Raw genomic sequence first — 137,557 nt, 5'->3', positions numbered from 1 at the left:
TAAATTAAGTTTGATTTTAACAAAAATTAAATTCTTGGGCTTATTTGATATGCTTTATCTAAATATGTACTTTGATTTTTGATTATTGGCCCAGTTTTCAAGTTGGTCCAAATCAGGATTCCATATCAAGTATTGTGCAATAGCAAGACATTTTCAATTGCACAGTATTGCACAATAGCAAGAAATATCTAATTGCACAATATTGTGCAATAGCAATTAATTTTCAATTGGAGTTATCTTTCTTTGTATAGAATAGTAGTTGATAATATATGTTGGAAATTTGCCAGACATGACTATGATGTCATTTTCTATTTTTATTTGCCAATAACTTTATGTAAATAACTTCATTGGAAATTTGCCAATATAAAATGTTGCTGATGAAGCTTTTTTTCCTTATCTTATCTAAAATGTTTTAGATAATGTATGTTGGAAATTTGCCAGACATGACTATGATGTCATTTTCTATTTTTATTTGCCAATAACTTTATGTAAATAACTTCATTGGAAATTTGCCAATATAAAATGTTACTGATGAAGTTTTTTTTATTGTTTTATACAATAAACAATGTATATTCACTTTTACTACCAACCAATCTTTACCATTCAGTGATAACAAGCACTTTATTTTACATTTTTATATTTTATGATGTATTTAAAAGAGTAGTTATTGTTGCAAACTCCATTAGAAATTTGAATTGATATCAGTTTTGGAAAAAGGGAAACGGGGATGTGAAAAAAGGGGGGGGTTTAAATTTTTCTCATTTCAGATTTCATAAATAAAAAGAAAATTTCTTCAAACATTTTTTTGAGAGGATTAATATTCAACAGCATAGTGAATTGCTCAAAGGCAAAAAAAAAACTTTTAAGTTCATTAGACCACATTCATTCTGTGTCAGAAACCTATGCTGTGTCAACTATTTAATTTTAGATTTAAATAAGAAGAAATCTTTAATTGATTTGTAAAATCTTGACATTTGTTTTGTGTAAAAAAAACCATGTAATGTCAAAAATTTGATCACAATCCAAATTCAGAGCTGTATCACGCTTGAATGTTTTGTCCATACTTGCCCCAACTGTTCAGGGTTCGACCTCTGCGGTCGTATAAAGCTGCGCCCTGCGGAGCACCTGGTCTTATCTAAAATGTTTTTAGATAATGTATGTTGGACATTTGCCAGACATGACTATGATGTCATTTTCTATTTTTATTTGCCAATAACTTTATGTAAATAACTTCATTGGAAATTTGCCAATATAAAATGTTGCTGATGAAGTTTTTTTTATTGTTTTATACAATAAACAATGTATATTCACTTTTACTACCAACCAATCTTTACCATTCAGTGATAACAAGCACTTTATTTTACATTTTAATATTTTATGATGTATTTAAAAGAGTAGTTATTGTTGCAAACTCCATTAGAAATTTGAATTGATATCAGTTTTGGAAAAAGGGAAACGGGGATGTGAAAAAAAGGGTGGGGGGTTTAAATTTTTCTCATTTCAGATTTCATAAATAAAAAGAAAATTTCTTCAAACATTTTTTTGAGAGGATTAATATTCAACAGCATAGTGAATTGCTCAAAGGCAAAAAAAAACTTTTAAGTTCATTAGACCACATTCATTCCGTGTCAGAAACCTATGCTGTGTCAACTATTTAATTTTAGATTTAAAAAGTTTGAAGAAGAAATCTTTAATTGATTTGTAAAATCTTGACATTTGTTTTATGTAAAAAAAACCCATGTTATGTCAAAAATTTGATCACAATCCAAATTCAGAGCTGTATCACACTTGAATGTTTTGTCCATACTTGCCCCAACTGTTCAGGGTTCGACCTCTGCGGTCGTATAAAGCTGCGCCCTGCGGAGCATCTGGTTGGGTTTTGGTCTGTTTTTGTCGAGCCTTCGAGACTAAGCGATCCTACATTCCGTCTGCGGCGTCGTCGTCGTGGTCGTCGGCGGTGTCCACAAATATTCACTCTGTGGTTAAAGTTTTTGAAATTTTAATAACTTTCTTAAACTATACTGAATTTCTACCAAACTTGGACAGAAGCTTGTTTATGATCATAACAAAGTATCCAGAAGTAAATTTTGTAAAAATAAAATTCCATTTTTTCCGTATTTTTACTTATAAATGGACTTTGTTTTTCTGCGAGGAAACATTACAATATTCACTCTGTGGTTAAAGTTTTAAAATTTTTAATAAATTTCATAAACTATCCTTGATTTGTACCAAACTTTGACAGAAGCTTGTTTATGATCATAAGATAGTATCAAGAAGAATATTTTGTAAAAATAAATTTCCACTTTTCCGTATTTTACTTATAAATGGACTTAGTTTTTCTGCGAGGAAACATTACATTCACTCTGTGGTTAAAGTTTTTAAAATTTTAATAACTTTCATAAACTATCCTTGATTTGTACCAAACTTGGACAGAAGCTTGTTTATAATCATAAGATAGTATCAAGAAGAAAATTTTGTAAAAATAAATTTCCACTTTTCCGTATTTTACTTATAAATGGACTTAGTTTTTTTGCCAGAAACAAAACATTCACTCTGTGGTTTAAGTTTTTAAAATTTTTATAATGTTCTTAAACTATCCTGGATTTCTACCAAACTTAGACAGAAGCTTGTTTCTGATCATAAGATATTATTCAGAAGTAAATTTTGTAAAAAAAAAAATCACTTTTTCTGTATTTTACTTATCAATGGACTTAGTTTTTCTTCCAGTTAACATTACATACAGTCTGCAGTTAAAGTTTATACAACATTTATAAGATTCATAAACTATCCTGGATTTTTTACCAAACTTGGAAGCTTCTTTCAATCAAAAGACAGTATCGAGAGGGAAATTTTTATTGATGTTTTTCCTCATTTTGTTGAGTCTGCGATTAACAGCAAAAGTAGGCGAGACACTGGGTTCCGCGGAACCCTTACGAATTTTTCTTATACTATATGCAATAGGTCTACTATATTTGGTGTATGGAATGATTGTAAGGTGTACATGTCCAACTGGCAGGTGTCATCTGACCTTGACCTCATTTTCATGGTTCAGTGGTTATAGTTAAGTTTTGGGGTTTTTGTCTGTTTTTCTTATACTATATGCAATAGGTCTACTATATTTGGTGTATGGAATGATTGTAAGGTGTACATGTCTAGCTGACAGGTGTCATCTGACCTTGACCTCATTTTCATGGTTACAGTGGTCAAAGTTAAGTTTTTGAGTTTTGGTCTATTTTTCTAATACTTTATTCATTAGGTCAACTATATTTGGTGTATGAAAATATTTTATGATCTATATGTCTGTTACGCAGGTTTTATTTGACCTTGACCTCATTTTCATGGTCCATTGCTAAGTGTTAAGTGTTTGTGTTTTGGTCTGTTTTTCTTAATTTATAAGCAATAAGTCAACTATATTTGTTGTATTGAAGAATTGTTAGCTGTACATGTCTGCCTGGCATGGTTCATCTGACCTTGACCTTATTTTCATGGTTCATTGATCAATATTTCGTTTTCTTGGTTAATGTTGAGTTTATGTGACAGTTGTAATAAAGCTTTATATGTAGGTCTATCAACATAATATCAATAATTAGTAAAGAAGGCGAGACATTTCAGCGTGTGCACTCTTGTTTTTTTATTCTGTTGTTGATGATTAAGACATAAAAAGGGTGTAAATAAGAAGATGTGACATGAGAGCCAATGAGACAATTCTCCTTCCAAGTCACAATGTGTAAAAATTAAACCAGCCTTCAACAAAATGACTAGTGTAAAAACAATTGAAACAGTAAAAATAAAAAAGGAGATGTGGTATGATTGCCAATAAGACAACTCTCCAGACAAGACCAATTGACGCACAACATTAAGCAACCAACAATCAATCAATCAACCAAATGACACAGAAATAACAACTATAGGTCAACCTATGGCCTTCAACATTGAGCAACACCCATACCGAATCATCAATTATAAAAGGCCCCAAAATGACAAATGTAAAACAATTCAAACAAGAAAACTAACTGCCTAATTTATGTACAAAAAATAAGAAAAAAAAATATGTAACACATCAACAACAACAACCACTGAGGTTCATTTCAGATTAATTATAAGCTGCAATTCTATAAATAAAAATCATGCCCTTCCACACATCAAAAAAGACTTGTTTATCTGTCTGTGAAATTTAGTTTATTGTCTCCTTGTCCATTGAATTGTTGAGAGAAAAAAAAACAATGTTTCCTAGTGTGGCTGAAAAAGTGCAATCAAAGAAAAGATAAAGTTGTAATGTACAAATACTGTGTTTATTCTTTTGTCTTTTGTAATTTATTTAACAATGAAAAATGTTCCCCTGATGGATTATATTTGGAAACCTTTGTTAAACAAAAGTTAACATATAGCCATGATGGCCCATAAATACACCTATTGGTTCATTTTTATACGACCACAAAAATTGAAAATTTTTTGGTCGTATATTGGTATCACGTTGGCGTCAGCGTTATCGTCGTCTTCGTCCGAATACTTTTGGTTTTCGCACTGTAACTTTAGTTTAAGTAAATAGAAATCTATGAAATTTAAACACAAGGTTTATGACCACAAAAGGAGGTTGGGATTGATTTTAGAGTTTTGTACTAACAGTTTAGGAATTAGGGGCCAAAAAGGGCCCAAATAAGCATTTCTTGGTTTTCATACTATAACTTTAGTTTAAGTAAAAAGAAATCTATGAAATTTAAACACAAGGTTTATGACCACAAAAGGAAGGTTGGGATTGATTTTGGGAGTTGAGGTCTGAAAGGTTTAGGAATTAGGGGCCAAAAAGGGGCCCAAGTATGCATTATTCTTGGTTTTTGCACCATAACTTTAGTATAAGTAAATAGAAATCTATGAAATTTAAACACAAGGTTTATGACCACAAAAGGAAGGTTTGGATTGATTTTGGGAGTTCTGGTTCCAACAGTTTAGGAATAAAGGGCCAAAAAAAGGCCCAAATAAGCATTATTCTTGGTTTTTGCACAATAACTTTAGTATAAGTAAATAGAAATCAATGAAATTTAAACACAAGGTATATGACCACAAAAGGAAGGTTGGGATTGATTTTGGGAATTGAGATCCCAACAGTTTAGGAAATAGGGACCAAAAAGGGGCCCAAATAAGCATTTTTCTTGGTTTTCGCACCATAACTTTAGTATAAGTAAATAGAAATCTATGAAATTTAAACACAAGGTTTATGACCTTAAAAGGAAGGTTGGGTTTTCTAATTGGTCTACATTAAGGTCCAAAAGGTCCAAAAAATAAACTTAGTTTGATTTTAACAAAAAATGAATTCTTGGGCTTCTTTGATATGTACTTAGATTTTGCTTATGGGCCCAGTTTTCAAGTTGGTCCAAATCAGGATACAAAATTATTATATTAAGTATTGTGCAATAGCAAGAAATTTTCATTTGCACAGTATTCAGCAATAGCAAGAAATCTTCAATTGCACAGTATTGTGCAATAGCAAGAAATTTTCAATTGCTTAGTATTGTGCAATAGCAAGAAATCTTCAATTGCACAGTATTGTGTAATAGCAAGTATTTTCAATTGCACAGTATTGTGCAATAGCAAGAAATATCTAATTGCACAATTTTCAATTTGAGTTATCTTTCTTTGTCCAGAATAGTAGTTGAATCAACTTAAATCATTTTTTTATACAATATACAATGTATATTCAATTTTACTACCAACTGATAAATTAAAACAATCTTTACCATTCAGTGATAACAAGCACTTTTTTTTACATTTTAATATTTTATGATGTATTTAAATGAGTAGTTATTGTTTGTTGCAAACTCCATTAGAAATTTGAATTGAGATCAGTTTTGGAATAAGGGAAAGGGGCATGTGAAAAAAAAATTGGGTGGGGGTGTTCAATTTTTCTCATTTCAGATTTCATAAATAAAAAGAAAATTTCTTCAAACATTTTTTTGAGAGGATTAATATTCAACAGCATAGTGAATTGCTCAAAGGCAAAAAAAAAAAAAAAATTAAGTTCATTAGACCACATTCATTCTGTGTCAGAAACCTATGCTGTGTCAACTATTTAATCACAATCCAAATTTAGAGCTGAACTCAGCTTGAATGGTGTGTCCATACTTGCCCCAACTGTTCAGGGTTCAACCTCTGCGGTCGTATAAAGCTGCGCCCTGCGGAGCATCTGGTTCATTTGTGTCTATGGTTTCCCTTATTGTTTATGTTGTTTTGTTATGAATCATATGTGTTTGGTGTTTAGTTTAGGCAAAAGAAGGGCTTTTATTGCTGTTCTTCATCTTAAAATAGTATTGGTCGTAATATTAATTCTTAAAATCTACAGTGGGGTTGATGTTTGTACTGGTAGCAACTAACACCTTCATATATACATATTTTCTTAAAATAGATTTTTTATTTTCACAACTGGATCACATATAACAAGATGACAATGAAATCACATGATTTCATATTAGGGATGTACCATTTGATTTTAAAGGGGCAAAGGCAAAAAAGGCAGGATGAGTAACTTTGCAAAAAAAATCCAGGATGACAACTTTTGTAAAAATAGTCAAGATGAACCAATAAAAAAGAGCCAGGATCGAATAGAATGAAAAAAATAATGCAGGACAAAAAAAAAAAAAAAAAATCAAATGGTAACTTCCTAAGCCAGCCTTTGTTCCAATATTCTATATCTTTTAATACATATCAAAACAGAAGTTTGATACAAAGAACATTTTGATTTCTCAAAGAAACACTCAATACATAAACAACCATAAACAAATATTGTGTGACAATTAAAATTAAAAAAAAAAAATCATAATACAATTTTTACCTATTGATAAAGGGCTTGTAGGTGGTCTTACAAGACAAAATGTCTTGCCTTTAGCAAGCTTAAGAAGATGTACAATAAGCATCTGAACAACTAAACTGCCTTCCACTAGCAGGCCCGTAGCCAGGAATTTCCAAAAGGGGGTTCGTTGGCCTCAAAAACTCGACTTTAACAGTCACAATTCGAACAGGACGTTGACTTTAACAGTCATTATTTGTTTTCAAGGGGGGTTCGGACGAACCCCCCCCCTGGCTACGGGTATGACTAGTCCTGCTTCATTGTCTTTTCAAAGATTGGGAGATTAAGCATGGCTAGAATTTCCAGGTCTATGTTTACAGATTGTGTCTGCTGTATACCTTTTGTACTGCTTGGAACTAAATGATGATACATAGAACAATTGTTAACTAATGCTAGAAAGTGTTGCAAAATAGGTCGGAATATCTAGTTTGTATATCAAGGTCACCAACTTAAATTTGATGATGCAAGCCCTCAGTAAAGGTCCAGTTCACAATTCAGCTATCATAGATCATATCTGCTTCATATTTTGAAATTACTTCAAAGGTGATAAATTATAGAAATGTTCACCAATAGAATGTGTTTTTGGAAAATCAACTTTCCTGATCCTCAGGCCACAAACTTCAATTGAAGTTTCAGACCAAGTTATAATATGCTTAAAAAATTGTGTGTTTTTACTCCATATCTTGGTAAACAATTTCAATGTTATTTTGTATGAATGATAGCCACTACTTCAATGCTTTCAAGTTTGTTTGCACAAGGATGAAGTCTATAAATATACATATAGTTAAGAAATGACTGTAATATTTTTTCTGTCTATGAAGAAATAAATAAATTTTGTGTTTTTACTGTTTTCTGATTGGTTAAAATTATTAGTTTTATTTTCAATGTTGTCAATTTTGATGGCGACACGCCCACTTTGACATTGTGTATTCATACGCCAACATGTGTGTACGTTGTTATTGTTAATATAAATAATATAAAAAGTTCTTTGAGCCTTAGTTTTGATAGAAATTTATTTATAATGAATGGCAATAATTTATTTTGATTTTATTGAACCATAAAACTAATTTTTGACTCTTCACATTTTACATAATCCGCGAATTCAATGTGAAGAGTCAAAAATTAGTTTTATTATTCAATGTGAAGAGTCAAAAATTAGTTTTATGGTTCAATAAATTCAAAATAGATAATAGCCATTCATTAAATAACATAAAAAATTTGGTGCACACTGAATAACGCGCGTAACAGTGTGCCCCACATTTTTTATGTAATTTCGAATAGACAGAAAAAAATATTACAGTCATTTCTTATAATTTAATTCTAAATTCCATTTTAAACCCTAGAAAACCATGAAAAAACGTTGATGACGTCACGGTCACATGACTAAATTCTGTCTATAGGCTGATAACAAAATAACGTCAGCCAATCAAACGATGCGTTACATCCTAAATTAAATTATTAGAATATAGTAGGAAACTACCAGACAGTCAAGGGCAAAAATTCTTATTCTACATTTTAGTCATCCCATTTACATGGTATCATTTGTATGTGTTTCATTATGACATATAAATGATAATACTGACTTTATGATCCACAATTGATTGTAGTCTCTAAAATGTGTGTGGCCAATATTTTGGAATTTTTTAATCATAAATCATATTAAGTGCAGTATTGCAAAGCATGTATGGAACGGATATGCGCCGGAGATTGATAGTTAGAAGGATTGGAATCTCGCGGTTTATCGTAATCTCTTCCGCGGCGAGACAAATCCTTGGTACAATCTTTTAGTTTAGAAAATCTGACAATTTTTATAACTTGTAGCAGGGACGTTCTATTCTAACACAGTATAGAAAGTCCATGCGTGTAGCCATATAATACATTGTATTATATGTCTCTGGTGTAGCTTGATAAAAACAGAGACATATAATACAATTATTGTATTATATGTCTCTGATAAAACTCAACATTTTTTTATATTTGGAAAAAAAAAGCATGATACAAAACATTTCTATTTTTATTCAGACCTACCGCTGTCTCTTCAGTCAGATTATCAAGAAATTACGAATAAGAGATTTATATCGTAAAATAAATGCACGCAATAATTTTAATATTTCAGTATCGAGATGACACAAACATATTCCGGAATGTCGCATGTCCGATTTGGTTTTTCCTTTTACATACAAATCACCACTTCCGAATATTTGAAGAAAAAAATCGTAGGAAAATAACTCATTTTATTGTAATTAGAAGTAACAACAGAAAAATACATTTGTTTAAACTCTAAAGTTTAACAATAGATGTGAACAATTTCTTTAAAGAGAGGCGAAATATACCAGAGGAACATTCAAACTCATAGATCGAAAATAAACTAATAACGCAATGGCTAAAAATGAAAAAAAAGACAAACAGTTAAACAATAGTACACACCAAAACCTGGGGGTGATCTCACTCGGGTGCTTCTGACGGAAAATCAGATCCTGCTTCACATGTGGCACCCGTCCTATTGCTCATGAGTCATGTCAAATTGTTATAACAATACACATTATCACTATTTGTCCGCCATAACTGGACATTAACGTACAGGTTCCCGAAAAAAATTTGATGTGATAATACAAAATAATTGAAGCCACAATGGAAAAGTGATTGTTGTTAGACCTTAATTGATCAAGCTTGACAGGTTCTAGGGTCAGCCAGGAATAGCGATAAGGTGGATAGCTGGTAGTCCAAATAATAATGACAACTTGCAAGGCTATTTTTTCAGGGACCCTTTTTATGTCTGGACTTTGAGAGAGAATTTGGGGAACTTTGAGACCCAATTTTGGCATGTAATCATCATTGTAGTTGGTGATCGCAATACTGGTATACCAGTATTGTATTGTATACAATACTGGTATAAAAATTTTGTACTAAGTATTGTAACTTTAAAAAAAAACCAGCAATACTGGTACATTACTGGTATACCAGTATTGTAGTTGTATTGTTGACTATACTTTAAGGTGTATAATGAAAACTGAATTTTAAGCAAGATTAAAGGGAGATTAAATGAACTCAAAAAGATTATAGAGGATAGTTGTGAAATCAATTAGCAACCATGGCCAGTTAAAATAATAACTAAATAAACAAAATATTACTGTAATTAACTCATATTATTCAAACAACTGTTAATTATATAAATAATTGCTAATAATTTTATCACATTTCTATATTTTTTTGTAATTCAATTTAGATAAAATAAAATAAAAGCTTATTATTACATGTATCTGAGTTAATTTTTGATAAATTTAAACAAACTATTACACTATGACCATGATAACACTGTAAATTCAGATTTACATGTATGCCATTGTATATTTCGGTCCTACTAAAAAGCGCCCGGGAGGGCCCGGGAAAAGAAAAAGCGCCCGGGGAAAAGAAAAAGCGCCCGGAGAAGGAAAATTAGCGCCCGGAGAAGAAAATTAGCGCCCGGGAGAAGAAAATAATAATATTTTATAACAATTTTTTTTCCCTTAAAAAATAACTAATCATTGCTTGTTTTGTCCTTAATATAAATGGGGATATGTACGATGCTACATCTAAAGTGTTGTTGCACTTTTACATTTTAGATTTCAAAATTGTATATAAGTAAGTAAATAAATATAAATAAGAGTATATAGAAGAATCATGAAAGAGATTGTCCTCGATCAAAATGTATAGTGTTGTTGCACTTTTACATTTTAGATTTCAAAATTGTATATAAGTAAGTAAATAAATATAAATAAGAGTATATAGAAGAATCATGAAAGAGATTGTCCTCGATCAAAATGTATATTTTGTTATTTAAAAATAATCGGTGCCTGAGGTCTAATATTTACGCAACTGCATGGTGAACACTTTTTTATACAGATGCTGAGATAGATTTATTATATCATTTTATAAAACTAAAACTGCTTCAACATGTTCAATGGCTATGCTTATCAGGGTTTTAATGCTTAGACTTAAATTTAAACCAAACACCTGTTTTTACCCCCTTGTTTTAACTACGGTACATGTATAGTACTGCTTTTTTTTATGTGCTGATTTATTATGTGTACCTCTTTTAATTTTTGATTAAATTAATATTTATCTGTGAAATTTGGGTTGTCTTATACAATTTTCATTTTGATATCGTTTTTGAAAAACATGTCCTTTGATGTCCTACATTTTATAAATCTTCCGCATAAACTGTGATCCATTGTTATCAATCTTTCGAAAAGTATTCATATATTATTGTTAAAATTGAAATATTCATACTTGTTTTTGTGCTTTATTACAAATGTCTATTATCTGAATTTGCAAATTAATTGTCTAAAATAAAAAAAAATCAATTTTCATATCTTAACAAATTTGTTTCATGCCAATAAAATATCTATATATTTTCCCCGGGCGCTTTTTCTGTTCCCCGGGCGCTATATTTTCTTCTCCGGGCGCTTTTTCTTTTCCCCGGGCGCTTTTTCTTCTCCCGGGCGCTCCCGGGCGCATTTTAGTAGGACCCGTATATTTTTTACAGATATTTTTAATACATGACATTTTATATGATCATATGCATTTGTTGAGGCTTAAATTAAAATATTGTTTGTTTGCAGTTTACCGACCGACCCTTGAAAATCCTCCCGACTGTGAAAATTTTATTGCTTTAAATTTGAAGAAATTTTTTTTAATACGTCTATTGACGCGATCCGGAACTTTGGGTCCTTTCCGGAAATGATTTAAAGTCTGGGTCAATTACGCATTTCAAGTTCGGTTTTTCTTAGCTTCCTGTCAAGCGTTCATGTGACCATTTAATGATAAAGCACATGGAAATTGTTTACAGGTCACGGAGGAGTACTTTACGCTGTCGTCTCGTGTCAATTTTAAGACAAATAACAAACAAAAAAGTTTATTAGTAAACTGTTTATACAGATTCAGGCACATGTAATGATGTGTGATGATATCATTGACGATGATGCAGCGGATATTGATAACTGACACGATAACCATTCTGTCTCAAACAAATCGGGTACAGAATCTGTGGATCCTGACTTTATGGAACCAATTTCAGTGGTTAAATAATTCGACAGCAGCTTGAAGTATGGCATATTTTCTACAAATCTTTGTGAAGACGACAAAGATGAAACCACTCCTCCGTGACTTAAATCTTCATGGATATCTGTAAACACGCCTGTACGGAGGAAGGGCTCATTTGAAATGTTAATGGACATAGATCATGTCAAATCAATAAGAAGCAACCCTAACTACACAAAGATGTAGAGAAAATGAATGGTTAGCTTGAAAAATAAATATACTCTCTCTATATTAAATCTATCTTCGATTGCAATGAGTATGCTCCTTTAGGATAAGGGGGGCTGCCCCACTCATTGCAATTATTCTCTTTCTTACAATATTAAATATACCCAAACTGTGTGGCCTGTGTGAATTCAATTAAAACATGTCCTTAGGAGCTATGCTGCCAATTTTTTTTATGCATTGAAAACATTTCAGTACAGACCATTTACTTTTAATGGGGTGCTATGGATTTCACCCCAAACTTGAGATTTCTTTGGTTTTCATTAAAGCCTGGCAAAAATATAACCTTATCACATATAATTAAATATTGTTAGAAATATGAAAACAGTCGAATGTCTTAATACTTTTTTTCAAGTTGCCTTTTTTTCAATTGAGGAAGATTCAATGGTTATTTTTTTTTATTAAAAATACACTCTTTAATACATTGTCTTATAAATCTTTAATATCTACATTTTTCTGATGAAAATACTCTACTCATGAAAACATTCTAGTTAAGAAGCATACATGTCTGAATATATTTCTTTAAAACAGTTCTAGTCATAATGACATTCCTTGTTTATAAGTGTTCCAGTATTTAATAATTATACCATATTTTATGTCATAAATTGGATAATGACACTATGTTAAAGTTTCAGTTTTGGTTAAAAAGTTTTTTATCTGAAAATGCCTGTTCATTTGATGTTGGTTTTCAGCATGTCCAGTGTTTGTTGTTTTAAAATGTTTTTTTTTTTCTTCACAAGAAACTTGGTTTAGTGTAACTGCTGGTTTAAACTGTATTTTGGCTGATAAAATAAAATATTTTTCCTAACTACCGACCCTTCAGTCTGAAGGTACAGTCGGAAAACTGCAAACAAACATATTTTTAAGGTTGGCCTGATCTTTATTTTCACAATAAATTTGCTTAATAGGGGAACCTGATTATAATCAAATTAACTAGTTTGTCTACATGAATGTTAAGGGTAGTTTAAAAAGCAGTTAATTCAGAACCATTTGGGCAATACAACATTTTGTACAATTTGTAGCAGATATATCTACTGGTACAAATACTCAAAAACTAGTGCTACAATAAGAGAACAATACATGTGCTATCAAAACAAGCTTGAAATCTAATAAGTGTAAGAGAAAGTCCACAGACTGAATACCTCAACATCAATATAGGAAGTGGGGGTTGCAGAAATGCCATCTGAAGAAGAAATAAACAATACCAATGCTGATGATACAGAAGCTATAACAACATTAATGTTAATATAAAAGTCACTAAAATATACTATTAAGTCTTGGGAAGCTAGAGCTGGAAGAAAAGTAAAGAGTTTGTTAAAATGCTGAGACAGTACAGTTCCCTAGAGAAAAAAACATCAGAAGATTTTAAACTTTCTTTGATTACAATCACAGTGTACCATCTATGGCATCATCAGTTAAACATACATGTACAATCATTCCATTTAAAATTGTCATGTCATATGTTAAACGGATAGTAGCTACGATTTTCGTTAAAATTACTTTTTTAATCTATATGCCGGATTTTGTACAAAAAGTAAAATAATTATGATTAAAACAATTACTGGTTACGTTCCATTAAGCATTTAGAAGTTTTTTAACGTTTAACACCTACATTTATTTATTATCTATAGATAATAATTCGATGTTAAGCCCAACCCTTATTCATGTGACCTTTACTCGTCAGTTCCCAATGCGCAATCGCACATCGTGCCTCGAAGGGAAAATGGTCGAACAGGGGAATGTTATCGCGGAAATGGTACGCGAATTAACAGTTTCAGCGAGAAAAGAAACAAAAAAGAGGTGCAGACAAGTTAATGTAAATTAAAAATAAAAAAACGTCGATGAGATCGGTCATTAAAATCACTCGAAACACCTGCGACGCAGGCAAAGTCAAACAAAAGTAGCCGACGGTTTGCGTAATGTTTACATTTCTTAAATTTTCCAAATCACATGAAAAAAAATCTCAACGTGTTCATAATTGATCATAATTGTCAAAAATATGTTTATAAATTTACGGGCAGTAATCTCCCACCTTAGAAGAAATTTGAAATCAACTTCCTAAACTTAAGTATTATTCTTCAAGTGTATCCTTCATGGAGGCCCCGATTTAACACACAAACACGTGTATACATTATCGGCATGGTTTGGTCATACAAATGTAATAACAAGTGTATAATATCGCCATTGTTGGAGAATCTTGGGTTGGAATAATATGACGGTATTTGTTATATTTTTATTTACATAATTTGATAAATGGCGTCAAATATGTACGTTTAATAAAGAGTAATTATCAAATATGTAGGAAAACAAAAAGCACGTGTTCGTATCTATATATATCTTGGTTAGCTCACTCGCTATATCGGCAAAGTTCGGGAAGTAAACCCGATGCATAATTAATGAGATGAATAGGCACACTACACGATATGAATTATCAATTATTAACACTTCTGTAGTTTATGAAAACATTTTAGCGATCTTATTGCTTATATTTAGTACATATCTTTGATTTTAGCAGCTTTAAAACTTGTTCATAATTTTGTCAAAATCGTAGCTACTATCCCTTTAATATCGTGATGCATATATATGTGACACTTTGAATAAAAGATTAATTACCTATATGTATTGTTTATTTAAAAAAAAAACACAATACTGGTACAATACTGGAATACAATACTGGTACAAAATTTTTATACCAGTATTGTGCACAATACTAGTATACCAGTATTGCGATCACCAACTACAGGAGATCCCATTGCAGACTAATAGATTTTACAAACTTACTTCGTAGGAAGGTGTCCCAAGAAAAAAATTAAAACAGCCTTTCAAGAGGTCCTAATTATTTTAAATTTTGGACTAAATACCCTGTAACTGTACATACAGATCTCATTTTAACTGTACATACTTGAAGATATTAAGCTGCTCACTCAGGCTGGAATTACATATATATACACCTCAAAAATGAGTCAACTCTGTGATAAATAAATAGTCCAATTGGAAGGGGAAAAGGATTGTAGTTACAACTTAAAATGTTCCCGCTTCATCTATTGAGTATAGTGAAATCTTTGCATGCTTGTCCGGTTTGTGTATAACGTGTTCTAGTCATTTTCTAATTAAATGAAATAAAGATAAAACTGTAACTTTATACATTTTAAAGAATATAGAAATTATTTAAACAAAAATTGCAAGCAGTCTAGGTAAAGTTGGTCTCGTATGTTTTCAATTGATGAAAATGTTTTCTAAAATTTGCTAAACATGCTTAACTTGGCTTCGATTTCCTGTTACTTTTGTAGAGTATAGAACTTGAAGAGTATAGAACATGTAGAAATGAATAAAGAACTCTGTCTCTGTTTAATTTAATCGTGTTAAAGGACTTAAATTACCAAATATTTTCAATGTAACAAGGAATATGTTACTACCTTATAACCATGATAATGTTCAGCAAGCGAAAAATCCTTACGTTCCAACTCTGAAGAGGGAAACTCTTAACATACATATTAACTAGTGTAGCCTAATAAATGTCATTTTCTTTTTGTAGGCAGAAACTTTAATCTGTATGATGAGTTCATCAATCATTCTTGGTGAAATTGAAGAGAACACTAAATTAGGTAGAGAGAATGCCTTGCTAGGAAACTATGACACTTCTTTAGTGTACTATCAAGGAGTGTTACAACAAATACAGAAACTTCTTACATCAATAGGAGAGCCAGATAGAAAAAGAAAATGGATGCAGGTACAGTTTCAGAAGATATATTATTTGTACTGATATACATTGTACAATTAAATGTATCATGTCAGTTAACTGCTAGTAGTCTAATGTTATTTATGTATTATTGTCATTTTGTTTATTTTCTTTGGTTACATCTTCTGACATCAGACTCGGACTTCTCTTGAACTGAATTTTAATGTGCGTATTGTTATGCGTTTACTTTTCTACATTGGCTAGAGGTATAGGGGGAGGGTTGAGATCTCACAAACATGTTTAACCCCGCCGCATTTTTGCGCCTGTCCCAAGTCAGGAGCCTCTGGCATTTGTTAGTCTTGTATTATTTTAATTTTAGTTTCTTGTGTACAATTTGGAAATTAGTATGGCGTTCATTATCACTGAACTAGTATATAATTGTTTAGGGGCCAGTTGAAGGACGCCTCCGGGTGCGGGAATTTCTCGCTACATTGAAGACCTGTTGGTGACCTTCTGCTGTTGTTTTTTTCTATGGTCGGGTTGTTGTCTCTTTGGCACATTCCCCATTTCCATTCTCAATTTTATTTTATATACATGTAGTTTATGGCTAAGTTATAAAATTACAAACATTAGAAACAAATGATACCTGACACACATCACAAGGCAAGTACCTTCGTAACCAAATGTCCATGATCTCTTTCTGGTTATTTAATCCATCATATGGTCAAGTAGGAACAGGGAAATTTTTTCTGGAGGTTGTCCCATAAGTATGATTTTGAAGAATATGTACATTGAACTTATGATAAAAAAAAAACGATTGTTGAATTATTATTTTGCTTAACTTTTTGGTCATCCTCGTATCCACCTCAACTTGTTTAGGTCTACACCAAAATCTTTTCCAACTTCTAGTCTGAAAACTAATATTCCAACATTTTTCTTATGTGGCTGAACAAAATTTTGCCACAACTTACTTAATAGTACATTTGTACCAAAAAGCTAGTTTCAAAGGGTTCCATACTCCTTCCTGAATTAGCCTTTTTAAGAAATATTCCATTATGATATACATTCATGATTGTACATGTACCTACAAACAATCTCAAGTTCATAAGAGGGGACCATATTATACATGTGTTTTATATGTGTTATTACTCATGTTAAACAAGTCATATTTTTTATGTTTCAGGCAAGAGATTTGATTAGTCAAGAACATGACAGAGTCAAAGATATTAATGAAACATTAGCAAGTTTCAAGTCTAACAATCCTAGACATCATCAGGGGGATAATGATTATGGAAGTCCATTTCAAGATTATGCCAGACACGAAGAACCAACAAGAGACCCTGATGTATGGCCCCCTCCTACTCCAGTTGAATACAGGTTAGTGATAATCCAGTTAGCCTGGTTCTTTATTCTTATTCATCATGGTAGACTCACAAACAGTTCATAAAAGATAAATCCAAGTGCCACATCTAACTAGAATAGATACATGTATCTTCAAGACCTTCTTAGCCTTAGATTTGACCTATTTTGCTGACGTCGGAAGCAGGTCTAGTAACCGCTGCTCTTTATCTGTTCGTTCCTCACAAAGTTTTCTTGGCTTCTATGAAAGAGAATAATTTCCATATTCAGTCAGCAGCTTTATAATGCTGAGTTGTAACGAGTAATCAATTTTTACATTTGCTTTATAGCCACTTCCTGTTCGCCAATAGTTGGACATTTTGCAACTTTCATTATACAATAAAAAAAATAAATGTAAAAGTTTTCTTTGTATCAGTGAAAACGAATGAGCAGTTATGCATTAGAATACATTTGACCACAATCAATTGCATGCTGCAGCGCATGTGCAGACCTTGAATTGATCTTGATATAGTTCCCATGAATTTGTACATTTGTACTTATAAACATCTGTTGTAAATCTATTTGACTAAAAACTTTGAATATTGGATGATTAATTGTTTTATCTCGGTTATTTAGAATGAAGTTTGTGCTCCAATGATATAAGATAATCAAAGTTACTTGACTACCTATGGAAAGATTTATGCTTGTAATTTGTAGACCTTCCCCAAATATTCGAGGTGGGAGGCCTGCACCTAGAAAACAAGAACCAGTCAGAAGACCAGGCCCTGGAAAACCAGCTCCTTCAAGACAACAGGACAGAAATAGGGCAGGAGGACCATCATATGGAAATGTGGACAAAGGACGTGACAACCGAGGCAGGCCAGAAAATAAGGAAAAGAAAAAGGTTTATTTTTTTGTATACCATGAATTCATTCATTTTCCTTGGTAACAATTTTTGTGTTGTGATGGAAGATTGTATTTTCCTGGGTATTTGATTTCGTTGTTTTGTCAAAGTCTGCATAGGTTAAAACAAATTGTAATTTGTGAACATTTAAATATGTGGTTCACCTGCAGCCACGAAATCAAAGAAAATTGTTATCAAAGGAAAAATCATGAAACTGCAGTATAAGATATATTTATAAATCATAGTTTTTTCCACACAACCCTATAATATTCATAACAACATCTCTTCATCATGAGGTAGTTAAATTTTCAAATATGGGGTTTACAGGACATTTTGAATTAGACTATTAAGAGAGGATAAATATTGATTAACAGGGTTAAATGGAGGAATTTCTTTCTCTAATGATTTGATTGAAAATGTTGAGTGCAATGGTCCGAATGAATGATGCTGGAAATAATACAAGACAGATTTTATTGACATGTTTCTATCAGATTTATCAAAGTGGTCGTAACAAGTATAGATGCAGAGCTATATTTCTCAGACATTAGTTTTATGAATCTATGATATATTGTTATTACTATTTTCTTTTACTATAGAATCAAGATTAGAATTAGATTTATTGGGGGGGGGGGGGGGGGATTATTTTAAGTCAGCCAGTTTCTACTCAAAAATTGAAATCTTGTATGTATGTGCTTTTATCAGTTTTATCAAGTTTTTAAGTTGTATCATACAAATTTTATGGTCTTTTGAAAGTACACTTTTGTTATTAGTTACATGTCATTTATTGTTTTTTTATTTGTTATTTGTCCTTATGCAACACATATTTTGTGTCCGAGTGTAAATAAGAAATAAAAAAAATGAATTAAATCAACATATCTTATTTTGCCCTGTACAGCAAGGTGAGGATGGAGAGAAGAAATTTGATCCTACTGGCTATGATAAAGGATTAGTAGAAGGACTAGAAAGAGATATAATACAGAAAAATCCTAGTGTTCCATGGTAAGATCAAGATCTTATAAGTATTTTCAGTTCATAAGTGTAACCTGCCTAATCTGACAGCTGAGTATTCCAAAATCATGCTTTAATCGACACGTTGTAATGGTCCCAAAATATGCCTATTCTTGCGGAAAAAACCTAAGTATTTCGACATCCTGCTTAATCCAACATGTTTTCTGGTCCGCAGTGTGTTGGATAACACAGGTAACACTACACATGTATATATACATAAGTATATATATCAAAGTCAAATATACCAAATTTTCAGTTTTTGTTGAGGTAGTTCTTTGATTCTCATTCATGAAGAATACACTCATTCTTAAATTTGAGAGTTTTAATCCAATGGCTTGTACTTATGAAAAGATTAGATAAAAATTATACATATATGACAAGTTTTGTACTATAAACTAATCTTATGACTGTTTATGCTGCACTTATATACAGAGACATCTTTCACTTGGAAATGAGTTGATTGAACATGATCAAATCGGACCTGCAAACTTGGGAAAAGTGTTACCTTTAATTTTTATACGACTGCAAAAATAGTTTTGGGGTTTGTATGATGCTATGAAGATGTTGTTGTCATCGGCGTTGTTGTCCCAAGACACATTTGGTTTCCAAACAGTAACTTTAGTTTAAGTTAACTGATCTCATCTGAAATTTTACAAGAAGTTTCAATACCACAAAAAGAAGATGGGGATTGATTTGGGGGATAATTGCCCCAAACATGCAAGAATTAGGGGCAAAAAAGGGACCAAAACAAGCATTTGCTAGTTTCCGACAATAACTTGTGTTTTAGTTTATGGATCTCTCTGAAATTGTACCACAAGGTTTCATATCATGAAGGGAAGGCTGGGATTGAGTTTGGGGGGAAATGCCCCAGACATGCAAGAGTTAGGGGCAAAAAAGGGACAAAAAACAAGCATTTGTCTAGTTTCCAGACAATAACTTGTATTTAAGCATATAGATCTCTCTAAAAGTGTACCGCAAGGTTCCATACTACAAAGGGAATGCTGGGCTTGAGTTTGGGGGTAATTGCTCAAAGGTGGGGGCCCGGGGGAGAGTGTCATCAATTTATTTTTGTTGGGGTATCAAAATTTTTGAAAAGTTTAAGAAGAAATCTTCAATTGCACAGTATTGCACAATATATTTTTAAGATCTTGGACCACATTTCTTTTTTGTCTGAAAGCTATATTATGTCAAAAATTTGATCACAATCGAAATTCAAACAGTATCAAGCTTGAATATTGAGTCCAAACTGTTCAGGGTTCAACCTCTGGGGTCGTATCAGGCTGCACTCAGCAAAAGCATTTTATCCAAAAAAATCTGTCAAACTTTCTAAAAAGTGACCTGGCTATCTGAGCAACTTTTAACAACTCCCTGTGTCATAAAGGGGCATTACCTCATGGGATCTCTAGCAGGTATGTCATTAAAAAAAAATGGAAGCAGCTTTAAATTTGATCAAAGTTATTTATAGTACTAGCACTATTTATTTGTAGGTCATCCATTGCAGATTTAGTAGAGGCTAAGAAACTTCTACAGGAGGCTGTAGTGCTACCTCTTGTCATTCCAGACTTTTTCAAAGGCATTCGTAGACCTTGGCGGGTAAATACATAGATTATAATAATTATTTAACCAGTAGATTAACATTGATTGTAGGGTATTGCACATTCATCATTCAAATGATTTATTTATTAATTGAATGAATACATCACACTGTCTAGATATACATGTGAATTAGTAAAATAGTAAAAGTAGAGTTTGTAAATTGTCGTCTATTTTCCATTTTTTTTTTCATGAAATATCTTATTCAGCTGTTTTATAGAAGCTTTTAGAAATGATTTATATAATTTGTTTCTCCAAACTTTGCACAATTGTTGTAAATATTGTTATACATATGACATTTTTCTGAAAAGCTTGCCCCAAATTGCATAAACTGTCTACCATTGGAACTTATCAAACACCAATGAATTAATCAATTAACCTATGACCAGATTGCGTTGATCTCTACACAAAATTTTAACTGATTATTGATTGGTCATTTGAAAACCACATCTGTGTTTGTATAGTAATGAGAAAGATGTTCTCCCTGAAAGAAACTTAATGAAAACCAATATTTCATAAAAAGACAGAAATTTATATTCAACAAAATATAGATCTAAATACTGTAAATTCAGAAATAATTGCATGCATTTACATGTATTATTGGGATTTTGTTATTTTAGACTTAAATGTGAATTTAATTTTTACGATTTTGAGAAAAATCCTGTTTAATTCATAAAAACTATTTCAAAATGCGAGTTTAAATTATTGCGTTTACACCTCTGTTGCATTTTTCGCAATAATTTCTGAATTTACAGTATTATTCATTATGACAAAAGCTATCATAGTTCAATAAAATGTAAGATATATTGACCACCATTGATAGATTGAGGCATGAAATGGACTTTTGATAGAGAGATGAATTTCTATTAAGAAAGACACACCCACTTTAGAAAACTATTGTTAAATGTCAAAGAGGACCTGCTTATGTAATAATGCTGGCCACAGCAATATGTAAGTAGCAAGAGATTTACACAAGGATTTTGAATTAAAGTTGGAGTTTCTGTCTGCAGGGTGTGTTAATGGTCGGGCCTCCTGGTACAGGAAAGACGATGTTGGCAAAAGCAGTGGCAACAGAGTGTGGCACTACATTCTTTAATGTCTCATCCTCAACTCTCACATCGAAATACCGGGGGGAATCTGAGATGTTAGTAAGACTCTTATTTGAAATGGTAAGATATATAAATATGTTGTTACACATTTTTGTTTTTTCTTTTTTTGCCTTGGTTTAGGGTGTGCTGATGGTAGGTCCACCGGGAACGGGAAAAACCTTGTTGGCAAAAGCTGTAGCCACAGAATGTGGAACAACTTTTTTCAATGTTTCCTCTTCCACATTGACATCAAAGTACCATGGGGAATCTGAAAAACTTGTCCGTATACTGTTTGAAATGGTATGTTGCTCTTTGACCTTTCAGTTTGTGCTAACTGTCGTAGTTCTTCATAGATTCATATATCACTTTTATCGTCAAACATTGGCTTTCACGCTTCATATACATGTATTCATCATGCTTTTTATCTTTGATCAATTATTTTCACATGATATTTTGATAATAAATTCATAACATTTTTATTTTATCATTTTCAGTTTTCTCTTAAAAAAAGAAATTTGTTCATTAATTTATTAGTGCGTTGCCTTATAACTTTACAATGTTCAAACTGGAAATTAAAAAAATATATTGTGTCTATGCATGCAATTTGGTTTTGCTCAGATTAAGTACGAAAATGTCTTGAAAAATGTGAAAATACATTTTGTAGAAATACTTGAACTTTTTTATTTAAGTAAAAACATAAAAAGGAAAGTCTATATAGAAAAAGTACTATTGGCACATATGGGAAAAAACTTTTTTTATACCCCTGCTCCCATAACTTTTATTTTCATCTTTAACTGAATTGTATTTGCTTTTAACCCTTTAATCCTCAAACAAAAATATGTAATGACCAACCCTCCCATACATGTTTTCCTAGAATATCCCTATTAAAACAGAAGAAAAAATAATTGTACAGACAACTTTTTCGAAAAAAATATCTAGCTTGCTGATAAATTAAATGGAAATGCATTGAATTAATAGAAAATACTAGAAAAACTGAGTTACTGACAAATTCACAGAGAAAAATAATGTTATACAGAAGAACCCTGATTACAGTGGCAGATCCAGGGGGAGGTTTCCGGGGGTTGGAACCCCCCCCCCTTTTTTTTGGATGATCAATGCATTTGAATGGGGACATAGAGTTGGAAACCCCCCCTTTTGTCCTGGGTTGGGAACCCCCTTTATTAAAATGGCTGGATTAGTCCAAGTAGATGAGACCTGACATACTATTTAACTTGTATAAGGTTCAACATGTTCAAGTCATCCAAGGTTCTGAGTTACGTTATATTTTCCCATTTTCATAAAATCTCTTGTAGTGTAGACTTGATGTGTTACTATATTTCACTTCATAATCCATTTATATAGTATGAAAAATAACTATTTCATTAAAAAAATGAAACAGAATTAATAGTTAACATGTGATGTTTACAAAGATACGGGAATAAAAAATTCAGGAGCACTTGCAAAACAAAACAAATCATTGCAGATGTTAGTATTCAATTTTCACTTATTTTGAGGTTGATTCTTTTTCTACAACATAACTCTTATTGGTATGCAGTGTTCTCCCAGTGACGCTTTATTTTTTTCCCATGATGCTATAATAATTTCTGCGACATTATAATTATTTTGAAGATGCTAGTTTTCTTGTCTCTATAAGGAAAACCATGTCTGAAATTTTGAACTTTCATCTAATTACCGCTTGTGATCATAAAAAATTATATCACCTTTTATTGTAATCCCTTCAAGTCGGACAATAGAGGCAATTTAGAGTGATTAAATAGGTGTTTATTGTCCTTTGGGCGATAACTGTTTGGATACGAATACCCCAAGCTGACACTTGTGACATGACTTATACCACGCAGTACAACCTCAAATTTTGACATGGTTAAACGTAATCAGTAAATTGTAAAATAATTCGAAATCTACGTTTGCATAATGAAAATTCAAAGATACAAACAATTTATCTCTTTAGAAAAGAGGTTTGGTCGTATATTTTTTATATCCGGTACTACTTGTCAATCAACATTTTAGCTAAATTAGTTTGATACTTCTTTAGAAAGAGATCATAATTGGCTTTAGTTTTAATGTTTCATCCCTTTAATGCATTTAAAGCGTCATATGCATTCCTAATCTATTTCAAACATTATTATTTTATTTTTGAAAATTTTCCATCAGCCAACATTGAAATATTTGTATATACTATGGATCGGAACCGGACCAGATACGAGAAAAATCCGTATTTTTACGATTATAACTACAGCTGCACATATGGCACAGTGATCTCAAAAGAGAAAACTATGCATTCTAAACATATTAACTGACTAATTGTTAATTTTCCTTAATAAATGTATTCTTTTTGAAAATGCATTGTTTCAATAGCTTAACTTTTGTTAAAAATATATATCATTTTGATATAAAGAAACAACTGGGACTATTTCATTGCCATTGAGTACCATGAAACAACGAATTTCTAAAACAAGACAAAGAATAAATTGAAATTGTATTGCTTTATGATACTTTCTCTCCCCCTTCTATATAAAATGCATTCATTCATTCTTTAGTTGAGTAGGTAGGTTAACTGCAACCACACATATATTTATATTTGGCCTAAGAGGAAAAAAAATAATTCTGTAACTATTAATGAATATAGAAAACATAAATTGAAACAACTGTAATCATGGGTATAGTTTAATTGTATTCTCAGTTATGAATTGAACAATATAAAGATATAACATAAAGGAAATAGAGCATTGCCGCGACGCAACAAATGACATATTGAAAAAAATACAATTTATTTTTTTACTCCAAATGCAATTCTATCCAAAATTTCTGGGGAGAACACTGGTATGAATATAATTTTAATGATTCTTTCCTCTTTTGTAACTTTTATTGATTTGGGCCTTCTAAAATCGTTCAGTGATTATTATCGGAGTAAAATTGTTTTAATAAGCATAAATATACAGATGTTGAACATCAAAGTTATTCTGAATATACATGAAATAATTGCAATCGAACATTTAACAAGAAAATAGATAATCTTTTTATATCAAAGGATAGATTTTATGTCATAAATAAATCTTTTTTGTATCACAGGCCAGATTTTATGTCATAAATAAATCTTTTTTGTTATCACAGGCCAGATTTTATGCACCCAGTACCATATTTATAGATGAGATAGATTCTATTTGTTCTAAACGTGGATCTGATTCAGAACATGAAGCCAGCAGACGAGTCAAATCTGAATTGCTAGTACAAATGGATGGTAAGTGCATGTTTTTAATTATTGCTTATATATACAACATGCTGTAACAAAAAAAGGTATTGTACCAGTGGCAGATCCAGAACTTTTCATAAGGGCTGACCATTGGGAGGGGGGGGCTTACTCCAGTTATACTTCAGTGATTCCCTATATTATCTACCAAATTTATCCCACAGGACCCCACCTGGATCCATGTATGTGTACATTAGGGAATTTTCAGTTATGAAATTAACTAAATATAATAATTTTGGTTTTTCATATTTTTCACATTTTTCTTTTCAAATTATTTTAAGTGTTAAATTCATTCATTTAAAAAAATCTTAATTTCTTTCCACATAGTATTTATATGAAAACACAACAAAAATCCAGCAGTTATTTTATATCATTTAGTAACAAATTTTAACCTTGTTGGGAAAGCTGTAAAAATTCTATAAATGTCAATGTTTGACTGTAACTTGTCTATAGATGTATTTACACTTGTATGCAAATTTGTCCACCATTACGTAAAATCACACAGGTTCCCGTAAACTTTGACATCATGATTTAAAATATTTGACGTCACAATTTAAAAGTGATTGTTGCTTGGTGTAGAAAGGCGATTCGGAGTCGATCTAAGGTCATTGGGAGGCAAGATACAGCTAAATACCAAAAGTGTAAATACGTTTATTAGATCTACAGTGTAACCTGCCTAATCCAACACCTGAGTATGCCAACATTTTGCTTTAACCGACACATTTTTCTGGTCCCAAAATTAACCTATCCTTCCAGAAAAAACCTGAGTATTCAGACACCCTTAATCTAACATTTTTTTCTGGTCCCTAAGTGTGTTGGATAACACAGGTTACACTGTAATAAAATTGTTAATTGTTAACTTTAAAATGTACTTATCAATTTTGATACCTTAGGGATGTACGAAGGTATGTTGGAATGGAGAGAACTTTGATATATGATAAACTTTTCTTTTTTAAACTTTAGTCAACTATGATGTTATGTGCAATTTAATCCTAGGATATTTTATTTTGATAATTAGGTACATCCTTTTTCTTTTGAATGACAAATGCTTTTTTTGAAGTATGCAATAGTACATGCATCATCCTAAACCCTTGGTTTTGAATGTATTTTATGAGAAATTAACATTGGCAAATCCGTTGTTAATTCCCTTGGAAAGTAATATAGAAAAAGACGGAAGGAATAAAACATTTTTGAAAATTATATGTTGACCTTGAGATATCTGTTGGTGATTTGTTTTGCAGGTTGCTGTCTCATTGATGGAAATTTTATCGATTGCAATTGGCTTGCATTTAGAATATGAATTTTTTCAAGGCTGACTTTCAGGGCAGTAACTAGCCTCTTCTAATAGTGAGACAAAATATATTCGCCAAGCGGAACGAGGCGAAAAAATTTGACGAGGGGTTTGTGGGCCGCTTAAGGCCCCCAGAAGCTCTGAGAAAAATTACGAAAAATCGTGCATTCTGAAATTCTCCCAGACTCTTTCTGACACTAAAACGCAATTAATTGTTTGCTATTTTCAGACAATAATCTGTTCTCAAAGCAAGAACATAGATTCATTGTGATTTGAGACTTTTAGGTTTTATGGAAAACATGTAGGATAAAGCAAAAATCGTAATTCTCATAATCATTAATACAGGATCTGTCTGTCTGTTTTAGTCTTAATTGTATTGTGCTTAGACCTATGGTTATTTTTTTATGACTAGATTTAAATATAGTGACAGATTGTACTTTAAGTACTAGTACTGCTTCAGTCGACACTAGGGACCATCTTGACCCTGTTTTACGGTATTATTGATTCTTTTATTGTTGAACACCCTCCAGCAACTTTGACCATTGTCTTTTAGAATTTTTTCTATGCATTGACTCTGTGCGATTAGGTTTCATGCACATTTACTCCGTATTCCTTTATGTTCTGTTAGAGGGTCTGAACATGACTTAATGCAAGTTAAACCCTTCAATGGAAAAAGTCATATGGCAATACATTATTGTTTTTTTTTCAAATTATTTGAATCCGGGAAATTCTTTCTGTGTCTTGTAGCATCGTATATTCTTAAAATATTTTCTCGCACAATATCTGGACATCGGTGGGCATACAACATTGTAAAACCACACGTTTACAAATGAAAATCATCACTCAGACTAAAGTCATAAAGTAGGAAAATAAATGAACAAAAGACAAACCCGGGACAGTCACATAGAAGTACAAACAATAGAACATCAACTCTGAAAAATAAAAGTAAGATAGAAACATGGATCATGAAAAACATGCAGGGGTGACACCAGAGATTGAAGAGAATTTGCTTCTTGCTAGACACTTTCCGTGAAAACAATTTGATATTAAGACAATTTTTTGTTTAAGTTTTTTTTTTTTTTTTTTTAAATTTCTAACATGAGGCATTTGCCTCATTTGCCTCAATGTAGTTACAGCCCTGACTTTTCCGTTTTTTACATACCAATCTTAAATCTTTTCAAAGTTCTTTTAGTATAGAATGTATGACATTATTGTGGAAAAAATGAATGTATTTCTCTATAAATATTAGGCATTTTGTATTAAATAAACTCATCATAGATACCGGGATTAAAATTTTATATATACGCCAGACCATTTTTATAATAATACAAAGTCTTGTCAGTAAGAAAAATGAACATTATTAGTAATATGAAGTGAATCAATCTTAAGATACTCTGTCATATTATATTAATGATTTTCCAATGATAGGAGTTAACATTTGGTTATTCGTTGAGAGACAGCAACTCAAAGGCAAAAAAAAACAATGGACAAATCAGTCTTTGATAGGTGTTTGTACAATATTTCAAGCTCTATATTGTCTCAATGACTTTTATAAAGCACAGAATTCTACAAATGACCAAAAAAAATGATATATGAGGTATATAAATCTGAAGTTGGGGCAGGTGCATGATCATGTCCTGGGTTAAAATAGTATCTTTATTTTGACATCTAAACCCTCCTGCTTTTAGTCTAATTCAGTGTTATATGATCTTGTACATTTATCCTGTTTAATTTCAGTGCATGTGTTGACTTGTACTTAACATATCTATGTACTTTGACTATAGATTTGAATGATAAATATTCAGTATTTGCAAGTCATTTTTGGAATGGACTTTTATGCAAATTGTGTCTTACGATTGCTATGATTGCTATGCATGAAATGTATGTAATCAGTCTTAAAATTATTCAGTGTCATGACCCAGGAAGTTTAACTGTAATCTTACATGCTATATTAAATGAAAAAAACTACTGTGGATTCATTTATTTTCGTGGGTACCAATTTTCATTGATTAAGGAAAACTTACATTTTCGTGGAATTTAATTTCGTGGTTTTGCTTAAGTCTGCATACAAGTCTATAGAAATTTGTCTTTTGTTGAACATTAAATTTCTTGGTTTACCTGTACCCGCGACATCCACAAATATTAATATCCAACTAATAATAATGAATCCACAGTAACTTTATTGTTATTTAAAAACAAAACAAAAACACACAGATCCTTATACTCCATTGTACTATCACATCAAGGCTCCTGCAGGTCAGTTTAGATTGTGTCTTCATTTTTAGTCTGTCTTTATTGAGGAGCATTCATTTGTGACAAACATCATCTATACATGTGAATATCTTTGCAATAGCAGCTAGAAAAGAAGCTGATAGTAGCTGTCCACCTCACAACAACTAATATGAAATTTGTTTAAAAAAAATATTATTTATAAATTATATGACATCGAAAAATCCCTGCAATGTCTAGAAAAAACAATTTTGCATAAACACAACACACACAATACAGATCCTGCTCCACATGAGGCACCCATCATGTTTCTCCTATAAAAGTACAGTTTTATCAAGTGATTAAGCATCACACGAAGTACATTTACACCATCAAGGTAAAGGCCAGTTCCGGGAAACGGTTTTCAGATGAATCTGTCATTTGACTTCCATCACCATGTGACAAAAATGTATGTCTTTTGCATAGAAATTTTCATCACATGTTGAGCAAATGGGTGAAAAAGGTTTATTTTATACTGTACAAAATATTTGGGAAATTAAAATCTAAAAGGATGGTCATCCTCCGTCAGTCGAAACATTAATTATTTCTATACTACCCTACAGAATGACAATTATGAAAGAACTGAAAACTTTTAAAAGAGCAGGGAGACAGGCGCGCCTTCTATCTGGTAAATGACATCATAAAGGCGTGTGAAATTGAGGATCTTTTCTGGTGAAAGACATGATTCCAGAAATGACCTATAAGCTTAAAATAGTTTTGTACTTGTACAACCAGCACTACAAAATAAATTGCCTTTAAGAGGTACATTTCTGATGGAACAGCATTGAACTTGTTTCAAACTATGACTGTTTTATAGGTATTTAAGTAGAATTTTCATTAATATGAGGCAGGCATTACCTGTGAATGGGGACGAAGTTTGTTTAAATTATTTTTTTTGTATTTTAAATATTTGTTAAAAAAAAGATACGGAAATACCGTAACGTTTCCGATTTTGGTTCTGTTGTTAGGGATTTTACTTGTGACGTTAATTAAGTTATGACGTCATGTTCAATGTAAACAAAGAAACGCAATGCATCAGGTAGGCCTAACGTTTATTCATACCAAAGACAAAGAATGATTAAAAATGAAATATTGGTATTGTGTTCCTTGAGTTCCTATATTTTACAAGACTAATCAAAGTCTCACGACAACAAGACCGGAAGAAGGAAGTAGAGTTATGTGTTCTGCGCAGATCCGGAAATTAAAAAACACGACAAAATTTTTTTATTCCCGATTTTGAGTTCATTAGTACAATGAAAAATTCGGGAAATTTTCCCGATTTGTTTTTGTATTGAATTTTCTACTGTAATAGGGGACTTCATCCCCATATTAAATCTCAGTTTGTTTAGGTACTGCAGTCAGATCAGAAATAATTAGAAAAATGTGATTGTAAAAAAAATTGTTTGTTTAGGTGTTGGAGGAAATAGTGCAGATGAAAGTGAAGAACAAAAAATTGTGATGGTCTTAGCTGCTACCAATTTTCCATGGGATTTAGATGAGGCTTTACGTAGAAGATTGGAGAAAAGAATCTACATTCCACTACCTACAGGTATGTTTGATTGGTCAATATGATCATGTGACTACAGTTTGATTACAAGCTACATTCCACTACCTACAGGTATGATTGATTGGTCAATAAGATCATGTGACTACTGCATTGAATACAGTTTGATAACAAGCTACATGCACATGTTACATTCCACTACCTACAGGTATGATTGATTGGTCAATAAGATCATGTGACGACTGCATAAGGTAGAGATTTGATGACATGCTACTTTGGTTTTGAAATTTTTTAGAACATTAATTTGTTCTAGGTATATTTACCCTTTTCTCATCTACATATATACAAATAAGGAAATGGTAAGGTAAATTAAGGACAACAAACAACCCCCAAAAAAGTATTGACAGCCAGGATTTTTATAAAAGAAAAAAGAGGGTTGATTGATTATTACAGTGGCCAAAATGTGATTATTTGACAATTGTGAAACTCCAAGGAGGAGCTCAGTAGATCATCATTCAGTTTTTGTCTCGCTTGACAGAGTACATAGGTATGCTGTTTCCGGCGGTGACGGTGGTGGCGTCAACAATGTATTAGTTTGTGATTAGGTCTAGTTTATGGTAAACCACTAGTGGTAAGTCAAAGATATTTGGTATACAGTTGTATTAGCTTTGGCACATCTCATTGCCATGGAAATTATTTGGTTCCCTCCTTTTTTTCCCCCAGTCATGGTCTATTAATTCTGGTCACTTTTGCTTAGTTTTCATGTATTTGTTTATGATTAGGCCCGTTTATGGGGAACCACTAGTGGTAGGTCAATGATATTTTGTATGCAGTTATATAAGCATTTGCATATCTCATTACCATGGAGATTACTTGACCCACCCCTTAGTTATGGTTTATTGATTTTGAAATTTTACTTAGTTTACATGCACTAGTTTGTGTTTAGGTTTGTTTATAGGGAACTACTTATGATAAGTCAATGATATTAGGTATGCAGTTGTATTTGCATTGGCACATCTCATTTCCATGGAGATTGTTTAGCCATGTACCTTCAGTCATGGTTCATTGACTTTGAATATTTGCAAAACTTACATGTTAAAGTGTTGCTATTTTAACTCTACTTTTCGCTATATAGATGATGTTCTTTCACTAAATAATTCAAAATTTGGTGACTAAGTGGAACGCATCTATCCAATCGAGCTAGAGATAAAGGATACTACAGATACAGTTACGTCGGCCTCATATCTTGACTTACATCTAGAAATTGACAATGAGGGTCGGTTGAAAACAAAACTTTACGACAAAAGAGATGATTTCAGCTTTCCAATTGTGAACTTTCCATTTCTAAGTAGCAATATTCCAGCAGCACCTGCATACAGGGTATATATCTCCCAGTTGATACGATATTCCCGTGCTTGCATTTCCTATCATGATTTTCTTGATAGAGGGTTGCTGCTCACAAGGAAGCTATTAAACCAAGAGTTCTAAATGGTGAAGTTGAAATCATCCCTTCGTAAATTTTACGGACGCCATCACGAGTTGGTTGACCGTTATGGAATAACCGTTTCACAAATGATATCGGATATGTTCCTTACATCGTAACTACAATCCCCTTCCCTTTCATGAATGTGACCTACCGAATTAGACCATTTACCGGATTTGTTATCACATAAGCAACACGACGGGTGCCGCATGTGGAGCAGGATCTGCTTACCCTTCCGGAGCACCTGAGATCACCCCTAGTTTTTTGGTGGGGTTCGTGTTGTTTATTCTTTAGTTTTCTATGTTGTGTCGTGTGTACTGTTGTTTGTTTGTCTTTTTCATTTTTAGCCATGGCATTGTCAGTTTGATTTAGATTTATGAGTTTGACTGTCCCTTTGGTATCTTTCGTCCCTCTTTTAATACCAACATTTGCATTATGGACATTACAAAAAAAGTGAGACATATCTCTGTGATAACAGTTTATTGTTGATACCTTCTTATTCAATTTATGAAACATGGAATATTGTATGTTACTTATTATCAAATACATAAATGGTGAATTATTTTTATCTACAGAGGAAGGAAGAGAAGAACTGCTGAAAATAAATCTGAAGGGAATAGATATCCATAAAGATGTGAAGCTGTCTTCACTGGCTGGTAATCTAGAGGGTTATTCTGGAGCTGACATAACTAATGTGTGCAGGTCAGTCAGATATACATAGATAACATATATAGATTCTAAGGTTATTATAGAGCTGACATAACTAATATGTGCAGGTCAGTTAGAAAAACATGGATAAAATGTAAAGATGAGTCTTGATGTAATGTAGATATCATTGGATTCATTTATTATCTCCTGAATGCAATACAGCCATTTTGTGTTGCAGTAATGTTTGATCAGTCATTGAGTATTTACGTCCTATCAATAGAGTTGTGTTTCTCTTATGTAAATCTTGTCATTATTTGGCACTAGCTGCATAAAAAGACCATACTTTATCCAGCTATCTCCTACAGTTTTGGAGATACAGCTTAAATATTTAGTAGAATGTTCATTATGAAGGTGTGCATGGCCACAGGATTTTGATTTCTTTTAAATATTCTGAAAATGACAGCTAGTTGGTCATTATACGACCGCAAAAATTTAAATTTTTTGGTCGTATATTGCTATCACGTTGGCGTCGTCGTCCTGCGTCGTCGTCGTCGTCCGAATACTTTTAGTTTTCGCACTCTAACTTTAGTAAAAGTGGATAGAAATCAATGAAATTTTAACACAAGGTTTATGACCACAAAAGGAAGGTTGGGATTGATTTTGGGAGTTTTGGTCCCAACATTTTAGGAATAAGGGGCCAAAAAGGGCCCAAATAAGCATTTTCTTGGTTTTCGCACTATAACTTTAGTTTAAGTGAATAGAAATCTATGAAATTTTGACACAAGGTTTATGACCACAAAAGGAAGGTTGGGATTGATTTTGGGAGTTTGGGTTCCAACAGTTTAGGAATTAAGGGCCAAAAAAGGGCCCAAATAAGCATTATTCTTGGTTTTCGCACAATAACTTTAGTATAAGTAAATAGAAATCAATGAAATTTTAACACAAGGTTTATGACCACAAAAGGAAGGTTGGGATTGATTTTTGGAGTTGAGGTCACAACAGTTTATGAATTAGGGGCCAAAAAGGGGCCCAAATAAGCATTATTTTTGGTTTTTGCACCATAACTTTAGTATAAGTAAATAGAAATCTATGAAATTTAAACACAAAGTTTATGACCATAAAAGGAAGGTTGGGTTTGATTTTGGGAGTTTTGGTCGTAACAGTTTAGGAATAAAGGGCCCAAAGGGTCCAAAATTGAACTTTGTGTGATTTCATCAAAAATTGAATAATTGGGGTTCTTTGATATGCCGAATCTAACTATGTATGTAGATTCTTAATTTTTGGTCCCGTTTTCAAATTGGTCTACATTAAGGTCCAAAGGGTCCAAAATTAAACTTAGTTTGATTTTAACAAAAATTGAATCCTTGGGGTTCTTTGATATGCTGAATTTAAAAATGTACTTAGATTTTTAATTATTGGCCTAGTTTTCAAGTTGGTCCAAATGGGGGTCCAAAATTAAACTTTGTTTGATTTCATCAAAAATTGAATAAATGGGTTCTTTGATATGCCAAATCTAACTGTGTATGTAGATTCTTAATTTTTGGTCCAGTTTTCAAATTGGTCTACATTAAGGTCCAAAGGGTCCAAAATTAAACTAAGTTTGATTTTAACAAAAATTAAATTCTTGGGCTTATTTGATATGCTTTATCTAAATATGTACTTTGATTTTTGATTATGTGCCCAGTTTTCAAGTTGGTCCAAATCAGGATTCCATATCAAGTATTGTGCAATAGCAAGAAATTTTCAATTGCACAGTATTGCACAATAGCAAGAAATATCTAATTGCACAATATTGTGCAAAAGCAATTAATTTTCAATTGGAGTTATCTTTCTTTGTATAGAATAGTAGTTGATAATATATGTTGGAAATTTGCCAGACATGACTATGATGTCATTTTCTATTTTTATTTGCCAATAACTTTATGTAAATAACTTCATTGGAAATTTGCCAATATAAAATGTTGCTGATGAAGCTTTTTTTCCTTATCTTATCTAAAATGTTTTTAGATAATGTATGTTGGACATTTGCCAGACATGACTATGATGTCATTTTCTATTTTTATTTGCCAATAACTTTATGTAAATCACTTCATTGGAAATGTTGCTGATGAAGTTTTTTTTATTGTTTTATACAATAAACAATGTATATTCACTTTTACTACCAACCAATCTTTACCATTCAGTGTTAACAAGCACTTTATTTTACATTTTAATATTTTATGATGTATTTAAAAGAGTAGTTATTGTTGCAAACTCCATTAGAAATTTGAATTGATATCAGTTTTGGAAAAAGGGAAACGGGGATGTGAAAAAAAAAGGGGGGGGGGGGTTAAATGTTTCTCATTTCAAATTTCATAAATAAAAAGAAAATTTCTTCAAACATTTTTTTGAGAGGATTAATATTCAACAGCATAGTGAATTGCTCAAAGGCAAAAAAAAACTTTTAAGTTCATTAGACCACATTCATTCTGTGTCAGAAACCTATGCTGTGTCAACTATTTAATTTTAGATTTAAAAAGTTTGAAGAAGAAATCTTTAATTGATTTGTAAAATCTTGACATTTGTTTTGTGTAAAAAAAAAACCATGTAATGTCAAAAATTTGATCACAATCCAAATTCAGAGCTGTATCACGCTTGAATGTTTTGTCCATACTTGCCCCAACTGTTCAGGGTTCGACCGCTGCGGTCGTATAAAGCTGCGCCCTGCGGAGCACCTGGTTTTTATTATGCCCCACCTACAATAGTAGAGGGGCATTATTTTTTCTGGTCTGTGTGTCCGTTCGTCTGTCCGTGTTTCTGTTCATCCATCTGTCCTGCTTCAAGTTCAAGTTTTTGGTCAAGGTAGTTTTTGATGAAGCTGAAGTCCAATGATTCCAATCAACTTGAAACTTAGACATGTTCCCTATGGAATGATCATTTTAATGCCAAATTAGATTTTTTACCCAATTTCACAGTCCATTGAACATGGAAAATGATAGTGAGTGCGAGTGGGGCATCCGTGTACTTTGGACACATTCATTTCCATTCTCCATTTATAATTTCATATGATCAGGAGGGGGGGCATCATTTATGTTGTACAGACAGCGTAACAATTTCAAATTGTCCATATCTAGTTTTTGTTTTGTGATAGGTCAAGGTTTACCACAAGTTTTGCAAATATGAATTCATGTTTCTTCCTCAGATGAAGGTCTGTTATGGATATAAAACCTGTCAGGCTATGAAACATCACCAGGCGCTGTTAATAATATGTGTTTCGGCATATACATTTGTACTATAGTTTAATGCATTCATAAATTTAAGAACACTTGCTTGATGAACATGTTTGTCTTGTTGGTTCATCTGACCTTGACCTCATTTACATTGATTGTTGATAATTTTAATAAATTTTGTGATAGTTGTAGTAAAACCATGTGCACTTGTTTTTCGCTTAACAGTCCAATTTCAAACCCAATAAAATGTTCCCAATAAAATTAATGAAAATAAAGTAGGTGTATTGAGTACCATCAAACACAGTGGTGGATCCAGAAATTTTCGTAAGTGGGGGCCCACTGACTGCCTAAGAGGGGCCCACTGACTGCCTAAGAGGGGGTCTAGCACCAGTCATGCTTCAGTGATTACCTATATAATCAACCAATTTTTTCCCAGAAAAAGGGGGGGAGGGCAGGCCCCCTGAAAAACCCTCTAAAATTGCCTCTGAAACAGACATATAACTGTCCATATTATATGTTGTAGAGATGCAGCCATGATGTCCTTTAGGAGAAGAATTAGTGGTTTGACCCCAGAACAAGTCAGGAATATTCCGAAAGAAGAATTAGAAGTACCTCCCAACATGGATGACTTTGAAATGGCCATTAAAAAGGTCAACAAAAGTGTCTCAGCACAAGATCTGGAAAAATACCAAAACTGGATGAAAGAGTTTGGTTCTGTGTAAAGTGAAACAAAACTGATTAAAATTACTGCATTAATAGCATTTCCAAAATATTAATATATTTATAAAGATTTTGTTATATGGTTTGACTCAAATATGATAAAACCTTCAAATGTATGATAAGTTTGAAAATAAATTGCAAAAATTCATTTAAAATTACATGTATATGATTCTTACATATTTTTGACTGAAGATGCCTGCAAAAAGCTAGTGAACAAAATCTGATGACTCTTTGCACTTCCAACAATAGTAGGGTGGGTTGGTTCATCTGTCCATTGTAAATCTGTGGACCGTTAAGTCTAGTATTTAAAATTAGTTTGAATGAAGTAGGTTGGCTGTTGTGAATAGTGCAAATATAAGTTAAAGAATACTTTTTATATAAATAAGGCAGTTATTTTTCTCGTTTGAATTGTTTTACATTGTCTTATTGGGGCCTTTTATAGCTGACTATGCGGTATGGGCTTTGCTCATTGTTGAAGGCCGTACGGTGACCTATAGTTGTTAATGTCTGTGTCATTTTGGTCTCTTGTGGACAGTTGTCTCATTGGCAATCATACCACATCTTCTTTTTTATATGTAGACATAAGAAGATGTGGGGATGAGTGCCAATGAGACCAACTCTCCATCCATGTCACAATTTGTGAAAAGTAAACCTGTATAGATCAAAGTACTTCCTTCAACACGGAGCCTTGGTTCAAACCAAACAGCAAATTGAAAAGTGCCCTAAAATGACTAATGTTTAACAATTCAAACAGAAAAAAACTAAGGGTCTAATTTATGTAAAACAAGAATGTGTCCATAGTACATGGATGTCCCACTCACACTTTTCATTTTTGTGGAACCTTTGACTTTTGTCGAAAAAGCGAGACATAACGATCCTACATTCCATCGGCGGCGGCGTCAACAAATATTCACTCTGTGGTTAAAGATTTTGAAATTTTAATATCTTTCATAAACTTACCTGAATTTCTCCCAAACTTGGACAGAAGCTTGTTTGTGATCATAAGATAGTATCCAGAAGTAAATTTTGTAAAAAATAAAATCCTGTTTTTCCGTATTTCACTTATAAATGAACTTAGTTTTTCTGCTGGGATACATTACATTCACTCTGAGGATAAAGTTTCTTAAACTATCCTGGATTTGCATCATACATGTATGTGGCCAGAAGCTTGTTTATGATCATAAGATAGTATCCAGAAGTAAATTTGGTAAAAAAAAAAAGCCAATTTTTCTGTATTTTACGTATAAATGGACTTAGTTTTTCGGCCAGGAAACAATATAAATGAACTTTTTTTTTTAGCCAGTTAACATTACATTCACTCTATAATTAATTTTTTTTTTTTAATTTTATTAACTTTCTTAAACTTTCCTGGATTTCTTTAAACTTGGACAGAAGCTTGTTTATGATCAAGTATCTAGAAGGAAATTTGTAAAAATATATTTCCCGTTTTTCCCTATGTTCTTATATATGGACTAAGTTATTCTTCCAGTTATCATTACATACAGTCTGCAGTTAAAGTTCTTAAAAATATTTTAAGTTTCATAAAGAAGGCGAGACACTGGGTTCTGTGGAACCCTTACCTGTTTTCTATGTTCAGTGGACTGTGAAGTTGGGGTAAAAACTGTAATTTGGCATTAAAATTAGAAAGATCATATCAAAGAGAACATGTGTACTAAGTTTCAAGTTGATTGAACTTCAACTTCATCAAATACTACTTTGACCAAAAACACAGTGAGAAAATGCAGCACTCTGAGGCAGGCTTCAACTAGCCCCTAAACAAAAATGTGTACTAGTTCAGCAAAGTGGACTCCACACTAAACTCACAAACATATATATGAACCAAAATTAAATTTATGTATATACAAGACTAACAAGGGCCATAGGCTCCTGACTTGGGACAGGTGCTTAAATGCAGCAGGGTGAAACATTGTTTTATGAGTTCTAAACCCTCCCCTTATACCTCTAGCCAATGTAAAATAATAAAAACACACAGCAATATGTACAGTAAAACTCATCTATAGAGAAGTCTGATGTCAGAATAAGAAGGGACAAAAAGAAACTAAATAAAATGACAATGATACATAAATTAACAAAGAATTACTAGCAGTTACTGACATGCCATCTCCAGACCTCAATTAAACTGATTGAAAGATTTTGCCTTCATCATATAAAAATCATGAAAATAATTTAGCTTGCAGAACCTTGCATTCTAGGTTTCCTAAATATTATAGAAATCTGAACAGTTTAGTCACTTTAAGGCAAACTAACTCAGGATGCTGTTTTTCTAATTTTGAATATATGTATATCTGTATTTTTTTTTCTTTTAAGGTTTTATCGTCTATAAGATAAGATAAGATAATATATATTTCAACCAGAGAACATCTTACTATCAGTTGGTCATCGAACACCTTTTGTTACTAACACATGTTATATGGCCTTTTCTGGCATTTTAACAAATCAGCCCTTCGTTGTAATACAGATGCGATAGCTTCTTGATGCTTTACCTACAATCACGATTTGTAGTGTAATTGATTTGTTCTGTGGTGTTGTTTTATTTTCCGATGACTTAGGTACTGGTGCAGGGACGGTGGTAAAAATGTCATTACTAGTATCTACACAGTTAGTGAATTTGCGACAAAATTGCTGTTGACTGCATTTGTTACACATAATACCATGTTCAAAAAAGGTTTTGAAAAAATTGTTTGTGTTGTTTTGAAACTTGTATACAATGAGGTAATAATGGCCTCATTTTAAGTTATGTGTATATTACACATGCAGCATTTGGGCTTCATTGCTATATAATAAATTCTTGTGTTATTGGTTATGTACAGGCACTTACATCAGTTTGACAGCAGTTGTTCCTTGCATATATGAAATAAATGTAAACATGGAATAGAAAATAAGTCAAGAGTATGGACAGTCATGGGAATGCACACAATAACCGATACATTACTTTCTTTGATAAAATGATATACTAGTATACTATAAAGTCAAAATGAACCAGAATGACTCTATGAATTAAGCCAACATCCGAAAAAATATGATAGAAACATTAAAATTTAATGTAACAACACAAAAAATGCAAAAAGTCTAAGCGAGATTTGAACCTTATTTTCAAAACAGTCTTTGATTAGTAGTTCTATGCTCTACTGATGGAGCCACAGCAACGCTTGGTTATACTGTCTTATTTAGGAGCTATATCAGTACAATTTAGCGATGTTACAATTTTTTTATTAAAAAGTTTTTTATGCAATAAGGACACACCAGACCAATTTCATTTTTGAGGGAAAAAGTAGTATAAATTACAACAGTCTCAAAAACATAACATTTTTTTGGTTTGAAATGTCCTTCTGGGGGGATTCCCTGTTTTTCCCCATCTAAAATCACCATAAATTCCGCATATTGGACTTTATCCTTTTTGAGGGTTAAATTAACTATTTATCACACATATCATAATATATGTTAATCGAGATATTGATCAAAAAGCATTTTTATTTTTTATTTTTATAGTTAATTTTATTCTGTCGGCACTTTTTGAAATTGGCCCTTCTGTGAAAAAAAATCACGACAAATTGGCCCTACCTCTTTGCTTAAATTTGTGCACAAAACTTAAATACTTAAAAAATATTTGACAAGTAAAAGTTTTAAATAGCCAGTAAAACTAGAAGTCCTCACTTCCCCAAGGAATTATTAGGGTGAATTTTCCAAGACCAAGGCCAAGTCTCTGCACAAAATCATCAGACTGGAACAAAATTCGAACTTGATTTGTAACTTGTCATGATTAAACTTTATACCAATTGTCAATTCAATATGTTCAAGCTTGACGAAAAAAAGTGAGAAAAACTGATTATTTGAGTGGGCCATAACTCTGCAAATAAACAGCTGCGCCATGAGCGCATGATACGCCCGATGTCTTGTGTGGAAGTTTTATGCAATAATCATAAATAGTTTCTGAGAAAGTTTTAAGCAACAACCATATATTGTTTTTGAGACCACGGCGGGACATGTGAAACCCCCAACCCTGTTTTTTTTTTACAAAAAACTAAATATCACTAAAATAAAGTTTTGAATCAAAACCAAAAAGTATACAGATCTTTAGATTAATATAACAAAGAAGTGTGTAAAGTTTCAAGCAATAATCATAAATTATTTTTGAGATACGGCGCGACATGTAAAAAAAACCTCCCCTATTTAACAAAATACTCAATAACTCCAAAATAAAGTTTTGAATCATCACCAAAAAGTATACAGATCTTTAGATTAATATAACAAAGAAGTGTGTAAAGTTTTAAGCAATAATCATAAATTGTTTTTGAGATACGGTACAACATGTAAAAAAACCTCCCCCTTTTTTACAAAATACTCAATAACTCAAAAATGAAATTTTGAATCATCACCAAAAAGTATACAGATCTTTAGATTAATATAAAAAAAGACATGTGTAAAGTTTTAAGCAATAATCATAAATCGTTTTTGAGATATGGTGCGACATGTAAAAAAAAACCTCCCCCTTTTTTACAAAATACTCAATAACTCAAAAATAAAATTTTGAATCATCACCAAAAAGTATACAGATATTAAGATTAATATAACTAAGAAGTGTTTAAAGTTTTAAGCCATAATCAAGAATCGTTTTTGAGATACGGTGCAACATGTGAAAAAAAACACACCCCTGTTTTAGTTACAAAGTGCCGTAACTCAAAAAGTTTTAATCTTATTTTAACCAAAAAGTATACAGATCATTTGACCATCATAAGAAACAACTATATTAAGTTTCATAAAATTTGGATAAGTCGTTCTCAAGTTACGGTGCGACATGTTTACGCCGGACAGACAGACGGACGGACGGACTGACAGACGGACGGACACCGGACATTTGTATACCATAATACGTCCCGTCAAAATTTTGACGGGCGTATAAAAAATCATAAGACCAGACCAAAATTCGAACTTGATTTGTAACTAAGTATGGTGCTGAACAATAACAGGAAGAAAATTTAGTCTGCTACACAAAGATGAAGACAGTCAATCAAATATCTGTTCAACAACCCTCCGCATTAAGACAGTTACAACCAGCTGTCAAGATCTGAACAAACTACCATCTTCAGATTTAGGTCAAGACACAACAGACTCAATCAACATCTTTAAAAAGTCCTGAAAGTTGTTCCATCTCCAATGTGTCCTTATGGAAGAACAGAGCAGGATACTGGATACAGGAGATCAATACTTTAATTAGATTGATAGTCACAAGATCCTTTATGCACTGAGAGAAAGATAAGATATGGCATTCAGAAACACCACTCAAAGAGAAGCTATATGAACCAGTGGATGCCCTACCAAAGACCACCAGATTTGCTGAGGAGACTGGTATTCAACTGTAAAGGTGTACGATAAAAAAACATGATTTATAACTTGTCATGATAAAACTATATACCAATCATCAAATTAATATCTTCAAGCGTGACAAAAAAAACACAAAAAACGGAAAACTGTTTATTTGAGTCTGTGTACAAAATCGTCAGACCGGAATAAAATTCGAACTTGGTCTGTGACTGTGTGACCGACGGGCACAGACTGACGGATTACCTAGACCAAACATACATTTAGAATGCTTGTGAACTGTACATGTACTAGCAGTTTTCCACAGACATTGACCTTGTTTTCCTGTTTCATATGCCATGATTGTTATTTTTTTTGGTGGTATTGGTCTGTCATGTTCTCATACACTATACGCATGCACTTGTGGAAAATATACTATATCGTAATGGTTATCTTCTAATCGTTGATTGGTTGCTTAACGTCCAGTGGCAAATATCAAATTGTTGATGATGAAACATACGAGATAAATGACAAAAGTGGGCAGTGATTGACAAACATGAAATCGCGAATAAGGCAAAAATCGGATTTTTAAAGTTTTATTTCACATTTCGCGTTCTTGCGATTTTTACGATTTTTCTGACGTTTTTATAAATATAAAGACGAAAACGCTAAACAGCCTTATCCGCCGGGTTCCATATCAATCGCATCGAAATAAACTATTTATTACATCTATAGATTACTTTTGTTGAAATCCTAGCATATTGAACATTTCCAATTCAACGGGTTTGTCAGCTGTTAGAGTAATTTAAAACATATGTGTTTGAGACATAAGTGACATTAAGTTAAGATATTAAAGAATGTTTCAATACATGATTTAAAAAGAATAAATAAACCATAAAGGCTATTTAGAAAAAAGGAGATTCATTCCCCATATGCCTGAGTACTAGATTTGAACTCTGTCAATCCTGAAGTACAGTAACTATTTATATATATATATAGATAAAACATGTGGTTTGAGTGCCAATGAGACTACTCGATCTCAATACAAGTTATAAACATAGTAAAAAGTAAACCACTATATCACAAGATTTCTAGCAAATATTTAGAATAATACTTCCAGGTTTCAAAGTAGAATGCAAACACACCCAGGTTTCAAAGTAGAATGAAAACACATCCAGGTTTCAATTATATGGGATGTATCCTTCACGTGATACGGGTAACATACGGCAAAATCCGGTAGTCACATGTGCTTTTCCTCAATACACCGTACTCATTGTCACATTGTGTCCTATAAATTCCCTCTAGAAGTTGAAATTTTAAGTCCATTCCGATTTCGCTCTCTCCCTCTATATATATATATATATATATATATATATATATATATAAGTTGTCTGTGGTTCAAACATAATCTATAGATAGGATCCGGCAATTTTGATCTGAATGATTTGGTAAATGTGTTTTCCGCTTCACAAAACTGAAAAAACATCAACTCTTATTGGAATAGGAAACGTGCCACTTGGAATGATTTTTTTTTATGATTCCGTGAAAAGTACCACGTTCATTCGTTAAAAACTATGACCTTGAACAGGAAATTATCTTCCTATAAATGTACCAACTAAATCAATTACGAACATCAAATAAAAGGTGGACTTCGTACATGTACACCCAAAGAACTTGGAGGACTGTAAGATCCGGAACATCAATCCCTTTTATCTTGACCTTTATGTGTGTAAATTAATCATATCTTACAAACAATTTAATCATTCAATACTTTATTAATTCATAAATTACTTTGAAAATTCCCTACACATACTATAGACTATATACGGTTTACGTCGTAACCCGGAAGGAGTGTAAGATTTATAAATGTAGTATGTTGGGGATTTTCAATATTTGTTAGTAGTAGAATAAATTTTAAAAAACATGGTTAAAAGAGGTAAAATTAATTTTCACTGATCAAAAGAAAGGTAATTTTATCATTATGCTTATTTTCCTTTTTGTTTAATGTTTCAAATATGTCATTTTCCATTTTTCACTTAGTAAGAAAAGATAAACAAATTCATTCATTGTTATAAATGCACCAATCAAAATTGTGACATGTACATTTTGAACTATTTAAATTTAAGCAAACATTTCTAAATTTTAGAACGCAATTAGTAAACGACTGATAGAGATAAACAGAATTACTTTTTGATATACGCCATAAACCCACCAGATTCCAAATCGGACGTAAATTTCTTGTTTATATGTAAGTTTTACTAAGAATCTGTTGCTTTTTGTATACCTAGTATAGTCAATAACACTACAGCCAGACCCAGTCAGACAAAATCAACTACAATCGACTAATCTCTAAACATTTCCATATAAAGTATGTGTACGTTGGAGATACCAATTCTGGCTTTTATTATAGAGTATGTATTAATCCTCAATGAAAATGTTCCCTTATTTGTCCACAATTTCCTAAATTAGTACTTTTTTTCTTATAAAGGATCTATTTTTTATTACCTACAAATGATGACTTGTTTGAGAATAAAAAGTGGATCTAAATTGGATACTGTATTTGGTCTTTGTTGCTTGTGATTAACCATCTGACAATATATGTCCAGCAAAAAACAAACCTGTCCATACATGGTGAACACTATAAAGATATCCGTCAGTTTACGACATTTTCAATTTGAAATCAAATGAAAATAAAAATAAATTCACGAAAAATAAAAAAAATAAAAGAACATTTGGACCCTGAAATTGAAAGAAATATAAAGAATAGAAAAAACTGACCTAACCGTTTCTAATTAATACAGAAATGAAGGACCCACCCAGACCGTCAAGGTTTATATTATATACAGGGGTATTAAATACGCGAGGTCTCTTATAACACAATATGGGATTTATAAGAAATCTCAGAAGGATTAAAGCAATAACTAGGGAGGTAAAACCTACTAAATAAAGATAACCAATGAGAGAATTGTCCCTCGGATCAAAAACACGACAACTGGTATTTTTGAGGATTGGAAGAAATACCAAAATGTTATCTCACCTTGATTGTAACACTCAAAATTTAACCGCTTTTAAAATTAAAAACAGGTTATAATTTCCAGACAGATATGACAACTTCGTGGTGTGGATATAGGTTAATTAAGAGTGTTAAGAGTGTTAATTGATGCGATGTTACCATTGATTGACTGTCTTTGTCCATTCAGTTTTGTCATGTTGATTTCCTTCAAAAAATGTTCAGGTCAACATACTAGGTTTAGAGTTCGAAACACGATATAGACGCTTGTGTATGCCCGTTGATGACAATCCTCTATGACTTTGACGCTTTTCCATCTAGGGTGATGGCCTTTTCAGATATTCTTTCTACATGTATACAAATATTGAATATCTAATGCTAAGTAAGAAATGCTGTTCTTTCCTTTGACGGGAGAGGGGTATGCCCCCTTTAACCACATACGGTACGATATATTGCACAACATTTATACACGTCAATGTCAACCCAAAAGCAAAGGAATCAGTCATTACTAAAAGAAAAAATGGAACAAAAAGTGTACTTATTAAACTTCTAGTATGTCAGTAGTCAACATAAACTAAACGTTATCTAAAAGGACATGTACTATCTATTCGCATCAACTGGCAACGACAGTAGAATATGTCGAAGTTGTGATATATATTTTTGAGCTTGACTGCATCATAAAAAATGCGTCTTTAATAAATTACAAGTGTGGACACAAATCGGTGTGGATTGTATTTTTTTTTATTGGTGTTAGTATTTGACAGTGTTTTGTCCACTTAGTTTAAGTATTTGTTGTGCCCCACCAGATGTTTTCTCTTTCTGATCCCTTTCTATGTTTCCCACATAGCGCCATACACTAAACTATGTCCACAATGACAGCCATTTTGGACAGATATTCAGCAAAAGCTTAAAATTAGAAAAGTGCACGGTTCAACATTAACCCTTTTAAACATAGAATATATGATTTGTCCCAAAGAAACAACCACGTGTATAAATTACCAAATCGAGATTCTGATGTTTCAACTGAGGTGTTCCGTAATATTTTGTCACTCTTAACTGAGTGACTATAGAAATTTGATGCTTCGTTCACTTTCTAATCTATGACTTATATTAGGGCTTTTGTTAATTCTTATATATAATTACTTTAACGGTTGGTTTTGAGCTTATGCAGATTTTAGCACTAAAGAATTAACACAAGCACTTCTAAATTTTAATTTCAAATTATTGGAACTTTTTTTATCCAGACCACCAAACTCATTTACTCTTGTTGATGGTTTTACTGATGGTAACTTCCTGGTTATGACGTTTATTAATGGTAGTTTCCATGTAATAATCGTTAGTTATGATAGTTTCTTGTTTATGATTACAAATGATGGTAGCTTCAAGCAAATGCACTTTGTAGCTCACCTGCCCCGAAGGGCCAAGTGAGCTTTTCTCATCACTTTGCGTCCGTCGTCCGTCGTCGTTAACTTTTACAAAAATCTTCTCCTCTGAAACTACTGGGCCAAATTAATCCAAACTTGGCCACAATCTTCATTAGGGTATCTAATTTAAAAAATGTGTCCGGGGACCCAGCAAACCAACCAAGATGGCCGCCATCCCTAAAAATAGAACATAGGGGTAAAATGTAGATTTTGGCTTATATCTCTGAAACCAAAGCATTAAGAGCAAATCTGACAGGGTATAATTGTTTATCAAATGAAGATATATCTGCCATGAAATTTTCAGATGAATCGGACAACCCGTTGATGGGTTGCTGCCCCTAAATTGGTAATTAATTTTGTCGTTTTTGGTTATTATCTTGAATGTTATTATAGATAGATATAAACTGTAAACAACAATAATGTTCAGCAAAGTAAGATCTACAAATAAGTCATCCAGTTGAACCCTTAAGGAGTTATTGCCCTTTATAGTCAATTTTAAACAATTTTTTTGTAAATTTTAGTTATCTTTTACAAAAATATTCTCCTCAAAAACTACTAAGACACATTTAACCAAACTCGTTTACAACCATCATTAGGGTATCTAGTTTAACAAATATGTCCGATGACCCCGGCCGCGAACCAAGATGGCTGACATGGCTAAAAATAGTACATAGAGTTGAATGCAGTTTTTGGCTCATAGATCTCTGAAACCAAAGCATTTTGAGCAAATCTCCTGGGAATTAAGGTCAAGATCTATCTGCTCTGAAATTTTCAGACCAATAGGGCGATTTATTGTTGGGTTGCTGCCCCTGAATTGGTAATTTTAAGAACATTTTGCAGCTTTTTGGTGTTTTCTGTGAATATTATCATAGATAGAGATAAACTGTAAACAGCAATAATGTAGAGGAAAGTAAGAGCTACAAATAAGTCAACATAACCAAAGGAATTGATTGCTGTTCTCCCTAACACTTACTTCAGTGCTTGTGTTGATTGTTGTTCTCACTGACACTTACTTCAATGCTTGTGTTGATTGTTGTTCTCACTGACACGTACTTCAGTGCTTTTGTTGATTGCTGTTCTCAGTGACACTTACTACAGTGCTTTTGTTGATTGCTGTTCTCACTGACACTTACTTGTGTTGATTGCTGTTCTCCCTAACACTTAATTCAGTGCTTGTATTGATGGTTTTTATACGACCGCAAAATTTGAAAAATTTTTCGTCGTATATTGCTATCACGTTGGCGTCTGCGTCGTCGTCGTCGTCCGGCGTCCGAATACTTTTAGTTTTCGCACTCTAACTTTAGTAAAAGTGAATAGAAATCTATGAAATTTTAACACAAGGTTTATGACCACAAAAGGAAGGTTGGGATTGATTTTGGGAGTTTTGGTCCCAACATTTTAGGAATTAGGGGCCAAAAAGGGCCCAAATAAGCGTTTTCTTGGTTTTCGCACTATAACTTTAGTTTAAGTCAATAGAAATCTATGAAATTTTGACACAAGGTTTATGACCACAAAAGAAAGGTTGGGATTGATTTTGGGAGTTTTGGTTCCAACAGTTTAGGAATTAGGGGCCAAAAAAGGGCCCAAATAAGCATTATTCTTGGTTTTCGCACAATAACTTTAGTTTAAGTAAATAGAAATCAATGAAATTTAAACACAATGTTCATGACCACAAAAGGAAGGTTGGGATTGATTTTTGGAGTTGAGGTCACAACAGTTTATGAATTAAGGGCCAAAAAGGGGCCCAAATAAGCATTATTTTTGGTTTTTGCACCATAACTTTAGTATAAGTAAATAGAAATCTATGAAATTTAAACACAAGGTTTATGACCATAAAAGGGATTTTGGGAGTTTTGGTCCTAACAGTTTAGGAATAAGGGGCCCAAAGGGTCCAAAATTGAACTTTGTGTGATTTCATCAAAAATTGAATAATTGGGGTTCTTTGATATGCCGAATCTAACTATGTATGTAGATTCTTAATTTTTGGTCCCGTTTTCAAATTGGTCTACATTAAGGTCCAAAGGGTCCAAAATTAAACTTAGTTTGATTTTAACAAAAATTGAATCCTTGGGGTTCTTTGATATGCTGAATTTAAAAATGTACTTAGATTTTTAATTATTGGCCTAGTTTTCAAGTTGGTCCAAATGGGGGTCCAAAATTAAACTTTGTTTGATTTCATCAAAAATTGAATAAATGGGTTCTTTGATATGCCAAATCTAACTGTGTATGTAGATTCTTAATTTTTGGTCCAGTTTTCAAATTGGTCTATATTAAGGTCCAAAGGGTCCAAAATTAAACTAAGTTTGATTTAAAAAAAAATAAATTCTTGGGCTTATTTGATATGCTTTATCTAAATATGTACTTTGATTTTTGATTATTGGCCCAGTTTTCAAGTTGGTCCAAATCAGGATTCCATATCAAGTATTGTGCAATAGCAAGAAATTTTCAATTGCACAGTATTGCACAATAGCAAGAAATATCTAATTGCACAATATTGTGCAATAGCAATTAATTTTCAATTGGAGTTATCTTTCTTTGTATAGAATAGTAGTTGATAATATATGTTGGAAATTTGCCAGACATGACTATGATGTCATTTTCTATTTTTATTTGCCAATAACTTTATGTAAATAACTTCATTGGAAATTTGCCAATATAAAATGTTGCTGATGAAGCTTTTTTTCCTTATCTTATCTAAAATGTTTTTAGATAATGTATGTTGGACATTTGCCAGACATGACTATGATGTCATTTTCTATTTTTATTTGCCAATAACTTTATGTAAATAACTTCATTGGAAATTTGCCAATATAAAATGTTGCTGATGAAGTTTTTTTTTATTGTTTTATACAATAAACAATGTATATTCACTTTTACTACCAACCAATCTTTACCATTCAGTGATAACAAGCACTTTATTTTACATTTTAATATTTTATGATGTATTTAAAAGAGTAGTTATTGTTGCAAACTCCATTAGAAATTTGAATTGATATCAGTTTTGGAAAAAGGGAAACGGGGATGTGAAAAAAAGGGGGGGGGGTTTAAATTTTTCTCATTTCAGATTTCATAAATAAAAAGAAAATTTCTTCAAACATTTTTTTGAGAGGATTAATATTCAACAGCATAGTGAATTGCTCAAAGGCAAAAAAAAACTTTTAAGTTCATTAGACCACATTCATTCTGTGTCAGAAACCTATGCTGTGTCAACTATTTAATTTTAGATTTAAAAAGTTTGAAGAAGAAATCTTTAATTGTTTTGTAAAATCTTGACATTTGTTTTGTGTAAAAAAAAACCATGTAATGTCAAAAATTTGATCACAATCCAAATTCAGAGCTGTATCACGCTTGAATGTTTTGTCCATACTTGCCCCAACTGTTCAGGGTTCGACCTCTGCGGTCGTATAAAGCTGCGCCCTGCGGAGCACCTGGTTCTCATTGACACTTACTTCAGTGCTTGTGTTGATTGCTGTTCTCACTGACACGTACTTCAGTGCTTTTGTTGATTGTTGTCCTCATTGACACTTACTTCAGTGCTTTTGTTGATTGCTGTTATCACTGACACTTACTTGTGTTGATTGTTGTTCTCACTGACACGTACTTCAGTGCTTGTGTTGATTGCTGTTCTCACTGACACTTACTTCAGTGCTTTTGTAGATTCCTGTTTTCACTGATACTAATTCCAGTGCTTTTATTGATTGCTGTTCTCAATGACACTTACTTCAGTGTTTTTGTTGATCACTGTTCTCAATGACACTTACATCAGGGCTTTAGTTGATTCTCGTTCTCACCGAGACGTACTTCCGTGCTTTGTAGATTGCTGGTCTCACTGACACATACTTCCGTGCTTTGTAGATTTAGTGTTGTCACTGACACTTACTTCAGTGCTTTTGTTGATTCTCGTTCTCACTGATACGTACTTCTGTGCTTTGTAGATTGCTGTTCTCACTGAGACGTACTTCAGTGTTTTTATTGATTGCTGTTCTCACAGACACATATTCAGTGCTTTTGTTGATTGCTGTTCTCACTGCTTCAGTGGTTTTGTTGATTGATGTTATCACTGACACTTATTTGTGTTGATTGCTGTTCTCACCGACATTTACTTCAGTGCTTTTGTTGATTGCAGTTCTCAATGACACTTACTTCTGTGTTTTTATTGATTGCTGTTCTCACAAACATTTTCTTCAGTGCTTTTGTTGATTGCTGATTTCAATGATACGTACTTCAGTGCTTTTATTGATTGCTTTTCTCACAGACACTTACTTCAGTGTTTTTGTTGATTGCTGTTATCACTGACACTTACTTGTGTTGATTGTTGTTCTGACCGACATTTACTTCAGTGCTTTTGTTGATTGCTGTTCTCACGGACACTAACTTCTGTGATTTTATTGATAGCTGTTTTCACTGAAACTTACTTCAGTGTTTTTGTTCATTGCTGTTCTCATTGACTTATTTCAGTGCTTTTATTGACTGCTGTTCTCGCTGATTCTTCAGTGGATTTTTTTTTATTGCTGTTCCTATTTACTGGCACTTACTTCAGTGTCTAGTTAGTTGTCATTTCTTTTGACAGCAATATTTTCTTTAAAAAAGAAATAACAGCTTCAATACTTTTGTGAATTATAACACCCAATTCCTGACAATGAAGATTTCTTTCATGTGCTTATTTACTGATAAAATACAGCAATTTTTATACGACCTTAAAAATTGAAAATTTTTTGGTCGTATATTGGAATGAAATTGGCGACGTCGTCCGAAGACATTTGGTTTTCGCACTCTAACTTTAGTATAAGTAAATAGAAATCTTTGAAATTTAAACACAAGGTTTATGACCACAAAAGGAAGGTTGGGATTGATTTTGGGAGTTTTGGTCCCAACAGTTTAGGAATTAGGGGCCAAAAGGGTCCAAAATTAAACTTTGTTCGATTACATCAAAAAATTAATCATAGGGGTTCTTTGATATGCCAAATCTAACAGTGTATTTAGATTCTTAATATTTGGTCCTGTTTTCAAATTGGTCTACATTAAGGTCCAAAGGGTCAAAAATTAAACTTATTTTGATTTTACCAAAAATTGAATTCTTGGGGTTCTTTGATATGCTGAATCTAAACATGAACTTAGATTTTTGATTTTGGGCCCAGTTTTCAAGTTGGTCCAAAATTAAACTTTGTTTGATTTCAACAAAAATTGAATATATGGGGTTCTTCAATATGCTGAATCTAACCATGTATTTAGATTTTTAATATTTGGGCCCGGTTATCAAATTGGTCCACATTGAGGTCTCAAGGGTCTAAAATTGAACATTATTTGATTTCATTAAAAATTGAATTCTTGGGGGTCTATGATATGCTGAATCTAACCATGTATTTAGATTTTGGATATTGGACCATAATAGGTAAATGTCCAATTTAAAATTTTTAAGTATTTAAGTTTAAGTTCTTAGACCACATTTATTCTGTGTCAGAAACCTCTGTTGTGTCAACTATTTAATCACAATATAAATTCAGAGCTGTATCAAGCTTAAATGTTGTGTCCATACTTGCCCCAACTGTTTAGGGTTAGACCTCTGCAGTCGTATAAAGCTGTGCCCTGTGGAGCATCTGGTTCCATTTGTAAAGGGGCATTACTCTAGTACAGTAAAAGTTATGTCAACCAAATTCATACTTGAGTTGTGTTTAGTGGTAATAAGTATTATGTGTATGTTTCCTAACATTTTGTTGAGAAAAACTAAGGTTAAGGAATGGAAACCAATTTTGGGACATACAGATTTACAGATGGACAAGGGTAAAACTTTAAGCCCATTTTTAGCTCACTCCTTAAAAAGGACAAAATGAAGAGCATGTTAAGTGACTGGATAACTTTTTTGTCTTTAATTATTTTACTGAAATCAGTTCTATAATGCTAATGTTTCTATTTAATAAAGTGACCTTCAACTATTCATATAAAATAAATAGTGTGAAGAATATATTCTTTCCTTTCAGGATTTCCATTACAGAAGGTTATTTCTAATGAGGAAGCTGTTAATAACCTTACATTTTAATAATAATGTTGAAGTCATTGAAAATTTGATGGTTGTCATCATTTCTTAGTACGGTATTTTAAACTGAGGAAATTTTAATGCCTCTGGTGACAAAGGGTGTACATGGTCACATTCACTGTATTCTCAATCCCAACCTTTTTTGCTATGACATCACATGATTTTGTAATCTACATATCCAATTTGGATTTAAAACTGCTTTCCTTTTCAGAGTATTGGAGCTAAACTTCAGTTAATGTGGAGCTTTTCCTCCTTATTTTCATTTTCCTGTTAAACTTTATTGATATTTACTTATCTTTTTCTGTCTTTTTGGTCAAGCTTTTGTTTTGTCTTTCATCAGGGATATTTTTTATTGCAGTTCAGTGTTCTTTTCAAAGAAAAACTCAAGATCATTTTTATTTTCTGCAACAAGGATTTGTTACCACTGCTTCCGAAATTTAAAGTACTGTAATTCAGTAATTATTGTGATGTTTTTATTATTGCGAAAAATGCGACAGAATTTTCTCCATATCGCAAAAATTAAAATCTTGTTTTAGTCTTAAATGACAAAATTGCAATAATAAATGCACGTAATAATTTCTGAATTTACAATTTATAAAACTGACATAAGCACTAAGCAGTGATTGTCTTTATTAGGAATTCTGTTCTATATCAAACTTAAATAGAAATCTTATACAAGCACTAAGCAGTGATGATTTTTATTCGGATTTCCATTTTACATCCTTGTGTACACAGATAAAATAATCAAATGCAAAATAAATAATTACCAAAAAAAGAGTAATAATTGAAATTACTAAAATAAATATGGATATATATTATTGCACATAAATAAATTACCAGTTAGATATGCTGCCTAAATAATTTGTTCATACACTAAATTTATAGCTACACTATCATGTTATACTGTGTTAAAGTTTCATATTTTGTTGCTAAATCAATATTATGCATATATTATGCATATATTATGCATATAAGAACTTCCAAATTTCTGTTTCCTTTATATGGATCCAAGTAAAATGTTATATGATACCAGGTAGCATAGATATATAATACTCCTATGATGATAAAGATGGGCAGTGTTCTAGCTACAAAGTTTGAACAGGGCGCAGCGCCCGCCCATATTTATTGATGCCCGTGCCTTTTTCCTGTCATACCTCGGGCGCCCTGCCGTATCAATAGTAGAAAAATCAGCAATTTCTGTCTTTGAAATACAGGAAGTTCAGCTACCTGTGCAAACTGTCAAATTAAGTAACCCATTAAGTGCATGGCTTCTCCTGACAGCTTTGGTGTCAAACACATTGTTAATTAACACCAATTACCTTACCTTTAGGTCATACATAATTTGTGTATATCAACAAAATGAGTTTCTTCCCCTTATTTATCATCTGTTCACCATATATTCCTTAAATCTATGTTTCTTTTCGTAAAAGGATTAAATATAAAATTAATTTAATTTTTTCAGTGACATTAATTAACACGTAAAATTGCCCTTTTTTTCAATGACATTTACATGTAAAATTGCCTTTTTCTGACTAGCACCCTGCCCTTTTCAAATCCTGGCTAGAACACTGATGGGGCAACAACTGTATTCATATAATTTCTTGCTGTTTGTTGTTTTTGTTTATTTTCATCTTTATCTACACCTTATTTAATGTAAAACAAATTCAAATAACTTCATTCAGTGGGAAAGTGAACTTTTAAGCAAAATTACAATATTAATCATTTAAAATATTTATGACTATTTGGGCCATTACAAAAATGACTGTTTTTTCAGCCTTAACAATGCTTTTATTTTTACACCTTGTCTATAATAGTCTGTTAGTTTGCCTATCTCTTATCAGGTTAAAAGTCATGAAAGTAGGTTAAGGCTAGTTTCCTATGAATTTATAGTGATTAAATTGAAAATTGTGAACAGATTTATACTAAGTTATTTCAATACATTTGTAATAAGTCAATTAAATAAATAAATAATCAATAATCTAAAAAACAAAAAATGACAAGTTTTTGCTCCCTAAGACTTTTACATCACAACAATAGCTTATAAACAGTAAGCTTTAACAAGTCAAATAATGTAACTAGAATATATTTGTTCCCAAATCACGGTTGGTTCATTATTTTATTGTACTTTTTTTGGTTGAAATAGGTACAAGAAAAACACCATCATTTCCAAGAATACGTTGGACTTCCTCATCTGGTTTGTCACTAATTACAATACATTTGTAATGAACTTAAAAAAGTATCAATAATAAAGAAAAATACTGTGAATTCACTAATTTTCCTGGGTACCAAGTTTCGTGAATTGAGAAAAACTTGGATTTTAGTTGATATTTGATTTCATGGTTTTTCAAAATTCTGCATAAATTCCTATACAACAATTATAATTCGTATATTTGAATTTGTGGTTCCCGGGTTACCGCATAATCCACGAAATTTGGTATCCAATGAATAATAATGAATCCACAGCAAGACAAAATAAGACAAAATACAAATATTTGATCCCTTAGAATTTAAAATCACAACAAAAGCTTCTAAACAATAAGCCTTTCCATGTCAACAAATGTAACTAGAATATAATTGTTCCCAAATTATGACCTTGACCCAGGTTCAGTCCATCCTTTGTACTTTTCCAGTTCACAAGCCACAGCAATAGTAAGTCTATCATTATTCATAGTACTGACCACCTGCATTCCTAAAGGTAAGCCATCTTGACTGAGGCCTAATGGGACTTGTGTAACAGGATATCCTAAAGCATTGAAAATACCAGTATAGGCAAAATTAAATGGATAGAAGATAGGTTCATTATGGTATGGTGCTATTTTTGGATGCGATGGGTACAAGAAAACACCATCATTTCCTAGGATATTTTGAAATTCCTCATCTAGTTTATCACACTTTTGAGCAAACATTTGAGTTTGCTGGTCAGACATTCCGTTGAAATTTTCCGCAATCCCTAATCCAATAGCGGGTATAGTGTGGTTTGATTGTCCTACCATCCATTTGGCAAATTCTTTAAATGCATTGACTTTTCCTTTCTTATCAGCCATGTATTCACAGAATGAGGTTCCGCCTCCGGCCAACATTTTGGCGGACCAAATCTGAACACTAAATTTCAGTTCATGTATATTTACTTTCTCTACACTTACACCTAAAGTATTCTTCAAATATTCCACTGCCTGTAATGAAATAAGTCAACAATATCAATATTGAACCCCTTAAATTATACTGGTGATGTTCTAGTTAATTTTATCATTCATACAGAAAAAAAAAACAAAGAAATATGTTACATATAAACAACTGAAGTAAAATAATTTTATTTCATTTTTTTACACTGCAGCCATTGATTTATGATATCAAACTTTTAATATGAATTAAATTTGAAAATGGAGCTTTATTGTGTGAAATTTTAGTATAAATATCAGACTGTTGGTTTTCTTGCTAAAATTGTTTTCTTTTTTGTCATACTGTGACCTTATTTACCTAACCTTACAGTACTGTATAGATTTTGCTGATTTTTGAAGGCCATACAGTGATCTATAGTAACTTATAACCATGTTCTTTGGTAACTGGTGGATAGTGATCTCATTAGCAATCATATCACATGACCTTATTTTTTAAAATGTTTCTTTTAATATTGCTCATTAACAACCAAGTTGAAGCCAACCTTTATCTGAGCATCTTTGAGTTCTTGATCTACATTACTACAGAGCAAGCTTCCTCCATCATCTTCCATATAATAAAACTTTAATTTACGTACATCTACCTAAAATATACAAAAGTCAAAGGTCACTTTATGGTTTAAATAATCCTAAACAAAAGTAGACAAAAACGTATATGGTCACAAAATAATATTAAATAATTGTGGACATATTCTGAAAATTTACCAAGGTCATATCTCACAATATATTATTTAACAAGACTAGACATTCTTAAAAACATCCAAGAGGTCATAGGTCACAAAACGATACTAACAAGAGCAAACAACCCTTAAGAACTTATCAATGTACTAATAGGTCACAAAGTTATATTAAAGATCACCTCTTTTTAAAAATTGAATGTAGGAAAACCAAGTTAAGATCACCTGAAATATGACAGACAGAAATTTAAGACCATTCTATTCGGCGGTCGTAAATAAAATATTAATTTGATCATTTCTATTATATATGCCTTTTTAATGAATGACAATAGCCCTTTGAAATTTTTTTAAGCATTTGTCTATGGCAAATTTTCTTTTTAAGTATTTCTATAAAATTCTTACATGTTGATCCAAGTTAGCTTCAGATGATTTTGCTCCAGCATAAACTTTGAGTAATGGTAATAAATCTTCAGAATATCTACACATAGGTCCAGTACTTAGTAAATCTGCATCACTACCATCAGCTATAGGATACTGGCCTTCATTTGGAACTAACCCTGTAATGATAATTAGATCTTGCTCTATCCTTAGACATTAATAGCTAAAGGTATCCCATCTTTCCTGAAGCATAATGGTATTTACGTCCAGTACTTAGTAAATCTTTGAAAACAGATTTGAAAACAAAAGAAAGTTTCTGGCCTACAATCTAATTGAAGGGTGACAGTTTTAGATCAGATGCAGCCAAAAAAATTTCCCCAAGTTAAAAGATTTGTTGAGAAGTTTTCTTCAGTTAAAAAAAACATAAATAACCTGTTCTTTTTCCTAGGTAATATCAATGACCTAGTCTTTAAAGTGTTATATTCTCTCTCTAATCGACTGAGAAAAAACATTTTCAAGAAAGTAGCATAGGATGTAATAATTATTTCTCAAAATAATCAAAGGAAAAAGAAAATGGCGACAATAATAATTATATGTGAAGAGAGATAATTCTAATTTTAGACAATATTTGAAGAGTTTTGCAGGAGAGGAAAATAATATGACGTTAGTTTTAATCATCTCATGTTATCAACAATGCAGCTTTATATTTACAAATGAATTATCTCCCTTCTTTGGTTTCAAACATCACTGATGAGTCTTTTGTACACAAAACAGGTGTCTGGCCTAAATATAAAGTTTCAATCCTATGGGTATCTATGAAGAGTTTATTCACATATATTTACAAATGAATTATCTCCCTTTACATATATTTACAAATAAATTATCTCCCTTCTTTGGTTTCAAACATCACTGATGAGTCTTTTGTACACAAAACAGGTGTCTGGACGAAATATATCATTTCAATCCTGGTATCTATGAAGTGTTTTAGATATCACATATATTTACAAATGAATTATCTCCCTTCACATATATTTATAAATGGTACAATTCCTTTCAGAATATATAACAGTAATCTGTTGAACTATTTGAAAGAGTTTGGCTCATACATTTTGTATCTTATTTTCTTGCCATACAGAAAATATCCAGTTACCTTTGGAAGGTCTGTGTCCAAATATACCATTAAAGAATGATGGCATTCTGATACTTCCTCCAATGTCTGAACCAATTCCTATTACTGATGCTCCTGCCGATATAGCACAACCTTCTCCTCCTAAAACAAATAAATAAATATATGTAATGCTAAAACTTAATAATAAATATATGTAATTCTAAAACTTACAAATAAATATATGTAATGCTTAAACTTGATAATAAATATATGTAATGCTTAAACTTGATAATAAATATATGTAATGCTAAAACTTGATAATAAATATGTAGGACTCTAAAGTGCGATGGGGACGCTAAAGTACGATGGCCACGCTAAAGTGCGATGGTCTGCGCTAAAGTGCGATGTCTCTATACGCTAAAGTCCGATAGTCCGCGAAAGTATAGACGAAAAAACGTAGTTTGATTATGACGTTAACAGTCGTTTACACAAACTAAATATGTATAATATGTAACATGCCGGAAGATAAAATTGATACTGTTGACGTTGCAGTTTTCTTTGTGGTCGTCCCATTGAAAGTATTGTCGATTTTATTGAAAAGTAACGTCAGTTAAATAAAGTTTGAAGCGTAAATTATTAATTGTCGACTAAAACATCAATTTGTACATTTTTGGAAATCATAACATGTTTTTGTACTCGCTACGAAAAAAAAAGAAGCTCAACGAACTCCGCCTTTCTCTTACATCTTAGTTAAAGCTTTCGACAAATACATTTTACTTATTCCGACAATGACAAAATTTTGTATTTGCAACTGACGACTGTAAGGGGAGGTGTTTACATTTATTTTTAAAAAAAAACTGTGTGAACGATAATCTACATGCACATTAATATCCAATACCTCCTAATTGTTAAAAAATCATTTACAGGAAATATATTATTTTGTGACATCTAAATTACATTTTTAGCAATTATTACGTGGTCAGTCTTCTAAATTTAGAAACAATCACATAAGTCTACCAGTAAATCATAAATATAAAAAAGAAGATGTGGTATGGTTGCTAATGAGACAACTCTCCACAAGATAAAGCCTATTACTTGCTATGGTATACCTAGGCATACTAAGTTTTGCATATCCATGTATTAAATTTTTCAAGCCCTCGAAGCTAACCCCATTTTTACATCGCTCTTTAGCGTGCTCTACCATCGTACTTTAGCAAACAATCATCCATCGTACTTTAGCGTGAGACACCATAGCACTTTAGCGTATACCATCGCACTTTAGCGTGACCATCGCACTTTAGAGTACCATCGTACTTTAGAGTCCTACAAATATATGTAATTCTAAAACTTACAAATAAATATATGTAATGCTTAAACTTGATAATAAATATATGTAATTCTAAAACTTACAAATAAATATATGTAATGCTTAAACTTGATAATAAATATATGTAATGCTTAAACTTGATAATAAATATATGTAATGCTAAAACTTACAAATAAATATATGTAATGCTTAAACTTGATAATAAATATAAAGTTGAGAATCAGATTCTTTATTTTTAGAATAAGTAGTTGTTTGTCCAAAGCCAAAAAGGCAACTTTTTCAACAATAATCCAATTGAAGTTTACATGTGATGTCTTCAATTTCTTTATTTTAACTTTGAAATTTATCTAGCTCTGAAAATATGTTTCTAAAATTTATTTTTAATTATTCACCCTATTCGGACATCTAAAATATTCCAACCACCTACATACTAAAAAATTCAATGACACCAACAACAGTGTTTAATTGCCATGTTTGTATGCAAATCGACATAAATCTGTGAAACAACAGATCTTTTACACTTTCTGCTATGAGTCAACTCTACACATTGAAAAAAGAAAATATTGAATCCATAAAATTCAATTCAGAGAAAGTATTACTTAGTAAATTACCAACCTGAACTTCCCCCAACAATTCTGCCAGTATTGTATGCATTTTTTGTCCTCCCGTACAATCTGTTAGCCGACTCATACCACATACATAATTCACTAACATTAGTGATGATAAATGGTATAGCACCAGCTTCTTTTAATCTTTTCACTACTTCTGCATCTTCTTCTGCTACCACACCTTTCCTTATTACCAGTCCAGAGGCATGTGGCATACCTATGTAAGATAAATAAAGTATAAGACACCAGTCCAGAGGCATGTGGCATACCTATGTAAGATAAATAAAGTATAAGACACCAGTCCAGAAGCATGTGGCATACCTATGTAAGATAAATAAAGTATAAGACACCAGTCCAGAGGCATGGGGCATACCTATGTAAGATAAATAAAGTATAAGACACCAGTCCAAAGGCATGGGGCATACCTATGTAAGATAAATAAAGTATAAGACACCAGTCCAGAGGCATGGGGCATACCTATGTAAGATAAATAAAGTATAAGACACCAGTCCAAAGGCATGGGGCATACCTATGTAAGATAAATAAAGTATAAGACACCAGTCCAGAGGCATGGGGCATACCTATGTAAGATAGATAAAGTATAAGACACCAGTCCAGAGACATAGGGCATAACTATGTAAGATAAATAAAGTATAAGACACCAGTCCAGAGGCATGAGGCATACCTATGTAAGATAGATAAAGTATAAGACACCAGTCCAGAGGCATGGGGTATAACTATGTAAGATAAAGTATAAAACACCAGTCCAGAGGCATGGGGCATACCTATGTAAGATAAATAAAGTATAAGACACCAGTCCAGAGGCATGGGGCATACCTATGTAAGATAAATAAAGTATAAGACACCAGTCCAGAGGCATGTGGCATATCTATGTAAGATAAATAAAGTATAAGACACCAGTCCAGAGGCATGGGGCATACCTATGTAAGATAAATAAAGTATGAAACATCTTGCTCATTATTAAGTTCTATCTTGAACATTCGTATTAAAAGCCAAAACATTTGCATTTTATATATATGTATATGATTTGATTTGATTTTTTTAGTTTTAACGCCACTTTTAAGCACCCCTTTTTGGGCTATTTCATTGTGGGCAGTTTTTATTTGTGGAGGAAGCCAGGTTGCCCTGGAGAAAACCACTGATTTGACTATCCTAGTCAATTAACATTGGAGTCAAGTGCACCTGCACAAGCAGGGGTTGAACTGACAACCTCAGTGTTGACTGGCTAGTGATTACAGTAGTGACTACAAAATAATGTACTTAGACCATTCGGCCATCAAGGACCTTTTATATGTATGACCTCATGTTATTAAACTTTTTTAAAAGGAAGGACAGGGCCAGGGTGTTGTACAGAGATAGTCTTTAAGGCAGCTTACTGTATGAATCCAATTAAATTTGCTTTTATTTTTTATGTGAATGCTTTTAATAATTTTCTGTAGTAATTGATGATGAAATACTTTCTCAGGTAGCATTTCTTCTTTATTAATTTTTCAAATGTCTGTCTGTTTTCAATGCCAATATATATCTAACTGTCCTTTGTCGTTGGTCTTGAAAAAGCCCAATAATCGTTGACTATTGGGTTTTTCGTTTTTATTTCCTGTATTTCTTAAGGCAATGAATTATATAATGTGAAAAGGACTGTACTATTCATTTATTGATAATTTTGTAGTATTCTGTGCCTATTATGTAACATTATTTGTTTTACCTTTGACCCCAAAAGCTTCCTTAGCAGACAATGGAACACCCAGAAATGGTGCATTTACAGCAGAATATTTTCCTTGACCCTCCTTTTTATCCAAAATATCATCCACTTTTTGTGCATCCTTCAAAGCTTCATTGTATCTTTCACCTATGATAGCATTGACAATGGGATTAATTTCTTTTGCTCTGTCAATGTAAGCTTCCATTACTTCTACTGCTTTTACCTGAAATATTTAGTATTTTTTGATAACTTATAAAAAAGAAGCTAGCTGAAAAATAATATCTGCTTACAGAATATTTTAGGTCCAGGATTAAAAAAGATAAAAATAGGAATAAATGACTTTAATACCTTTTCCATTAAGACATTCACTATTTCTAAATAACGAAAAATAAATATTTCTTTGAGTAGTAACGAAAGTAAAAGAGAACTTAAATTTTATTATGTAATAAGGTGTTTTAAAATGGTAAAATAATAGTTGTTCATTAATGGTTATTTTTCTATACAATGTAATTTCTACATTTTCAAAGGACACTGATTCATTTCGCAAAATATCTTTCAAGAAATTACATAAGTCATGAACAGTTCAGTATAACTTACAATCAGTGTTTGTCGTAAAATTTATGAGAAAGGAGCATCTTGAATTTGTACAATTTACTGATTTGGTTATTTTTGTCATTGGATTGCTGTTTCATTCACAGTTAGAGCTTAATACCAATTTTAAATATTAAATGTGCAAACACAACATCGTTCATATAGGTCATCTTCTAAATTTAGTTTTTGATAAGATTATTTGTTATCTGGTATGGTTTTTCACCAGGAATGAACAATCTTATCTGATCTAATCAAGATTGATTTACAAAATATCAATGTATGCTTCTATGGGAGACTGTTTCCAATTTTATCAAAATAGTGAATACGATTTAGGCTTAAAAATTTAAGATTTGTTTCAATTTTTTTCACACATGCTTATCCTTTCAGTACAAATGTATTGTAAATTATCCTGATTTAGAGTAATTTCTCGCAATTTGATTGGCTTATATTGTCCTAATAAATTTCAGTACAATTTTTGTATTACGTCAATAGGAATTATCTCCCTTATTTATTACGTCAATTGGAATTATCTCCCTTCTACCATTGATCTAATAAAAAATTAAAAAAAAAGATTTATTTTAAATTTTTAACAGGTTTAGATTAAATATCTTAAATATATTTGGTTGATTATTGTACAAATATTGAATTTAAAAATAATAATATGTAATATAACAAAATCAGGATAAATTCGTTACACAGTGTTCAATTGTCCTAATACGGAATTTATCGGGTCAATAAAATTCATATCGGGTTTGGCTTCGCCTCACCCGATATGAATTTTATTGACCCGATAAATTCTCGTATTAGGACAATTGCACACTGTGTAACTAATAATATCCTCACAAATGGTCATAGATTTAAAGAAAGTCAAATATTATTGAAAATCTATGAAGTTATGTCCCATTTTTTCAAATTATAATGTAATCACTATATATGACATATGTATCGGGAAAACACTAACAATAAATAGGGAAAAATAAGCATTTTTGAAAAGAAACCTATCATAGTTAAGCATGTGACTATATCATACTTGAAAATCAATTCAAAAGCCTGTTTTATTTATTATAATACATCTTATTGGAAAAGTTGTATTCAAAAGCCTGATCTTGACCCTTTAAAAAGTGTTTCTAAAAATAAGATAAAATCAGTACATATCCTTTTTCCAGGAAGATATTTTATGTTGTCTTTACTAGAAATGTTATCTATTGATATTACAAGTAAGTAATCAATTTTCGTTTTTACAGAAAAGAAAACTAAGGGTGTTAGAATTCATGACAATTGAATTAATTTGATCTTCAGACAGTTTTTAAGAAGATTTTTTGGTTTTTGGTTTTTGGATTTTTATATGTTATTATCTAAAAACAAGAATGTGCTGTTAGTACACTAATGCCCATCTTACACTATTATTTTCTATATTCAGTGGAATGTGAAATTCCAATAAATTGTGTGAAATACGGCTTAAATAATCTATTCCTGAGATATGAAATCCTCAGTATTTCGAATTATAAATACTTTTGCAAACAATAACAAGAATGTGTCCATAGTACAAAGATGCCCATCTTGCACTTTCATTTACTATGTTCAGTGGACCGTGAAATTGGAGTAAAAACTCTAATTTGACATTAAAATTGGAAAGATCATATCATAGGGAACATGTGTACTGATTTTCAAGTTGATAGGACTTCATTTTCATCAAAAACTACCTTGACTAAAAACTTTAACCAGAAGTGAAACAGACTGACAGAAAAACTGAAGAATGGACGGACAGACAAACGAAAGGATGCACTGACCCAAAAAACATTATGCCTCTAGTTGGGGCATAAAAAAGAAACAAAATTAGTGCAGTTTGTTCAGTGAAACCTGGTTAAACCGAATCCTGCAAAAACCGAAAACATCGGCCAAAACCGAACAAAAAATGTTTGGTTTAGCCAGGTTTCACTGTAAATTGAAGTAGATCATAGCTCACCTCTTTATTTCTAATCATTTTGGCAATTCGTGTAGCACTGTGCAAACATAGATGTTGTCTTATCTTTGGAACCTTTTCTGAATCGCCATAGATAATGTTGAAGATAATCTTCAGCACTGGTTTCAGTACCAGCCCAATCAAAAACAGGAAAACTCTTATTACCTTCTCAAGTAAATGCATTTTGGGTTGTCTTGTTCTCTTAATCTGTGTAAGATAAAGATAAACAACAATTATTTACCAAAAGGACTTTTAAAAGGAAAAATCGATTTTCCACGTCACCCCAAAATATGTCATGAGTATCATTGTCTATTTTATTTTATGATCTGATGCAAGTCCTTTGTTCATATTTCCAATTTTAAATGTTCATTGATTAAACTTTGTTTGTCATATGATTTTTACTGTGCCAAAAAGAAAATACATGGGTCAATGTCTATATTCTTTAAATGATATAACTGACAACATGACAAATCTTATCATAGTGATATGTATGTCATTAAATTTCATATCACTCCACTATAAATAAAATACACGACTTTTTATTTTTGAATATTACAATAATATATAAAAGATTATATAAGTAAAAATTTAAACATAAATACATTATAATGTTAAAAATATTTACCTGGAATGATATAAGTTTAAATGTTCGCTAAATTAAGCCTTGCTAGTCATGGTGATCATTGAACTTCGATCAAAAGCGTAACAGGAAATTTTTACACACAGTAAATTTGCTAAGTGACTTTTCATTTATTAGTTTCAATCTATAAATACTAACCTATATGTCAGCACTTTTATTTGACGAAAAAATAAATCCTTCTTTTAAATTCCTTGTTAGAAAACCCTCATTTTAGCATTTAAAAAAATTAAAATTCAATAATTTTTGTATATGAAAAACACTTACTAAAGGTAGGTTTGCTTCAAAAATAGAATAAATATTTCTATTTGTATAATACGATTCTGTAGCATCCGTAAAGGAAACCACAGTTGTTGTAAATAATTTTTACAAGCCAACACAACTACATGTACAAATCGCTTAATATTAGTTTATAGAGAAATTGTATACCTCGTTTTCTGTTCAGTCAATAATTTCTAGAACTAAAAGGGAAGTTAACTAGATTTAAGCTTGTATTGTAAGAGACAAGAATAGCAAAGATTGAGAACTTTTGTTATAAATCATAGACCAAAAAAAATTTAATTCTAAAAAATTGTAAAAATTCCTTTAGTAAAGCCTGTTGAAGGACAGACTGGTCTCTTGGGGGGGCCACTGTAATTGTGCTAGTTTAGAGGACAAAATCCTTTAATGCCATAAAAGTTGGCTTTAAACAGTCATTGACAATGTTTGCAATGTTGATAAGTTTTTATCAGTAGAGTTGTAATCCTGACAGAATTTAACCTCACCAAAGTATTATGTCCTCCTTTAAAACTGCAACTGTGGTTTTTATCAAATATTTTATTTTAAATGGTTAGTTGCATTATATATAGAGAGCACCCATACAATGCCTCAAAACTTAAATTTCATTTGTACTTTGCTCAAAACAGGATAGATTCAATATATGTACTTGGCAAAACCTCACATTCTACATGTTTTCTATATATTTGTGCAATTAAATTACAAATACAATATTATAACAATGTATAGACATTAAATATATGCATGAATTTTAAAACTAAAATCCAAAGAAAATATACAGCAGGTTCACAGAAGATTCATGTCCTTCTTTTAAAATTGTAACTGATTATTTTTACTCATGATTTCATTTGAAATATTTTAAAAGTTGTATAGACATGCATGAATTTAAAACACAATAGTGTCTCTTTTGAACAAAACTAAAGGTCCCTTAAGTTTGCAAATGAAAACTTGCACACTTTTTAGAGATTTGTATGTCATTAAAAAGAAAGAGTTAAAACAACATCAAGATGAAAATTAGATCTTAAAAATGTGTTGTTTGAAAGTCTTCTTACAATATTGTAATAACTGATATTGGTTTGGAGGGATTTTTAAAGTTCATTACAAAAATGCTACCATCAAATCCTTAGTTATAAATATGCAGGGCCTTACACAGAATAATATCTATGTGTGTCTATGGAAAACAACCAACCAGAAAATTTAATAGATATTAGAAAATGTAAAATTTATGATCCTGCACAAACAGGAAATATTTAATAAAAGTCTTAAAGATTTGTGCAAACAATACTGAACATAGTGAAACAAATGACGATTCAAGTGCGGAAATAATTGTCAATTTTTTTCTCAATTTGCAAAACATGTAATACAATACAAGTTCTTTGTTTTAAAAATATCTTGCTCATACAAGTATATTACTTGTTTCTGCAGTTGATTTTAACAAAATAAGTTAGTAACCAATAATAATAATATGGTGTAAATTTCATTCTATGTTTATGCATGGTTATTGTTGAAGATGGATAACTTTTTCATTAATTTCATTCTGTGTTCATGCATGCTCATTCTTTTAGATGGATGACTTTTTTTATAGTAATTTTTGTGTTAATTTATTACAAAACTGATGTCTGAGTCAAGCCATTGAAAGTTTATTCAATGTTGTGCCCGCCCAAGATTTAATAAAGGGTTGAATATTTAAATACATGACAATTATGATTAATCTGCCCACATTATTTATTTTTTTTTATGGTGGGAGCACTTCCTATCAAACAGGTAGTTAGAATGAGCCTCTTGTATAGGTCACTATTTTAAGTTTCGTGATAAATGAAAAATTCTACAAATTGTAATGAATTATATGACAAGGTTGCTGGTTGAATCATAGAATCTGATTAATATCAAAAGTAGGTATTTTTTTACAAAGGCCACTAAAACCATAGTTTTAAATGCATCAGACCTTTCAAATTGTTTTATCTCTCCATGAAATGGTGTTATCATGATAGCAGTGGGTATATTTTTTTTCAAATGAAAGGGTACATATTTTTGCTATTCAAAATATATGAAAGGGTGGAGGACTGGATTTTTCAGTTGCTCACCACTACTGTAACATGATCAGAGAAATCACCAAGCTTTATTGGCCTATCTCAAGCCAGGAGCCTGAAGTTATGACTCAAAAGTGTTTTTCATTGGTATCTGTCTTTTAAAGTTGTTTTTCATCTTATGTTATTTCTTAAATGGGCCCTCAGTTTTTTTCTATTATATTGATAAATATTTTGTTATCCATCTGAGTTATATATAGCTTAGTTTAACAATTAAACGATATGGATTATCTTATATCATTGACTTTCAATTGCCAACATCCTTGTCTTGTGGTTTTTTTAAGTGTCTTATTGACAATCATGATATATCTTTATTTTAATGATACGAATCAATTTAAAGTACTACACTGTCACTGACTATGTGACAGTAACTGTAAGAACCGGGATTTGCTAAGGTTAATTTTTTAAAACAAGTGATCAATTAATATGGGTAAACAACACTCTTTCAGCAGTTTGTTGATCTGTATACTAGTCACTGTCACTAGTTAAATAACAAACATCGCACAAAATCCCTTAGTTTTTTAATGAATTGTTCAAGAAAAAAAGTGATAAAGTGATTAATTCTATATTGAAAAAAAAATTATTCAAGCATGACAAAAAAAAAATGTGGAAAAGTAAATATCTGAGTGAATTTTCTAAGGCCAAGGACCATAAATCTGCACAAAATTGTAAGACTGGAACAAAATTTGGAACTGATCTGTAACTTGCCATGATAAAACAATATACAAATACCAAATTAATATCTTCCAGCAAAAACAAAAATTGTGGAAACTGATTTGCCAGACCGACGGATGGACAGAGGAAATATTTCTAAGTGCAAACCTCAAGTCCCCTTCAACAAAAAAGGTGCAAGAAGCTTCTTTGTGTGTTTAAAATGTTTAAAGTGGAGGTTAAAATAGTTAATGAATTTCAATTCTTCTTCTACTCCCCAATAATGAAAGTTTATAATAAAAAAAAACCAACTCTCTAATTTATATAATAAACGTACTATATTATTGATCTTTGTATTTGAGAATAACTTTATTTTTCACTAAGTTTCTTGATGTAGCAATACAAAGAAACTTACTTATAGAAAGGATTTATTTTTAAATAGATTTATATTAAGTACTAGATTATAAATCCTTGACTTATAATGGTAGATCTGAAACAAGTTAAGGTTCATGTGGATGCTTTGGCTAAAATGTCTGCATTTTCACCTCAAAATTTACTCGAGTACAGACAAACCTGTGCACCTGGAAAAGTTTTAAGGCATAGCATGCCCTAGATAAAAAGAATACAAATGCATTGTGTGATTTAGAAAATTTATAACTTATGGATTTTGCAGCACTTGCACTTTTTTTTCGTCTCTGCAGAAGATGATTAACAGTTGAGTTTCTCTTGATATGGTCCACTCAGGTACACAGTTAAATTACCAATTATTTTTAGTTATCTATTATCCATCTATTGTCCATGTCAACCAATACAGCTCACTTCAATTATTACCTGTGGGGAAGTTCTCAAACCTCTTTCCCAACTTATTTTATTTTGGCACCTTCTTGAGGAATGAAAAAAGAGCACAACAAAATCCATAAGTTATGAATTTTTCTAAATCTTAAAACATATTTGAAATTTATTTATCTAGGGCATGCTATGCCTTAAAATTTTTACCGATGCACAAGTTTGTTTGTATTCTAAGTAAATTTTGAGGTGAAAATTCTGCCATTTTATGTAAATTAAGCTATATATACATGATATAGGGTCCGCATGAAGTTGAACCTTAACAATATCAATGATGCCATAATATATATATATAAATTTTGTAGAACCTTAAGTTCATAGGCGGATCCAGGAGGGGGGGCCTGGGGGGCCCGGGCCCCCCTTTCATTGGAAAAATTTGGTTGATTATATAGGGAATCATTGAAGCATGACTGGAGCGGGCCCCCCCCCCCCCTTAGGTCAGTCAGCGGGCCCCCCTTAGGAAAAGTTCTGGATTCGCCACTGAAGTTGGAATAAACTTTTTTCATAAGTGGGTCAAGTTGGTTAAAAAGAGTAGGATATTGTCATTACATTTGCTGTTCAACAAGCCAACTTATGTCTGTTTCTCTTTTTCAAGATCAATGACAATATATCACAGGTACTTGTTTCTGTCAATATGGGGTTTTCTATCCATACCCGTATTTGTTTCTTTATATTTTTGTCACATGCATAAATAGCATAACATCACAACATAGAAAAACACACGAGAAAATAAAATGTTCAGTTAGTTGGAAAACGAAAGTAGAATTACTATTACCATTATCTCCCCTTTTCTAATTACGTATGATAATTTTTGTAATGTTTCTACGTTTTTGTCGTACTAAAATTTGTGTATGGTGATCTCTTCACAATAGTAACAATGAACTAACGTACTATTTTGTTGTCTGAACGTCCTTCTTAATCTTAAAAGATGTACTTTCTTTTTGAGCCAAGTCGTCCTAGTTTTTAATTTAAAATTGAATATACTCGGAACTCCTCCAGAATTATTCGCTTCACTATCGAAAAGTCGCAAGGGGTTGTGGGAATTTTAGGGAATTTCCATTTGAAAAGTCCCCCTATTTATCGTTACATACAATCCAGAAACAGAAACTCTTCAAGAATTCCCTGCTTATTAGCAGAAAAGGTATAGTGAGAGTTTGGAATATATATAAAACGGTTTTCAGATGATTTTTTTTAAATTACAACGGCATACCAGTTTAAATTTAAAGTACGAGTTTTATCTATAGAATTTGATGTCAATATGGGTGGTAACAATTTCAACTTAAGGAAGTGCTGATTTTATTTAAAAAATCTTGTCATAACGCTAGATAATTCCTGGTAAAATTGTTAAATGTCATACTTGTGGAGCATTTTACCCCTTTGTCATTGTTTGATCTGATTTAATTCTGTTATTGTTTTGTAATGCATTTATATCTAAGACACTAAAGTTAAGACTCAACTTCAAGGACACAAAGGATGTTATCTACCTTCTTCTTCTGTTGAACTGTGAAAGTTATCTTGTGTTGGCCAGACTAAGAAATAGAAATGTACAGTTGAAATTTTCATATGCTGGTAGTTTGGTATATCATTCTTATATTTTTAAAGTTCTGTATTATTGTAGATTGAGTTACTCTAATTCTGAGAGTTGATTTATGATAGTTCTCCACTCTCAGCAATAAAATTTTTAAATTTTATAACCCTCTGCAAGTCTCTGTCGCAAACACTTATAATATATCATATCAATCATGTCAATGATATAGTTATATCAGTGGTAGAATTGTTATATAAATGGTAGTCAAACATTTTTTTTTTCTTACCAAATCATCTACCAAAAACAATGCACTATGATATATCATGTATATCTGTAGTCACAGTAGAGCTAAATTTTATATTATTCTTGGAACTAATTGATTTTTCTATTGATCATTTCAATGCAGAATGCTGTGGCTATACATATATGCATCATCAAAATTTGATGATATAGCCATTTTACATTGAAATGATGTCATGCAATAATCACTTGGCAAATTGCATCTAGTAAAGCAATGTGTCTGAACTAAAATTTGCTTTAAAATCTCCTTTTTTTAATATCGCCCAGTCAGAAAAGAATTTATTTACTCACACATGTTTTGTATCAGTATGAGATGGCAGTGTTTTACCTTTTATGAAACAAGTCATTACAAGTACATGTAGGTGTATCGCTTATCATGTTTATTCCTTATTATTTTGTGATCGTTCAAAAAACTTTCACAAGGGCTTTGCTATTTTTATGTAAAAAATTTGCATCTTCCATGACTAATTACAAACATGACACACCTGCATGTATATTTAAAGAATATGATTTTTTAAGCTAGTAAATTGTAGTTGTACATGTATAAACATAATCCCAAGTGGATTTCTTACAGTCCTGATTGGGACTTGTGTGGCTCGAGATATTCAGTTTTAATCTTTAAAATAGGTGATTTTGTTATCTGACATGTCTAATTTGCTATCTAACATGTCTAATGGAGAAGCTTAAAGTAAGGTATGTAAATTATTTATATATATATATATTTGATAGTTCTAGTATAAGGATAGTAAGCATGGTTATTATATATAATAAGATGCGGTATGAGTGCCATATGAGTAACTCTCCATCCAAGTCACCATTTGTAAAAAGTATATAGGTCAAATAACCCTTCTGTTAATTGACCTTACAACAAATTTGAAATTTACAATTTTTGGCATAAGCATATAGTGAAAATGTTTATTGCATATATTTGAATGATAACTTTATTTTTGCAGACAAATAAAATCGATATGAGTGATGTTGTACCACCATTCAAGAAGAACTTCAGAGATTGCAGTCCACACATGGCAAATTCCTTGCAGGAATCGATACAAAATGACATTGATACTTCGGAACGAAACAAGACGTTTTGTTTAAAAAGTTACCATGTTTACAACATAAATCTACCCAATTTGACTCTGTATCCCGAAGGTTTTCGACACTTCTATTTGTTAAATATCCTTGATACAGACATTAGACAAGAACTTCAGGACAACAAAGTTATCAATTGGTGTCGTTCAGCAAAAACATTATACCCTCTGAAAACAAAAGGTAAAATGCTTATAAAAATATCATTATATTTACATACATATATTTTATAGATTATGGTTGGTCACCTGCATATATTTAGATCTATCATTGAACTTTCTATGAGATGACCAATGGTAATCTGTTTATCATTTTTATACGACCGCAAAATGATTGATTTTGGGAGTTTTGGTTTCAACAGTTTAGGAATTAGGGGCCAAAAAAGGGCCCAAATAAGCATTATTCTTGGTTTTCGCACAATAACTTTAGTTTAAGTAAATAGAAATCAATGAAATTTAAACACAATGTTAATGACTACAAAAGGAAGGTTGGTATTGATTTTGGGAGTTTAGGTCCCAACAGTTTAGGAATTAGGGGCCAAAAAGGGACCCAAATAAGCATTTTTCTTGGTTTTCGCACCATAACGTTAGTATAAGTAAATAGAAATCTATGAAATTTAAACACAAGGTTTATGACCATAAAAGGAAGGTTAGTATTGATTTTGGGAGTTTTGGTCCCAACAGAATAAGGGGCCCAAAGGGTCCAAAATTAAACTTTGTTTGATTTCATCAAAATTGAATAATTGGGGTTCTTTGATATGCCGAATCTAACTGTCATGACTGTGTATGTAGATTCTTAACTTTTGGTCCCGTTTTCAAATTGGTCTACATTAAGGTCCAAAGGGTCCAAAATTAAACTTAGTTTGATTTTGACAAAAAATGAATCAGTTAGGTTCTTTGATATGCTGAATCTAAAAATGTACTTAGATTCTTGATTATTGGCCCAGTTTTCAAGTTGGTCCAAATCGGGGTCCAAAATTAAACTTTGTTTGATTTCATCAAAAATTGAATAAATGGGGTTCTTTGATATACCAAATCTAACTGTGTATGTAGATTCTTAATTTTTGGTCCAGTTTTCAAATTGGTCTACATTAAGGTCCAAAGGGTCCAAAATTAAACTAAGTTTGATTTTAACAAAAATTAAATTCTTGGGCTTATTTGATATGCTTTATCTAAATATGTACTTTGATTTTTAGATTATGGGCCCAGTTTTCAAGTTGGTCCAAATCAGGATTCCATATCAAGTATTGTGCAATAGCAAGAAATTTTCAATTGCACAGTATTGCACAATAGCAAGAAATATCTAATTGCACAATATTGTGCAATAGCAATTAATTTTCAATTGGAGTTATCTTTCTTTGTATAGAATAGTAGTTGATAATATATGTTGGAAATTTGCCAGACATGACTATGATGTCATTTTCTATTTTTATTTGCCAATAACTTTATGTAAATAACTTCATTGGAAATTTGCCAATATAAAATGTTGCTGATGAAGCTTTTTTTCCTTATCTTATCTAAAATGTTTTTAGATAATGTATGTTGGACATTTGCCAGACATGACTATGATGTCATTTTCTATTTTTATTTGCCAATAACTTTATGTAAATAACTTCATTGGAAATTTGCCAATATAAAATGTTGCTGATGAAGTTTTTTTTATTGTTTTATACAATAAACAATGTATATTCACTTTTACTACCAACCAATCTTTACCATTCAGTGATAACAAGCACTTTATTTTACATTTTAATATTTTATGATGTATTTAAAAGAGTAGTTATTGTTGCAAACTTCATTAAAAATTTGAATTGATATCAGTTTTGGAAAAAGAGAAACAGGGATGTGAAAAAAAAGGGGGGGGGTTTAAATTTTTCTCATTTCAGATTTCATAAATAAAAAGAAAATTTCTTCAAACATTTTTTTGAGAGGATTAATATTCAACAGCATAGTGAATTGCTCAAAGGCAAAAAAAATCTTTTAAGTTCATTAGACCACATTCATTCTGTGTCAGAAACCTATGCTGTGTCAACTATTTAATTTTAGATTTAAAAAGTTTGAAGAAGAAATCTTTAATTGATTTGCAAAATCTTGACATTTGTTTTGTGTAAAAACAACCCATGTAATGTCAAAAATTTGATCACAATCCAAATCAGAGCTGTATCACGCATGAATGTTTTGTCCATACTTGCCCCAACTGTTCAGGGTTCGACCTCTGCGGTCGTATAAAGCTGCGCCCTGCGGAGCACCTGGTTTTACCTGTGACGACATTTTTAATTTCATTGAAAACTGGCACATGCGTTCATAGTTTCTAGCGATAATTTTTAATATCCCTCTACTGTGCTGAGAAAGGAAATTATCAGTCAGTAATATCAAAGGAAAATTTCATAAAATAGCAAATTTATTGTGAAAATTCATCTCTTGTTAATTCCTTGTGGAACTAAATATTTCAAGCAAGATAAACTTAAAGTTGGTGTGGAAGTTTTAATATATTTTGCAGCAATGTTTAAAAAAAGAATGGAGATTTATAGTGGATTCAGATTATGACAGAATATACTGTGAAAGGCTTTCAGACCAGGTTCATATTACAGATATTATGTATATACATGTATGTCATGGTTCAAATGAGGCATTACAGTTTTTAACTTACTATAAATCAATGGAATTAAAAATGAGATAAATGTCAGGCAATCCATGTTTGAATGACATATATTATTTACAATGATTTTACAGGCCAAAAATAGTCAACCTGTTACATCTTTCAGGGCTGCTTCTTATTATATAAAAAGTGATGTTGACCTTTTTAAGAAAGAACCATATGTTCCCACTAAAATGCATTGATTTACCAAAAAAGTGGGGGTTTCAACCCCTGGCACGCTCCCCCTGGATCCAGCAGTGGCAGTTACCTTTGTTTGGCTTTTTTTTTATTAACATTATACATATATATCTTGGTTACAGCTAACCATGATATAATGGATATTTATAGGTGATGGAAATTGTTTGCTCCATGCCGTTAGTATGTGTCTGTGGGGACTAGAAGATGACAATTTGTTACTCAGACGATTACTGTATGTGTCACTTGTTCAAGACTCCAGCACACAGAAAAATTTCCAGAGAAGATGGCTCTTACGACAGAGAAGAATGAATCAGGAAAGACCATTTGGATTCAATGCACAGCTAGATAAAAATGTAAGATATCAATTTTGTTTTTTTAAGTGTGTAGTGAATGATTAGGTTCAAGATAAGGAAATTTTGTGGAGATATCTTATTAAACCCTGAAATATCGTAGATAGTGGTCTTATATGATTTGGGTAAAAAAAAAGCGTAAAAAACAAAGATGAAGTTGGACTTAGTAAGATTTTGTTCACCTGTAAAACTTACTGAGACATTGAATATATTTTATTTGACTGAAACACTTTGTTGCATCTTTATCATGCATTTGCAAAAATAAAGGCATTAATTTTACAGAAAAGCATTTTATTAAAAACTTTAAGGAGTCTCATCTCTTGTCTTTGAGAAAATGATCAGGCATTTTAAACAGGACAGATCTAACATTATCCAAGCTAAAATAATCCTTGTATAATCTAATTATAAATGTCCATTTCAAAGAATCCCCAATCTAATTTTCCTATCAGATATAAAGATAAACTTCCTGTTCCTGTTTGTACAAATTGCCACTTCTGGGATCTGAACAAATTTCTGGTTTTATCTGATTATTCAGTGTTATTTTAATCTTGTTATGCTATGTTTTATTTTAGCATTGAACAAAAAGATCAAAATTCTGTTAAAGTCAACCAATTTGAAAATAATGTTATGAACAAATTTTGTTTAATTTCTGTATTTAATGTTTTTTGAGCTTCATTAGTAACTTCAGGTATAAATGTGACCATTTATGATTGTGAATCAAAGATCTTATTAATAACAATTTACAAAATTGCAGAAAGTTTGTAAGAGAAATTATTACTAAATTATGAATGCAAGTTTTTAGTATTGTCAACCTGAGGCTAAAGCATTTTAGCATTAATAAGAACGTTGCAATAATTTCTGAATTTACAGTATATGAAACAGCCTTAAATTATGAATTATACAAGGTAATTGCAAAGTTTCAAAAAATACTTTTTTCATTCTAAAATTATATTCTCAATGAAATAATTTTTAATTACTATGTGCTATTTTAGAATTAATTGATACTTTTTAACATTGTAAGTGGTTCCTCATGCCTGATACTGGATTTATTGTAGATTTAAGTAAAGGGATTTTTTTTTCATATTTGTTGTGAGTTTTAAAACTAATTATGATATAGATATAAACATAGTAACACCTCATTGAAATTTAAATTGCTTCCTTGAAGTTTACAATAGATTACAGTAACACTATACTACTTCCTTGTTTCAGAAAGTAAATCAATACTCGACCTTGTCTAGTATTGAGTACAAACGATTGTCTTAACCAGTATAAAATGCTAAATTGAGTAGACTATAGGTAAAAAAATATAAAATTGTCTAGTCAGTGAAAGGAAGTTCAAAAGGAAATGATAAGCTATAAATATTTGAGTTTAGGTCTATTCCTGGTGCATTTTATGTTTTATAAGGGTAAGAACACAAGTATTGATATTACAAAGAATTGTTTTCTTTGACTTATGTATTTTGTTTAACACCTATAAACCCTTCCATGCTATCTTTAGTCTTCTCCCCTACTTAAAGTTGTTTAATAATAGCAATCAGTGTTTGAATTTAGTTGGGAGCATAGATAGAGGTATTATGAAGTTGTAATTTGTTTCATTGTTTGTCCGTTTGTCTTCATATTATTTAAGTTCACTTAGGGAACAACCATTAAACTTCAAGGTTATGTTTTTTTTTTCCTGAAAAAAAATAATCTGATTTCAAATTCATTAAAAAAAATGTGGTTGTAGATGACAAAAAAAAAATTTGAATCCAGATTTTCCCAATACATGTACCTTATAGTGTTTAATTTTGTAGAAATATTTTTTGTCTATACAATTTTCTACACTATTCTTTCAGGAATGGGAACGAGAATGGGAAACGATAACCAATGCAGCCATTGATCAACAGAACAGAGAAGCCTTTTTACCGTATGATACATTAGAAGCGGTTCATCTTTATGTTCTGGCAAATATTTTAAGAAGACCCATTATTGTTCTGGCAAGCAAGAATGTGAGATCAGTTTACGGAAATAGCGTCCAAGAGTGTAATATTTCTGGAATTTATTTACCTCTCGAATGGAAGGAAAATGAAATATATCCATCACCAATCTTGATAGGATATAGTATGAACCATTTTGTACCATTAGTAACTAAGCAATCACTAGGAAGAGATAACGACGGTGAGCTAGTTGTCCCCCTTGTTTTATCTGATCAGACTCCTCTTTTTGTACAATTTCTTTTACCCGAGGAAGAACCTCTCGTCCAAGATTTACTGAAAATGTATTTAAAACTAAAATCTGTGCCAATGACTACCCAAGACTCTGTTTTACAAATTCCTGTAGCAAAATTGGAGTTTCAGACAATTCAAGATCATCATAATCTAGTTCAAGATCATTTATCTGAATGTTTGCAGATTTATGGGTTTTGGTCTAAAGACCCTTCAAGGACACCCCAAGCCCAAGAACCTCCAGTTTTTGTAAACAACGAATATCGTGTAGTTGATCAAGAAAAGGGAACTATTACCTGTCAGCCCAAATGTTGGAATGAAGGATGCGAAATGTATGGTGCTCCGTCCATCGCTGGATACTGTCATAAATGTTTCATGGATTATACCCGTGATTACAAGCGAAATGAAGATGTGGCAGCCCAGAGTCGGCAGATAGAAATGGAACCTACTGCACCACCAGCATCTTTTACTACACAGCAAATTTATGAAATGTCAATGATGGAGGAACAATGTAAAAATAAATGTGGAAACCGAGCTTCCACAAAAACTCAACCATATTGTCATGAATGTCACCCTTCTGAAAGCCGCAGACATCAACCTCCAAATTCCAATATGCCATTATCATTACAGGAAACATTATCTAAAGGTCAAAATGAACCCATTGATGATCAATCATTGTTTGGTACTGGCCAGTCTAGGACTCCCCCAGGAAGTGGACATCAAATGAACAGACAATCACCTGGTTTCAGTAATTCATTTACTAGAATGCAACCTGGAGAATTACACAGGCAGCAGTGTTCATCACCACACTGTAAAGAACATTGTCTGACACTGCAAGCCAATAAATGTGCAAAATGCTTTGTTACTACAGGATTTACCGATTTTTCTCCCAGTAATGAAAACAGTCCACCTAGTTCCAGGCCTGCTGAGGCTGCAGGGGGTAGAAGTGGGCCATCATCACAGACATATGTTCTGAATGACTTAAGTGGTGCACGTAATCCACCTAATTTAAGATCCTTCAATCCAGAGGATCTTCAATGTAAAACTCTAAATTGTAAGAACCCTCCTCATTTCTTCTTAGAAGGGTTTTGCAATGAATGTGCCAACAGTAGAAATAGGAAAACCGAGACTTATTCTGTGCGTACATCTGATCGGACTCAAGATAAAGTTATGCAGACCTCATTTGTACCTACAACTGCAGAAGGTAAAAATATCTGTCTTACACCTGGGTGTTATGGTCCTATAGAGCAGGGAGGACTATGCCATTCCTGTATAGTTAATTCTAAAAGAAGCAGTGACCCTACAGAGTATGGAGCAGAACAACTAATAGAATCGGCTACACCATGTCAACATATAGCTCCAGACGAGGTCAATCCTGTCATAACAAGCCATAAAGATAAAGTCAAATGTGCGTCACCTGTTTGTGAAAATATGATTTACCCGCCTAACCAAATGTGTGAAACTTGCACATCAATATTGGCTGGTGCACATGCAAGGTGTAGGTCAACTGAGCATAAAAGATTATCACCAGGTATATATGTAGTTTGTTTTCATAATCTTTTTTAGCTTTCACTTGCAGTTTTATTAATGTGGATTCAATTATTTTCGTGGTTATCAATTTTCGTTAATTACTGATAACTAGCATTTTCGATGATATTTGATTTCGTGGTTTTGGCAATCTCTGTATACAAACCCTATTGAAAATATATTATTTGTTGATCATTTGAATTCGTGGTTCACCTGTTCCCTCGAAACCCACGAAAACTGGTGTCCAACGAATAATAATGAATCTACAGTAATGTTTTTCTGCACAGGACATTATATGTGTGTATTAAACCTCTAACAAGAATTAACAAGATTTAATGAGAGTTACAGCAAAAACTGTAAATTGAGAAATATTTTTATTGCGGTTATTGCAACAGAATAGGAATGGCAAAATTTTTTTTTAAAAATTGATCAGTATTTGTATGCACATCACAAAATCTCTTTTTATTTCCATTTGTTCTACCAGCGAAATAATAGACCACAATAAATGCACAGACAAATTTCTAAGATTATAGTAATAATTTTTTAGCAGTTGTTCAGTTAAGCTTGAATTTTATTGAGAGCATGGTAAAATAAGTTACAAGATGTATGAAATAAGATTGATGTACTTCAGACTGATTCACTGATAGATTTCTTTGTGTTTCCTGTTACTTATTTAGTCCTTATTGTACATTTGTTATAATGGCTGGTGGCACTTAGGGCAAGGATTGTGTTCCTGAAACATTCCTAAAAACAAACAAAAAAAAAATTAAAAAAATATCTGATTGTTTTTGTGGATCTGCATTGTATAATAAATAAATTTCTACTTACTTCCCCTTACTGAACAATTTAGGGCTTTCCTTGATTCATGCTTGATCCGAGTTGTACTGTTATCTAAGAGAATATTGGTTGTGAAACAATTCAAAGCAAGCCTAACAATACTTACATAAAGTAACATTAAACAATCCTAAAATAATGAAATAACATTTGGAACTATAGTTACAAGGGAGTTAATCAAATTTACATACATGAAATACTGTTTCCTGAACAGAACGAATATGCCTTACCTGAACATCTACAGTAATTAGGAATGAGATCTCCGCTAAAAGCTGAAAATATATGTACTAGGGTAGAATATTTACTGCAAACGATTTCAAATATTGTTATCTGACATTATACACTTGAAAAATATTTTAGAATAATATATTATTGCCAAACAGTATATTCAATTTAATTATTTAAAATATTCTATCAGGACATCTTTGAATACTTACAAGGTTTTATCAAGACACCTAATTTGAATGCTTCAAAATACATTCACCAGAACAGTATTTAAACAGCTAAACAAATGAGTAGTCTTCAAATTTATTTAGTATCTCATCTATTCATTCAGAATATTTATTTTCATTGAAAAAAATTAAACTGTGGCAAAGCAATTGTAATAAAATAATTATTTTTGCTTTTTTTTAGTACAACAGGGAGCATGTTACTCCCCTTCTAGACATAAATGTAAAGTTGTTGGATGCCAGTATTATGGAGATCCTAGGACTCAAGGCTACTGTTCTAAATGTTATGAAAAAGGTATTGTCATGACCGTTAGTTGCATTCAGATAAGGCTAAAGGATAAAATACTTGTTTATTTTAAGTGGGTCTCATTGGGGTCTAAGCGTGACGCGGGTATTCTGATTTTTTGTAATCGTGACATTATTGACACGGGAAATTACAAAAAAAGAGAATTGCTTACGTTCATAGTGAAGCGGAATATGGGAATCTGACAAAACAATAAGCAGGATCTGGCATCAGAACCCCTCTATTTAGTATTAACATGCATGAAAATGATTAACTGGTTAGGACATACACATATTAAGTCATCTTGAAAATAACCCTTTAAACCAGTGATAAGACAGAAAAATTTCATAAATAATCAAAGTCAGTATTTCCAATTACAAAAACATACCAACAAAATACATAAATTACTTGATTTGCAGTATTTACAATGAACCATTTGGAAAAAAAACCCAATTTTTATGCAAACAGTAACAATTTCAAGTAAATGAAAATGTCTTCACCAGCATCCTTTAATGTACATTGAATATCAGTACATCTGATTATGGTGGGACCTTTTCTTTTCAACAAAAGTGATCACTTTGCCATGAAATTAAATTTTTTTCTTGTGGGTTTTTTTCAGACAAAAAAGACAAAATGAAACCACTTCCTATCAGACCGATCAAAAAAGGAACAATTTGTATTGAACCAGGCTGTGATAAATATGGAGATGAAAGTATGTATTATAGATGTACTTTTCACTATAATGTATTAAAAGAAATGTATGGTGGGTCAGTAGGTCCACCTGTTAGACCGGGATCTGGAACTATAAATACTAGTGTTCCGACAAGTGTTAGTAGGACTGCGCCTGTTACATCAAATATAACAAGACCTGGTATGACTTTAAATGCAACAATACCTGGGGCTACATCCCCAACAAGGACTTATCCGATGCTACCAGCACAAGTAGAACAGTATAACGTACCAGAAAGAGAACCTTTGAACGATTTATCACGGACTTCAGTTACCGGTCCTGGAGTGGAACAGAAATATTCCCTAGCAATGTCAAAAGTTGAGAGGGAGCGTAGAAGTATCAAAATTTGTAAAGGAGTGGGCTGTAATAATTATGGGAATACTTCTAAGGAAGGGTATTGTAACAGTTGTTATCCTGAGATCCAGAGGCAAAGATTAACTGGTAATGGAGGAAAGCCGGAATATAAAGATCATTACTGTTGTTAAGGATTCAGGGCTATTCCATTAAAATGTATGTGGGAGGGTAGGAAGAGTGTGGAAGGGTAGGAAGAGACTTTCAAAATATCCCTACAGCCAAGAACTGTTTTTTAAATAATTTTGCATACCAGTAATAGTAAAAGATGCATACTGAAAAAAGACCAATGACCCACATTCAATAATTAAACTTCCCTTCCTACCCTTTCACATACATTTTAATGGAATAGCACATTTCCTTTCTACTGTGGATCAATTATTATTTGGGATATAATTTTCTTGGTTTTAGTGGTGAACCACTTATTGTAAATGTTCAACGACTTACACATTTTCTATTGAGATGTATGAAGACATTTGGAAAACCATTAAGATTAAATATCCTTAAAAATGACAAATTTCCTAAATCCAAGAAAAGTGGTACCCACATAAAATGAATTAATCCACAGAAGTGTATAAAAAAACAACAACAAAAAAACACCACCAAAGATTAATATTCAACAGTTTTATTCACTGTTTTAGTTGGGAGGTTATCTTTTGTAAAATTATTGTAAGTATGTAATTAGTATTTTTCATTTTAAATTAGACATTATTGTTTATAAATCTTTGATATTCAAATTTGTTTATAATATTGCAAAACTGTCAGATAAGAATTTCGGGTAGAGGGATACATTAGAGTTTGTAATTCATACAAGAATAGCATTCCAAAACTACTTCACACCTGTGAAATAACTAATATGGATTGCTTGGGGGGAAATAAGCATAGTATTATGTGTATTCATAAATAGTGTATAAAAAAGATCACAGAGGACATGTTGTATATCATATTCATAAACTGCTTTTATATATGTATATAAAAGAATATATAGTCAGTGCTTATTCTATTTATCAGCTTTCATATCAAGAAGAACAATTTTCCCTCACTTAAGGATGTACTTAGGTGAGGTTTTGTAATTTGTGTCAAATGTTCGGACTCCTTGGTGTTTTTCCATACAATACAATTTAAAACATTTTGCCCCATAATACCCATTTATTTTTTGATATAAAACTTAATAGCTCATGAAAGGTCATTTACCAAAATTTAAGAAGATTCTTGATTTTCTTTCTTTTGTTTTGAGACCCAAATAATACCAATGCAAATATAAGGTAAAAGTCGGAGTCAGCCTTTTCTCACCATTTTTTAAATCCCAAATATCTTGAAAAGAAGGTCCATGACCTAACAATATTTTTAGCTTATCTTTATCCTTTACTGATGCTCTACCAGCTTATAGTATTAATTTTAATTTTTTAATTTCTTAATTTTTACCTAACCTCACCTAAGTACATCCTTAATATCATTTTTGCACAACCTTTTTGTTAATCTATATCAAAAAGTTTCATTTTGTGATGAAACAAGTTTAATTTCTGGTTGAAAAAACATAATTATATTTTCTAAAGACTGGAAAATTACATTTTTCAGAAAAAAAATTTTCATTAAAAGGTAAGTTCCACATAGTTCCTAAAACTACAATTGTCCTTCACTGGCTCCAAGGAGAAAAAATATCATATTCATATTATTTCGCTATTTGATGATATAGAGGGGTAGGTATTTCATCGATCATTATAATTGTACAAACAGCAGCCTGGGGAAATATTCCTGTTGAGTGTATATGTATGCATACTGTATTTATAATTGGGGATAACAAATATACAATATGTTATAAATATTTATATCCAGTTAATGATTTTTTTTTTATAAAGTTATAGAAACTTAGAATTTATAATTTAGTTTTATATGTACATACTAATGAAACTTTTAAGAACTAGCTGTTATTTTCAATATATTATTGTAGTTTGTCTTTTCCTTTGTTGTATAAATATTGTATGATTTCTAACATGTAAAGATATTAATTTCTTCTATGTATTAGCCTCTTGTAAGTAGGAGCACCTCCATATACAGTTTCCTTCAACACTCTTGAATGCAAAGTACTTTACAGTTATGTCTACAGTCTTGTTATTGATTATACATACAAATATGTATCAATAATATGATCTGTTAAACACAGTGCTGTATAAGTGTTTGGACATACAAAACAGGACGAATGACATGGTGGGGCTATGAAACATCAGATACATTCCATATAGAAATTCTAACATGGATATTTATGACCAAGCCATGGGGTGGCAACAAGTTTCACTCTTGAAATCATAATAAATCCATCATCAAGCAGATAAACGATACATAAAAAAAATTCTAACTCATTTTTCTTTTAAAATATATCCCTTTCATTTACAAACTACCCCCTCACTGTAGCTCAAATGGAAGCCTACAGGGGGGTTAGTCTTTGAAGAAAAAATAAATATTTGTGGAGAAAAATATATAACAGAAAAAATGTATTGTTTATCTACTTGACAATTGATCTATTACTACATGTATTTGTAGATAGAAACTTGCTGCCCAATGCATAGGTCTGCAGTTTCCATATTTTTTTTGACTGCTCTGATATCCCATACCTTGCAAGTTGCAAAAACAAATTAAAAAGTTAAGACTTGAGAACAATCTTGAACAAGTTAGCAAGAGACATATTTATGTCATTCATCATGTATAAAAGCATCAGTTTGATGCATCAGACATTCTCATTCAAATTTATTTTCATCGCATACATTTAATCAGTCCCATGAAAGAAAATCATCAGAACACATTTTTTATTGTTAATGAGGAATACTGTATATGATAAAAAATAATAGACCTGATTGTTTGTTGGTGTAAAATGCCCCTTTTAGGTTCTTGGCTGCACCATCATGGTCAGATTTTTATTTGTGGAGGAAGCTAGAGATAACCATTACCTTCAGTGCCAAAACTGGCAATGTATCTCAATTAAGATCGGCGTCGAGTATCAAGAACACATTGACAAGCAAATATCTGAACAGAGTTGTTTGTTAGATTCGATGAAGAACAGCTTTTATAACAGCATTTATAAGACTTTACTGATCTGAGAATCTAATGTTTGTTATAACAAACTTGTCAAATTAAGTATCAAGTTAGTATAAAGAATATTGGGTAAATAGGGAGGTAACGAGAGGGAAATTATTCTGTGTGTAATTGTTTTTCTGTGATAACTATATGTCAATCTGAAATAAAAGCTTACCAGTAATTGTTGCAAGTCTTGTTACTTACATATTTCTACGTGCAAAAAGAAATTAACTTCACTTAAACCAACCATGAAAAATCTAAATAATATAAAAATAAGGAGTCAGTCCCAAAAAAACTTATGACTAAGATTGATTTTAAGTATACTGAATTTTTCATGTCTTATGACCATTCTTTGTAGGAAGTCTTTTTGTGAAATCGACTCAACATGCTCAAGACAATGTGTGTTGTATGATTGCCAATGAGACAAACTCTCAACAAGAGACAAAATGACACAGCCTTCAACAATGAGTAAAAAAAACCTACTGCATAGTCGCCTATAAAAGTCCAAGGAATTACCAATGTGAAACAAATCAGACGAGAAAACTAATGAGATATTTTAAAATTTGAATCCAACATAGCTTCACATATCTATTTACCTTCAATATTAAACCCCTGTGTTTCTGATGAGTTTGTAGAGTGTTATACTGCTAGTTAATTACCTTGTGTATTATGTTAAGGTTTATAGGAAATTTGTTCAGAGACAAGTGCCTTTGGGTTTTTGCCAGAAGACGAAGATGGCCTACTTAATAATGCATTATAATGATAAAATCTTACAAAGATTCATAATTAACTGAAGCATGTTTGGGTGCTGAATTCATATTACTGGATAGTATACAAAATTTGAAGTTGAGAGGGCATAATAACCAATTTACTTGGGGGAAAAATTGCTTCATACTACATATTTGACCAAAGTACATTTTTGTAATTCCACAAAGTTGGACATATGAATGCTGATTCCTACATACTCCCCAATTGTATCTAAAGAGGATATGATATGAAGTCTCCATAACCTGTTGTCTAGATTTTTGTCACTTTTAGCAAACGGCAGCCTCAGGTCAATATTCTTAAATTATGACATGCAATTGTTCCAATACTTCTAGCACTTCCTAAGTTTCATGTACTGAATAGGTTAGTATATCAAGCCTGTAACATTGTGTAAAAAGATTTACAATACAAGTACACACAAGATTGCACACCCTGAAATGTCTTGCCTGCTTTATTAACCATTGATTTGATGTAGTCTTAAAGATAAAGGTTGTACAAAAAATATCACACTAACTCCACATATTAAAAGATCTATGAGGTCAGATAAATTCTGTCGGACAACATATACACCTTACAATGTTTTTAAACACTAAATATAGTGACCTTTTGCTTATAATTACATTAGATGTATGTTTCATTACGATACTTTATTCTGATTGGCTAACTGCACATCACGTGTTATTCCGTAAGCAATTGCATTGCTCAATAAAACTTTTCATTCATGATAACATGTGGTCCCACAATAAAGTGCACAGGTGAATTAAATAAAACAATAATAAAATTCATGTTTTCCTGATCATTTCTAAAAAAATGTAATTATAAGTATTGAATGCTTCTTTTTGTAACTTCATAGGGTTGTAAAAGCCTTGACTGTGCGCACATTTTTAGTATGAAACGCTTCGGCGCTTCATATAAAATGTACTTCGGCCAACGCTTTTACACCCCAATGAAGTAACAAAAAGAAGCATTCAATTCATAAATGAAATACAGACCAAAACACAAAACTTAACATTTACTAATGAACCATGAATGGGGTCAAGGTCAGATAATACCTACCAGACACATCTGCACCATTCATTTATTTCATCCTCCAAATATAGCAAACCTATTGCTATCAATATATGATTTTTTTTTACCGGTAATGAAAACAAAAACTTAACAGTGACCAATGAACCATGAGAATTAGTTCAAGGTCAGATGCTAGACCGGTATGTACATCTTTAATACAATCAGATAAAGTTAACATATTGCTTACAGCTCTTAAAAAAAAAAAAAAGTCAACCAGGTGCTCCACAGGGCACAGCTTTATACGACCGCAGAAGTCCAACCCTGAACAGTTGGGGCAAGTATGGACACAACATTTAAGCTGATACAGCTCTGAATTTGGATTGTGATTAAATTCTTGACATAATATGAGTTTCTGACACAAAACTAAAGGCTCTCAAGAGCCTGTGTCGCTCACCTGCTTCTGTGTTTACTGATGTCGGCCATCTTGGTTGGTAGGCGGGGTCATTAGACACTTTTTAAAAATAGATATCCTAGTAATGATTGTGGCCAAGTTTGGTTAAATTTGGCACATAGTTTAGAAAAGAAGATTTTTGTACAAGTTACAAATGACGAAAAGTTGTTCAATATTGACTATAAAGGACAAGAACTCCTTAAGGGGTTCTCTGACAATTTTGGTCATGTTGACTTATTTGTAGATCTTACTTTGCTGGACATTATTGCCGTTTACAGTTTATCTCTATCTATAATAGTATTCAAGACAATAACCAACCAGGTGCTCCGCAGGGCGCAGCTTTATACGACCGCAGAGGTCGAACCCTGAACAGTTGGGGCAAGTATGGACAAAACATTCAAGCATGATACAGCTCTGAATTTGGATTGTGATCAAATTTTTGACATTACATGGTTTTTTTTTACACAAAACAAATGCCAAGATTTTACAAATCAATTAAAGATTTCTTCTTCAAACTTTTTAAATCTAAAATTAAATAGTTGACACAGCATAGGTTTCTGACACAGAATGAATGTGGTCTAATGAACTTAAAAGGTTTTTTTTGCCTTTGAGCAAATCACTATGCTGTTGAATATTAATCCTCTCAAAAAAATGTTTGAAGAAATTTTCTTTTTATTTATGAAATCTGAAATGAGAAAAATTTAACCCCCCCCCCTTTTTTTCACATCCCCGTTTCCCTTTTTCAAAACTGATATCAATTCAAATTTCTAATGGAGTTTGCAACAATAACTACTCATTTAAATACATCATAAAATATTAAGATGTAAAAAAACTGCTTGTTATCACTGAATGGTAAAGATTATTTAAATTTATCAGTTGGTAGTAAAAAGTGTATATACATTGTATATTGTATATAACAAAGATATAAGTTGATTCTGGACAAAGAAAGATAACTCCAATTAAAAAAAATTCTTGCTATTGCACAAATAGGATATTTCTTGCTTACTATTCTGGACAAAGAAAGATAACTCTAATTAAAAAAAAATTTGCTATTTCACAATATTGTGCAATTAGATATTTCTTGCCATTGCACAATACTGTGCAATTGAAAAGACTTGCTATTGCACAATACTTAATATAATAATTTTAGATCCTGATTTGGACCAACTTGAAAACTGGGCCCATAATCAAAAATCTAAGTACATGTTTAGATTCAGCATATCAAAGAGGCCCAAGAATTCAATTTTTGTTAAAATCAAACTTAGTTTAATTTTGGACCCTTTGGACTTTAATGTAGAATTTGAAATTTGAAAACAGGACCAAAAATGAAGAATCTACATACACAGTTAGATTTGGCATATCAAAGAACCCCAAGGATTCAATTTTTGATGAAATCAAACAAAGTTTAATTTTGGACCCTTTGGACCTTAATGTAGACCAATTTGAAAACTGGACCAAAAAAACTTCAATAATCAAGAATCTAAGTACATTTTTAGATTCAACATATCAAAGAACCCAACCGATTCATTTTTTGTCAAAATCAAACTAAGTTTAATTTTGGACCCTTTGGACCTTAATGTAGACCAATTTGAAAACGGGACCAAAAGTTGAGAATCTACATATACAGTTAGATTCGGCATATCAAAGAACCCCAATTATTCAATTTTGATGAAATCAAACAAAGTTTAATTTTGGACCCTTTGGGCCCCTTTTTCCTAAACTGTTGGGACCAAAACTCCCAAAATCAATACCAACCTTCCTTTTATGGTCATAAGCCTTGTGTTTAAATTTCATAGATTTGTATTTACTTATACTAACATTATAGTGCGAAAACCAAGAAAAATGCTTATTTGGGTCCCTTTTTGGCCCCTAATTCCTAATCTGTTGGGTCCTAAACTCCCAAAATCAATACCAACCTTCCTTTTGTGGTCATAAACATTGTGTTTAAATTTCATAGATTTCCATTTACTTAACCTAAGGTTATTGTGCAAAAACCAAGAAAAATGCTTATTTGGGCCCTTTATTGGCCCCTTATTCCTAAACTATTGAAACCAAAACTCCCAAAATCAATCCCAATCTTTCTTTTGTGGTCATAAACCTTGTGTCAAAATTTCATAGATTTCTATTAACTTAAACTAAAGTTATGGTGCGAAAACCAAGAAAATGCTTATTTGGGCCCTTTTTGGCCCCTTATTCCTAAAATGTTGGGACCAAAACTCCCAAAATCAATACCAACCTTCCTTTTATGGTCATAAACCTTGTGTTAAAATTTCATAGATTTCTATTCACTTTTACTAAAGTTAGAGTGCGAAAACTAAAAGTATTTGGACGACGGACGACGACGACGACGACGACGACGACGACGCCGACGCCAACGTGATAGCAATATACGACGAAAATTTTTTCAAAATTTGCGGTCGTATAAAAACTCTCAAATTCCCTTAAAATTACCAATTCAGGGGCAGAAACCCAACAACAGGTTGTCCGATTCGTCTGAAAATTTCAGGGCAGATAGATCTTGACCTGATCAACAATTTTACCCTATGTCAGATTTACTCTCAATGCTTTGTTTTAAAGATATAAGCCATGTCATCGGACACATTTTTTAAACTAGATACCCCAAGGATGATTGTGGCCAAGTTTGGTTAAATTTGGCCCTGTAGTTTCGGAGGAGAAGATTTTTATAAAAGTTTAAGGACGACAGACACCAAGTGATGAGAAAAGCTCACTTGACATTTTTAGGTCAGGTGAGCTAAAAAATGTCAAGATCTTACAAATCTATTATGCAATATTGTGCAATTGAAGATTTCTTCCATAAACATTTCAAAAATTTGGAATTTGAGAAATTTAAAAAAAAAAATTGAAAACTACTACCACTTCCCTTTTTTTGGCAATAAGTCCCCAACCTGACATTTCTTTATACATTATTTACAAGTAGTGTAAGGGAGGTAAATCCAAACATACCAAACATTGCATGTTAACTGTTTTTGAATTACCTCCCTTACACTGCTTTTAAATTGTCTTAATTGTCCCATTAACCAGAAAAACCTAGTTTCCCCCCTTTTTTGACTCTAATTCCCCTTTTTTTGCCCTTAATTTCAATACCTTTTGAGCCATAACCCCCCCAAAGTCATTACTAACCATCCCTTAGTGGTGTGGAAACTTATGGTATAATTTTAGAGAGATTCATCCACTTAAACACAAGTTATTGTTTGAAAACTACAAAAATGCTAAATTTGGGCCCCCTTTTTGGCCCCTAATTCCTAAACTATTGGGACCATAACCCCAAAAATCAATCCCAACCTTCTGGTAAAAAAAGTATAGATATCCTTTCACTAAATGAAATTGTCCGGAAAACCTAGTTTTTCCCCTTTTTTGCCCCTAATTTCGCCTTTTTTAGCCCTTTATTCCAAATCATTTAGAGTCATAACCCCCAAAGTCATTACTAACCACCCCTTCATGGTATGGAAACTTGTGGTATAATTTCAGAGAGATTCATCCACTTAAACACAACTTATTGTTTGAAAAGTACAAAAATGCTTATTTTGGGCCACCTTTTTGGCCCCTTATTCCTTAACTATTGGGACCAAAATCAATCCAAACCTTCCTATATTGGTATTTAACCTTCTGGTAAAAATTTAAAGAGATCCATTCACTAAATCTCAAGTTATTGTCCGGAAACTAAATGCGTCTTCGAAGGACGCAGACAACATCATACAACGCAAAAATTTTGTTTGCAGCCGAATAAAAACTTACCATTGACCAATGAACCATTAAGATAAGGTCAAGGTCAAATGAAATCATGGCAGACTGACATGTACCTATTACAATCATACCATACACCCTTAGTCACACATACTGTGGATTTGGGAAAACTTGCATGTCATGTATATTTAATTTTGTGGTTTTGCTTAAGTCTGCATACATGTCTATAGGAAACATGTCATTTGTTGACATTTAATTTCATGGTTCACCTAGATATCCACAAAAATTGGTATCCCAACAGATAATAAAGAATCCACAGTACTTTGATTGTGCGCAGGCCAGACAAAAAAGGATATTTCCTAGGATTTTGTTGCAGGCCAGACAAAAACTGATATTTCCTAGGATTTTGTTGCAGGCCAGACAAAAACTGATATTTCCTAGGATTTTGTTGCAGGCCAGACAAAAACTGATATTTCCTAGGATTTTGTCGCAGGCCACACAAAAACTGATATTTCCTAGGATTTTGTCGCAGGCCAGACAAAAACTGATACTTCCTAGGATTTTGGTTTTTAAAAAAAGTTCAAGAAACATATGGTAGGAATTGACAGGTGAAGTGCTTACTTTGGCTATGTTCAGGGCTATATAAAACACTAATTTAGCAAGATGCTTTTTAATTGTGTAATTGGTTACATAATGGCATTACCATCAAACATCTTTGTAACAAATAGATATCTAGATTTCTAAAATAATTTTCTGTACAAGTGATGAAATGTTTATTTACTTATTGACTTTTAAAGTTCTATAAATAATGCTCTTTTTCCACATCAATTCTTCAAGTTACATTCATATCGAGCATTGTTTAAGTTTAAAACCTATTTACAGACTTGTTAGGTTGTTTAAATTGTCAAAGTACTGTTTTAATAACTAACCAAGACTACTTTCAAAATTGCTATTTTAAAACAACCTGGCATAAGGCTTGTAACATCCCAGAGTAATTTAATACTTTGTTTTCCAAAAGTTATATTTCTTCAATCGGAATAGTTCAGTAACAGATAAAAATTGGTCGATTTGTATTTTAAAGTTTTGAGAAAAATGTGGAAACAACCTCCAATTTAATGAAACAAGAATTTTAAAAGTGAACAAGTAAACTAAATGTTTTCCTTACAAAACATATTCTAATGTTAATTTTAAACAATCAACAAAGAAACAATTTCTTTTCTGATAGTCGATGGAAAACATTTTATTAATGGAAATACCATTCACATCTCTGGTACCTATATAACATAAATTAAAGGGAGGACAAAGAGAAAAGCAAGAAGCATTGATGTCTATAAATGCATAACTTGAATATATAATATCTACCTCAATTTTATAATTCATCATACCATTCCTGACTGACTTATTACCAGTATGTCTTACATCGCAAACATCTTTATAATATCAAGAACCATTAAAGCAACTTATATAACATTAGAAGCAGCATGGTTACAAAAAAAACAGAAATACAATTTCATACACATAACTTCAAATAATTTTAAGTTGAACTGATTTCTACTTAGGCAGGGTTGTTTTGAACAGGGTGAAATTTAAAGGTCTTATTCTAACAGTACTTTCTAGTAAGAAGATTGTTCTAGCCCTCAAACCTAATCAACATCCAGATTGTCCCACAGTATGAAGCAACTTTCAAGAAAACGGGAGGTCAACTAACAAATGGACAGGTACAACCCTTAGCTGCATTCAAAGGGAGGTAATTTTTGATTTGCACTAAAGAAAAGGAACTTTTGAAATGTTCACTGTAAGAAAGCTACACTTAACATACTAATTGAAAGGTACGTTTTTTGGTGGCTCTAAAAGAAGGCCATATTTTAAATAAATTCAAAAGAAAGTTATGTTTTTAGTTGCTCTTAAAGAAGGGCATGTTTTAGACAAACTCTAAAGAAAGGTATCTTTTTTTACGCATGAAGTTAAGATGTGAATAGTATGACAAAACATATATGATGACTATTTACACAAATGTTGTCCTTACCCATTAATATTAATAATATCTGTACATGTCATTCAGATATCTTAATCATAAAGACTTAGATGTATGAAATCAGATTTCACATATGTTATGGTTGTTTAAATGGAATTAAATTCAATCTAATCCTCGTCTTTCTCATGACAGAAATTTTGCATGTATAAAAGCAGTTAATGTAAATTTGATGTTGGTCAATCTTTGACCTTCCAAGAAGGCTCTACCAAGATTGCATTTTTATATTATGATCATTATTATGGTAAGAAACTTGCAACAATTTGAATAAAATATATCCTATTTGTACATTTATTAATTATTTAATTAGTTTGTATCCAACCAAATGAGACCCTCATGGGAAGTCAAGGTCCTTCAACTAACCCATCATAGTGGTATTTTTTATATTTTTGAATAAAAGGTCAAAACTTTGTAAATTTGTCATCCACTTTATACAGGTGTTTAAAACTTTGCATTTTGCATTCTTACAAATTTGCACACACAAAAAATGAGAAAAAGAACCCCAAACTTTTTAAAAAGTACATGAACTTCAAATATTTACACACATGAATTTATTATTATAAATACTAACATTTCCTTAAGAACAATTAACTTTCTAAAACAAGTAACATGAACAAGTATAAAATATACGTTAAAATGTGAACTACAAGTTTACTGTAACAAAAAAACCTAAACAACTGATAAATGAATTCTGTTTAATGTTAAAATATATTGATGATAAAAATTTGGGAGACATCATAAAACTCAAAATATATATTTTTGCACAATACAAATTATGTACAGACAACAAGATTTTATTTCTCCAAACATTGGAAGTTTTCTTAAATATTAACACAAATTTATCTGGATTGCAAAACTTTTTCTTTCAACAGACAAAATTCTTGTACAATTTACAACCGAAGGAAAATGTGCCAACTACTTGAGATGTATTCATATATTCGAATTCATTCAAAGAACAAAACAATTTAGTAACATATACACTGCAACCTGCTTTTTACATCCCTATTCAAGATATTTGATTTTGTTTTTTTCTTGTCTTGTCTGCTAGGAGCTAAACTTTTCTAATTTTGCGGAGTCAAATTTTAACTTATCTGCTGTCAATATGAGAACAGATAAAACATCAAGCTGTTGTATTTCCCAGTCTCATTTTATATTTAATAAAAACAAATTGACAATATGATATTATTATGTTGGTGATGACAAATGATAGCTATACACTTGATATTTTAGTCATTTTTTAAAACTTTCTGAGTAACTAAAATGTAAAAGACCATCAAGGATGCTCTTAATGATTTGTGTTCTTGAAATATGATGGGAAATATTGTTCAGCTGCCAACATGACCTAGATAGAAAATTTTTGAAGAAAAAAAAAACTTTGTTTACGATTATTTCAACCACAACCTATTATTTCAATTAACTGTGGATGTATTTATAGAACGACTACTAGTGGAATTTAAGTATGAACTATACAAGTGATAGTATAAAACTTTATTTAATGAATGTGCGTAAAGCATGTATGATTTATTAGTGTTTGATCACCAATTGTATATTTTCCATACTAAAATTATAAAAGAACTTATTCTGCTTATTACACTGATTGTGGTAAACCTAATATATTGCTTCTTAAATCTAATGGGACTTATTCTTATTTAAATAATTTGCCTACATTTAATAGTTGTAATCCAATTTTGCACCAAATTGATGAAATATATTAAGATATATGTGAAAGAATATGTATCTTACAGTGTTTTGAGATCATCTACTTTGTATGAATTTGATCTTATATTTATATTTATTTTTACAAATGTTCAATGGAAAAAATTGTACATCGATGAAATTTGAAAATAAAACCTATGAAATTTCTTCATGTATCAGATCCTGTCATTATAATAATAGTGGATCTATATAAAATACACTCGTATGTACATGAATTACACCGAAAAAAAGCCCTCCCGTGGTATGCTCCTGAAAAAATACAACTGCAACTGGTTAAAAGATAAACAACATAACCTGAATTACATTTTAGATGCCATCTATGAATAAAACCAATATCTTGTCAGTATTACAGTTACATGCATTCACAGCCCTGAACCATGTTCAAAAATAAACACTTATTATTTATACTATTCCATTCCATGTAACTGTCACTGTTAAAATGACTTAATGTTTATTTACAACTTTGATATCAACAATGGCTGGTGTCGGGTGATTCTAATGACCTGAAAAGACACAAATAGTTTTTGATAAAAATATAACCATTTTATCTTAATTTTATCAGCAATTGTACAATACTGTGGTCTGTGGATTCATTAATTTATCGTAGATTTCATGGATTTTGCTGAAACCACAAAATTAAATATCCATGAACATGCAAGTTTTCCTCAATCCACGAAATTGATACCCACTAACAGTTCGCGAAAAGTGGTGGTCCTCAGGATTTTACCACCAAAATTTTGCATAGGACAGACACAATTTTAGTATTTTTCAATAGAATTAATAGTGAGGACCAGTAGATTTTCTTCAAGCACCACCAGGGAAAATAAGATTTCGCGAACTCTGCACTAAAATAAGTGAATCAACAGTATCGTATACAAAACTAAATTACATTAGAAGATAAATGACCTAAAACATTCCATCTTAAAAACATCAATTCATGTACATTTAATCTATAAACAAAGAAATAATAGATTACCAGGGTTGAGTTCAATATCGTAGCAGCTATGTAGCTGATATCAATATCTATGTAGCAGCTAGTCTATAGCTACACGTTCAATAGTCAAAATCTACGTAGCACTACATAGCAGCTACAATATTGAACTCTGCCCTGTTAGCATGTCTAGAAGAATCCTCAATGCTTTTTTTTAAGGATTACTGTGAATTCAGAAATTAATGTTTGTATCTACAATGATAAACCTGATATTGTTGCATTTTTAACATCAATAAAAACATAACAATAACATTTTCTGAATTTACAGTATTAAAGAACTCTTGAAGTTTCATGTTTGTAAGGTTACGTGTTACCTATAAATAACAGTGCCTGTAAGAAGAAAGACAACTCTATTTGCCTGACATCACTGCTTATGCGCAACAAATAGGCTTTATATTATTATGCCAAATTATAATATAAATTATGTTGCTTGAGTGTTTTTCTCTTTAACAAGAAAACCAATTAATCATTTTTTTTCATAAATTATCCCACAAAATTTTGTGAAAATATTTTCTGTGTCATTGTCTGCATTTAACAATCTTTATAGAATTTCATAAATATCAATGAATCATTGTATTAAACACAAAGGAAAAACTGAATTATCCAAGAAAAACTATCTTACTTATTTGAATGACAGTGTTGATTTGATAGAGACATGATCTGATGGGAAAGTAGCATTTGGTATGCCACCTGTTTCTGTAATGGCTGCTTCTGATGCTACCTCCAGCACACCGACATTATCCAAGCTGCTAGCACTATAAAATATATAGTCCACAGCAGCCCGCATCACTCGATTATAACTTGTTACTGTTGGTTCAGTTCCCTACAAAAGATTCACAAGGATTAATTACTTTTGTTTATTTCTTTATCAATTACTAATTATTAAACTAAGATTAAGAAAATCCAATTCTGAAATCTTTTGATTTGATTTCAATTAATAGGATGTTAACCACTACAATCCAATGATTGAGATATTTTCATCAAATGGATTCTTATTATGTTAAATTAATTTAAAATAAATGGGGAATGTGTCCATTTATAAAGGGGCATAACTTCTGTTACAAGCTTTTGTCTATATAAAAAAAAAACAGCATTGGTTACAAAGTGTACTCGATCATTTTAAGCAGAGTATTATATAGTTTCTATTCGTACTAACCTGTGTTGATAAATAAGAACTTTTAATATTAGATGATGGATGTTGGAATGCTCTGTACAGCTGATTGAATAAAGCTTTCTTCTACAAAAAATTAAAATATTATCAATAACATTTAAAAGTCACTTTATAATTTTTATTTTTATTCTGGGAACTACTTTATCTGTACTGAAACATTAGATTTGTTTTCTGTTTACACTTGTTTTTAGTTTTCTGCTGCTAAACTTTTTTCCACAAAAATGTCTGATAAAAGTTTAGCAACCATTGGTTCATTCAAAAGGATACCACAGTTAATGAAAAGGCTGACGGATTGGAAATGGTAGAGATCATCCTCTAACTGATCATAGAATATATATAATTTACTAATTTTCAAGAACTATATATATATATATTCAATAAAAGATTTAAGATATTGTAAAGATCAATAGTGAACATTATCCCATGTTTAATATATATTGCAGTTGCAAGCTCATTCAATATAAAAATCTCCTCTACCAGCAATATTGATGCAATAACTGTATTATACTAAAAATATCAAAATGTGTTGATCTATAACCCAGTAAATATCAAAATATAACCAACCGGATCAAATTTAACATTATCAAAATTTTCTTAATCACATGACCATTGTCAATAATACTTAATCACATGACCATTGTCAATAATACTTAATCACATGACCATTGTCAATAATACTTAATCACATGACCATTGTCAATAATACTTTATCACAAGTTGCAGATGAACTAACAAAATGAAATGATCAAGAACTGACATTTTGATATACATGATATATATACTTACACTTCCATCAGGCATGTCAACATTTTCTATACTTTGAAGCTGGTCAATCATGTCATCAGACAGGAAGCCTTCCAAAACAAGCTGATATCCAGGACTAGTGGCCTCAGAATTAAAGTCACCACATAAAATATGAGGATTACTATCACTTTCAGCTAAGTTTAATAAAGCTTTTATGGCACATGATATCTAAAAAATAAAACATTGTAAAAGTTATCTTACTGTTGTTCTTATTCACATTTTTACGGGTTGCATCATACACAAAATTATTATAATTGACTTAAGTTAAATCTGTTTATTTCATTTTTCTATAGAAGAAAATTTAAACGAAGTGCCTCAAAACAAATTTAAACTGAGATCTTTTGCTTCCTTTTGATACCTCCCCTATAAATGAATTTAATAACCAATAAATGTGAAAACTTATCACACTGTATAGCATGCTCACAAATTTAAAGGAAGCTATGATTCATAGTTCTTAAAAACTAGAGGCTCTAAAGAGCCTGTGTCGCTCACCTTGGTCTATGTGCATATTAAACAAAGGACACAAATGGATTCATGACAAAATTGTATTTTGGTGATGGTGATGTGTTTGAAGTTCTTACTTTACTGAACGATTTTGCTTCTTACAATTATATCTATAATGAACTTTGCCCATTAGTAACAGAGAACTATATTTGGTAAAAATTTACATAAATTTACCAAATTAATGAAAATTGTTAAGAATTGACTATAAAGGGCAATAACTCCTTAAGGGGTCAATTGACCATTTAGGTCATGTTGACTTATTTGTAGATCTTACTTTACTGAACATTATTGCTGTTTACAGTTTATCGCTATCTATAATAGTATTCAAGATAACCAAAAACGGCAAAATTTCTTTAAAAATTACCAATTGGAGGGCAGCAACCCAACAACCAGTTGTCCAATTCATCAGAAAAATTCAGGGCAGATAGATATTGACTTGATTAACAATTAAACTTCTTGTCAGATTTGCTCTAGATGCTTTGGTTTCATAGTTATAAGCCAAAAACTGCATTTTACCCCTATGTTCTATTTTTAGCCGTGGCGGCCATCTTGGTTGAATGGCCAGGTCATCGGACACATTTTTCAAACTAGATACCCCAAAGATGATTGTGGCCTAGTAGTTTCAGTGGAGATTTTGTAAAAGATTACTTAGATTTATGAAAAATGGTTAAAGATTGACTATAAAGGGCAATAACTCCTAAAGGGGTCAACTGACCATTTTGGTCATGTTGACTTATTTGTAGATCTTCCTTTGCTGAACATTATTGCTGTTTACAATTCATCTCTATCTATAATAATATTCAAGATAATAACCAAAAACAGCAAAATTTCCTCAAAATTACCAATTCAGGGGCAGCAACCCAACAACCGATTGACCGATTCATCTGAAAATTTCAGGGCAGATAGATCTTGACCTGATAAACATTTTTATCCCATGTCAGAAATCCTCAAAATGCTTTGGTTTTTGAGTTATAAGCCAAAAACTGCATTTTACCCCTATGTTCTATTTTTAGCGGTGGCGGCCATCTTGGTTGGTTGACCAGGTCACGCCACACATTTTTTAAACAAGATACCCCAAAGATGATTGTGGCCAAGTTTGGATTAATTTGGCCCAGTAGTTTCAGAGGAGAAGATTTTTGTAAAAGATTACTTTAATTTACGAAAAATGGTTAAAAATTGACTATAAAGGGCAATAACTCCTAAACGGGTCAACTGACCATTTTGGTCATGTTGACTTATTTGTAGATCTTACTTTGCTGAACATTATTGCTGTTTACAGTTTATCTCTATCTATAATAATATTCAAGATAATCACCAAAAACAGCAAAATTTCCTCAAAATTACCAATTCAGGGGCAGCAACCCAACAACCGATTGACCGATTCATCTGTAAATTTTAGGGCAGATAGATCTTGACCTGATAAACATTTTTATCCCACGTCAGATTTCCTCAAAATGCTTTGGTTTTTGAGTTATAAGCCAAAAACTGCATTTTACCCCTTTGTTCTATTTTTAGCCGTGGCGGCCATCTTGGTTGGTTGACCAGGTCACGCCACACATTTTTTAAACTAGATACCCCAAAGATGATTGTGGCCAAGTTTGGATTAATTTGGCCCAGTAGTTTCAGAGGAGAAGATTTTTGTAAAAGATTACTTTAATTAACGAAAAATGGTTAAAAATTGACTATAAAGGGCAATAACTCCTAAACGGGTCAACTGACCATTTTGGTCATGTTGACTTATTTGTAGATCTTACTTTGCTGAACATTATTGCTGTTTACAGTTTATCTCTATCTATAATAATATTCAAGATAATAACCAAAAACAGCAAAATTTCCTCAAAATTACCAATTCAGGGGCAGCAACCCAACAACCGATTGACCGATTCATCTGAAAATTTCAGGGCAGATAGATCTTGACCTGATAAACATTTTTACCCCATGTCAGATTTGCTCTAAATGCTTTGGTTTTTGAGTTATAAGCCAAAAACTGCATTTTACCCCTATGTTCTATTTTTAGCCGTGGCGGCCATCTTGGTCGGTTGACCGGGTCACGCCACACATTTTTTAAACTAGATACCCCAATGATGATTGTGGCCAAGTTTGGTTTGATTTGGCCCAGTAGTTTCAGAGGAGACAGTGTTCTCCCCAGGCCCTTAAAGGACCACGGGCCCGCGATGTATAATTTTCTACCGCGGTGGTATCGTTCTTGCCGCGATGTATAATTTTTCTCCGTGGTGCTAAAGTTTTCGGTAAAAAAATCGTATCAAAATCGGTAAAGTTTCAGATGACTTCAACTTTCAGTGAGGATTAAAATTTTACATGAAAATTGACCAGTTCTAACCAGTTTAATCCAGTATTGACAAGTAGATTGTTTACACCACGTGATTGATTTACCTGTTGAGGTTAACCTTGATGATTGGATTTAATCGATGTACATGATTCTCTTGTGTTTTAATTAATTAAGGGATCATATTTTTAATAACAGACTTGTAATAGGGGACAAGCAGACATTTGTAAATGAACTCTAATACGCCAGTCTTTAGTCAAAATTAATTGTGGAGTTACTTCCCCTGATTTTGCTTATTACAAATAAATGCTCCTCACACATAATTTGATTTCTCATTGAAAATTAAAATAAAGTACAAATTGAATGCAAAATTATATTAGAATGTTACATTAAGGATAAAAACTTTCGTAGAACATACCAACAAAAATGTTTTGCAAATTATTTTAGAGAATCATACCTTTATTGATACACAGACTTTTATATCATATTGGTAGTAATTTCAAATTGTAAAAAAGAACCGACCGTGCGAGGGCGGAAAGGCCAGTCAAGGTCGTTAAACACCACCACATATTTATTGTAATGGATGTAAAGCTTACTTAATGCCTAATTTAATAGGAATATAAATTTTAAAATTACTTTCATATTTGAAATAAAATATTTTAACTATATATAAATAATTTAAAGTAAAAACTAATATGCATAAGAAAATAAATTAATTTGTTGTTGTTAAAAAGAATAGAAAGTTTTTAATTTACTGAAGATTCTGTATCAAAAATTAATCTTGTTCAAAGTTCATTGTTATGGTCAAATCTAACATGGGGAATGTGTAGTGTAACTACAAGTATTGGGACAAAATGGCTTGATCAAAATATAAGAAGTGACTTTAGTTTAAAGACTAATTGTGCTTTCTTTTCTTTTTCAAAGATATTAAAGTATACAAACTGTTTTATTGATTTACTTTTTCTACCAATAATGTTCTGACCCAAAGTCCATACAACACAGTACCATAGTAAACAAAACAAAGGCAAAAAGGTAATGACAAAAACTAACAAGAAAAAAATAAGCGACGCAACGCGATACACAATATTGTAAAATTCATTTCGTCACGCGTTACCCTGGTGCTATCCAAAAATCCTGGGGAGAACACTGGGAGAAGATTTTTGTAAAAGTTAACGACGACGGACGACGACGGACGACGGACGACGGACGACGGACGACGACGGACGACGGACGCCGGACGCCAAGTGATGAGAAAAGCTCACTTGGCCCTTCGGGCCAGGTGAGCTAAAAAGACAGCGAAGAAGGTTTACAAATCTTGAACCAAAATTTAACCTTTTAGAAGATCCTAAGAAAGTCTAGAAAAAAATGTGATAGAGCTCATAAGTTCATAGTTTAGTTTTTAGTGATATAGCAATTAGCAACATCTTGTGTTTTATCATGAAAAAAACTAAAACTCATAATTCATTTTTTATCATATGTTTTTTGGCTTACCTGAATACATTGAATATCTGGGACTTCCATTTTGCCCCACTGTACATGAATATTTCCAACGGTAACAACATTATTAGTAAAGTTACATTTGAGTTGTGTCAGAACCACTACATCAGGTTTATCCATGTATTTCTGAACTGCAGCTTTAACACCGGAATCCAAACTGGCATCTTCAACCTCCTATAAAATATGTTGTGGTTAAGAGATGACAAAAAAACTTTCTTGTGAAAGGACTACCAATCATACAACTTTATAGCAAGCAGAACTATTTAGCTAATTCAAAATCCTTGTAATTTGCCTCTTTTTCAGGATCTAAAGGACAAGGGTCATCTCAATCTCATTATTTTTACACAAAAATGAAAATAACATTATGTCATGGGATGGATTTCCATTTTTTAGAACATTTTGGTGTACGCTTTTGAAAATATGACCTAAGAATGCATCAGATTCTGAAACGGAATTTAGCACATATATAATGTATAATGAATTGTTTGTTATAAATTCAATCAGAAAGCAAACTAATAAACCTCAACACATCTTGAGGGTTTTTAGATTGCTGTTACTCGTGCTTTACTGAATACAAAGAAAAAATTTCCAAAAAGAAACGGGTAATAATGTCCAAATATGTAAATCAAAAAGTTACCATACATGTTTTTAAATTTGTTCAAAAAACATTTATACAAATTTCAAATTTAATGAGTTAGCTTGTCAACAAGCCATGATGACTTCAGTATAGTTAGTAAATGCTTTTCCTGATTTTCCTTGTTTAACATTAACTTTGAATATCAATACCTTGTTTGCAAGTGTTGCTAAGCTGCTGGTTTCACTTTTCACTAATGCAAATCTACTGTTTTTCCAAAATGTTGCTTCTCCTTCATCAAAATATTCTTGAGTTCTCTTTTTCATAATTCCTGAATAACCAAGGCTAAAAGAAAAGGGGTACCATGAAGAATAAACTGTTAAATTATTTTCATCAAATGAATGTACATTTCACTTATTTGTCTTTTCATCTTCTTTCATTTTTTTGCCATTGACAGTTTCTCGTTGATTTAGTGTTGTGAATGTCTCCTGGTTCCTTTCAACATCTTTTTTAAATGTCATTTTAAGAATTTAGTTTTTCCTTTGACTAAGCAGATGTGATGACATATTTTAAAATGGAGGTTAAGAAATTGAATGGTTTCTGTAAGCTACACAAAAGCTATAAGATTTATAGTATATAAACAATTACAGTTTCCAATTTAAACTATAGTATCATGAGTATGGCTCTGTGACTTTCAAAATGTTTCAATATTTTATGGATGAAAATCTCATCTTTTTTTTTTTTATTAACATACACAATGCATGTTACATCTAACACAAAGGATAACAATGCTAATAGTCGCTGAATTTGAATGCATCAAGCACTTACAAAAATTGACCATGATTTAGATGAAAGTCTTTGATGGGAGCCATGTGTCCCTAGCTAGGGCTAAATATCTAAATTGTATATTGTAAACCAACTTATTTTTAAGCTATTTATTTTCATGAGTAGAAAAATAGCTTGAATATAAATTTTCCTGAATATGTAAAACTGGAATCTTCAATTTCCTTATATAAATTAAATAACTATGTTAAGAAAATTTAACAACGCAAAATTAAACGCCTAAAAAAAAGAGGTAGACCCAAAATAAAGTACATGTACCTACAAAAAATAGTTGGTTTACAGTATACACCCAAATAAAAATATATCTCTTTGAATTTAATAATTGATTAATTGTTGATTGCTTAACGTCCAGTGGCAAATATTTCATGCATATTCAGGACAAGAACAAGTTCACAATAAATACAATAGGTAGGTCTTGTCATAATAGAGGCCATTTGGGATGATGGTCGGGGAAATTTGGATTGCCACTGGAAAATGAGGGTATATTGGATAGGGACAGAAATTTGGCCTTGCAACAGGCCACCTACAGGCCCTCAAAGAGTTGCTGCAAGGGTCATCAAGACATCGGATCTTTAACTTTATGTTTTGATATTATTGAAAGAAGTCCCATAACTCTGGCATGACAAATAAACAAAACAAATTTCCAACAAAACTTTTTCAAATTATGATAGCATTATTTGTATATACGGCACTACTTGAGAGAGAATTAATAAAATCTCACATCTATGTCCAGTGTTAAACAATAAATGCACATAAATATTTCTGAATTACAAATGTATCATTATTAAATGCAATAGCAATGTTTTATTTGTGTGTCATCTGTGCCAGGTATAGCTTCATTTTTTTCAAATATCTTGTTGTTTGTTTTTTTTTGTTAACGTAATTATTTTTATACTGCAACTAGTTGTGCTTATTTCCTTAATAATATAGTAATATTTTTTTTATAGTAGTATATTTTGTGCAATATCAATTTCATCATGGAACACTTTTTCCAGTCAGGGATTCATTAAATGATGAAAATAAGTTTGAAATCTGATTTACAATTTTAAAAGCTATCAATTTATTAATTTAAGTTGCAGTATAAAAACAATACTAGGACAATGTCATAAAAATATGAACTATTTTGTATTCAGCATAAAACTAGAGAAGGGCTCATACATTTTTTTTTTATATTTTTTTGGCATTGACCTAATATTCTATATTTATTTGTTTGTTTTGTGTTCCATTTTAATTTTTATTGTTACTTACCTTAACATTGCAGGTTGAAGCAGCTGTTCAAAGTATTTTGGTTCAACTTCTTGTAAACACACTACATCAGCATCTAGATATTGAAACTCGGACATCATTTTTTGGTGACGCTTCTCCAATGAAAGAAATTCAGAAGGTGTGAATGAATAGTCATTTCTTTCCAAGTGGCACTGGGCTAATATATTGTAACTAACAACAGTAAATTGTTTTGAAGAGTCACTACTTTCAGCCTTAAACGACGGATTTTGAATAAACTTCCTATTAAATAAAGGTCCTAGTTTTCCAATACTGTCTATTTTTGATTGAACACTATCTGATGTCTGTTGTGGTAAGCTATCAAGAACTTCTTTACTGTTACTATCAGGGACATCAGCTTTATTAACCATCACATAATCATCCTCGGTGCTGTGTGTCGTCACATCATCCATATATTGTGTAACTTGTGCACTATTTTCCTTTTCAGAAGGTTGCGAAGTTTCCCCATTTTCTTGAACAACCTGTTCTTCTGTGACGCATGCTTTTTTAGCTTCTACATTTTCTTGTTCAGATTCCTCAACATCATCTATTTTCCTTTTCTTTGATTCTGGTTGTCCATTTAGATTACCATCAGCACAAACTGGCTCCACAGCCTGATTAGATTCAACTTCCATAACTTCTGGTTCATTAGTGACAGAGTTCTGAACTGGTACTGGAGTTTCATCAACTGCAATTGGTTCAGACTGAACTGGTTCTTCGTCTGGAACTACGACTGCTTCTTCTGAGACAGATTGTGAGTCGTCTGATATCTGAACAGCTTCTGATAGGGCTGGTTCAGCAACAAGTGAAGATGCTGTATCTTCATCAGATATTTCCACAGCATCTGAGGCTGCCTCAATATTGATAGTTGGAACTTCCAGTTTTTGTTCTGGTTTTGGTTCCTCAGCTTTCTCTTCTTCCTGAGATTCCTTTGCTGCCTCAGGTTCATCTGGGACCTGTTCTGTAGGTGGTTCTTCAGATGATGTTTCTTGGTCTTCTTTTTCATCCGGCTGTGTTTCTTTTGGTAAATCTTCAGCACTGTCTTCTTCAGGTTCTGTTGTCTCAACTTCTTTTGTTTCTTTTTCTTCTTCTGATTTTTCAGAAGTTTCTTTTTCTTCTTCTGATTTTTCTGAAGTTTCTTTTTCTTCTTCTGATTTTTCGGAAGTTTCCTCCACTTCCTCTTCCATTTGTTCCTCTGTTTTTTCTGGCTCTTGATCTACTTTTTCATCTGCCTGGGGTTCTTCTGTGTCTTTAGAACTTTCTTCCTCTTCCTCAGCTTTGTCTGCAGATTCTTCAGTAGTTTCTTCCTCTTTTTTTGGAGTACCCCTTCTTGACCTTGCTGGTCTAGATGAAGGAGAAGGTGAAGGTTTTTCTACTGCCTTGGCTCGCCTTCCACGAGGACTTTTTACCTCTACTTCAGGTGTCTTCTCAGTTGCAGCTTCCTCGCTTTCTTTACTTTCCATTACATCAGAGGTATCCATCTTCTCAAGTACGACCTGTGGTGAAGGAACATCTTCTTTCTTACCGCCTCTACTACGACTTCTTGATGCTGCAGGCTTAGGTGTTGTTTTTGGAGATTTCTTTGCAGGACTTGGGCTTGGTGTTTTGGCTTTAGCAGGACTTTTAGCTGGAGTCTTAGCTCGTCCTCTTGGTGTTGCTTTCTTGGGAGGCTCAGGCTCTTCTTCCTCCTCCTCCTCTTCTTCTTCCTCTTCATCATCATCAGCCTCTTCTTCAGCGGGCTCTTCCTTTTTACCCCTACCCCTTGCACTCCTGCCACGTCCACCTTTAGGTGTGGCTTTTGCTTTACTTGGCGTTCCTGTTGACTTTCCTCTGCCTGACCTTGCTGGTGGATCTTCCTTTGCCTTATCAGTTTTACGCGTAGATGACCTGCCCCTACCTGTACCAGTCTCTTCCTCCTTATCTTTCACAACAGCTCTTGTTACACGACCTTTGGTGGGTGTTGATTCATCTCCTACAATATATTCATTTACATAATTATAAAATTCAGATAACAAATTATCTTAAATGTGCATTCAGAGGTTACTCATTAACGAACAAATGTAAGTATATATTCTTAATTATGTATATTTCACCACATTCGACATTTTACATAAATGAAATACAAAGAACTTGCATCACAACTTTCCAAGAAGAATATTGGGTCAAATTTGAGTTTCTATTTGCCACAATCATTGTTTTCAGACATTGAAATTAATTTTCTTACTTTCAGAAATACTTTTGACTATTAATCAGCTTGCTTTGGAATACAAGAATTCATTACAATGTAACCAAATACAACAAATTGCAGGTCAAGTTGGATTTTAATTGCCTCACCTATGATGTTGTCATGTTGAGCCAAAAAGTGTCCAAATTGTCATGGTTTTGATGAGTTGATTAAATGATTGATTGTTGGTGTTTATTGCCACTTTCAGCACTATTGTCGATTTTATTGTGATCAGGTTTTTTTATTTGGTGAGAATTGAGAATGTCATACCTTGTCCTTTTAAAGCTGCCTTTGCACTTCTTCCTCTACAAATAAAAAAAAATATTGTTTACATTTTAAGATAAAAGTCTCGGTTTCATGAGTTTTTTACATTTAAACCATGACATTTAGGATACCAGTATAAATTTTGTAAACAATCCTGTTCACAGTGAAATAGGTATTTTATGTTTACAAATTCAAGGGTCCGGAAATGGTCATATATATGCCAGTCTTGTCCTAAACTGAAAGTGTTTGTCCTAAATGTGGAATTGGGATTTAGGACATATATTATTTTTGAATTGAAATAATTTCGGTCATTTCTTTGAGATCAAGTTTCTAAATCACCATTTTAAATTGTTTTAGTTTTGTTATCCCTTTCCTGTAATAAAACTGCCACTCCAGTAAAGTGTTATTATCCTCAGGGCCCTCCTAATACCGGCGTTTTGCATTTGCGCCGATTTTTTTTCTTTCATTTGCGCCGATTTTTTCTTTCATTTGCGCTGATTATTTTTTTCATTTGCGCAGATTTTTTTACAGGTAAATTACAGGTGAATAGATATAAGAACATGTGGTATGAGTGCAAATAAGAGAACTCTCCATCCAAGTCATGTTATTTTTAATTTATCATTTTAGACCTCTTCCATTAGCCAGTACAAATGTAATGAATTGTCAATCATAACATTTATTTAACTGTTGTCCCCTGCTCACTACGGGGAGATGGAAGAAGGCCTACAAGATACAGACTTTGTCCTTGACAGTACCTGTAGTTCGTTAACCTCTGTCTTTACACGATTTAGATATGTTGTTATGTTTCAGGACACTAACCTTCCATTATGTATGGCCCTCGATGATTAAAGAATTGACATCTCGGCTCGTTTCAGTGTGTAATATGTCCATCATGTTACAACGAAGTTCCAGAACAATATGAATCAAAATTAACTTACACATAAATGAACAACATTTATAACCAGATTTTATCAATGATATAGAACAGTACATGTACAAGTATTAACTTACCTGTAAATCTAATCAGGAGCAAATATAAAATGTCTCTTTAGAAAATTTCTATTTTCCATTTTCAAATTTACCAACCCGAAAGCAGTTTTTAAGAAAGTACTTCTACGAATCTAACCAATCTTTTTTGATTTGAAATCAATTTTTTATGTTGCATTCTTTGTTTTTCATTAATTCTATACCAATTCAGAATAAGGAAGCTTCTTGGTGATCAGGGGGTTCTATCAAATTTTACAAACATGCATAAAATTTTCAAAATTTAGTTTGGTTGAATTTTTGAAATAACATAATGTCACAATGTTTTATAAAGACGCCTGTTTGTTGTTTAGAACTGGAATTTGAATGTTGGATATCTTTTGCATGAAATTTGGTATTTTTTGACAATTATGAAAGTGAAATATCAATATATGTGTAATGCTCAAAGATAGTGGTTCTAACCTGCCAGTGGGTGCAGGACTTGGGCTTGCCTTCCTAGTGGCTTTTGCTGGACTTGCATCACTGGAAGCTGATGCTCCTCTGGCTTTTTTCACTGGTTCAGGCTCAGCCCTAGCTGGAGTCCTTGAGCTTCTGCGAGCTGGACCTGAACTTTCAGCTGCACCTCTTTTGTTTGCTCTTGGCATCTTGTACTTTTATCTTCTGTGAAGAAAATATAGTAAGATGTAACATGGTATAATCTATATTTTGACTTTTCATGTAAGTATTTGTAACAACATTCTTAAGAATCTCTTTAAAACCAAGGATAAAGTACCCAGAAGGGAGTGAAATCAATTAAATTGAAAAAAAAAAAACAATTTGACAGCTTTAGACAAGGCCAATAATAATAATAAACAAGAATGTGACCAAAGTACACGGATGCCCCAATCACACTATCATGTTCCACTAACCCTTTCACAGATAGCTGCCCAGACAGAAGCTACTCTGAGACGATGGCTTCCCTGGCTACTATTACTTAAGTGGGAGATCTTCATTATAAATGTCAATAAAAAATTGTCTGTTGTTATTTGTGTCTTTATTTCATTCACTCACACCATGGTCAGAGTTTTGTTCATGTTCTGATAATTTTTTCTTCATAAAATATTCAAATTTTTGGCATTATCTAGGTGAAATTCTCAAAATTCTGTTCTTTGAGAACAAATCGTATTTTTTTTTACCCAAAACGGCAAAATTTTGAAAAATTTAATGAGGCTGTACAAATTCCTTACACTAAACGATGTCCATTCCAAGTGTTTTGTACATGAAACAACATTCTATGTCAAAAAAGTATACTAGTTTGGCTTCAATTCTTCCTTATTCTTTAAAAAAAAATGTTCCCTCATTTCAAATTCTCGTAAATTCCGTAAATTTCCTCTGATTTTGACACGGTTTTCAACAAACGGAAGTGTCATGTTTGCACTTTCATCAGGGTATTCAACAAAGAAAGATAACTCATGTTTGCACTGTTATTAGCGGGAAATATAAAAGAGGTATTCCAATCCCGGTAAAACAGGACTCATCGGCGAAAGGGTTAACCGTGAAATTGGGAAAAAAATCTAATTTGGCATTAAAATTGGATCGATCATACCAGAAGCAACAAGTGTACTAAGCTTCATGTTGAATGGACTTCAACTTCATCAAAAACTACCTTGACAAAAAACTTAACCTGAAGCGCGACAGATTGACGCACGGAAGTGCATGAATGGACAAACGAACGCACAGACCAGAAAACATAATGCCCCTCTACTATCGTAGGAGGGGCATAAAAAAGTGTATTTCCTATTGCATGACCAAACAAAAATGACTTGGTAGATCTATATTTTTTTCTTCATGAAATCAACATATGGAATTTTTTTTTAATGTTCTTTAAATGTTTTTGAGTGTGAAACTGTAATGAACATTTGGACATCAAGTTTAGGTTATTTTTTCATTAACCTAGCTACAAAATGTATCTACATTTGTGTATAAGCACACTAGTTATCGCCGGCCATTTGCTTGTTAAGCCACACCAATTTAATTTCTTGTTCTACAGATTTTTCCACTCCAATAAATTGGGATTTGCGATTGGAAAGTTGCCAAATTTTTAAGGCGATCCTTGAGCGATTATTTTTGGTTAACATAAAATCAGAGGTTCTGACAGTTTTGATTAAAACATTAATTTAAATATATATTTCTTTAATTTATCAACTGCTGAAGTGTTAGGTTTTTTTGTTCACCAAGACACGTAACATTGTGTAATGCCAACATTTAATTGCAGCATATATATTTATGACTTCTTGTATTAATGCTTTTTGAGGACATCAGATCTTGAACTTAATAATTCAATAATTATTTCAACTGCCTTAAAAGAATTTCATTGAATTGTCATATATGTCTTTCCTCCCTCACCAGACATGACTTATAATAAGCAACAAGGCTGGCGTCTTGCTAGAAGCAGGAACAGCTCAACCGTCCAGAACACAATTCAGACTTGGGGTAATTGTAATCGTTAATCAGCTGTAATTGATTATTATTTTTCAAGTAATCAGCCAAAAATCTGATTACATGTAATTTAATTTAATCAATTACTTTTCAAAATACCCTGTAATCATGATTACTTTTTGATTACATTCTGATTACAATGAAAACCAGGTGCTCCGCAGGGCGCAGCTTTATACGACCGCAGAGGTCGAACCCTGAACAGTTGGGGCAAGTATGGACAAAACATTCAAGCGTGATACAGCTCTGAATTTGGATTGTGATCAAATTTTTGACATTACATGGGTTTTTTTTACACAAAACAAATGTTAAGATTTTACAAATTTTACAATTAAAGATTTCTTCTTCAAACTTTTTAAATCTAAAATTAAATAGTTGACACAGCATAGGTTTCTGACACAGAATGAATGTGGTCTAATGAACTTAAAAGTTTGTTTTTGCCTTTTAGCAATTCACTATGCTGTTGAATATTAATCCTCTCAAAAAAATGTTTGAAGAAATTTTCTTTTTATTTATGAAATCTGAAATGAGAAAAATTTAACCCCCCCCCCTTTTTTCACATCCCCGTTTCCCTTTTTCCAAAACTGATATCAATTCAAATTTCTAATGGAGTTTGCAACAATAACTACTCTTTTAAATACATCATAAAATATTAAAATGTAAAATAAAGTGCTTGTTATCACTGAATGGTAAAGATTGGTTGGTAGTAAAAGTGAATATACATTGTTTATTGTATAAAACAATAAAAAAAAACTTCATCAGCAACATTTTATATTGGCAAATTTCCAATGAAGTTATTTACATAAAGTTATTGGCAAATAAAAATAGAAAATGACATCATAGTCATGTCTGGCAAATGTCCAACATACATTATCTAAAAACATTTTAGATAAGATAAGGAAAAAAAGCTTCATCAGCAACATTTTATATTGGCAAATTTCCAATGAAGTTATATACATAAAGTTATTGGCAAATAAAAATAGAAAATGACATCATAGTCATGTCTGGCAAATTTCCAACATATATTATCAACTACTATTCTATACAAAGAAAGATAACTCCAATTGAAAATTAATTGCTATTGCACAATATTGTGCAATTAGATATTTCTTGCTATTGTGCAATACTGTGCAATTGAAAATTTCTTGCTATTGCACAATACTTGATATGGAATCCTGATTTGGACCAACTTGAAAACTGGGCACATAATCAAAAATCAAAGTACATATTTAGATAAAGCATATCAAATAAGCCCAAGAATTTAATTTTTGTTAAAATCAAACTTAGTTTAATTTTGGACCCTTTGGACCTTAATGTAGACCAATTTGAAAACTGGACCAAAAATTAAGAATCTACATACACAGTTAGATTTGGCATATCAAAGAACCCATTTATTCAATTTTTGATGAAATCAAACAAAGTTTAATTTTGGACCCCCATTTGGACCAACTTGAAAACTAGGCCAATAATTAAAAATCTAAGTACATTTTTAAATTCAGCATATCAAAGAACCCCAAGGATTCAATTTTTGTTAAGATCAAACTAAGTTTAATTTTGGACCCTTTGGACCTTAATGTAGACCAATTTGAAAACGGGACCAAAAATTAAGAATCTACATACATAGTTAGATTCGGCATATCAAAGAACCCCAATTATTCAATTTTTGATGAAATCACACAAAGTTCAATTTTGGACCCTTTGGGCCCCTTATTCCTAAACTGTAAGGACCAAAACTCCCAAAATCAAACCCAACCTTCCTTTTATGGTCATAAACCTTGTGTTTAAATTTCATAGATTTCTATTTACTTATACTAAAGTTATGGTGCAAAAACCAAAAATAATGCTTATTTGGGCCCCTTTTTGGCCCCTAGTTCATAAACTGTTGTGACCTCAACTCCAAAAATCAATCCCAACCTTCCTTTTGTGGTCATAAAACTTGTGTCAAAATTTCATAGATTTCTATTCACTTAAACTAAAGTTATAGTGCGAAAACCAAGAAAATGCTTATTTGGGCCCTTTTTGGCCCCTAATTCCTAAAATGTTGGGACCAAAACTCCCAAAATCAATCCCAACCTTCCTTTTGAGGTCATAAACCTTGTGTAAAAATTTCATTGATTTCTATTCACTTTTACTAAAGTTAGAGTGCGAAAACTAAAAGTATTCGGACGACGACGCAGACGACGACGCCAACGTGATAGCAATATACGACCAAAAAATTAAAATTTTTGCGGTCGTATAAAAATCTATAATTGTGTTTTTGGTTATTAAATGAACCTCTTTGTTATTCATATATGATAAATTTTAAACATACTTAAATGGTTTGGTTACTTCAAGCATGTCTACTTCAGTCAAAAATAAATTTACAGTATTGAAAAGTCATCATTAGCCTAAGCAGAGACATATAGTACAATTATATACCTTTTTGGTCAAAGCTATTGTACATACAAAATGTACATGTACATTCATCGTTTTATAATGATCTTCATATTGATATTTGATAATAACTGTTAAATATTCAAGTAATACTTTTCTTTAACCCTGAATTATAATCTTTTGTTAATTTTTGTGATTTTTGTCAACTTTGAATTGACAGGTAGGAGACTAGTTAATGTTTGTTTTTATTGCAATTACCAATTGAGTATAGCTGTAGGGAAATATATATGATAAAAGATAAATCAGACATGAAAATTTATCTAATTACATGTAGCACAAACTGAATTAAAAGTTGGACAAATATGTTGTTTAATTTTTTGTTTGTATTTGGACTGGACATGTAAAATGCGATGATTTTTAGTACTTACATATTGTTTACAATTCGATTAAGCATTTCTATTACAATTTAACATAGTTTTAACTGGTAACTTTATTTCATCCATATTTAAACTTCCATAAACTGCAACTTGGAATACATATAAATTATGAAAGGTCAGAAGACAAACAAAAAAACTCTTGATTATGAAATATCGTAATTAAATTTAATTCAAAATAATTCAGAGATCATTGGTGATAAAGTGTAATGTATATATATGTAGTGAAATTTGGTGTTTTTTTAAATAAATGAAGTTTAATTTGAAGTTATCATTTTATAATTGAACCAAATAAAATACTTTCTAAAAAATGCTATAGTTATATTGAACGTTTATTCATTCAAATCATTCAAAATGTTTTGTTTTTAAATTCATTGTAATCAGATGTAATCATGATTACTTTGCCAATGTAATCATTAATTTAATCAGATACTTTCAGAAATGATGTAATCATTAATTTAATTTAATCGTACAAATGACAAAGTAATTGTAATTTATTCAATTACATTGAAAGTAATCGGATCCATCTCTGGAACACATAGGTTCACCCCAAAAAAACAGCGCGATTATTAGAAAAATTCACTTTTCCAGATAGGGGAAGTTAGGATATTTTTTTAAATTTCCCTTTAGAAAAAAAATATATAAAAGAGGGACGAAAGATAGTGATCATACCAAAGGGACAGTCAAACTCATAAATCCAAAACAAACTGAAACGCCATGGCTAAAAATGAACAAGACAAACAAACAACAGCACACATGACACAACATAGAAAACTAAAAAATAAACAACACGAACCCCACCAAAAAACCAAGGGTGATCTCAGATGCTCCCGAAGGGTAAGCAGATCCTGCTCCACATGTGGCACCTGTCGTGTTGCTTATGTGATAACAAATCTGGTAAATAGTCTTATTCGGTAGGTCACATTCATGAAAGGGAAGGGGATTGTAGTTACGACGTTAGGCACATATCCGATATCATTTGTGAAACGGTTATTCCATAACGGTCAACCAACTATAAATATCTGTTGAAGAAGGAAATAAATTGGTGAGGCATTATCATTCACTGTTGCAATAACACTAATTCGACCCAGATTACTCTTGAGGTGGGGAAGTGTGACAGAATTGCTTCCCTTCATTAGAAAATACTTAGTCAGCTGTAATCGGTTGAGCTAAGGAAGTATTTGTTTAGCTCAGTCAGTATACATGCGAACAGACCCAGATTCCCTTGAAACACAGAGGTCCCAATACACCTTATCACTAATCTCGGCTGACCTGGCCACTTGAATTTTTGATGAATAAAACAATCTCTTTTCCATTGTGGCGTCAGATATTTTGTTTTATGAAGTTAACATTTTACGGGAACCTGTGTGATATCTAGTAAGGGGGACAAACAGCGATAAGGTGAATTTGAGTCCTGGGAGTGGGAGACAAGCAATTTTGTATGGAAATTCATGTTCTCTGGTTACAAAAGAAATAACCTGCATATGTCTAGTAGCGTTACAGTGCCACATTGTAAGCATTACACTAGTACAGCTTACAAGATAAACTTTTAAGAGTCCAGAAGCTCATTTCTTAAAAAATTTTGTTGGATTCTTTTTCCTATAGGAGAAAAAAATTAAAAGCCTGGGCCGCATGCTTACATGTAAATGAACATACAGTGTATGGGGTTTTCCCAGGCTAAAACAAAAGTGTGTGTTCACACATGTGACTTTTGAGTAGCTCTTCGCTCATTAGATTTCTATTTCTTTTATGGAATCATTTTTCATGCCTTTCAATTCTTTCGTGTGTTAGGAAATGATACCATTGTAGAGATTTGTAATGCCGGTAATCAACGCAACTAGAAATATGATTATGAAAATACATTTCGTAAAAACGAGGACGCCGATAAAGCAGACAAGACGACATCTGTTCACAGTGTGTTTTGACACTTGTCTAGATTTTAATGGTGTGGTTTTGTGGAGCAAATATGACTTATTGTTTTAAATTTCATTTTTTATAGAAATTGTTGCTTTTGTTTATATATCTCCACCAAAACATCACCTACATTTGTGAAACAAGGATGCCGCCATAACAGGAAATGAATAATGTTTCGACGACGATTGGTCAAGAATTTATTCAGCTCCAATGAGTAAAGTTATTTCCCTTTTCAACAAACAATGTTAAAGACATGGACTTTGAAAAGATTGGAAATCATAATTATTTATACAAAAAATCGGTATTCCTTTCAACTATGTATAAAAAAAATTGATGTTTATTTAATCGATGAAATTCGTGATAAAAAGAATAAAGAAATGTACTTTATTTTTTTTCACGAGACCTTTGTTTAGATGACCTAATTATCGACCAATCAAATAAGCACAGTAAACAAATATAACCGCACCAAACGTAGTGCAAAAAGGCATCACATTAAGATCTAGAACTGCCACAAAATGCTCAAAATGGCTTTTTCCGAAATATATAATTTGCCACAATATGTATTTTCCACAAATGAGGGGAGATAGGTACTTTATCGGGACTCCGGGATCGCGTGTTTTTAAGCTCGGGATTTCGAGATCCGGGAATTCTTTTTTTCGAATTTCGGGATCTCGTGTGATCTTTTAAGCCCGAGATTTCGGGATCAGCACTCCTCTTACCCCTTTAAAAATAACCGCTATTTCATAAAAAAAATTAGTTTGACTGAAAAACTCAGTATCATGAAAGATTATGAAATAGAAGCGTGAATTACGACATACTTATACAAGATCATACAACGTCATAGTGACATCACAAGTAACCTTATCGCACTAAATCATAAAATAACATACTCGACGCCCACTTCATAGATCACCAATCTGATTGATGAACCCATTGATAGATAACGTCACAGTACCCAAATCATCAAGTTCCGAATGACCACTATATTCAACAAAATGTATAGCTGCGGCCAGACATCTTGGAAGATTTCTTTGAGACTTAACCATTTGTATTTTTTAAGATCTTTATGAAATGACACGCGTTTTGAACAACATATTAAGTAAATATGTTTTAGGGGGGCGGGGTAATTTAACGTAAGGGTACCCTAATTGCACCTATTTTGAAAGTTTTTTCGCCTACGTTTCTTTTTTCATAGTCCCGGGTGAGACATGAGACAAAAGTTTCCATTATGTATTTATTTTGTAGGTGTATCCTTATTTCCCGGCCTTTATTTACACATGATCACACGATATATTTACACCCATTTAATTTTGAATCTATCATTGTCTATATTGAATTATCATAGAAAAATTGGTTTGAACAGATCTCCAACCGATTCATGATTCTGTTATGATCAATGGACCCCCTGTTTTGACTAATATGTCTGTTTTGTTCACGCATTGTAAATTTAACGTCGGGAATCTGATGCGACTGTCATGCAAGTGGGAGGTTTAGCGCTATAAAATCAGTTTCAATCCACCATTTTCAACATAAAAAATGCCTGTACCATGTCAGAAATGTGACAGTTGTTATCCATTTGTTTGATGTGTGTAAGTTTTTGATTAAATTGATAGGGACTTTCCGTTTCGAATTTTCCTCGAAGTTCAGTATTTTTGTGATTTTACTTTCTACCCAAATTGCATCCATGCATGCATAATAGTAAATTCACATCATTTCAAAATTGAAAAAAAAGATGTTTTGTTTTATTTCTTAAAACATTTAGAACAATTTGACATTAGTCCATGTCCATGCTTACAGTTCATTTTTCAAGAAATGAGCACCTGAGATTACCCTAAGTTTTGATGGGGTTCGTGTTGCTTAGTCTTTAGTTTTCTATGTTGTGTCTTCTGTACTATTATTTGTCTGTTTGTCTTTTTATTTTAAGCCATGGCGTTGTCAGTTTATTTTATTTTCTATCTATGAGTTTCATTACTCTCTCTCTGGTATCGTTCGTCCCTCTTTTGTAACATACTTGTATTTTATTTGCTCATTTTTAAAAGATGATTTTTATATGAACGTCGCGGTATATGGCGACGTTTCTGTAGACTATACTTTTTCCGTGGAAGCTTCTTCTGTTGATATGTGTATATTTTATTAATTACCTATGTTGAAAAACGTGTATAATGTCAAATATATGTTTTGTCTCAAAGAAAGCTTATAAAATTTTCAAATTTATTTTTGTTTTTTGTTGAAAGGTGCAATTTGGGTATTGTGACGTTAGATTTCACAATAACTCTAAATCCCTATTTGGGTTGCTGATACAATAATAATTCATGATTTAGAAAGAGGTTTCGTTTAGCATTTATCTGTGATACAATGTAGCATTGTTTGCAAGAAAGGTGTTGGAAATCAAACGGAAAAGGATACAGTAATTAATGTAATGCAGCATCATTGTATCTTTCATCGTATATTTATGATATTTTATATTTTTTATTCATCAATACAAAGTCATACACGTTTCGATACATGTAATTACAGTATAAATATTTTGATATAATGGTGCCGTGACCAGGATAAATATGACTTCAAATCTGAATTTAATTATATTTTTTCGGGACACAAGGAACTTGAAAAATGAAAGACGTAACGAGCAACGAGTAACGAGGAATGAATAGCAGATAAAAAGGAAGAGGACAGCAAGTTGTAAACATACTAATTAAACACTAAATGAGAAATACGTTTTTCTGAAGGATTTAGATAAGAACATTCTACAAATTCAACAGGGGGAGGATATAGAACACGAAATACTCAACTCATATGAGTAGAAATTAAATTAAGAAACGAAAATAAGATTCGTTGATTCAAGTACAAACATCCAATTTGAATGCAGCTAGTATAATTTTTTTCACAACATGAATGTAACACGGCAACCAATCCAAAATGTTGACCCACATAAACTTACACGTTCAAATTCACGAGTCAATAGCAGCAACTGTCATGAACTTCCTATGAGTAACTTGCACATATTTGAACCTTAGATACATTTGACTATTTTTTAATGTACTTTTTGGTTATAAAGTTTTTCAACTGTTTCGGTTGTTATACATTCTTGACTTTCAAATATTCGGCTTTTGGTGTTCTTGATTAAGCTAAATTTAGAAAACTTGAGAATCCTAATGCATGGAATGTATTACTGGGTTTTCTCATTTTATAAAATAACATCCTTAAATGGCAATCATTTTTGGATTCTGTTGATTCCGCAATTCCCAACAACGACACAGTAAGCGACATTTAAAATTCCAAGTACCGAAAATTAAAATTTTAAGAAAAAGTGCATCATCGCAGGATTTGCTCTGTACAAACAAAAGTTATTATTAGACTTATAGATGGCAGATTATGAAAAACACATTTATAAGACAATTCAATTGTACATGCAGCTATTGCTAGAAACGACTGAGTAGAAATATAAATGTGACGATTATTGAACGAAATTAAGACTCGTTATTGGTACCAGTAATACTCAACACAATATCCAGTTAAAGTACGAAAAAATTGTACAATAGAACACTGGTTTTTCGGTGCCATAGGAGATGTGCATTCAAGGAACTAGCTATTTTAGAAGCTGGTAAAATGACGGAATCTCACGGTTGAAATTCTTAGCGCTAATGCTACTACTCACACGAATACAATTGCGGAAACTTGCCCGAATAGCAATTCAAAATATAAGTCTAATACAACCAGCAGCGATTATTCCAAGGAACTCAATTTTTCCAAATGCATCAAAAATAGACAGATGACAATGATGAAATAAGATATACTGTGCTTCAACTGCTTTAATATGGCGACGGTGTCAGGAGAAATTTGATGTATGAAACAACAACATGGAAGACTGCTTTGTCAGCAAGTGCAATCACTAAACTTATATCTAGAGAATGAATATTGTTCTTAATAAGATATAAGAAGATATGGTATGAGTGCCAATGAGACAACTCACAATCCAAGTCACAATTTGTAAAAGAAAAAAACATTATAGATCAAAGTACGGTCTTTAACACGGAGCTTAGGCTCACACCGAACAGCAACAAAATGACAAGTGTAAAACCATTCAAACAGGAAAACCAACGGTCTAATCAATATAAAAGATGAGAAACGAGAAACACCGTTTTCATATGTTCCACCGTCTGAAATAATAAAAGTTTTCCGACTGTGTCTGTGATCTATGAATAAGGCAACAGTAGTATACCGCTGTTCGAAAGTTAAAAATCGATTGAGAGAAAACAAATCAGGGTTACACACTAAAACCGAGGGAAACACATCAACTATAAGAGGAAAGGAAAATAATGAAACATCAGCGACACAGTGTAGCAGATTGCAACCCAAATCAATCTGCAAGAATTATAAAAGCTCATACATCAATGATCAACACAACTGAGAAGAGAACTACAAGTTGAGGTACAGTACTACAAACACACAACGCGGTAGAATCATCTGAAACATATTCTTCTATTCATCATTTACCGCGCTCGCCCAAATGTTTTGTTGTGAATATTAAAATTTCACCACTAACGATTTACGTAAAAAGTAAAATTTAACAAATACCGAACTGCGAGGAAAAATCTAAACGGAAAGTCCCTAAGCAAATGGCAAAACAAATCATCCAAATGAGTAGATAACAACTGCCATATTCTTGTCTTGATACAGGCGTTTTTTAAAGATAGAAAATTGTGTATAAAACCGGGTTTTATAGCTAGATAAAATTCTCACTTGTATGACGGTCGCATACAATTCCATTATATTGACAACGATGTGTGAAAAAGAAAAACCCAGACATAATAGGTAAAAATACAGCAGTCAGATAACCTTAATCACTATAATAACAAACAAAGATCCCAACAAAGAAAAAAAAAATGGCATAAAGACGAAGCACATCAGCAAATACGAAAGACAAGAATACAAAAATTAACTATTTCACAATAACACAATGACGGGATGTTTATAAGTTTCGAGTCATGTCAAATGGATACTACCCAAATTAGACTAAACAGTAAAAGTAATTAAATGTACAAAGACAATAAAAGAATACTATAACACGTTATTAAGATGATAAACAATGACAGTTCATAAAATATATATTTAAGACCATCGTGTACTATTTGTGAAGTGTATATTTATCAACAAGGTCTTGGTATCTTCTTATGAACTCTTTTTTTTTGGAATAGGACGAGACGTTCTTTGCCATACCGCTGGTTCATTAACTTTCTGCCCAGACACTGGTGAAGTTTTACAAAGTCTGGGTAGCAGCTGCAAGCTCTTGAAAACCGAATGAGTTGGGAAATATATGTAGGACTCAAATCTATGGTGGGTTCCAAATTTATGGCAGATTCCTAATCTATGGTAAATGTGACGTCATGCCATCCCAAATCTATGGCAGATTTTTTACAATCCTAATCTATGGCAAGTTTTGTAGTTTCCTAATCTATGGCGGATTTTTATTGTTTCAAAATCTATGGCAATTTTTTGCAAATGGAAAAAAATTAATGCTGTACATTTTCTACCAATGCCTTGTCTTACGAAAGAGGAAATATACGACAACGGAAACATGTCTATACACATTTGTGAAATAAACATTCCATAATGGTCAACCAAAAAAAGTCATAAATTATAAATTCATAAACCTTAATACAGACTTCAAGATGAAATGATGTTCTCTGTAAAAAATAAACATTTTTAAATCTATGCATGGTATCTTAACAAACAAGAAGACCGCTTTTTATTTAAAAATATATAAAAAAGTAACAAATAAAAATCAAGTTTGAATTTTCAAATCTATACTATTAAACGAGAAGACCTCATTTTGGGTGTCGCTTCTCCTCCTTCCACAATAAATTGATCATTGTAACTGTATGTCCAATAGGTACCATGCATAGTCGCATTTGTCATCCATTCTTATGATTTTTCAGTTTCGGTTTTTTTGGGAGAAAAACGGAAAAAAAGAAGTCCGGATATGTGTCCGTCATCACACCGGCTTTTATTCATAGACAACTTCCTCTTCCGTTTATTTTCCCAGAAGTTTTGTAAATTGACATTAGGGAGCTACCATTTGATTTTTATGGGGGGGGGGGGGGGGGGGGCTAGGATGAAAAATTTTGTCCTGCATTTTTTTTTTAGCTGTAATCTCTGTCCTGCCTTTTTATTTTTCACTCTGTTCGGTCCTGCCTTTTTTTTTTTTTAGTTTATCCTGACTTTTTTTACCTAAATTATCTCAAAACTCCTGTCCTGCCTATTTTTTTCAAATTTCATCCTAGCCACCCCCCCCCCCCCCATAAAAATCAAATGGTAGCTCCCTTACATACCCTATATTATCATGTTTTATTTAAGATTCATTGACTGAATCGTTTTATTAGAATATTGTCCCAAGTGTAAACAACAATCCAGGCCGTGTGAAAATAAACAAATCATTTGTGTAATTCACTTATCGTCACGTAAATAACGACACATGCATAGCCTATATTATCATGCTTTATTTAAGATTCATGCAAGCCATTTTCACATTGACTGAATCGTTATATGTTGTCCCAAGTGTAAGCAACGAACCAGCCGGTGTGAAAATAAACACAATCATTTTTTCATTCACTTATCGTCACGTAAATAACGACACAGACATAGCCTAAATTATCATGTTTTGTTTAAGATTTAACGACACAGGCCCTATGAAAAACAAGAATGTGTCCATAGTTTACAGATGCCACATCCGATCGGCACTAACATTTGCTATGTTTTGACCGTGAAATGGGGTAAAATCTAATTTGGCATTAAAATTAGAAACATCATATCATAGAGAACATATTTACTAAGTTTCGATTTGATTGAACTTCAACTTCATCAAAAACTACCTCGACAAAAACTTTAACCTGAAGCGGGACAGACGTACGGAAGAACAAACTAGAAAATGTAATTCCCATAAATGGGGCATGAAAATTTATTGTTGAAAGTAAAAACTTTAACCTGAAGCCGGACAGAAGGACGGACTTACAAACGAACGGAGGAATTGGGCATACAAATTTATTGTTGAAAGTGAAAGTAGTGATTGGATCAAAATGAAAGTAGGGTAGAGATTAGCGGGAGGCAAGACTTATTAGGAACGTCGGGATCTGGTGCTTTTAAGCTCGGGATTTCGGAACTGATTTTTACGGGATGCGGGAATATTTTTTTTTTATTTCGGGATGTCGGGATATGAATTTCGTTAAAATACGCATCTCGGGATTTCATGTTTTTAAGCCCGGGATTTCAGAATCAGGGCCCCTCAGACCACCCCTCAAATGAGCGTTGATCATTTATACGAGATTCAAATCCTACCATTGGCATGTTAATAGGGCTTTCAAATGGAAAAGCACTGATGGATTGTTCTACAAGCACATTTTATTATCTAATAATAATGGTATGTAAGCAGTTTCATTTGTTTCATGATTGAAGCGGTGCAAATTTTTAATTTAATTTGACTTTTATCAAAAAATGCATTGTACCAAAGAGGAAGAATAATTGTGGCATAAGGCCAAAAACACAAAAAAATAATCGAATTTAACAGAAAGGAAACACATAACGGAGGGCTTTTTGATACCTTTTATGAAATTCTCCAGTCAAAATATCTTTTACAAAAAATCATCCTCAACAGTTTACAAGCTGTATATGTCCGCGATTTCGCGGGTGTGTTCTAGTAATATTTATTTCAGCGATATCGTTAATTCATCTTTTTTATTTGATGTGGATTTAAATCAAATTTGTATCAGGTAATTTGATCTTTCAGTTTATAAACTTTGCCAGCCGTAGACCGTAGACGACTACTACCAAAACTCCTATTCAAAAATATGCGATACTGAAAATAGCGGTGCCCTTATCACGGGCATTGACCGGTACAGCACATCTTGTCCCTCTTCGGAATAGTAGGTCACATCTTCCTTTAAACCACCGGCAAATTTTTGTCAGGAAAATAACTCCCGAATCTTTAATGGTGTTCAAATCTATGGGTTCCGCCGTCGTTAGCGGCGGCGAAGATGTAATATGGCGTTATTCAATTGTGACGTTATATGTTACTCTCTCCCACAGATCTGTCATAGATTTGGAGAAAACAAAAATCTGCCATAGATTTGAGTTGTTTGGCGTTTGTAACGTCACATTTACCATAGATTAGGAATTTGCCATAGATTTGGAACCCGCCATAGATTTGAGTCCTTTTGAGATTTTATATATCTAATCTGCCTACTGGGATGGTGATACCATCGAGAAGGAAACAACCACCAACGTTAATTGGCATCTACACAGACAGTGCTTGTAAATAATCTTTTTTAACTTTTAAAATTTGTACGCTTTACGCCCGTTCGTCTAAAAAAAACTCACTAGTAACGCTCTAAAAAAGTTTTAAAAATAATTTAAAAGCATTAAGGTTTCAAATATAATAGCATCATAAACATAAGCATTGTCAAAATAATTCACAAAAGAGTCCTTTATATATGTTGTGTACAAATTGTAATGTTGTAAAAAAAAAAGTACAAATTATCAGTGTTTTATGACCCACTTAAAGGTTAAAACACAAATGGATGATGCAAGTAGTCTTTTGTTTCGCATATTTTTGTCATATTTCTATGAATACCTTGATACAGTCTAATACACGTGCACCTGTTACAAAAAAATATGCGTAAAAAAAACTTACAACTTGTACACAATGTACACAGCACTAAGAACTTAAATATGAAAAACCCAAACGAATGCAGTTGTACTGTTGTACTGGACACATATTTTAAACGAAATTGATAAGGTTGTTTGTGTAAGTAAGAAAGAAAATATATATAAGGAACATTCAGCTGATTTGTTGTAAACGTGTAGTCATCTACGATAAAATTTTCAGGAGAGATTTAATGTATAAAACAACAACATTGAAGGCTGCATTGTCAGCAGGTGCAAACACTTATCTCTTTCCTAGAGGATGCATATTGAGTCAATATATGGTTAGAACTATTTTTTGTAAAGTTACATTCGGTATGCTTTATACGATTATCAATAGATTCATGCATTTGTTTAATAAATAGTGATGATAAATCCTAGTCGTTCTTGAAAAGTGTTCTGAAAATACCACTGTTTTCATATGTCTCACTGTTTGAAATAAGAAAAGTTTTTCGACTGTATCAGTGATCTATGAATAAAGGCAACAGTAGTATACTGCTATTCAAAAGTCATAAATTGACTGAGAGAAAAAAATCCGGGTTACAAACTAAAACAGAAGGAACACACCAACTATAGAATGAAATCAACGGAACAACAGAAGACTGAAGTGCAACAAAAACAAACGACAATGAAATGCTTTTTTCATATTTTTGATACTGTATTTGACATGTTTCTTATATACAGACAATATACAGACTAGTTGGACGAAAATACTACATCCAGAAATCAGATATAGAAATGTTGCATATAGCCTACAAAGTCTGAAATGTTGTATTCAAATTTATTCTGCAAAGAGACTACACAGACATACACTAAACATACAAGAATATAAGACGAACGACAAGACGGTACGAAAGCATAATATGACTGCAAGAACACAATCGTTACGTATAACACATGAATAAAATAAAGACAGGACGACTGGTTGCTTACAACTTACAACTTACAACTCCCATTAGCACCAGATGTCGAAAAGGGCGTGGATGGAAGCCTTCCAACTGAGTCCTGTCTGCTGCGTCTTGTTGTGCTTCTACCTATATGTTCTCCATCCAAATTCTGTTCTGTCCTGGATTGCCATTCGTCTCCAAGTTTCCTTTGGTCTTCCTACATTAATCTTTCCTAGTGGTGTCCACGTCAAGGCGATTCTACAACCATTCCATGAGACCATTCTCAGGATATGGCCTATACAACTCCATCTCCTGGTCGTAATGGTGTTGGTGATGCTGCACAGGTTGGCTTTTGGCCACGAGTATCACTGAAGAGACATGTATTGTCGAAATGCGCATCTGGTGCAAGAAAATTGGTACCGTTAATTTTATTGGCTCTTTGCAGCAGTTCCACGTTGGAAATCATAGTTAGCTAAAATATCTTGAAGATTCTATGCAAGTTCCTGTAGTTAAAGGTGTTGAGTCTTTCTCCATCTCTCTTGCTTATCTTCCAACATTCTGTCCAATATAACAACACTGATATTGCATTGCTTTTGTAAATTTTCCTTTTAGTTTTTCTACTGTTTGATGACGGTTTGATGTCCATATTTTTCTTAACTTATAGTATGCTGCACTTGCTTTTTTAAGAGTTCTATTCCTTATGTCGGCTGTTGCATTGTTGGTGGTATTTATGACTACTCCAATAGCATCACTTATTCTGTTGATGATAATTTTGCAGAGGAACTTCCTAGGTACAGATTGTAAGGTTATTCCTCTCCAGTTGTCACACTCTTTTACATTTTCCTTTTTTTAAGAGTTTGAATATGATTCCCTTCTGCCAGTTTGTTGGTATTTCTTCCCTGTTCCAAATCTTTGTAAATAGATTGAAACAAACATTTTCTATTGTGCCTACATCAGTTTTCAATAGTTCAGCTTGTATGTTGTCAATACCTGAAGCCTTACCATTCCTGATGGCCCTTGTACTCTTTATTATCTCTCTAATGGTTGGTGGTTCAATATTCATATCAACAACATCTCCAAGTTGAATATCTTGTATTACTGGTGGATCTTTCGAGTTTAAAATCTCTTCAAAGTTTTCTTTCAATCTCCCTAATTGTTCCTTCTCGTTGGTTTATTAGACGTCCCTCTTTTGACTTTACAGGTCTGTTCCCTCTCATGAAACTGTTGGACATTTTCTTGCTCGGCACATATAGCTTGTTCTGCTCTCCCTTATTTCCTGCATCTTTTGCACTTTTTGCTATATTATTATCAAAATATTTTTGTACTAATTAAACTCATCATAGATACTAGGACTTTACACTTACGCCAGACGCGCGTTTCGTCTACAAACGACTCATCAGTGACAATCGAATAAAGAAATGTTTAATATGCCAAATAAAGTACGAAGTTGAAGAGCATTGAGGACCAAAAATTCCTAAAAGTTTTGCCAAATACAGCTAAGGTAATCTATTCCTGAGGTAAAAAGCCTTAGTTTTCAAAAATTCAAAGTTTTCTTAACAATAAATCTATTATTATGACTGACATATCAATGATAACTCAAGTCAACACAAAAGTGCTGAATACTGGGCTGGTGATACCCTCGGGGAAATAAATCTCCACCAGCAGTGGCATCGACCCAGTGGTTGTAAATAAACTCATCATAGATACTAGGACTTAAATTTGACACGTACGTCAGACGCGCGTTTCGTCTACAAAAGACTCATCAGTGACGCTCGAACTAAATGTTACCTCCTTGTTCTTTTCTTTATAATCTTTCTCCAGCTTTTCTTTCTGTCGATGGACTATCTTGTAGCATTGATTTTTTTGTTTTATCCGTCTACGTTCTCGTATTTTGTGGATACTGTTGACAGTGATCCATTCTGGTTGTTTCCTGTCTTTAATTAGTAAAATCACAAAAATACTACACTCCGAGGAAAATTCAAAACGGAAATTCCCTAATCAAATGGCAAAATGACAAAGTTTAGAAATAAGTAATTCATGATCACTTCCAACCTCAGCACCTCTATATGACCGTACATCGTCCATAGATCTTCTAAACCTTTTGTGAATCGTGATGTGATCAATCTGATTCTTGATGTTTCCGTCTGGTGACATTTATCAATATCTTTATGCTGGAAAATACTGGAGCCAATTACGCCGATCAATTACAATATTGTTAGTCTGACAATAATCCCGAAACGGTTCTCCGTTCTCATTGATAACACCATACCCGTCTTTCCAATCACATCTTCATATCCAACATTATCTGATCCTACCATTGCATTCATTTTACCAGTTACTCTTATCATATCATGTTTATTGACTTTTGTTGTTATATCATTCAAGGTTTGGTAGAATTATCCTGTTACTTCCTCGGAAGCTTCGTTCGTTGGTGCATAACACTGTATAATGGCCAACTTTATATTTCTAGAATAAAATCGAGCTGTTATTATTCTTTCATTTATAGGTTGCCATTCCGTGAGTGTTTTTTCTATTTGCGTTTGAAATAATTAGTTCTACTCCATACTCATGTCTTTGTGTTTATCTAGAATATAGCATAGTCTCACCGCCTCTAAGGTTGATCTTTCCTGTTCAAGCCCAACGACATTCGCTTACACCCAATACGTCATTTCCATAGTTGTTCATTTCATTTACTACTTGGTATATTTTTCCATGTGCATACATTCCAGCATCCGATTTGAATCTGTTTTCTTGAATGAACCAAAGGTTCTCTCCTGGTGATTGCTTCCAATTGGTACCGAGTTTGGCAAATATCATTCATTGAACCTTCTAACTGATTTCTGTTTTCTGGTCTAACCTCAGTATTTCCCACCAGAAAAAGTCGTTCTTCCATCTCGTGTTTCTGTAACTTTATAAATTTTTACAAGGAAACGTTGTTGGCCTATCGCCCAATCCCCAACCTGATGAACTAGAGAATCTCTACACAAAGTTTGTTTCTTTTTGATCAATTACCGACGAAGGCTGTCGAGTCAAATCTACCCGCAATTTATATCAGAGGTTTCTTCTTCTATATGTCACCTTCCAAGGCTGACGACCTTCAATTAGCCGGCTATTAACCCATAACTGGGTCAAGGTTGCAGATACTACTAAAACTGAAGTATTCAATACAGAATTGATAGCGACAGACACATTACAATTAGAAGTACTGGAACATAAGTGTTGTACTAACTGACGGCATATGAGGATCATGTAGACTTTAAATTAACTAAAAGATGATGAAAAAAGGAATACATTGAGGTCGTTTTCAATGTTCATACTTTGATATTTCTGGCATGGAATGGCTCATATTGTACAAGCACACTGTTAAAACTGTCATGACTATATGATTTAGCCAGGGCTCAGTGTTGAAGGCCATACTTTGACCTATAATGGTTTACGTTTTACAAACTGTAACTTGGATGGAGAGTTGTTTCATTGACACTCATACCACATTTTCTTATATCTATTAGTTTTTTAGGCATAGAAAAACCTTAGTGTCTCGAACACCTAAAATATTTTGAACAGGAAACTTAACCAAAATAGTCATATCAATGATGTAAACACAATATAGCTGACTACTGAACCTGTGATAGTAAGGAATGACACGTTTACCATCAGTGGCAACAGAACGGTTCATCAAATATAACATGCTTATCATTTGTACTTCTCATCAAATATAACATGTTTATCTTTTGTACTTCATATCAAATAGAACATCATTATCATTTGTACTTCTCATCAAATATAACATGTTTATCTTTTGTACTTCATATCAAATAGAACATCATTATCATTTGTACTTCTCATCAAATATAACATGCTTATCTTTTGTACTTCATATCAAATATAACATGCTTATCATTTGAACTTAACATAAAAAAACGACATGCTCATCATTTATACTTCTCATCATATTTAACATGCTTATTATTTTGTACTTCACATCAAATATAACAAACTTATCATTTGTACTTCTCATCAAATATAACATGCTTATCATTTGTACTTCACATCAAATATAACATGCTTTTCTTTTGTACTTCACACCAGATATAACATGCTTATCATTTGTACTTCACATCAAATATAACATGCTTATCATTTGTACTTCACATCAAATATAACATGTGTATCTTTTGTTCTTCACATCAATTATAACATGTTTATTGTTTGTACTTCTCATCAAATATATAGAGAATATCATATGGCTTTTTCAATATCGCATCCGTATCAACCCGAGACACCAATATAATCCCAAGAGCTCTGCTCGAGGGATTATATTGGTTGAGGGTTGTTATGGTGTGTGATATTGAAAAAGCCATATCATATACACTTTATTATATACATATACCTCAAGTAGATGTTTTTTTAAGTAACATGACGTTATACAGATAAGGAGGTTTGAAATGACGTCATACAAATTATAGGTTTGACATGACGTCATACAGATTAGGGATTTAATAAAGCCTTTGCAACAGTCACTGCAATCGATGACGTGACGTCATACAGATTAAAGGTGTGATAAAGCTTTTGCAACCGTGCTGATATCGATATCATCACGGGTGGCTGATACAGCACGCTTGTCATTGACTGTATTACACATACAATTTATCTGTATTTACTACTAAGTATATAATAAAACATGCTTATCATTTGTACTTCACATCAAATATAACATGCTTATCATGTGTACTTCACATCAAACATAACATGCTTATCATTTGTACGTCAGACGGGCGCTATATTATAAGACTTATGAGTGGCGCCAAAGTCAAAACTAATGGAAGCCTGAAACCAAATACGAAGTTGAAGCATGAGTTTCCGAGCATTAAAAAACCGAAAATTTCGGTAGATGACAAATTAGGAAGAATTAACCATATGACGTTATGTAAGTACCAGAATTTCTTTTTTGAAGTATATATTTTGTTAGTTTAGTTTAAAGTAGTGTTGTCAACGGTTAACCGGTTAATCGGTCGAACGACCGAATACCGAATACCAAAAACGCTAACCGGTTAACCGGACTTTTTTTCAATTTTGATAGATTTTATACAAATTTGTATTGAAATTATTAAAAGGTTAGGTTTTATTTAAAAAATGTCGTCGTGGTAATTAATTTGACTGTAAATTGATTGCTATTGTTAATCCCATCAACATAAAATTAATTAGAATTTGTCTCTCAGCTCGGGGCAGGATCTTAAAGAAACATAATTAGTATACTTGTTTTTTTAGCAGTTACTCTAAATCAGTAATGCGATTAAATTTTACGATTTACTTCATTATTTCGTTTCTGATCTAATAATGTGTAAACCTTCATCTAAATGTGCAACCTCCGTCGTGCAAGGCTTAGTCTTACTTTAAACGAAATGCTAACTCAAAAATTGTGAAATGCAAACCAATGTGAATGTGCTCAATGCATACGTGATAGTACGAGTAACACCGTACGGTGACCTATAGTTGTTGATTTCTGTGTAATTTTGATCTCTTGTGGAGAATTGTCTCATTGGCAATCATACCACATCTTCTTTTTTATAATTAATCACTCAAAATGAAACACTCCACATCATTTTCGGAGACAACAAGTGAAAAGGAAAGAATAATCATTTTCAAACATATTCAATTCCACGACATCAAGTAGTTTTTTTTAATTTTATTTTTCAATCTGAAGTTGGTACAAACGCTATAGTTGATAGTTGCTTATTAAAAGTCAAACTTTGCAAGAATCCTCACAGACAAGCCTGATAATGCCAGAGGAAAAACTTCAATTCTAAAAGCATAAATTTATGACTTGGATAACAGGTTGTCAAATTGACACTCATACCACATCTTATATCCATGTGTAGGGTACTATTGATAAGGCTTGCAAGCACCAACTCAAACTACCGGTTAACCGGTTAATCGGTCGAACGATTATCCGAGTAACCGGTTAGGCAAAAGTGTACGATTTGACAACACTAGTTTAAAGAGATGAAATAGTCGTTTTCTTTTTTTTTAGCACATCATTCATTGTCTTGAAAAATCATTGTCAGAATCAGTTTATATTTCATACTTGTGTTTTACAATGAATTTTGACGCAAGATTTATTAGGCTTTTCTTGTGATACGCTAACTTTGTCAACTAGCCCATTCTCTCTCTTTGGATTTTCATCGGATTCCTTCAGTTTTATACGACGGCAAAAAAAAAATTAGGATCGTATAATGGTATGATGTTGTCGTCATCTGCGTTTCTGCGTCGTCGTCGTCATCTGCGTCTCTGCGTCGTCGTCGTCGTCGTCGTCTGCGTCGTCCGAAGACACATTGGTTTCCGGACAATAACTTTAATTAACATGAATGGATCTCTGAAATTTTATAAGAAGGTTCACTACCACAAAGGGAAATTTAGGATTGATTTTGGGGATGATGGTCCCAACCATTTAGGAATTAGGGGCCCAAAACAAGCATTTTTCTACTTTCAGGATAATTACTTGTGTATAAGTATTTCAATTGTCTGAAATTGTTCCACAATGTTTAATACCACAAGTAGGAGATTTGGATTCATTTTGGAGGTTATGGTGCCAACAGATTTGGAATTAAGGGCCAAAAAAATGGGCCAAACACAAGCATTTTTGTAGTCTCTGGACAATAAAGTGTATGTAAGAGTATGAATCTATCTGACATTGTACCACAAGGTTCCATATCACAACAGGAAGGCTGGGATTGAGTTTGGGGGTTATTGTCCCATTCATGCAGGAATAAGGGGCCAAAAAGGGCCAAAAACGAGCATATATCTAGTTTCCAGATAATAACTTGTGTTTAAATGTATGGATCTCTCTAAAATTGTACTACAAGGTTCCATACTACAAACGGAAAGGCAGGGATCAAGTGTGGGGTTAATTGCTCCTAGGGGTAGGGGTGTTCAAACAGTTTTGGGGGTTTCAATTTTTTTAATAGGTTCAATTTTATCAATTTTTTATAAAGTTTCAAGCAGAAATCTTTAATTGCACAGTATTACGCAATAGATTTGTAAGATCTTGATATTTGTTTCGTCTCAGAAACCTATATCATGTCATAAATTTGATAACAATCCAAATTCAGACAGTATCAAGCTTGAATATTGTGTCCAAATTTGACCCAACTGTTCAGGGTTCAACCTCTGCGGTCGTATCAGGCTGCGCTCAGCGAAGTATTTCATTATTTGTTACCTTGATTTGTCTGCAACATCGGCACACCGCTAGCTAAGGCAAAAATGATTTGTAGAACACTGTTGTTAACTTCTGTAGATTATTTATTTTCGTGGGCTTCCAATTTTCATCGATTGTGGAACACGTAAATGTTCGTGGAGATTTAACATGGTTTTGCCGAAGTCTGTACACAAGTATTTAGAACATGTTCTATTCGTTGAACATTTAATTTCGTGGTTCACCCTTTCCTACCTGCGAAATCCACGAAAATTGACATCCAACAAATAATACTGAATCCACAGTATGTTTAGACACAAGCTTTAACATGGTAAGCTAAAAGTAATATGCATTTCTTTACAGTATTTATATGTAAGGCTTCTGTGCGTGTATGTAGGTCTTTGATTGACATTTTCCTATGTAGTTCAATGCGTAGTTATTCTCCTGTTCGGGAAAGTACACACTTTGCCTCTAAAACAAAGGAACGTGGTTTAATTAATTTACGAAAACATCCAACAAAGACTTGGGGAATGAGAAAGTGAACATATGCATCCACAATTGACAAATACATTTGCAGTATGGTAAACTATAGAAACTAGGTATAGCTGTCTCATTGGCAATTATACCATATCTTAAAACTGTTGAACATAGAAAACATCTCTGTACGTAACCATAGTATTTTTCTCATATCCTATGGCATTTTAATGAGTTAATTTTCTACAAATAGCTTTGATGTCCTTGTAGTTTGTATAATATCTATTCCAGTAATTCTTCTTGATGGGAAACATGATCCCTCTATTCCAATACAACTGCCTTTACATGTCCATGCAGTACACCTGCCTTCACAGTTACTATAACACCACTAGTTCCAGCAGTACACCTGCCTTCACAATTACTATAACACCACTAGTTCCAGTACTTTTGTCAGTACATTTACTATACAATCTCTTCTCACTTACGTAATTTTAATACTGTGCAAGTTCTACTGCCTTCACTTTAACATTAATACCTATGTTCAAGTAATTATGCCAGTAAATATTCTATGCCATCTTTTTAAGCCTTCACATTTACTTTAATACCTATGTTCAATGGGGTTCGTGTTGCTTATTTTTTTGTTTTCTATGTTGTGTCATGTGTTCTATTGTTTGTCTGTTTGTCTCCTTTCATTTTAAGCCAGGCGTTGTCAGTTGAGTTTGACTGTCCATCTGGTATCTTTCGTCCTCTTTTCAAGTAACTATGCCAGTCAATTTTCTATACCATCTCTTTAAGCCTTCATGTTTACTTTAATAACTATGTTCCATTACTTCTCCCAGTACATTTACTTCTAATATCGGTATACCATCTCTTTCCAGTAATTCTGACTTCACAGTAACCATAACACCTCTGTTCAAGTTCTTCTACCAGTACTTTTACTATAATATGTCTTTCAAAAATTTCTTTCTAACAATTACTATAAAGTAAAATCACAAAAATACTGAACTTAGAGGAAAATCAATTCGGAAAGTCCATAATCATATGGCAAAATCAGATAACAAAACGCATAAAAAACGAATGGACAAGAACTGTCATATTCTTGACTTGGTACAGGCATTTTCAAATGTAGAAAATGGTGGAATAAACCTGGTTTTATAGCACTAACCCTCTCACTTTGATGACAGTCTCATCAAATTCCGTTATATTTACATTGATGCGTTAACTAAACAGACACAATAAATAAAATAGTCAAAATATGGGTACATCAGTCATCATCGTATAACACACAATTTTAAAAGGAACAATTTAACAGAACACAAAAGCATCAATCTACAAACACATTCATTGATTTGTGTGTCTGACGTCAGAAAATATTATACGTCACATAGATTTGCCGTTCAATGTGCATACAAACAATTTTAAAATTTTACATAGGCAATGTTAGCATATACCTAGGTTTAAAAAATCAAAAGTTGTAAGAATAAATTTCAGAAATAGACCCAGATTGAAAATAGTCCAAAAGTTATGTATAGAATTTATAAGAATCCACAGATAGTTAATTCCACTACGCGATTAAATGATTTTGACGTTTATGGTTCAACGTATTTTGTAATTCATAATAGAAATATATATATCATATCTGTTCCAGTTCTTCGGCAGTGCATTTACTATTCCGTCTCGTTCAAATAATTTTGCCGTCACAGTAACTTTAATACCTCTGTTCCAATACTTTAGCCTTCGTAGTAACTTTAACACCACTGTCCCAGTACTTTAGCCTTCACAGATACTAAAAATATATTTGTTCTAATACTACTATCAGTACGAATAGATAAGTGATATCATCTCTTTCCAGTACATTTGCCTTTACAATGACTATTCAATGTCGGTTCCAGAACTTTTGCCAGTATATTTAATATATATAACATGACTTTTATACTTCTGCTTTCACTGTTACTTAAACAACTCTATCCCAGTTTTTCTGCCAGTAAACGTACTGTACAAATTCTTTCCAGTACGTCTGCCTTCACTGTATTATTCCATCTTTGTTCAGTACTTCTGCCAATACATTTTCTATACCATCTCTTCAAATACTTCTGTATTCACTGTTCACGGTTCCTCCGGAATGAAAAATTCATCATCCAACGACAGCCACTGTGCTTTATGCTCCGTACTTTGGAAAGGCCCATACAAATGACCTTTATAAGTTTATATAGAATACGTGTTTGTCTCTGTAGTATTTGTATAACATTGTATTCTTTTGTGTTTTTATGCATGATATCAGACTTCTGTGAAACTGTTTGGTATATGTGTAGCTCGAAAGGAAATGTTTTGTGATTTTCATATAAATGTAAATACACAGGTTATAATAAAAAACTTAAAAATTAAAAAAAAAATCATAGACCTCAATCACTTGTACCACAGGGGAACGAAGACTAAAAACTAAGTACTTCAAAGGGGCACTAGCTACGAGATATATAAAAAAATCGAAAATATGGTTGTTTTTTGTTCAATCATTAATGAAAGTGAAAACAAATAGTGAAATAATAATTCGCTTTTAGAAGCCATTATTGTTCAATTTTGTCAAAATAAGCTAAGAAACATTGATAATGAATTATTCACGTGTAATGAAATATTTGACCTCATTGAATCTGTACGCATGTGAACTTCAATTTAACTCCTTAGCTAGAGATGGATAACGTATTAATTGTGCATGTCGAGTTATAACGACGATTAACATATAATTTTAATCCACAAAACGAAATTACGCAGACCTAGAAAAATCCAATTGCGGGATTTCGCTATCTCTTTTATATCTATATTTATGTTTATATCCCTTATATGGCCATCGGAGGTCTTCGAATGTCAACTCGATAGTTAATTAGACGGCGTCTATGTGACAGAATATAAGTTCCCCCATAATATTTGTTCTAAAGAACTTTTAGCATATAACAAAAGTTCCATTGAGAAAGTTCCTTATATAACATTTTATCCAATGCTATAAGAAATTTCCTTCTCAAAGGATAAAATATTACATAAGGAAAGTTCCTAATTGAACTTTTGTCATATGCTAAAAGTTCTTTGAAATATTAGCATGATTAGTATGGACAATGTTTTATATAATAAAAGTTCCAGGAATATTTGCTATATATTATAAAAGTTCCAGGAATATTTTTTATATTATAAAAGTTCTAGGAATATTTGTTATATTAAAAAAGTTCCAGGCATATTGGAATGTAAATGTAAATTTCCAATAATAAAGTACAGGCATTTTCATACCTTGTCTAGAATAAGAGCCATCGTTTAAATATATAAAAAAATGTATTCCTCAGACTCCATTCTTTGTATGGACTACATGTACAGTTAAATGTCATGTGAGGTGAACATTAATTAAGATGTAATCAGGTGTAAACAATCAAATGACACTCTTTCTTTAAAGGAACAAATATTATGAAACCATATGATGTTTTAGTTCCAGGGAAAATATCTTATTAAGGTGGAATTAATATTATGTAATTTTTGTTTCAAAGAACCAAATGTTTCCATAGTTTGTTCCAGGGGGGAAAAGTATTATGCGGAACAAATATATGTTCACATCTAGACTAAAATAGACATGAAACAAAGTTTCATATTATCGATCCCATGCCCTGTAAATTGTTTATATTAGACTTTTTATAATTTGCATATTTTTTTTATGACGTTATTATAAATCAATAAGATGATTTGAGTCAAATCGGTGAACATGAATTTGACAGCTAGTGCCCCTTTAACAACAGTTATACTTTCTTCGTGCCAAGCTAAAAATCACCTTGAAAACAAGTAATCATATGTCTTTGGATCGTCAATAAACTCGTTCATTCTAATGAATGGAAGTGTGATTTCTCTAATATGTTTAATAGAAATGATGATAGTGATGTAAATATATGTGAAAATGATGTAGATGTTATATATGATGATATGTTAGATTGTGAAATATCTGTGGAAGAAGTATTTAATGTTGTAAAAAGTTCCAAAAATGGTAAATCACCAGGATATGACGAAATACCAGTTGAATTGTATAAGAACCAAACTATGCTAAATGCACTAACTAGAGTATTCAATATTTGTTTTGACTCTGGTAAAGTTCCAGCAATGTGGTCAAAAGGGATTATAACGCCTATTCCAAAAAGCTCAACATCAGATCCGAGAGATCCCTTGTCGTACCGTGGTATAACTTTGGCACCAGTTTCCTACAAATTGTATTGTGGAGTATTGAACTCTCGACTAACATATAAGCTTGATGATATTGACTTCTTATGTGACGAGCAAAATGGTTTTAGAAAAGGACGTAGTACTGTTGACCATTTAAGTACATTGGCTACTATTATAGAAACTAGAAAACTTCGTAAACAATCAACATATGTGGCATTCATTGACTTCAAAAAAGCTTACGATTGGATAAATAGAAATTTATTATTTTGTAAATTAAAAACACTTGGTATTAGTTCAAAAATGTTAAAATCACTTTATTCTCTTTATAACAATGTACAGGCTTGTGTTAAAGTAAATGGTAACTTAACCGATTGGTTTGACGTAAATTGTGGTCTAAAACAAGGGTGTATCCTTTCGCCTTTATTATTTAATATTTATATTAATGATCTTGTTGATGAGGTCAAGAAATTGAACATAGGTATAGACATTGAAAATGATAAAGTTAGCATGTTGTTATATGCAGATGATCTTGTTTTTATCACTGAGAATGAGAGTGATTTACAAAAAATATTAGATGTTTTGAATATATGGTGTTGTACTAATGACCTAACTGTTAAACATTTTTGTTTAATGGTAACAATGTAGATATTGTTTCCCAATACACATATTTAGGTTTATTGTTTACTGAGCATTTAAGCTATGATAATATGGCAAAAGCAGTTGCTAAAGCCGCCAGTAGATCGTTGGGTCTGTTAATATCCAAATGTAAAGCTAATGGTGGATTTCAATATTGTACATTTACAAAATTATTTGATACACTTGTATGGTCTGTAATAGATTATGGTGCCTCTATATGGGGAACACATGATTTTTCATGTATAAATAGTATTAAAAATAGAGCCATGCGTTTTTTCATGGGTGTAGGAAAATACACGCCTAATATGTCTTTGTATGGTGACATGGGCTGGATGCCATGTAAAATCAAACAGTGGACTAGTGTTTTTAGAAACTGGACACGTTTTAATAAAATGAATGATGATAGAGTAAATAAAAAAGTGTTTATATGGGGTAACACATGTAAAAAAGTCAAAAATTGGCATTTTAGAGTAAAAAATAAGTTTAAAGAACTTAATATGGAATATTTGTGCAATGGTGCTATTTTGAACAAGGATTTAGTTAAGAATATTGAAAATGTATGTTTTGAAAAATTTAAGGGAGAATGGTATGACAAGATTATGTCAGATGATAAAAATAAATTACGTACATATAGAATGTTTAAAAATGTATATGGCGTAGAAAATTATTTAATTTTTAATATACCAGGTAGATACAGGAGTGCTTTAGCAAAATTTAGATGCGGTGTAGCACCCATCAGAATTGAAACTGGTCGTTATGAGAATATTGATATTGAAAATAGATTATGTTTTAACTGTACTGATGACGTTGAAGATGAAAAACATGTTTTGTTAAACTGTCCTGTATATTCAGAGATTCGTAATGTTATTTTTAACCATGCTAGTATTGTTGATGAGAATTTTTTACATATGTCTGATAATGAGAAATTTATATTTCTTTTTACAAATGAAAATATGGTATTTTATACTGCCAAAATCTGCTATGAAATTTTAATAAAGCGAAAATGTATTTTATATTCGTGATAGTTGACTTAAGTTGTATTTGTATTATAATTTTAAAAAAAATGTTTTATAGTCTCTCATAACTCTTTATAGAGTGGCTCTTGTTGTTAATTTGTGTTTTAAAAAGCTGTATATTTTATATGTAACAAGTGGTGAGACTTTAATAAAGTATTTGTCTTGTCTTTGTCTTGTCTTGTCTTGTCTAAAACCAGTTGTTGGCAAGATATAGGGTTATGGTCTCAAACATTTTATGATGGTATAATACTTAACATTGTGCTTGGTTTTCATATAATGAAGGTATAATCTATCAATCAGTTTAACTGAGGTCTGGAACTTGCATGTAAGTAAATGTTAGTAGTCCTTTGTTAATCTTTGTATCATTGTCATTTTGTCAACAAGGCTGTAACTAGCCTCTTTTAATAGTGAGGCAAAATATATAAAATTTTGGGCTAGGGGTCTGGGGACCGCTTAAGGCCCCAGAAGCTCTGCGAAAAATAACGCAAAATCGTGCATTCTGAGCGTTTCCCAGACTCTTTCTTGCATTGAAACAGCTAAATTAATTTTTAGATATTTTTTTCGACAATAAGGTCCCAAAGCAAAAACAAAGATACATTGTAATTTAAGACTTTTAGGTATTAGAGACAACATTAACCCTTGTCGTGCGGGGGCCGTAATA

At 32.2% G+C, this 137,557-nt stretch overlaps 4 protein-coding genes across 12 annotated transcripts; 2 read left to right on the top strand and 2 right to left on the bottom strand.

The window, feature by feature from the left end:
* Positions 1-8,993: 8,993 nt before the first annotated feature.
* On the top strand, positions 8,994-36,301 carry LOC143047642 (katanin p60 ATPase-containing subunit A1-like). Of its 3 annotated transcripts, none has more exons than XM_076220825.1 (11): positions 8,994-9,057; positions 15,678-15,872; positions 17,005-17,198; positions 17,877-18,063; positions 18,959-19,062; positions 20,559-20,664; positions 21,675-21,833; positions 24,885-25,011; positions 29,991-30,128; positions 32,142-32,268; positions 35,947-36,301. In XM_076220825.1, exons 2-11 carry the CDS (start codon positions 15,696-15,698, stop codon positions 36,143-36,145), a joined length of 1,518 nt encoding a protein of 505 aa, XP_076076940.1. In that variant the 5' UTR covers positions 8,994-9,057; positions 15,678-15,695; the 3' UTR covers positions 36,146-36,301. The 3 variants fall into 3 exon arrangements, with proteins under 3 accessions (XP_076076940.1, XP_076076941.1, XP_076076939.1); XM_076220826.1 differs by lacking the exon at positions 21,675-21,833 and adding an exon at positions 21,894-22,052 and having other exon boundaries at positions 9,029-9,080; XM_076220824.1 differs by having other exon boundaries at positions 9,029-9,080.
* A 7,022-nt stretch (positions 36,302-43,323) lies between these two features.
* On the top strand, positions 43,324-83,712 carry LOC143047640 (uncharacterized). 4 transcript variants are annotated; one of them, XM_076220818.1, is made up of 6 exons: positions 43,324-43,429; positions 70,760-71,075; positions 73,878-74,080; positions 75,913-77,812; positions 79,276-79,386; positions 79,994-83,712. In XM_076220818.1, exons 2-6 carry the CDS (start codon positions 70,775-70,777, stop codon positions 80,587-80,589), a joined length of 3,111 nt encoding a protein of 1,036 aa, XP_076076933.1. In that variant the 5' UTR covers positions 43,324-43,429; positions 70,760-70,774; the 3' UTR covers positions 80,590-83,712. The 4 variants fall into 4 exon arrangements, with proteins under 4 accessions (XP_076076933.1, XP_076076932.1, XP_076076930.1 ...); XM_076220817.1 differs by lacking the exon at positions 43,324-43,429 and adding an exon at positions 43,609-43,710; XM_076220815.1 differs by lacking the exon at positions 43,324-43,429 and adding an exon at positions 68,999-69,119.
* Positions 52,544-68,982, bottom strand: LOC143047641 (fatty-acid amide hydrolase 2-like). 3 transcript variants are annotated; one of them, XM_076220820.1, is made up of 8 exons: positions 68,870-68,982; positions 63,485-63,688; positions 60,931-61,150; positions 59,212-59,421; positions 57,312-57,431; positions 56,186-56,340; positions 55,592-55,690; positions 52,544-55,103 (listed from the first exon to the last, which is right to left on the bottom strand). In XM_076220820.1, the coding sequence occupies exons 2-8, from the start codon at positions 63,662-63,664 to the stop codon at positions 54,516-54,518; spliced, it is 1,572 nt and encodes a 523-aa protein (XP_076076935.1). In that variant the 5' UTR covers positions 63,665-63,688; positions 68,870-68,982; the 3' UTR covers positions 52,544-54,515. The 3 variants fall into 3 exon arrangements, with proteins under 3 accessions (XP_076076935.1, XP_076076938.1, XP_076076937.1); XM_076220823.1 differs by lacking the exon at positions 68,870-68,982 and adding an exon at positions 64,386-64,430; XM_076220822.1 differs by lacking the exon at positions 68,870-68,982 and adding an exon at positions 64,260-64,364.
* A 6,398-nt stretch (positions 83,713-90,110) lies between the features above and the next one.
* Positions 90,111-114,023, bottom strand: LOC143047639 (uncharacterized). Of its 2 annotated transcripts, none has more exons than XM_076220813.1 (10): positions 113,937-114,023; positions 107,073-107,270; positions 105,633-105,667; positions 103,124-105,110; positions 101,245-101,377; positions 100,453-100,632; positions 96,153-96,338; positions 95,352-95,432; positions 94,818-95,018; positions 90,111-93,707 (listed from the first exon to the last, which is right to left on the bottom strand). In XM_076220813.1, the coding sequence occupies exons 2-9, from the start codon at positions 107,252-107,254 to the stop codon at positions 94,818-94,820; spliced, it is 2,985 nt and encodes a 994-aa protein (XP_076076928.1). In that variant the 5' UTR covers positions 107,255-107,270; positions 113,937-114,023; the 3' UTR covers positions 90,111-93,707. The 2 variants fall into 2 exon arrangements, with proteins under 2 accessions (XP_076076928.1, XP_076076929.1); XM_076220814.1 differs by lacking the exon at positions 113,937-114,023 and adding an exon at positions 112,870-112,880.
* Positions 114,024-137,557: the final 23,534 nt, after the last annotated feature.

This window comes from Mytilus galloprovincialis, chromosome 10 (genome assembly GCF_965363235.1).
Source record: "Mytilus galloprovincialis chromosome 10, xbMytGall1.hap1.1, whole genome shotgun sequence".
Lineage (NCBI taxonomy): Eukaryota > Metazoa > Mollusca > Bivalvia > Mytilida > Mytilidae > Mytilus > Mytilus galloprovincialis.
Note: the sequence above shows the minus strand (reverse complement) of the source record. Positions and strands in the feature narration are given on the sequence as shown.

Coding starts and splice junctions, on each gene's coding strand:
- LOC143047639 (XM_076220813.1), bottom strand. CDS start 107,254: ATGCCAAGAGCAAACAAAAGAGGTGCAGCTGAAAGTTCAGGTCCAGCT. Junction 105,111..105,632: donor GGCAGCTTTAAAAGGACAAG/GTATGACATTCT, acceptor AATATATTGTAG/GAGATGAATCAACACCCACC. Junction 95,019..95,351: donor GTTCTTATTTATCAACACAG/GTTAGTACGAAT, acceptor AATCTTTTGTAG/GGAACTGAACCAACAGTAAC.
- LOC143047642 (XM_076220825.1), top strand. CDS start 15,696: ATGATGAGTTCATCAATCATTCTTGGTGAAATTGAAGAGAACACTAAA. Junction 17,199..17,876: donor CCTACTCCAGTTGAATACAG/GTTAGTGATAAT, acceptor TGTAATTTGTAG/ACCTTCCCCAAATATTCGAG. Junction 18,064..18,958: donor AAAATAAGGAAAAGAAAAAG/GTTTATTTTTTT, acceptor TGCCCTGTACAG/CAAGGTGAGGATGGAGAGAA.
- LOC143047641 (XM_076220820.1), bottom strand. CDS start 63,664: ATGCATTTACTTGAGAAGGTAATAAGAGTTTTCCTGTTTTTGATTGGG. Junction 59,422..60,930: donor GGAAGCTTTTGGGGTCAAAG/GTAAAACAAATA, acceptor TATCTTACATAG/GTATGCCACATGCCTCTGGA. Junction 57,432..59,211: donor AATTGTTGGGGGAAGTTCAG/GTTGGTAATTTA, acceptor TATTTGTTTTAG/GAGGAGAAGGTTGTGCTATA.
- LOC143047640 (XM_076220818.1), top strand. CDS start 70,775: ATGAGTGATGTTGTACCACCATTCAAGAAGAACTTCAGAGATTGCAGT. Junction 77,813..79,275: donor GCATAAAAGATTATCACCAG/GTATATATGTAG, acceptor GCTTTTTTTTAG/TACAACAGGGAGCATGTTAC. Junction 79,387..79,993: donor TTCTAAATGTTATGAAAAAG/GTATTGTCATGA, acceptor GGTTTTTTTCAG/ACAAAAAAGACAAAATGAAA.